The sequence below is a fragment of the Empidonax traillii genome, unplaced genomic scaffold (assembly GCF_003031625.1).
Source record: "Empidonax traillii isolate 1590-97213 ecotype Southwest subspecies unplaced genomic scaffold, ASM303162v1 scaffold856:size409766, whole genome shotgun sequence".
NCBI classification, from domain to species: domain Eukaryota; kingdom Metazoa; phylum Chordata; class Aves; order Passeriformes; family Tyrannidae; genus Empidonax; species Empidonax traillii.
The window spans coordinates 269,454-401,946 of NW_020956049.1; the positions used below are offsets into that span (position 1 = coordinate 269,454).

General features: G+C 42.7%; 9 protein-coding genes and 1 pseudogene across 15 annotated transcripts in view; 4 read left to right on the forward strand and 6 right to left on the reverse strand.

The window, feature by feature from the left end:
- Window positions 1-2,042, reverse strand: part of CDC5L (cell division cycle 5 like) — a 34,001-nt gene extending 31,959 nt beyond the window's left edge. For all 3 annotated transcript variants that reach the window (XM_027902248.1, XM_027902249.1, XM_027902247.1), the window contains exon 1: window positions 1,710-2,042. In XM_027902248.1, coding sequence (XP_027758049.1) covers window positions 1,710-1,754 — 45 coding nt within the window. In that variant the 5' untranslated portion in view covers window positions 1,755-2,042. The remainder of the gene's footprint in view (window positions 1-1,709) is intronic.
- Window positions 2,043-4,803: 2,761 nt separating this feature from the next.
- LOC114067062 (zinc finger protein 629-like) lies at window positions 4,804-10,404 on the reverse strand. Its single transcript, XM_027902243.1, has 3 exons — window positions 10,296-10,404; window positions 9,507-10,085; window positions 4,804-8,852 (listed from the first exon to the last, which is right to left on the reverse strand). Exons 1-3 carry the CDS (start codon window positions 10,327-10,329, stop codon window positions 6,217-6,219), a joined length of 3,249 nt encoding a protein of 1,082 aa, XP_027758044.1. The 5' UTR covers window positions 10,330-10,404; the 3' UTR covers window positions 4,804-6,216.
- A 14,404-nt stretch (window positions 10,405-24,808) lies between these two features.
- Window positions 24,809-27,909, forward strand: LOC114067063 (annotated as a pseudogene).
- A 13,239-nt stretch (window positions 27,910-41,148) lies between these two features.
- On the forward strand, window positions 41,149-47,386 carry LOC114067072 (opsin-5-like). Its single transcript, XM_027902256.1, has 4 exons — window positions 41,149-41,226; window positions 44,479-44,772; window positions 45,355-45,686; window positions 47,031-47,386. Exons 1-4 carry the CDS (start codon window positions 41,151-41,153, stop codon window positions 47,376-47,378), a joined length of 1,050 nt encoding a protein of 349 aa, XP_027758057.1. The 5' UTR covers window positions 41,149-41,150; the 3' UTR covers window positions 47,379-47,386.
- Window positions 47,387-50,047: 2,661 nt separating this feature from the next.
- Window positions 50,048-68,165, reverse strand: MMUT (methylmalonyl-CoA mutase). 2 transcript variants are annotated; one of them, XM_027902251.1, is made up of 13 exons: window positions 68,110-68,165; window positions 65,658-66,061; window positions 64,617-64,984; window positions 63,361-63,518; window positions 62,107-62,278; window positions 60,037-60,285; window positions 59,653-59,764; window positions 58,289-58,404; window positions 57,628-57,743; window positions 54,316-54,447; window positions 51,949-52,096; window positions 51,672-51,839; window positions 50,337-50,465 (listed from the first exon to the last, which is right to left on the reverse strand). In XM_027902251.1, exons 2-13 carry the CDS (start codon window positions 66,034-66,036, stop codon window positions 50,337-50,339), a joined length of 2,247 nt encoding a protein of 748 aa, XP_027758052.1. In that variant the 5' UTR covers window positions 66,037-66,061; window positions 68,110-68,165. The 2 variants fall into 2 exon arrangements, with proteins under 2 accessions (XP_027758051.1, XP_027758052.1); XM_027902250.1 differs by lacking the exon at window positions 68,110-68,165 and having other exon boundaries at window positions 50,048-50,465; window positions 65,658-66,096.
- On the forward strand, window positions 68,164-73,528 carry CENPQ (centromere protein Q). 3 transcript variants are annotated; one of them, XM_027902253.1, is made up of 9 exons: window positions 68,164-68,271; window positions 69,766-69,921; window positions 70,619-70,676; window positions 70,810-70,924; window positions 71,196-71,264; window positions 71,766-71,895; window positions 72,131-72,250; window positions 72,510-72,587; window positions 73,218-73,528. In XM_027902253.1, the coding sequence occupies exons 2-9, from the start codon at window positions 69,769-69,771 to the stop codon at window positions 73,344-73,346; spliced, it is 852 nt and encodes a 283-aa protein (XP_027758054.1). In that variant the 5' UTR covers window positions 68,164-68,271; window positions 69,766-69,768; the 3' UTR covers window positions 73,347-73,528. The 3 variants fall into 3 exon arrangements, with proteins under 3 accessions (XP_027758054.1, XP_027758053.1, XP_027758055.1); XM_027902252.1 differs by lacking the exon at window positions 68,164-68,271 and adding an exon at window positions 68,489-68,547 and having other exon boundaries at window positions 69,765-69,921; XM_027902254.1 differs by lacking the exon at window positions 68,164-68,271 and adding an exon at window positions 68,489-68,547 and having other exon boundaries at window positions 69,765-69,921; window positions 70,622-70,676.
- Window positions 73,529-75,050: 1,522 nt separating this feature from the next.
- Window positions 75,051-79,137, forward strand: GLYATL3 (glycine-N-acyltransferase like 3). The gene is made up of 5 exons (XM_027902246.1): window positions 75,051-75,127; window positions 75,686-75,740; window positions 77,127-77,253; window positions 77,737-77,863; window positions 78,749-79,137. Exons 1-5 carry the CDS (start codon window positions 75,051-75,053, stop codon window positions 79,008-79,010), a joined length of 648 nt encoding a protein of 215 aa, XP_027758047.1. The 3' UTR covers window positions 79,011-79,137.
- A 2,382-nt stretch (window positions 79,138-81,519) lies between these two features.
- Window positions 81,520-89,007, reverse strand: LOC114067059 (cytochrome P450 2K6-like). The gene is made up of 9 exons (XM_027902240.1): window positions 88,568-89,007; window positions 88,259-88,421; window positions 87,060-87,209; window positions 85,683-85,843; window positions 84,907-85,080; window positions 84,157-84,295; window positions 83,268-83,452; window positions 83,044-83,185; window positions 81,520-81,830 (listed from the first exon to the last, which is right to left on the reverse strand). Exons 1-9 carry the CDS (start codon window positions 88,751-88,753, stop codon window positions 81,643-81,645), a joined length of 1,488 nt encoding a protein of 495 aa, XP_027758041.1. The 5' UTR covers window positions 88,754-89,007; the 3' UTR covers window positions 81,520-81,642.
- A 2,565-nt stretch (window positions 89,008-91,572) lies between these two features.
- RHAG (Rh associated glycoprotein) lies at window positions 91,573-107,813 on the reverse strand. Of its 2 annotated transcripts, none has more exons than XM_027902242.1 (10): window positions 107,607-107,813; window positions 103,070-103,253; window positions 101,236-101,386; window positions 100,907-101,054; window positions 99,997-100,160; window positions 96,697-96,834; window positions 96,346-96,457; window positions 95,530-95,620; window positions 94,603-94,676; window positions 91,573-93,790 (listed from the first exon to the last, which is right to left on the reverse strand). In XM_027902242.1, exons 1-9 carry the CDS (start codon window positions 107,716-107,718, stop codon window positions 94,637-94,639), a joined length of 1,140 nt encoding a protein of 379 aa, XP_027758043.1. In that variant the 5' UTR covers window positions 107,719-107,813; the 3' UTR covers window positions 91,573-93,790; window positions 94,603-94,636. The 2 variants fall into 2 exon arrangements, with proteins under 2 accessions (XP_027758043.1, XP_027758042.1); XM_027902241.1 differs by having other exon boundaries at window positions 95,530-95,615; window positions 96,333-96,457.
- Window positions 107,814-120,008: 12,195 nt separating this feature from the next.
- On the reverse strand, window positions 120,009-126,662 carry LOC114067069 (cysteine-rich venom protein-like). The gene is made up of 7 exons (XM_027902255.1): window positions 126,603-126,662; window positions 124,625-124,756; window positions 123,061-123,151; window positions 122,259-122,404; window positions 121,544-121,638; window positions 120,657-120,745; window positions 120,009-120,277 (listed from the first exon to the last, which is right to left on the reverse strand). The coding sequence occupies exons 1-7, from the start codon at window positions 126,660-126,662 to the stop codon at window positions 120,150-120,152; spliced, it is 741 nt and encodes a 246-aa protein (XP_027758056.1). The 3' UTR covers window positions 120,009-120,149.
- Between the last annotated feature and the right edge of the window lie 5,831 nt (window positions 126,663-132,493).

Here is a 132,493-nt window from a genome sequence, read left to right on the forward strand (position 1 = left end):
TTTGGGTCCTTTTCGACTCAGGACATTCTATGATTCTGTTTAATGCACAGTCACCAAAATTAATGAGCTATGGAAGGTCACAGGAATGGGGTGAACACAACCTGGGTTTTCCTGTCCTCTGCTGACCCCCAGGTCAGGTGTCTCCTGGCACATCACCGACATGTCACAAGGGCTTAAAAAGCACCCACAGCACATTTTATCTCCTGTTACTTTCTCTTCACTGCTTTCTGGAACTGTGCACATGCCTGGTGTTCACAGCACACAGTGACAGAGTTCTGGGTTTTACAGTGCTGGTACATCCTTTTGCTTTTAACCGTGTCTCTAAAAAAACTCACATCCTTGATTTCTCCTGTAATGATTTTCCTTTTCATGACCACTTGTAGTTCTGAAAGTGACAGCAAAAATGGGGGGGGGGGTGGAAGGAGGGGGTTTGCTCTTTTTTGGAACAACACACAGATTACTGTGTACAGAACACTTGGGGCTGCAGAGGAAGAACCCATACCCATCGACAGGACAAGAGGAAATGGCCTGAAGTTGAACCAGTGGAGGTCTAGATTATTTATTAACACAATTCTTTTCATGCAAAGGGTTGTAAAGCATTGAAACAGGCGGCCCAGGGCAGTGGTGGAGTTACCATTCCTGAACTGTTAACAAAACAGGTGGATGTGGCACTTGAGGACACAGTTTAACAGTGACCGTGGTGGTGGTGCTGGGTTAATGGTTGGACTGGGTGATCTTAAAGGTCTTTTCTAACCCTAAAAATTCTATGACTCTGCCATTTTCACTTTTGGAAAGCTCTCCAAGTGGAAGAGATTCCTGCTGCCTCATCCCCCTAGAGCACAAAGAACCTGACTATGCAGTACAAGCCTGCGAGAGGGACATCTTGGAGCACAGCAGGGCTCACCCTTTCCCTCCAGGGCTGTGGGGATGGTTTCCCTGGAGGAAAGGACACAACACACACATGGCTGAGCTCTCAGGAGAAACACCACCAATATGACCTTTGCCCACTGAGGCAGCAGGTGAGGAGGGAGGCACAGGCTGCTGGGGAATGCAGTCCAGCACAGGATCATAGGATCAGTTAGGCTGGAAAAGCTTCTGAGATCATGGAGTCTAATTTATGGTTGGACACCACCTTGGAAACTAGACCAGGCACTAAGAGCCACATGCAATCTTTCCTTGAAGACCTCCAGGGATGGTGACTCCACCACTGTCCTGGGCAGCCCCTTCCAACGTCTAATCATGTTTTCTGTAAAGAAATTCTGTAAAGAATTCCCCCCAATGCCCAAACTAAACCTTCTCTGGTGCAGCTTAAGGCTATGTGCTCTGGTCCTACCGCTGGTTGCCTGGGAGCAGAGCGCAACTCCTACGTGGCTACAGCCTCCTTTCAGGGAGTTGTAGAGAGCAATAAGATCCCCCCTGAGCCTCCTTTTCTCCAGGCCAAGCCCCCCCGTAGCTCCTTATTGCATGTGTACTCCAGACCCTGGACTTGCTCCTGCAGCCCCCAACCCCTCCGCACGCCCGGACCCAGCGGGACTCAGCAGACCCCAAATCCCGAAGAACACCCTAAAACCTGAGCCCCCCGCGCAGGCGCAACACGACCCCACTCCCTCCTTCCCCCCCTCCTCCCCCCGCGCTTGCGCACCAGGGAGGGCTCCCTCCGGGCCCTGAAGGGGAAACGAGGCATTTAAACAACCCCCGCCGAGCCCTACCTCGGTGTTCCGCCACACGCCGCCTTTAATCATAATCCGCGGCATCCTGGCGGCGACGGGAGGGGGGGACGAGCCCCTGGAGCGAGAGAGAGCGGAGAGAGGACGGGAGCGCCGCTCGCCTCAGCGAGGCCGGCCCGGACCGTGCGCAGGCGCCCTCAGCGCCGGGGGAGGGGGGGGGGGGGTGCCGAGGGCGAGGAAAGCGGGGTCGGCTGCTCTGCCGGGAAAGCGGGGAGCGGGGTCGGCGGCTTTTCCAGGGAAGCAGAACCGACGGCTTTTCCAAGGAAGCGGGGCCGCTGCTCTTCCAGGGATGCGGGTCCGGCGGGTCCGCGCATGCGCGACGCCCTCGCGCGCCCTGCGGAGCTCTCCGCGCTGGCGCCCCCTACCGGCTGGAGGAGCGCCCGGCAGAGGGGCCCGGAGGAACAAACGAGGTTTGCTTTAGATTCCATCGCAGTTCCCCACGGGACGCAAATAAGGAAGGGAAGGGACGACGGGAAGGAAATCGGGTTTCCGCGATGTCGAGATTATAATGTGTTTTCTTAATTTGAGGAAAAAACCCGCGCGTTTATGCACTGGAGGAGTTCGTCCCTGTGAGGGTGGTGAGGCCCTGGCACAGGTTGCCCAGAGAAGCTGCGGTTGCTTCATCCCTGGAGATGTTTTAAGGACTGGTTGGAGGAGGCTTTGAGCAACCTGGGATAGTGGAAAGTGTCCCTGCTATGGGGGTTGGAACGAGATGGTCTTAAAGGTCCCTTCCAACCCAAACCACTCCATGTAGCCCAAATGGACACTGAGGCAGCAGCACATTATAATGTTCAATAAAGTAAACCCCAAATTGTCTAATTTCCTTCTGTTGCAGGTAAATCTGGCTAGTGGCTAACCATATGTCTTTTTATTGCAGTCTTTCTCAGACTTTACACCCAGCTGCTTTTAAATGTTCCTCCACACCCTTTCGATCCTGCCAGTTACCCTGAGCCCATTTGTCTGAGGGCTGAGGACTTGGACTTACTCCATGCTTTTTTAAGTAGTCAGCGATATCATTTGCCATCCTGCAAACCACACCAATTTGTCACAAATGAGTCTTTTAGGTCACTCAGATAATCACTGGCAAAGGCATCAGCAATAGCAGGTTTAACACAAAGGTAAAAGCTGGCAGTGTTCACACTACTACTTACTCTGTGGTTAAAGCACAGAGAAAAATCTGAATAATATCTAAAATCAGTCGATCGATATGAAACTAAATCAACCAAAAATCATGGATGGGGATGGTGAGGATAAAAAAGGGTAAGAGTGGGAAAGGGTAACGATAAAAAGGAGTAAAAGAGACCTTTCTGTTGAGTCACAACGTTGTTGCCAAACTTAACCCTAGGCTTGACCAGTGGTTTAGGCCTGAAGGTTTAACAGCACTTAAAAACCTAACGACACTTAATAACTTAATTTGAACAATTTAATTAAAGATGCATGTAGAATTTACTATAGGCACAACAGTAACTCATAGGACTATCTTATTTACAAGTCTAAAGTACTAAATCTAGGAGAGCAACATTCATAGCACATTTGCTGTGGCATTTTCACACACACACACAAACCTAAAGGAGTGTGTAAAAGGTATACCTGTGAAAATTTCCCCTCTAGATCAGGGACATACATCAGATGCCTCTGCACCTTCTCAGTGGGCGAAGGGTTGAGCCTTGAGGAGGGGGGGTATCAGCCCAGGGTCTGCTGTCATTGTTTGGCAGTGATCCAGCAAACCCTGAGAGTTCACTGGCTCTGAGAGGTACCCGCTCGGAGGGGGGTGCTGTGAGCCAGGAGAGCTCCAAGGGTCTCCCTTAGGAGAACTGCTTGTAGAGTCACCGGAGAGCTGGTTTTGGTCACGTGAGTTTTCTGGCCAGGCCACAATTTGGGTCAGATAACTTTGAAAGTTTAGTAACAAAAATGTACTTCCACTTGGGTTGTTATTCAAGCATGAAAAGTAAAGTTTTCAAGGCTGTTAAAAACCAGGAGCTCATTAGACAGCACCAGTCCCCAGGAGCAGACATTGTTTCTGATAAGCTAAGGAGCTGAGCCAGGTGCTGTTCAAGGCTAAGGCTTAAGGAGCATTTCTGGGATCACAGTGTGGCCTGAGAGGGAGGATGCACCACCACACCATAGAGGTCTGACCTATATTCACTGACTTCACCCCCTCTTTTATTCACTTATTTAGCAGGTGCACAGCACCTAAAATGACACCCTTCTGCTCAAGTTGTCTCTATTCAAGATACATTCAAAGACAAAATAAAACAAAGGTTTTTTTGTTGAAATAGGAAATTTCATCATATGATTAAAGAAAGGTTTTTGTTTGAAGTATAGAGGAATAAAAAGTATTACACTTTTAGCTACCAAAAAAATTACCATGAACAGCCCCTGTCTTATCTGAAAGTGAGTAGGCAGGCCTCTACCTTTAAATTTCACTGATTTGGCAGACTGAGAATACCTTTGAATCCCCAAAATGCAGTGCACTGTATAAAGAACAAAGAAATGTCAAGAGTCATAAAACTGTTTATTAAAAGCAACAACCTGGAATACTTTTACAAAATTGTCAAGTTCCATTTGAAAATATCTTGTTGTTCTTAGATCTTGAAGAAACTGATGTTTACAAACTCCTGTAAAAATTTACTGAAATTATTGTATCCCTATGAACCGGGCTCCCTTCTTCATCACTGTACACCACACTTTTAAACTCTACCAGATTTAGCTTTCCTAGTTTCATCCGATATAAAGGTTTACAATTTCTTCATTGTTTTTATTTCCTCTTTGTACCTGTTTTTTGCAATTTGTTCTTCAAATAAACCATCAGAATTGTACAGTAATTCAGGTAAAAACTCCTCCAAATTTGTGTAACTGTTAATATTTCCCAGAAGTGCTTTTCCTTCTTCATACAAGAAAACATTCTTCTCACAGCTGTATCAGGTGGTTGCCTCGATCATTCCAAGATCTGAATGATTCATTCCCAAATGGTGACTTCCCAGCTCGTACTACAAACATCTGTAAACACCACGGTTCAGGCAGTTGTCTGACTTTACCTCAACTGCAAAGAACTAGAACACTTGAGTACCTTTGCTGATCAGTCCACTCTCGAAAAATCATATTCCAAATCACAGAATGGCTGCAGGAATTCTGGAGGACATCTGTTCCAAGCCCTCGCTCAGGCAGGGCCACCCAGAGCTGGTTGCCCAGGATCATATAATGGTGGCTTTTGAATATCCAACCTCCCTCCTACTTTACCAGAAACCCTCTCAAAGACATTACCTGTATTTCTAAAGAAAAGCAGTAGAAAAGCAGCGTGAGTTCCATGTTTACATTCTCTAAATTAAGCTCCAGGTTTATTCTGCTTCTCCATGGACTGATCTGTAACATCAGGGGACGGTTCACACCAGCCCTTTGTTGTTGTCTTTCCTTGCACAAGAGGGCAAAACGCTGATATCAAAACCACTTATCACAGTCAGTGATGTCCACTCAAAAGTTTCTAGCACTCTATAACTGTAAAACAATCAAAGATTTGTCTAGATATGAACAGAAACTGGGAGCAGCACCCACCTGCCTTCACCATACGCTGAACCAACTGGTGCACGTGGCTCTTACACATCTTTAGATGAACAGTAAAGTTCTTAAAATAAATGTAAGCAGTTCAAGACATTGCTAAAGTTTTCAATGTAACTAAACAGCATTCACAATTATCAGCAGGTGCTCAAAATAACAGAAGTTATTTGAAAATTACATCATTTGTTGTAACAACACACTAACTACCAGCCTGAGAAAAAGTATTTTGTACCACAGTTATTAATATTAGACATTAACATAAAATCGAAGATTTAAGGATTCTCAGAATCATAAAATAAATGATTGAGAACATTACCCTTTCTGTCAGACTGCTCAAAAAATTATCAAAACTACAAACAAGGTAACTGCCTAATTAATCCCTTATATATATATACAGGAAACATCTTCGTATCATGGTTATGCAGTGATGACACGAATATTTTGTTTCCATAGTTTTGTGAGATACTTTTTTTTTCTCTTACAAGTATTGCAAAAGAACCTGGGAGGCAACTTTGAGCAGATGGGAGGTAGCATTAAGCCTCCAGATGCACTGATAATTTTTATATAATACATACTTCTTTCCCTCCCTTTAAGCATTATTTCAGTTAGAAGAGAGGTTTTTATTCATTTTTTACAAGAAAATAAGTGGCACAGAGTGGCTGTTTAAAGGGATGAATACTGGCCCCATCCTAACTGGCCTCGTGGTATTAAGCAGTTACTCAGGCATGAAGAAGTGTCTCCAAGATCTTTAGCACAGCCTGTGCTACAACTGAAACTCTCTGAAAAACCTGGAGCAAACCAGTCCTACAAGTTTCACTCTCTGGACCAAAATGCTGGATGCATCCCTTACCAGCCCTTGCTCTAGAATGTAAAGCCACAAATTCAGAACAGACAAACCACTCTAGAACCAAGCGCCAACTGGCAACTCCCAACCTCACATCCCAGCCTCGTGCTGCCGCTTGTGCTTTTCCAGCAGTTTTCGGGTAGGCAGCGCCACATTACACTTCCCGCAGGCGTGCTTCTTCCTGTGTGTCTTCACGTGCTTTTGGAAAGCCCGTTTATCCAGCGTGGAGTATTTGCACCTCCTGCAGCGCAGCCTCAGGTGGGTCAGCAGGTGGCGCTTGAGGTGGCTGGAGGTGCGGAAGGCCAGGCCGCACTGCCTGCACTTGAACGGCCTCTCCCCGCTGTGGATCCGCAGGTGCAGCTTCAGGTTCCCGTTGTGGGCCGTGCAATAGCCACACTCCTCACACCGGTACGTTTTCACAGGGAGCTCCTCGTGATTGCAGAGGCACCCCGGAGATGAGCTTCCCTCCCCGGAGTGCGAAGCCAGGTGACGTTTCAGGGCCGGCCACTGGTGTGTGGAGTAGTCGCAGTCCTTGCACTTGAAATGCTCCCTGTTAAGATGGGTCACTCTGTGTCTCCTCAGGTGGCTGGAAGTCCGAAACTTCATCTGGCAAACAGTGCAGCTGTAAGGTTTCTCACCCGTGTGAGTTCTTATGTGGAGTTCAAGGTTGCTTAAACTGTAAGTAGTGTACTTGCACTCTGCACACTGGTAGAATGGTGGCTGACTTTGTGCTAGCAAATAGTTTTTGCTGCCCCTCTGAACATATGGCTGTACTCCAAAGACTTTTGAACAAAGCAAGGAGCTGTTTGAACCTTCTGAGGAACCAAAATCCCTTTCTGGACATGTGCCCCCATGCATTTCACGATGCAAGTGAAGATTTTCTAAACACTTCTCTACGTAGAGGCAACTGCCCAACTCCTGTTCATTCTTTACATGAAAGAGGCTGTGTTTCTCCAAACGGTTTGATGTTTTAAATGTCTTATTGCAATCTTTACAGACAAATGGTCTTTCATCTGTATGTATCTTTAGGTGCAGCCGGAAGTTGTTCTGAACATCAGTAGCGTAACTGCAGTGCTGGCACATGTATGTTCTGAAGGTATTTAAAGTAGAAGAACATGAATCCTTGGGGTTTTCCACAAAGTTATGGAATGCATCATCATCTTGCACTTGCAAATGAGAGGCCTCTGACTTGAAGAGAGGTTCCTCTTCATAAAGGACAGTGTCCATTTGATGTGAAGTCTGAGTAACTTCTGATCTATTCCCAGTACTAGCCAGGCTGTTGCTTCCAAGACTGTTTTCAGGGAATTTCTTTCTAGGGCACTTTTTTTTATTGCCCTGCACATCACCTGCTCGCTTACAGTCTACTTCTGAAACCAGCATTGCACCACTGAGACCATAATTTTCTCTACCAAAAAGAGAAACATGGCCCTGAGAATCATCCTCAGCTTTGCATATTTTGTAGTATTTATTGCTCTGATCTGTATAACCATTAGCCTCCAATGGTTCATGAAATTTCTTGTGCAAGCTGAGATCTCCTTTAGTGTAAAACACCAGGTTACATTCATCACATGAATAATTCTTTAAAGATCTTCGAGTTCTCTTTCTTCCACTTACACAGTCAAGTTCCTGCCCTTGGCATGTTTCTGTCCCCGCATGGAGCCTCCCGTGCCTCTGTAACTCCAAGCTGCTGCTGAAAGCTGACTGGCAGAACTCCCAGGAATATGGTTTAGCCTCTGTGTGGGTGGAGCTGTGCCTCACCATGCTTGCAAAATATAATGAAAAGAAGCTGCAGAACCTGCACTGGTACAGCTTATACCCGGCATGCCAGTACATGTGAGTTAACAGGCAGGAAAAGGTACTGCAGGAGTACTCACACTGAGGGCACTGGTATGGTGGTCTCTCTTTATGGCCCTTCATGTGATGAATAAAACTCCTTGGATTTGATGAAGCAAAGAAACACGTTCTGCAGGAAAAACTAACTGGCACACCCAGAGGTGTAAGGTCCCTTTCAATTTTAATGAAAAATTTATCATATTTATGTTCTCTCTTCTTGGTCTCAGATTTTCCTTCTTCAGATCCTCTCTGCCTCCCTTTTCTTGCATTTATTCTGTTTTTTCTTGCCTTTTGCAACTTGGTAATTTTCTTATGCAATTTAAGGTGATTCTTAAGGTTGAAGGAGAAGAAAAAGGTTCTTTTACAAAAGCAGCATTTATGTATTTTCTCACCTTTGTGAGCTGAATAAATATGTTTCTTTAGATGTGCACTGCATTTATACACAGAGCTGCAAAACCTGCACTTGAAATCCAATCTTTCACGTTTATTTGTAGAATAAGATGTTTTAGAAAGGGGTGAGAGGGTCAAAGTATTACTCAGTGACACTAAACCTTGTTGCTGGCTTTGGAATTCTTTTTGGTTTGCATGAGAAGAAACAACTTTTTGTTGCTGGTATCTTTTCCTAGGAAATGGTGTTAATGTCTTATAAATATGCTCTCCAGTAGTATTTGATTCAGCAGAAGTGGAAACATTCACCTCAGGTTTCCCTACATCTTTTGGAAGTTCTTCAGAAACAGGAGAAAATCCATTAAGAAATGGATCAGAACAATTATAGATAAATTTCTGTTTTTCCTCTACGCCATGTTCCAGAAGAGAAATCAAAGTTTCATCTTCAAATTTGCTTATTTTTCTGTTAGCAGCTTCAGTATCTCCATTCTTTGAAGAATCAGGACCTACAGGGAGATATAAAAATTCTCACGTCTGACATTTCATACAATCACAAATGTTCATTATTAATTTGTAGTAATAATCTCAAATTGCCTAATGACTTGCTTGTCACTTTTCTGCTTCCTTAATATTTCCCTATATCCACATCTTTTACTAATGCCTCTCTTCATGTTTCCCTTTGCCCCCAACATTTAAATGTTGCCCCCAGTTAAAATCTTCCTTTTTTCCACTCTCTCTTTTCACTCAAAGCTCTGAATTTTGCAGGACAGTGCTGCATTCCCTACAGTTTTTTAACAAAACAGCTTTATGCCAGGATTCCTATCAAAATACTATCATCAACTTTTCTAGGGCTCCATTCTCACAAATATCATCCTCCTTCTGCTTTTTTATTTTCTGAACCTTTTCCCTGATGAAAGGCCACCCCTTTGCTCACTGCAGTAGAGTGAGACAGTACTAACTTCTTGTACTTTCACTACTTTTCACAAGTGTGTGAAAGAACTAAGCCTATTCCAGCCAATATTCTCTTTCTGCTGCACATGATATTAACCTAATTTTAAACGCTTACTCTAAAATAAATGGGTTTGATATTGTTTTGTTTCAAAAACTTGAGATTTACCAGATTTCTTAAACTCTTGCACTAATCTTAATTAACAAGTTACCTTCCATTTCAGCAACTGCCTCCATCTCTCTGTGGATTTCTGGTTGTTCCTCTGGACCACCATCACAAAGAACACCTGCAACACTGACAGGTTCTTCTTCTTTTTGGGGTACCACTGGCAACATCAATGGTCTCGTATTATCTCTGACCTCACTGCCAGCAGAGGAGAGGAGAGGAGGAATCTTCTGAAAGCCACCATCACATTCTTTTCCACCACTGGTTTTGCAAGGCGATGTAGGTAACGTGCAATTTTGGCCACATTTCTGCGGGCCTGCATCACACCCATCACTTAAAGCTGATTTTGATGTGTTGCACAAATCCTCAGCAAGCCACTTCTCTTCCGAGTATTTCATACAATTATCTTCATTTGAAATAATCTTGTTTTCATCCCAGCTGCCTACACTGCTACAGTCGTTTGAAGGTGCCACAACATCTTTTAGGCAAACGCTGTTGTTTAAGTCAAAATCCTGCTCCACCTTGAGAACGGACACGTCCTGCTCCTCAGCATCACCCTGGAGAAAATCCTCATCGCTCAGCACCAAGATAGTGACTGGCAGCACGATCTGAAACACGTCCGGCTCTGCGGGCAGAAAGACACAATCGACGCAATTTCAAAAAAAAAAAAACCCCAAGCCGCCCCCCCGCCTTCCGCGCCCAGTGCGCATGCGCACGCACCATCGGGCCCCGCGCATTTTCACTCCCCCAACCTTCCCCGCTCTCCCCGGTCACTCGGGCACCTCAACTCCCGCGGGAGCCACGCCGGGTCCCCGGCGGGGCATCGGCCACCTACCGCTGTCCCCCTCCGGCTCCGGAATTCCCGGCATCTCCCGGCCCGTCTGGATCCACCCCGCAATCCGACCTACACCCCCGCGCGCGTGCGCGGCGCGGGCTGGGCGCGGGGGCGCGCGGCCGCCGCCTCCTGATTGGACGAGGGGGGAGGCGTGGCCTGAGGGGGGCTCCGCCCACTCCGTCTAAGGGGAGTTGCTGTCCCCGCGGTGTGGTTTTTGATTGTGGCTCAAAGGTCAGTTTTAAACGTGCTTTTGTCGGTCTGAAACTGAATTTAGCTTGCCCCTTACGTTCGCCCTGGGTTGGGGGGTTTCGAAAGCTCTGCGGAACCTATTCCCATTTTAGGCAATTTTAATTGTTAGTTCTCCCGCAAAAGCAGATCTCAGCTAATAAACATTAAGAGTCTTAAGATCGGGATTGTGCTCACAATAAGGCCCTCTCCCGCTGGGGACTGACAGAATCAGAGAATAGTCGTGGGCAGAAGTCAAAAAGTTCATGGAAACACAAACAGCACCATAGACTTAGAATCACAGAATCATAGAATTAACTGGGTTGGAAGGGACCTCCAAGATCATCAAGTCCAGCCCTTGATCCAACCCCACTGTGATTACCAGATCATGGCACTCGGTGCCACATCCAGCTTCATCTTAAAAACCTCCAGGAATGGTGATCCACTGGGATCCACTCTGGGCAGGCCATTCCAATGCCTGATTACTCTCTCTGTAAAGAACTTCTTTCTAATATTCAACCTAAACCTCCCCTGGCAGAGCTTAAGCCCGTGCCCTCTTGTCCTATTGCTGATTGCCTGGGAGAAGAGACCAACCCCCCACCTGGCTACAACCTCCTTTCAGGGAGTTGGAGAGAGTGATGAGGTCACCCCTGAGCCTCCTCTTCTCCAGACTAAACAACCCCAGCTCCCTCAGCCTCTCCTCATAGGACTTGTGCTCCAGTCCCTTCACCAGCCTCGTTGCTCTTCTCTGGACCTGCTCCAGCACCTCAATATCCTTCCTGAACTGAGGGGCCCAGAACTGGACACAGCACTCAAGGTGTGGCCTCACCAGCGCTGAGTACAGGAGAAGGATCACTTCCCTGCTCCTGCTGGCCACACTGTTCTTGATGCAGGCCAGGATGCCATTGGCCTTCTTGGCCACCTGGGCACACTGCTGGCTCATGTTCAGCCTCCTGTCAATCCAAACCCCCAGATCCCTTTCCACCTGGTTGCTCTCCAGCCACTCTGTGCCCAGCCTGTAGCGCTGCAGGGAGTTGTTGTGGCCAAAGTGCAGGACCCGGCACTTGGCCTTGTTGAACTTCATCCCGTGGGGATTGGTCCATCCAGGTGCCTCTGCAGAGCCCTCCTGCCTTCCAGCAGGTCGACACTCCCTCCCAACTTGGTGTCATCTGCAAATTTGCTGATGATGGACTCAATCCCTTCATCTAAATCATCGATAAAGATGTTAAACAGGACTGGTCCCAGCACTGATCCCTGGGGAACACCACTGGTGACCGGCCACCAGCTGGATGCAGCCCCGTTCACCAGCACTCTCTGGGCCCGGCCCTCCAGCCAGTTCCTGACCCAGCACAGAGTGCCCCTGTCCAAGCCATGGGCTGCCAGCTTTTCCAGGAGTATATTATGGGAGACAGTGTCAAAGGCTTTGCTGAAGTCCAGATAGACACATCCACAGCCTTTCCCTCATCCACCAGGTGGGTCACCTGATCATAAAAGGAGATCAGGTTGGTCAGACAGGACCTGCCCCTCCTAAACTCATGCTGGCTGGGTCTGATCCCTTGTCCATCCTGTAGGTACCACGTGATTGCACTTCATATTGTTCCCCCGCTTGGCCAATCAGGCTGTAAGGGTGAGAGTGGAAAATATATAAATCTGCAGACACACACATTTACATGTGCAGATATGTAGGTATTTATATGCATATATAAATTTTATATACATGTATAGTGTCACTGCCCATGGCAGGGTGGTTGGAATGAGGTGATTTTTAAGGTTCTTTCCAACACGAACCATTCTGTGATTCTCTGATTCTCTGATTCTCTGATTCTGTGAGTTGTGGTTGGAAGGGAGCTCTGGAGATCATCCTGTCCAATCCCCTGCCAGGGCAGAGTCACCTGGAGCAGGTGACATGGAAATGCATCCAGGTGGGTTTGGAATATCTCCAGAGAGGGAAAATACACAAAATCTCTGGGCGGCCTGTGCCAGTGCTCTGTCACCCTCAAGTAAAGAAAATCTTCCTCTTGTTGAGATGGGACTTCTTGTATTTTATTTTATGGCCATTGCTCCTTGTCCTGTTGCTGAAGGGAGTCTGAAGAGAGTTTGGCATCATCCTTCTGGCATCTGTCTTGGAGATATTTTACATATAAGTGATGAGATTCCCTCTCAGTCTTCTCCAGAGTAACCAGGCCCAGCTCCTGCAGTTTTTTCTCATAGGAGAGGTGCTCCAGACCCCTCATCATTTTCGTGGTCTCCACTGGACCCTCTGCACTAGCTCCTTGTCTTCCTTCAACTGTGGAGACCAAAACTGAACACAACAGATGACAGACCCTGCCTGGCAAGGTCCTTGTCCTGTCAGCCTGGGGACCCCCTGCTCCCAGCAGCCTGGTCCTGACAGTATTTTATAACCTCCCTCAGTTGTGATCCCACATCCTGAACTGCTATAGGATTCCCAGCTCTCATTTTCCAGACTCTGTACCTGGCAGTGGTACCTCCAGAAGGGATGGTATGTTTAACCATTCCAATGAGAGGAATTTTCGCTATTCCTGTCTTCTTCCCCCAACAAAAATCTTGTAAGGAACTAATTACATGCCTTAATTTCAGACATACCTGGAGCTGAACCCATTTGTAGGCACATTTGTTCAGTGTGCGAAATTCAGATGGCATCCTTATATTTTCAAATAGAAGTGGCAAAACCTTGAGACAGAAGAATTGTCAAAACCCTCCAAGCTGAGAGTATTAAATTAGGAAATGATGAGAGAAATATTTGCTTCTGTATTTAAGCTCTTGGGGAATTTGGGAATCTCTACAGAGTTAGAAGACTTGTTGATACTCCAGGGTGGGTGAAGCAGATGCTGGGTGGGCAGGATATCTTGCCTTGACTTCTTCCTGCCAGATCAAATTGTAGCATACAAAAAAGAAATAAAAGTGTTAAAAAAGTCTCCTCCACAAGATGGCTCTGCAGCCACGGGCTCTGCAGTGGAAGAACCTGAAAATACTGGACGGATCTCAGTAATCCTGCCCCTGTTTAGACTGTTCAAGAGAATCTGCTGTGGGAAGGGAAAGTAGAGAAGATCTGAGTTTCAAGTAGAAAGAGGAGAGAAAGGATATAACCTCAGCTGTGATTATCAAAGTTAATGGGAAGATCATATTCCACACATTTGTTGTTCTCATTCCATAGGTGACTTTCAAAATGAAAAAAACCCCAAACACAACAGCTGTTGTAAAGAGACTGAATTGCAAGAAACCCATTGTGAATCTTAAAATCACAAAATCATTCAGGTTGGAAAAGACCTCTAAGGTCCCTGAGTCCAGACATTAACCTAATACTGTCAGGTCCACCACTAAACCATGTTTCTGAGCACCACATCTACATGTTTTTCAATCACTCAGGAATGGTGACTCCACCTCCTGAGCCCCCTCCAGTATAAACACCCACAGCTCATTTTAGTTGTTCAGATATTCTCACTGAAAGGAGACTAATATCTGCTTCCATTCTTTCTTTTCTTTTAAAGCATTAACTTTAAAACAGTCTTCTTTGAAAAATAGCTCCTTCACTAGAAAACCTGCAAAAGTCTGCACAGTCTTTGCAAAGTTGTAACTGCCAATTCTTTTCCCTTGGAAGTGAGTATTTTCACTCTTTTGCATAAAGGAACAAACTGTAACTCTCACCTTAGTTCTTCAAGATGCCATCATCCAGTGAATAAAGTGATCATACAAGGGCTCAGGGCTAAATGTGACCTATGAAAGGTGGGTGTGGGGAAGGTTGCAGCTGCCTTTACAAGCCCATTACACAAAACTACCTTCTGCAAATTCAACTTGCATTGGAGTGAGAAGAGTCTGTCAGCAACAGTGCTTATGCCCACATTCCAGCATGAAACAAGAGTTGTGGAAAGATTCTTGTAAGGAATAGGACAAGAGGGAATGGCTTTAAGCTGAAAGAGGGTAGATTTAGATTGGGTATTAGGAAGAAATTCTCCACTGTGAGGGTGATGAGGCCCTGGCACAGGTTGCCCAGAGAAGCTGTGGCTGCCCCATCCCTGGAAGTGTTCAAGGTCAGGTTGGACAGGGCTTGGAGCAACCTGGGATAGTGGAAGGTGTCCCTTCCTCTAGAGGGTTGGAATGAGATGGTCTTTAAGGTCCTTTCCAACCCAAACCATTCTGTGATTCTGTGAAATATTGGACCTTATGAGAAATTGAAGCAACCTTGATAAAATGTAATTATTTGAAGCGTGGATTTTGGACATCTTTGTGGCCAGAATGGCAGCACAGATTTACTTCAACTAAAATGTGTAATTTGAGAGTGCAGTCACCTTAGGCTGCTGCTAAAGCAGTGGTTTTTATCCTCATGCATCTAATGCTGTAGGTTGGAAGGGCCTGGGACAGTAATTTCATAAGATCTTGTATCAATATCCTTCAGTTTGCCAGCCAGGGCATATAACAAAAAATCAAGCTGGAAATATCTCTTACATAAACAAAAAGCCTGAAAGTCCAGGGATAAAAGATAATGTCACTTTTGGACCAGGGAAAGTCAGAGAATTATTCCTGGGAATATAATGTAAGAGCAGTTATGGTCTGGCAATAAAAGCAGGAGAGGTGATAGCTGAATACAAATCCAACTGGAAAAGCATAGACAAAAGGCTGGACAAGTTGGAAATAAAGTCATTAATCAAGCAGGTAAAGAGGGAAATATCTCCAGAAGGGTTGGTCAGCACAGTTTCAGCTGTGTTAGGACTTGTGAGGAGCTACAGCAACTGAGAGCTTTTTAAGAGCCAGGATATTGCAGGAACAAACCAAGACTTACTAACTAAATGGCTTCTTTTACTGCAAAACCTGCTGGGTTGTTGGGTTTTTTTCTCATTTTCACACAACCATTGACCTTCCCCTCCCTCCTCCCCCCTTTTTTGTTTGCAAGCAGCTCCACTAAAATCTGTTCCAGAGGGAAGAGGAGAAAACACATCAGTGAGAACAAAGAGCTGAGCACCACTTAGGGACAGAACCTTCTAACACCAAACGCCCACGGAGAAGCAGCTGGGGATTGAGAGACACACCAAGTCCCAGCACACTCTGCTTTCCAATACTTTCTGCTCCAAGCAGAACTCCTTATCACTGAGTTCACCTTGAACTTGATGAAGCTGTAAGACTAGGGAAGAAATTCAGTCTTATGGTTAGGGCACAGGAGCCAGGAAGTTTGATTTCTATTCCTGCTTTTTTTTTTTTCCTGCAGGCTTGTGAAAATCTCTCCTGTTTGCAAAGTGTTTCAAGCTCTTCACACTGCCTTAGGAGAACAGAGCAGTGCTCTTATGTGTTTTCAGCTCTCAGTATTGGAAACAGTTTGATTTGTTGACATACACAGCATTTCCCTAAATCAGGAGACAAATATTACAAGGCATAACTAAGGAAAACCTGGAAATACAGAGTCTTTTCTCTGGTAAATGGAGCATGGTCCATTCTACTGAATTTGCCCTTTTTCTCTTCGTAGACTCATGGAACAGTTTGAGATGGAAGGGACTTTTTAAAGGTCATTGATTCCAACCCCCCTGCCATGAGCAGGGACACCTTCTACTACACCAAGTTGCTCCAAGGCCTGTCCAACCTGGCCTTGAACACTTCCAGGGATGGGGCAGTTCTCTCGTGCCTTTCTGACATGAAAGACAGAGAATCTCTACCAGCAAGAACGGAGAACTTCTGACTGAGCCACACTGACCTGAACAATTAGCCCAAAGTTCTGAGTTATGGGGGTTTGTTGCAGTTTGAGAGAAAAACAAGAGATGGTACAAAACATTTCTGTCAGGTGGTCCTGGTCACAGCTGTTTTCCTAGAAAAGAGTGAGATCCTGTGTCTAAATACATGCTCAAATGCACAAACGATTCACTTCCCTTTGTCTCTGGTTCACATTCTGCAAGAAACATTGCAGAATCTGCTCTTCCCTCTGCTCTTATTTCTATTCTTTTATAGGCCTTGGTCCCTTTTTCCTACCTGCCAGGGCTTTTTTGGCATTCTCCAGATTCTCATCTGTCTCTCTGCTTTCTTTCCTTGTTCTTCCTCTTCTAAACCATTTCACTCCCAGTCTTATCCTCATTTTTCAGAAATCTTCATTTGGCTCTGTTCTCCCCTTTCTCTGCAAGTGGCTCTAGCAGTTCTTTCTGCTCTCCATATCACTGAGCAGCGCTTTGGTGACCTGCAGCTTCCTGGAGAAATCTTTCCAGGGAAAATCCTTGCTCAGCCTCAATAACCTGGGAGTGCACGTGCCTAATGATCCAAGGGATTGTGGCAAAAGGAGCTGTGCTGGGAGGACCTTAGGGCCAAACAATGGACAATACAGATGTCAAACTAAGCTCTCCTGAGCATTTATAAACTGATTTGTCCAGGGGCTCAGAGTTGTGTTGCATTTGGAAGAACTGAATGAAAGCAGCCAAAGGCACAACATTGTCCCCAGGTTACTTCTATGACTTGATTTCAGGTTGCTGCTTCAAAGGTGAGAAATGATGAAGCTTTTCAGCAATAGTGTATGTCCAACTGTTGTGGTTTTTTTATTTGACGTACCAAAATATTTCTTAACACTGGTCTTAGAAATGACTGATTTTTTTTTTTTTAATTGAACCTTTCTGAAAAAAATATCCATGTGAAACAAATGTGTCAAAAGAAATAACAGCTTGAAAGTTCTGGCGTAGCAAGACTTCATTGTGAAAAGTGTGAGGAAATCTTAATATAGGATATTTCTGCCTCCATGTTCAGTAATAATTTGAAAACTGAGCATTAAAATACTGCCAGTAACAGAGATTAATGAGCCATCACTTGTCAAAAAACTACAGATTAAGAGACCTGCAGGAGATGTCCACAGGTGCTGGGGGTATTTATGCTCCTGTTACACCCTGGGGAGTAATTCAGCTGATCAGCCACAAGAGACATGGTTCAGTTGCCTAAATATGGCTGTCCAGAACCTTCTTAGATGCCACAGGGCACATGTGACACCTGTATGGGCTGGCAGATGGGACAGAAGAACATCTGTAGACTAGGTAAGGTAAATCAGGATGTCTCACATGGTTCAACACTTTTATTTTGGCAATATAGTCTACCTGCTCTGTTTGATCAGGTAATCTCTCTCTAGACTCCGTTGATAATATTGGCTGCAAGTTCAATTCAGTTCTCTGAACATGAATTATAATAAAAAGTTCCCTTATTAGCTTTGATGGATCCCTAATGGACATAAAATAACTTAAAATAAAACATACACACCGGATAAAATAAACTAACATGATTTGTTTGTGGAAAAGCTTCTTCGTAGGCACAAGGATTGGGGACAAACCTGAAAATGCGATAAACAGGAATTTTTTTTTTCTTTCAGCTGGTTCTTTGCATGATTGTGCATGAAATTCTCCCCCGTGAGTCCCTGGCACAGGTTGCTCAGAGAAGCTGTGGCTGCCCTATCCCTGGACGTGTTCCAGTCCAGGTTGGACAGAGCTTGGAGCAAGCTGTTCTAGTGGAAGGTGTTCCTGCCCACGGTAGGGGGTTGGAATGAGATGATTTTTAAGGTCCCTTCAACCCAAACAATTCTAGGATTTTATGATTCTATGTGGCAAGGGATTTTTTGCTGGCTGGAGCCCTTTTGGTGTGGTCTGGTCATGCCCTGTTGTGAATTTCTCTCACCCTCCAAAATTGGGTGGCTAGATCCCAGTTGCCATTTGGATATTACCCATCCATCTCTCTGTCTCTACACCAGCTAATTAAACAGTGTCAGACACCTGCACAAGGCAGGAGAACTCAATCCATCTATAATCAACAAGGTACTGGCCTGGCTTATCACACAGTCATGGAATGGTTTGGGTTGGAAGGCATCTTAAAGCTCATCTCATTCCAACCTCCTTCCATGGGCAGAGAAACTTTCCACTGGACCAGGATACTCTGTCTTGAATCCAGGCAAACTAAAACTCTCCTGCACAATTTCCAGGTGAAGTTTAGGAGTTACCATGAGCCAGGGACAGTTTCCCAGGACAGAGAGCAAGAGAGAGAAACATACAGAAGGAATGATCAGAGATTTGTTTCCTTACTAAATCAGGTGACAACCTCCTCTAGAAACAGGATTGCTATAACATGCGAGTTTTATTTTTATTGTTTAAAAATATTTCTTAAAAAATCCCCTCAAAACCTGGACTATACACTGATCAGGTGTGTTCTATGGAATCTTAGTCAACTTCATTACTTGTCTGCATTTGGAAGGGTTGTTTCAATTGAAGGCAAAAGAGAGAAATGGTCTTTCAACTGTTTTTCAACTTTGTTTTGTATTCTGCAATCATAGCAAAAATCAAAGGCATTATTCATGCTGACAAGACTGAAAACGATGAAAAATTATGGAAAAGGAGTAGCCAAAGCTTTTTGTGTTTACAGTCTTTTCCCCAGTTAAACAGGTCAAGTCCCTCCTATCTTATTTTTGTGTTTTTATTCCAGCTTAGATTATTCCATCCTAAAATACTTTAGGTTATTCTTTTTAATAATGTGAAAAAGACGAGTGGCATTTTATGTGATACAAAAATTCTCTCCAGAATTGATTTTCCTCTGCATGTTGCAGAGTACCAAGTCTGGCTCCCAGTGAATTAATACAAGCACAAAATACTCTTTCTTTTCCATCATCTTTCCTGGCATAAGTGACAATTACGCAGCATATTGGAAGTGATGGAGGCATTCACCAAATGGTAGGGATTGCTCATTAGAGTAGGATGATTATCAGGGTGACGTAGCAGTCAAAAGGCTTTATATTTAGATTTTTACTGTGGGGATGGTAAGGCACTGGCACAAGTTTCCCAGAGAAGCTGTGGCTGCCCCATCCCTGGAAGTGGTTAAGGCCAGTTTGGACCAGAAACCTGGTGTAGTGGAAAGTATCTCTGCTTTCATAAATCTCTCTCCATGCTTATCTGTATTTCTTTACAGAGTTTTTGAGAACAGAAGTCCAATTCTTGCCCCAAAAGGAGCTGCATTCCCTTGTAGCTGATGTGAGTCTGTACAGTTCAGATAGATCTGTTAAGTTCACAAAGTGCTCTGAGATTTCAAAATGCAGCTATTATAGAAATAGCCATTGTTATTCTTGTTTTTAATAGCTGCTGACAGTGAGGAATATGTTGAGGGTAAGTGCCAAGTAAGAAGCTGTGTTTCTGAATAGAGCTTTTCAAATATTCAAGGCCTCTATTATGTTTGGGGTAATTTCATGAGAAGCTTTATGTTGGTTTGTCTGGACCATCATCCAGGAAACATCTGGTGGGAAGGGATCAGACTGACACAACAAAGACTGGCAGTGGTACTTACATGTAGTCTTGTGGAGCCACTTTATGAGTTTGGTTGTGCTCAAGAGGTTGTACAGTTCATCTTTGCAAAGCTTTACTAAATTTACTTGAGCTGCCTGAAACTCAGGATTGCCATTTCATGGTAAAAGTCAAAGTTTCACAGGATATTTTCATTCTCAGTATGAGCAAACCCACAAGTACAAAAACTTCTTTGCCCATTTATAGAATTGTTGCTTTAAACAAAGAATAAATATATAGAGAGAAAATCCAAAATGCAATTAATAGATCAAAGTTTATTTTGTTGTTTGTTTGTTTTTTTAATCTTAATATGAGGTGCTGGAGTATGTCCAGAGAAGGGCAACAGAGCTGGGGAATGGTCTGGGGCACAAGTCTGATGAGGAGTAGCTGAGGGAGCTGGGGGGGCTCAGCCTGGAGAAAAGGAGGATCAGGGAGGACCTTTCTCACTCTCTTCAATTCCCTGACAGGAGGTTGTAATCAGGTGGAAGTCAGTCTCTTTTCCCAAGTAATGAGTGATAGAACAAGAAGAAATGGCCTCAAGTTGCACCAGGGGAAGTTTAGTTTGGATATAAGGGGGAAATTTCTTTATTAAATAGGTTATCAATTGTTGGAACAGGCTGCCCAGGGCAGTGGTGGAGTCACCATGCCTGGAGCAACTTAAAATACATGTAGATGTGGCACTTGGGGACATGGTTTAGTGGTGAGCTTGGCAGTGCTGGGTTAATGATCTCAGAGGTCTTTTCCACCCCAAATGATTCTGTGATTCTATGATTAACTCCTGACATAACAGTTCTAGTGATCCAGGACATGGCACATCTCATCCCACTGTATCCTGTCAGGATATGGACCAGGTAAGGATGTGATTACTGGGCAACCAAGTGGGCAGTTTCCAGTGGATGAGATTCAACAGCAATTACCAGATTTTAGGTGGCTTCTTTGTGTCATGACTACGTTGGAGCTGGTGGCCAAATTCCTGATTTGGAGAGGCATTTTCTACAGCCAACAGAGCTTAGAGCACCATTCAAGCCACTATAAATTAGATACCTATGCTTAGGAAAGTGATTTCCAGTCTTTGTTGCCTGTATTGACTCCTTCTCCACTGAGCATAATGGGAGCCCAAACTCAGCTGTGGACATGTCCTTTTAGGTTTGAATTTGGTGCTGAGTTTCCCCATGTACTCTTCACCAGTGGGGTGAGAGCTTTCTGAGAACTAATCTGGGACAATAATTTGAAACCTCTTGTCCATTTATTATTATTATTATTATTATTATTATTATCTTTGGAATGTACCTGAAACTATTTTGGACCTATGATCCAGACCATGTAACAAGAACAGGGTACATGAAAGGGTATTTTGTCACTGGAATATTTTTATGTTGTTAATATAAAATCCTACTGAGACAAAGGTCTGTAGTTCATGCCAGACAAGTGAAAGCCAACTGGGTTTACCTGAGCCTGTCTCCTTTAGGATCTTGTGTTGACTTGGCTGTTTGATTTAGCAATCAGCTATAAAAGACAACATTTTTGGAGCTAGTCTAATGAAGATACTTGTGAGTGATATTCTTCCCACCACATGTTTGAATCTGAGAAAAATTACCTCAGGCTCCCTTTATTGTCAGTGGGAAGAAACAGGAAATTAGAGTGTGAGTCATCTGACCTATTTTAGATGTCCGTTTTGGAGTGATGAGTTGCAGATGAAATGTTGACTTCTCTCCACTGAGTACCAGAGGGGGTTTGATTTAGATATAGGTGTCTAATGGGATCAGGTGAACTCATCCCATCCCCACTTCAGGGTACAATGAGGGTGTTTTTGGCCTTATCAGCAACAAAAAGCTTTATCATCCACCAAACACTATGGCTGATATGGGACCTGTCCCAGGACTAACCTGCATGGAGATGAGATCAGCCACTGGAACTGGAGCTCTATTCCCACTTGAGGATGATTCACAGCCCACTGAGGTCAACGGGAGTCTTTCCACTGCCTTCAGTGGGCTTTGCAAACCCCAGGGTTTCGGCATACATTCACTTAACAGCAGGGTGCCACAACTTGAGATAACATCATACTTCTGGGTTGTAATATTAATGTTTTGTCGAAGGTCAGCACCCTCACAGCAGAGCTGGAGAGCAAAGTGAGTCACAGAGTCCTACAGGGGCTCACTGGGTCGAAAGGCTGCGCATGTGCTGTCCTGTACTAACAGCCTGTTCCTTCCCTTAGTGCCTGAGTCTCCTCTGCTTTGGTTGATCTAGTCCATAGTCTTCATTATCACAGCAATCCATACTTGATCCCTTTGTCCGTCTGCTGCCAGGCTGCCAGTGGCCTGTGGTTTACAAAGAACAGCTTCCTCATCCAACCCCCATTCCCTAACATACAGTCTTTTTCCTTTTATCCTTTGACCATCTTGAAGCCTAAATTTCAGTAGCAAGTCTAGTGTATTAAACAAAACACCTCAGGTGATGAAAGGACCAGAAGTACCTTTGATAAGACTACAGGGTAGTCAAAAAGTTTGGGATAAAACTCCATGTTCTTCCTTTCTGCCGGGCAGGCAGAGATGCTGCTTACATGAGGGAAAACTATTAAGAGGATATTCATTATTGCACTCTATAACTGAAGCTTGAAACTTCAATAATTAACAATTAAATAACTTGAAATGTCACTTAGGGAATGCCCAGGATACTGGGGAGACACCATAACCCCCTCCAGGATGTTGGACCCTCCAGTTTTTAATGCCCCACTATAGGATGCTTAGGACACCCAGACAAGTCCATCATTAATCCCCCTTTTCCTCTCCCAAATGTTGGGAACCTTCCTCAAATTTTGGGGTTCCCCCACGCATAGGGGACCCCCAGGATGTAAGACCCCCTACCAGATCTGAATGTCCCACCACGGGACTTTCATGAAACTGGGACAAACCCACCACTGATCTCCTTTTTCCTCCCCCAAATTTTGGGCCCCTCGAAACACCAGAGGGGCCCTGACCACAAAAAAAGTTGGGGGGGGGGTCCCCTTTAGAGAGGGAGAATCCTCCCTTTTTTGGGAAGCTCTGGAAGGGGCTAAGTCGGAGCAGTGTGGTTACTGGGAGCACTGGGAGGAGGTAACTGGGCTTACTGGGATCTCTTGGTGGAGGGTCCCAGGAGCAGTGAGAGCACTGGGAGAAGGGAACTGGGCAAACTGGGTGAACTGGTCGGGCTGGGAAGGGAGATGGTGCTCAGGCAGGCCTGGCTGCTGGCACGAGGTGGGGCACTGGGGGAGACTGGGGCCCTGGGAAGGATTACTGAGCCATACTGGGAGCCTGGGAGGTGTTACTGGGTTGTAATGGGAAGGGACTGGGGGGCAACTGGTCCATGCTGGAAGCACTGGGAGGGGTTACTGGGAAGAACTGAGGGGCAACAGGGACTTAGTGAGAGCCTGTTAGGATCTGATTATTAAAAGATGCCTCTGCCCAAATTAAGGTGCAAATGAGCCCCTGTGCCAAATGAGTAGTATGGATTTTATTTAACAGTAAATATTAGGGAGAGAGAGAGAAATAAAGAGAGAGAGAGGAAAGAGGGTAGGGGGAAGAAAGAGACAGAGATTAAGGAAATATATATATATATATAAAAATCACCACGAAGTGGATTCCCACCAGGTCCTTCTTCTTGTCTTCTCGATGTTGGGGGTTCCCAGGTTGTGCTTCTGGGATCCCACTTTTATACAGCCCAAACCCCAGGTATTCCCAGGGGTAGATGCCATACCCACAACTTGGGCTGGCACTGGCACACGTCAGAAGAACCTGACTGCATGAGAGGGGACTGGACTTTTCATAGTATAAAGTGATTGACTGCTAGTCACCCTTTACAGGCCAGCTATCAGCTTATATGTCAATTCAGACTTCAAAATCAGGGCATGTATTCGAAGTTTGATGAACCAGGATGGTTTTAGAATAGCTAACACCAAGACAACACCATGGCTCCAGCAGTTTATCTTGCATGATAACTTGATAATTAGCTTGATTGAATCTTGGGTCTGGCCAGGGTGGAACTATCCTGCCACATCGTGTTTGTGCTGTTCCCCGTTAAAATTCTGTAGTTGTGCAGCATATTAATTTTTATTTTCATCAGCCCTGTGTGTGCGCAGATTTAACTGTTGCTTGGACTTCTCAACATCAGCCTTAGTTGCATTAGTGCCATTGTTCAGTCCTTCACAGCTTTGCTGTGCCTTCTCTGCCTCTCTGTTTCCAGCACATGTCCGGATACTGCTGAGCCCATCACCCTTCCTGAAGATGCATTTTCCTCCCAGTTTTTAGATCCTGAGAATATCTCATAAATTCTCCATACACATTTCTTCTGCAGCTGCTTCTCGTTGTCCCGCATAGTCATTCAGCTCATTAAGGATCTTAAAAAAGGCAACACACAAAGTAAACCTGGGTTCCTCACCTCTTGGTGAACGTTTAGGACACAGCTTCTTAACCAGATTCCTCAGTTGTTTTGCATAGTATTGCTCCATTTCTATCCTCCCTCTTACAAATTTTGCATACTTCTCCAAGAAGTCAGTGAGTGTCCCGCTTTGTGGGCTTGTCCAAGTTGTCGAACTGATCCCACAAGCTCCGTGCTCGCAAGCGACAGCGCTACCGGCGGGAGCGGTGCGGTGCCTGCTGCGCCCCGGGGGCATCGCTTCAGCTACCGCGGGCGCGCTTCGCCAGCTCGCACGGGCTGTTTTGGGGCGCTTGGGCTCTCAAAGCGACGCCCCATCCCTGCTGCCGGGCGGGCGGGGCGATGCGCGGAGAGCCGCGGAAAGCCGCGGAAAGCTGCGGCCAAGCCGGCGGTGCGGGCCCATCATTGCGGGGGGCGCGGCGGGGCGGGCAGGGCCGGGCTGGGCTGGGCTGGGCTGGGCTGAGTCACCTGCGGGGCGGTGCGAGGGACGGGAGGTGCCCTCCGGGAGTCCGGGAGGGAGCCGTCGATGCTGGGGGTGCCCTCCGGGAGTCCGGGACGAAGCCGGCGGTGCTGGATGCCCGCCGAGCCATGGAGCTGCCGCTGCTGCTGCTGGGGGTGTCCTTCGTGATGCTCTGCTCCGCGGGTGGGAGGGGACGGGAGCGAAGGGAAGGGAAAGGAGGGAGAGAGGAGGGAAGGAGGGAGAGAGGAGGGAAGGAGGAAGAGAGGGAAGAAGGCAGGGAAGTGGCGGCAGCGGTTTTGTCGGGCTGGGAGAAAGCGCGGCGGGCCGGGGAGCGCCGCACCTCCACCTCCACGTGTGCATGTGTAGGTCTGAGCCGTGTGTGTGTGAGAGAAAAAAAAAGAAAAACACAAAAAAATTTAAATTCAACCCTCTTGGCCCACGTTGGTTCTGGTTTTGCTCTCTGGGTGGCTTTCAGAGAGCCCTCGGAACCCCGTTGTCCAGAGCCGATTGGCCGCGGTTGAACCCTGTGGAGGAAACGTGAGAGAATTTAAAGGGTGGGAGGAAAGGAGTTGAACTGGGTGGACCTAAGACCGTTTGGGTTTCGTGATGAAAGAAAACAAAGGAGTAGTTAGTCTCAATCAAAAAAAAAAAAAAAAAAAGAAAAAAAAAGAAAAAAAAAAAGGCAATCAAACCCCCAAAATACACAAACCAAACAAAACGTGTCTGGGCTACTAAAAAGTAGCAAATGTTTTTCATTTCAAATATTAGGTGTTACTAGGCTCCTGCAATTAAATTATCTAATAATTATAAATAACAAACCTGCTCCCGAAAATGTTTGGTTTAGGTTTGTATGGTTTGAAAGGTGAAGCTGCCTTTTGGATGTGGTTCCAAATGATCAGAACGTGACTCTGCACTGTGTTTGCAGCAGGATCTGTACAGGATCTCTCCAGGCCTGACAAGTCTGACACGATTTCTATACAGGAAAAGTATATGATGGATTTGAATACTGCATGTTGTTTTTTAAAACATAAAAATAAATTTTTATAGGTCTATCAAGAAGCCTAACTATAACTTCAGTTGACCAGTCAGTCAATGGAGTATTCATTGTAATGCTGTGTATGATGATATTCTGAAGTTTGAAATATTTGGCTATGTCATATTTCTGGGATTAAAACAATAGAATGAAACTATCAAGAATCTCAAGAGAACAAATTGTTTTAAATGTTTGCAAGCCGAGTGGATTTCTGAATCATATTTCTTTTTTTACAGATAATTATGTATGCTGTAGATAGGATTTATAGTCACTATAATCGTGCTGTGGCTTGGTGGGTGGATTTTACTAATCTTAATCCCAGATCTGGTGATGCTTTGTTGGATATTGTGAATTTAAAGGTAGCAGACACTGGCACCTACCAGTGCAAAGTAAAGAAGGCTCCTGGAGTTCAAAGCAATAAAATACAGTTGACTGTACTTGGTAAGATGATTTCTTTCCTTGAATTTTCAGTGACAGTTTGTATGTGCTTATTCCATCCTATCTTTGATGTCTAAAATGAAAACTTCTACTGGGTAAAGTCATATTGAATCTCTGATGATGCAGTCATTATTGAGGCTTTGGAAGGAGTGGACACAACCCTCTGTTCTGAGGGTGAAGGGAATGATATTCAGAATAATCAACACTTAAAAAAAATTCTGCCCCTGGTATGCTTTTCATAGAAAATCTTTTCATGCAGAGAAATGGTTTGTTGCACAAGCTTTATCTTTACCAAGATGGACTAACCTACTAGAACACAACTAGTAAGCGTTTTCATTGTGACTGCTATTAATTCAGTGATATTTTGTTTATTAGTAAAGCCAGCAGGAACTAAACGTTCCATTGAAGGATCACAGGAGATTGGAAAAGACCTTACCTTGAAATGTGCATCACAAGAATGATCCCCACTTTTGTCTTACGACCGGAGGAGAGTAACTGGCACACAGGAACTTCCTGCCACTTCCATGCTGGCTACTGTTAAACTTGATTTACTACTCTGAAATATTAAAAAAGATTGCAATAGTATTTTTGGCTTATCTTGAATTGTGAGCATCTCATGCTTAGTGTTAATATAAAGTAGTCAAGATAAATGTCATTCCTGCCCTCTCATAGGGTAACAGAACTGACACTGAAAGAACTTGAGGTTTATTTTGGTTTTTTAAGTCATACTGGGAAATGTTTCAAGCTTTGAGATTCCCATTAGGCTCCAATATCATGTTCACCTGTGCCCAAGTGTTGTGAGGATAGAGTTAGATATTTTGAATTTTGACTGATGGATTTCAAATTATTACAGTGGTGATATAGGATTTTTATCATGAGAACTTCATTGTAGAAGGTTAATTTGTGAGTTCTGGCTTTGTGAAAGCTATTTCAGAATATTTTTTTGTCAGAGCACCAGTTCTTGATCTTCTTGGTAGTTATGAAAACCTTAAACCTTGAGATGGTAGGATTTCCTTGCAGATGTGGCAGTTTAACAATCTGCTTACAAGTAGATGTATATTAACTCAGGTTGCACAGGATATACAGGACAAAGTGACATCATGTGTCTAAGAGTAGCCAAAGATGACTTCTAGATAAGAGAGAATAAGACTTCAGTCTACTGTTGTTATGCCCTTTCTTTTTCCACTTATAACTATTTCTAGTCATGTCAGATAACCTAATGCTTAAATTATTGGCTGTAGAGCATTTAGAGTAGCATCTGTTCCTATCTATTGATTAGTCAAATAAACCAAATGCTGTGGAATAAATTTCTAAGACGGTAAGAGACTTTTACAAATAATGGTATTTTACAGCCTGATAGACTTTTGGTTTTATTTGGATGCTTTTAATAAGGTATTTTTAAGTTAAGATTTCATTAGTAGTTCTGTGGTATTGAATATGGAATTAAACTTAAGGAAACGGTAAACATCTACCTTTTGTTGTTTGTGGATAAAAATACAGGGGAACTTCTGAAGAATGTCTCTCAAGAATATTCTGGTGTATACAATTGCATTGCCTCGAACAACAGTTGGCATGAAAGAATGTTCTGTTGAGCTGCATGTCAGCCCTCAAAGTGTTCGCTGGATAATGGTCATGTAGTGTTCTGTGTATGAAAACTGAATATCCTTTCTCTCTAAACTCAAATCAAAAACCTTGTAACTGGTGGGTGCCAAAACAAGTCTTATTGTTGTTTTGAATAAATGCACGTGATTGAACCTCTCTCTGATTCACTGATGTACTATTAACCTGGATCATGTGAAACACACTGGGTTTAGTGTTAAAAGAAAGTTGGTCCTGTAACTTTGACACTTAACAAACAGTATTGTTATTTATCTATTCTGGCTGTAAGTACGGCTGCTATGATTGCTGGAACTATTATAGGAACTCTGCTGTGTCTTTCTGAAAAGGGACTCTACCCCATTTGGCTAAAGAATCTTGTGGTCTTCTGAACCTTGTAAAGAGCTGTGCCCTCATCAGCTAAGGAACTTGTGCTGATTTGTGTTTTCTTGGGCTTTGTGACTTTAGCTGTTTTTACTCAAACCTGTGTTTAACTTAATGCCAGTAAAAAAAGATAAAAACCTTGATGCCTGAAGGAGATCAGGGAATAACTGAACTCTGCACCTGAAGGAAGTAAGTCAAATGACTTCTCCACCCCAGGAGAAGGCCCTGAGCCAGAGTGGACCTCTAGGTGAACCTTCCAACCTGGTGTTGTATTTAGACATGTATCTGCTTATTAGCCCAAATTCTGTATAATCCTTAGTAAAATACATAATACTACACCTGTGTCAAAATAAGTTGCTTGTTGTTAAGTGGGACGCTCATCAGACTGTAGCTGAGAAGGCTGCAGTTCAGGTGGCACTGTACAAGTACAAGAGAAGGAGGGAGAAGGTGAATCATAAGAAAGTGCATTCAGTGATTGCAGAGGCAGCTGTGCAGCGGGATCCCAGTAAGTGGGATGGATGCATTTGGGATTTTAGAGATTCTGATGAGGCTGGTTCCCCAGATGAATTCATAGATGTGAGACCGGCATGGAGATGGAAAATGGAATTAGGGGCTGATGGGCAGTTGATAAGGAGGGATGTGGTGGAGGATTATACTTAGAATGAAGTAAATGATATAACTGAACAGTTTAAACAGAGATTAGGAGAATCTCTGCTGACTTGGATGGTGTGTTTGCACGATCAGGGAGCATCAGGGGAAACCCTCGATTCAGGGGATTCCAAGAAGTTTTTAATCTTGAGTTCAGACTCCTTTGTGGAGGATGCATTTTGGAATAGTGACACTAGTCTGTGAGCTTTGGCTGCTTTGGGATGCAGTAATAAATATCTCACAGAAAATTACTGGCCTGGAGTTGAGTATATGTGGGGTACACTGTGGGATTTTGTACGGAGACGAAGGGAAGAGGGGATGGAGTTGGTGATTTTCACAGAAGATGCTGACAGTATGATGCAGCATGTCCTGTCTGTTACTGTGAGAAATAAGCTGATTTAGGCTTCTCCAGCAGCACATAAAAATGGGATCCTGACTCCTTTGATTATTAAGATGGGAAATCCCCTCTATGAAGTAACTGAAAAAATACAGCAGCTTGGTGGCCTTGGAGAGTGGGAGCTGTGAGGAAGTGCAGGGAATCGAGACAGCTCTAAAGGGAGTGAAAACACAATTTCTCATAGGGAAATGTTCCCAGCTTTACTGAAGGATGGTATATATCCTGAGAAAATTGATGGGGTTCTGACTCCTGAACTCAATGACACATTTATAAGTGGAGAGGGCTGAGTAAACCTGGTAAAAAAAGTGCAAAACTCAGAAGCAAATAATCCAGGGACAACTCAGCCTAAGGCACCCCCTCTGGAGCCTCAGTGGGATTCTGCATCTATTCATGGTGGGCCCTACACGAGTGTATCTGTTATTCTGGGGGAGAAGGAGGACTGGGAATCCTATTCTGACTTGTATCCTTGGAAAGAAAGAGAGCAGGGAAATGATTTGGTGTGGTAAATGAGTTTGAAGCGATGGCCAAACTCCAGTGCAATGGGTACGAAGGGACTGGCAGCCCTGTATGGAGCCTCAAATATTTGGTCCTTGCAAACAGTGAAAACCTTAATTGACACCGGATCAGAGGCCTATTTGGTATCTGGGAATCCCAAGAAATTTAAAGGGCAGTCTGTAACTATTGTTGGTCTGGGAAGGAAAGAAATTGATGCCGTACAAACCCAAGTAGGAATGAAAATAGGAAACATCCCGAAACGATCTTACTCAGTCATGATTGTTCCTATATCCCTGAATATAAAATAAGGATAGATATTCTAAAAGGATTAACCCTGAATCTTCCTGATGGTCAGTACCAATTTGGAATAAAGAATTATATAGGTGCCCTGTCGATCTTAGTGGGAAAAATTAAAATGGCTCCTGTGCGGATTCCTACTACAACTAAATTAGTAACAGTGAAACAATATCGGGTGCCAGGAGGGCATGAAGAAATACCCCAGGCAATTAAAGATTTGCTGGATGCTGGAGTTTTAAAATCAATTGCCACAGCTTGGAAGAATACGGTATGGCCTGTAAAAAAAAGAGTGATGTGTTGTGGAGAATGACTGTAGATTTTAGAGAGTTAAATAAGCAGATCCCGCCTCTCATGGCGGCTGTACCAGATACTGTGACTTTGACAGAAAAAATTCAGAAACATCCTTAATAGTGAAGCCAAAGTATGGATTCTAAACCCAAATAGTCCTCCTGAACTGGCTGAAGTAATAGCCACAGGGAAGGGAAATACCAATCATGAAACCTGGGCAAGAAAAATGGAATATGTTCCTGCAACCAAGTGTTATAGGTAAGAATAGCTAGATGTTATGGAATCTTGTTTTACAGATTCTGTGAGACTGAATTTATCTCCAAACATCCTTTTCAGTGTCTGGGAAAGATTATTCTTTTAGAGCCCAGAGAATGCTGCAGAGAACATGCTACTGCCTCACTAGAAGAGCCTTACTGGTTCAAAAAATTTTCTACATCAAAAAAGTGTCAAACTTATGTTCCCTGTATTGTTCAGATCAGTGACTTTCACAGTCAAACCAGGATCACTCAAATACTGATAACATCATTGTCTTCATCATGTTGTTACAGGAAGAAATTGGTAATTAAAAACCTTTGGGAAAATTAATATTAAACTTGCACAGTTGAAATATATTTTTATTTTAATTAGACAACTGTTCCAGTGCCTCACCACCCTCATTATTATTATTATTATTATTATTATTATTATTATTATTATTATTATTATTTTTAATGTCAATAGGCGCTTCCAAATAACAAGTAATCCCGTCCAGATGTGGTGCATATTTCTCCACCAAGAATGCCTTTCACTCTACTGATCCTTCACCATTGACTCCAGAAGTCTGGATGACCAGTTTCAGCTAGATCTGAAACTTTTAAATGGTTTTATTTAGCTGAAATAAATTCTGTGCTAATGTTAGCGCTATGGAATCTATTTAATACATGTGACAGATTTTAATATATTCAAGCCAATAAATAAGTTTCCTTCAAATGTTCAGGTTGTAAAAACCATTTCAGTACAGACAAATATTTTAATATATTCATTAATGGGCAAAAATAGATTGATATTACCCTGAGAAGTCCATGCATTAAAATGGTCACAAGTCAGTATCACAGAAACTATGAGTGAAAAAAGGGTCATAATTTACCTCGTTTTTTGAGCCTGCTGTGTTCGTGCTGCCAGAGTTTTTTCTAAACAACCACAATGGATAAAGATGGCCTCGAATCTTCCCTGCTGAATGAATACAGAGATTCTCTCCTGATGAGGACATGGAGTCTACAAACAAACAAACATGTTTGGAACACAGACTGAATAGAAAATGCTCCTGGGCAGGGATTCTCCAAGTGACAAGCATCTCCACTCCCAAAGTGTGCCATAAGGACCTTTGTCCCCATGCCCTGATCCGTGTTCAACAAGCCCCCAACACCAGGTCCCTTTTGCCCCAAAGCTCTGTGTTGATGTGAGCAGAACAAGCCACAACCTGTGCTCTGAACGGCAGGGCAGGTGGGGTAGCAGATCCACGTGCCTGAACCTGCTTCCCTCCCAGCACAGGAGGGAAGTTGCCCACCAGGGATGGTCCTGGAAGGAAAGGAAGGATTTACTTCCTTTGAATCGTGTGCAGCCATTACCTCAGAGGATGCTGATGTGCACAGCCAGAACTCTGACACCAGCTGTGTGGTGATGTCAACATGCTGGAGGGATGGGGATGGTCCAGGAGGGACCTGGACAGACTTGGGGGGTGGGAATGTGTGAACGTCATGAAGCTCAACAAGACCCGGTATCAGCAAGGCCCTGGTATCAACACAGGCTGAGGTGGAGAATGGATGGAGAGCAGCCCTGCTGAGAAGGACTTGGGGGTGCTGGTGAAAGAAAAACTGGACATGACTTGGCAACAACTGGTCATTTCTTACCTTTGCAGCCCAAAAAGCCAACTGTGTCCTGGGCTGCATCAAAAATAGCCTGGGTAGCAGGTCGGGGGAGGTGACTCTCACCCTCTACTTTGCTCTTGTGATATCCCACCTGGAGTGGTGCATCCAGCTCTGGACCACCCAGCACAAGTGAGATGCTGAATTGTTTGAGTCCAGAGGAGGCCACAAAAATGCTCTGAGAGCTGGAGCAGCTCTCCTATAGAGACAGGCTGGGAGAGCTGGGAGTGTTCAGCCTGGAGAAGAGAACTTAGACTCCTTCAGGGAGACCTTAGAGACCCTTCCAGTACCTAAAAGGGGCTGACAACAAAGGCAAAGAGGGATTTGGCTGCAAGGGTACATAGTGACAGGACAGGGGAAATGGTTTCAAACTGACAGAGGGTGTATTTATAGTGTATTTACGTTAGACATTAGGAAGAAATTCTTTACATTGAGGTTGGTGAGGCCCTGGCACAGTTGCCCAGAGAAGCTGTGGCTGCCCCATCCCTGGAAGTCTTTAAGGCCAGGTTGGATGTGGCTTGGAGCAACCTGATCTAGTGGAAGGTGTCCCTGCCTTTAGCAGGGGAGTTGAAACGAGATGAGCTTTAAGGTCCCTTCCAACCCAAACCATTCTATGTTTCTGGGAAGTGTGATGGTGATTTAAAGGATATAAAGCAGAATGCTTTTATTCTCATCCATAGTTTAATTCTGGGGCATTAAGGCAGAGAAAGATTTACCCACTGGCCAAAAAGCAGACAGGAAGACTGTGGGAAGGCAAGGATCTGAACCTAGCTTGCCCCAGGGCCCTCGCCACAAAACTTGGGTTTTTTTTTCTGAGGTTCATCTCTGTTTTTTCAGTGTAATTGAGTGCAGAAAGTATTCACAGTTACTGTTTTTGAGTGTGGTCTATTACAGCACAGTCTGAACCAGTGTCTTAAAAGCCAGACAATACTTTCCTGATGCACAGATTGCTTGAGCAGCAGAGGAATTGGTGTCAGACCTACCTGAGGTGAGGAGGCTGCAGTGATGCTTTTCTGAGGCTCTTTCTCACCTCACTAGTTTTTCACTGTAGAGAGGCCCCTGGAAGGTAAGCAGAGGGATAACTCAATATTAGCAAAATATAACTGATCACTGTTTAAACATGGAAGAAATAGCTGAAAGCTTCTCTGGGCAAATACAGAGAATATCCACTAAATATTTAACTTGCCCCTTGATCCCACTTTTGTCTCCTATCAAGTATTGAGAGCAATGAGCAGAAGACGTGGCTGCACTGTCAGTAACACATGTGGGATTATGGTTGGCAACTTTGATCTCTTATATCCCTGCAGAAGGCATTTCACACCACTGCAAAGGAATGAAGTGTCAGGAAATAAATCCTAAAGCACCTCCCAAGGTGTAGGAAATGCTCTCTGAAAGCAACATGTTGCTGCAGCTCAGTTAAGCTTGAAAACTCAAGCAATTAAAATGCTGGTGACTAACACAGAATAATGTTGAGAAAGTAGCTCCTCTTCTTTCCCTCACAATTCTACTCTCTGCCACACTTACAGCCATCTTGAAGTTTGGCAGTTTTGTATAGGGGGAATTAACCAGTGCTTGGCTCAAAGGGTCAAAAAGCTTCAGAAAGGAAGACAGAATAGCTGTGACTTCTCTCACTCATATAGTTATAACCTGAAGACTGAAAAAGAGATCTGAACATGATTTTACAAATTTGATAAACACCTGAAAAGCAACAGAGGGTCTTCTGGTGTTCAAGGCCAGGTTGGATGGGACTTGGAGCAACCTGGTCTAGTGGAAGGTGTCCCTTCCAGGGGAGTTGGAATAAGATGAGCTTTAAGGTCTCTTCCAACCCAAACCATTCCATGCTTCTGGTGCCCTCCCTGCTGCTAGGGCCCCTAAACTCCCAGCAGTTCTTTCACTGGAAGTTGAAATGCAAGGAAGTTGCCTTAGCAGTGTGTTGCTGTATTAGTTGCTGGGCAGGCAGCTCTGCTGAATGCTGTCCTTAACAGGGTCACCATAAAAGCGCTGTTGGTGCCACCACAGCTTATTATAGAGCAGAAGTTTTGTCTTCCCCATTCTACCTAATAAAAGATTTGTTATCATCAAGTCTCTGTTGTGCCTTTGTTTCCCAATCTTTCTGTCTTCTTTCTCCATTAAACATTATGTTCCAGGTTGAACAAGGAAAACCTGTTCAAGGTTTCCATCCAAGAGAACCATCTCCATGAATTTCCACTCTTATCTACCACTACATTTTTACAGGATTCGGTCTCTCAGCAATATTTTTTTTTTTTTCTCTAAACAATAAGTTGTAATCCTGGCATTTCTGAATTCCCAGTGTGGGCCCATTTAGAAATTAGTAAGAGTCAAATTAGCCAAACCCTAAAATGAAAGAAAATTGGCCTCTTTCTTCAAACTATTGTTGTATCACAATGGTGCTGAGAGGCACAAGCCAATAACAGCGCTCCATTGTTACCAGGCACTGGGCAGGAACAGCAGGAGGTCGGTCAGACCCTGACAAATGTACAATCCCACTGGACAAATCAGCGGCAGCAAGAGGAAGGAAGTGCCTTGGTGAGTGTGACACAGTAGGCAGCAGCAGGGCCAGAGCAGTGCTCTTGAGTTCATCTGCGGTGCCATAGGATTGCACCCCTGAACCCTGCCCTGCTGTCTGTCTGTCTGTCTGTCTGTGTGGGATACACTGCCATGCTTGCTCTGGAATCACATCCCTGGGTTGCTTTTTGGAGAAACCACAACAGGGAATAGAGGTGGGTGCACCCAAACAGAGTTCAGAGACTCCATGATGTCAGCACAACTAGGTTATACCACTTGTGTAAAGATTATCAGTATTGTATCAGCTCTGTCTCCAAAAGTAGGATAAATGCCCCTATCTCTTGCCTCCCACTCTGGTAACCTTTCCTCTGACTACCTTTCAATAGATGTGACAAGGTTCTCTCAAAATAAATCCCCCTTTCCCTCCTTCAGTGAAGTGTGCAACACCAACACCAGTGGGAATGCAATCCATGAACTCTTTTAGAGTCAGCACTGGGTGAATTTAACTGTCCTCATGCCAATGTCCAAAAAGTCCCTCCACTGTTTGCCATTCCACATGACCCTGTACATCAAAATTCCCCTTCATGGCCAACACCAGCACAGCCTGTTTTGTCCTGTCTCAATTCTGCCAGATCCTAGTCCTGCTATCAAAATTAAGGAACAAAGAGAAGGATCAATTCCACCTGTGCTGTTGGAGGGATGCTCCCTTTCAGGTGGTTCTGGATTTTCCAACAAAGGGGAGAGGACTGAGTTCTGTCATTCATCAGAGGAAGGAGTCCAAAGCAGTTCTAGGTCACAGGAAAAAGAGACGAAGGAGCAGAGCTCAGACTAGTCCTGAAGCTGAGCAGACTCCTGCAGAGCTGGCCTTCCTGCTCCCAGTGCTGCTGGAGGCAGGCGTGGTCCTAACCCTACATACTCTGATCCCTTGTCTCTGAGTGCCATTTGCTATTTCGAGACTTCCAGAACACTTCTGAGCTCAGGATCGCAGACAGTCAAGTCTTTGTTGCCACCATGATCCCATCACACAGGACCAGAGAGTCTGAAACAATTCAATCTGCTGAATCTGGCTTTTTGCAATGTAGAGTGGCTGGAATGTATTGCTTCCCTGTTCATCCTCCCCCTCAGCCACGCTCCTGCCCGCCCAGGGCTGTGCACACCCTAGAGGTGTGCTGAGGATGACGCAGAGCTACTGCACAGCAATACTCTTGTGGTGGTAGAGTCCTGGGTGATCCATTCTACAAATTTGATGAGTTTTTCCCATGCTCTGAGTGACACAGAGGAACTGTGAATAAATGGAGTGCAGGATCAAATGCAAAGGAACAGTCGGCGGAGCTTGCAACCAAAAACTGTGCGTCAATAAATGGTTGCAGAAATACTTACACTGCAAGCAAGTGTCCACATATGATTATTTGTGTAATATCCAGCATAACAGGGCATGATTTTGCCTTTGAACCCTTGAAAATGAGAGGATGAGTGCTGCTCATACAACTGTTAAACTGAGATCTGTCACCATTTTAAACCTGAGCAGGTTTGCATTGTCAAATCCCACCATGGGCACACTATGGGCAATACATTTTATTCTTCTCTTTTCCTGGTGTAATAGTAGTTTTCATTTTATGTTAGCACCTCTAGTGCCATTTCCTTTCCACTCATAGTGGATTAGTCTGTTTCTCACACCTTTGAAAGAAATAGCTGTTAAATGCTTCGTACTTGCATGTTGAATTCACCTTTTTGTATCTCATCAACATATTTCCCTTTCCACCCTATGCTATGTTTGATCTTTGCCCTGTTTTCATGTTGCTCCTCAAATCAGTGAATTTCATTGCAAATAAAATAAAAAATTTAAACGTCCCTGAGAGGGCAAACCTGTTGAAAAGATCAGCTCCATATGCGACTTCATAGAACAGTTTAGGCTGGAAAGGTCATTGAACTCATCTCATTCCCACTTCCCTGCCCTGGGCAGGGACACCTTCCACTAGGCCAGTTTGCTGACAGCTGTACACCTTGTCCTCTCCTTTTCCCCAGTGCAGAAGGAGTGTCAGTGGTTCCCAGCCACAAACAAATGATGGCCTTTTGTTTAATAAATCATAGAATCACAGAATATGCTGAATTAGAAAGGACCCACGAGGATCATGGGGTTCAACTCCTGGCCCTGCACAGAACACTCCAAGAGTCACACCACGTGCCTGAGAGTGTGGTCCAAAGGCTTCTTGAGCTCTGTCAGGCTCGGTGCTGTGACCACTGCCCTGGGGAGCCTGTTCAGAGCCCAACCACCCTCTGGGTGAAGCAGCTTTTCCTAATATCCAAACTAAACCTCCCCTGCTTCATCTCCATGCTGTTCCCTCGGTTCCTGTCACTGGTCACCAGAGAGAAGAGATCCGTGCCTGCCCCTCCACTTCCCCTTTTGAATTATCATCCAGTCCTGTGCAAGATGGTCTTGGGTTTGGAGCCCATTTTCTGCTCTGGAGTCAAATCACTGGAATAACAGCTCAGCTCAGGTTTTGCTGGTGAGTCCCTGTGTGCTGTGGTGATCTGTCCTCACTTGGACTGGGTTAACCAACAGCCAACTGTTATATGTAAAAATTTTAACAAAAGAGCAAAATCTATTGATCCAAAGTGGATTCTTTAGGGGGGCAACTACCTTCAGTTCCTGCTAAGAGAGTTTAGGGAGGTTGGTGTCCCTACACTGAATTTTAGACTTTGTAAATAAATAACCCCTCAGGCAGTAACATGCAAGGCAGTGCAGACATCCAGAAGAAAACAATTTAAAAATTACTATGCTTGAAGTTGCAAATACCAGCTTAAACAAGATTTGGTTGTTGAAAACATACAATTTCATGAGCAGACTCTGAGAATTCCACTTAAAATGCTGGCTCTGGTTTTCATAAATGGAGGTGAAAGCTGGAGGCTCAGCTAGAGGTCTCAGCTCAAAGATGAGCTTCCAAAAGTAAGAAATAGATGAACATTTAATAGATCAACATTAAAATGGAAGGAAGTTGTAGGAATTGCTGGAGAAGATGATGAAATCATCTCCTCCAAGGAGTTTGAAAAAGGTGGCATGTGTTAATGGAAAAGCCTGAGTGTGTATCATGGCAGATTTGTTTCAAAGAAAGGAGAGGAGACTGTCCCAAAAGGGATTATTCACCTGGACTGATTGCAGGACTCTGGTCAGCTTGAAAATCTCAGGGTCTTCACAAAGAGAAGATCTGGGCAGAGCAGCCAGAGATAAACAAGAATAACAAAGTCACGTCCTCCTCTAAATGATACAGGACTATTTTTGATAGACATAAATCCTGTGCAAATCCATAGCCTGCCCCAGATATCAGGAGATATTAATGATTTTGAGATATGGTACCAAACCCAACTCAATATTCTTGGTCCAAGCAACTACAAACATTAAGACATTTTATCTCTGCAAAACAAACCACTATATAGTGGCAAAGTGATAATTCAGAACAATTCCCTTGTTCCTACTGACTCAGAATATTCCTTTATTTTTTCTTGCAGAAAGGAAAAATAAAGTTGTAGGATGCTCTCACTTGGTAACATCAAGTAATTCTTCAATTCATACCCTGTTTTATGTCAACAATGGGAACTTGTTTTATATATATGTATATGTATTTTCATGGTGAGTTCATTTTTTGTTCAAAGTTTCACATAACCTTTCAGAAATTAGTAGGTAGCACCTTTATTCTTCCACCTGTCTCATTGGAAGAATACTTTCTTAAACTGAAAATGAATGTCACAAAACAGTTCTAAAATATGACACAAACACACACACACCCCCCTCCAAACCTGGGTCTGTCAAGGTGTGTAAGCTTTGACTGTACTTTGGTTGTCAACAGATCATTTGGATTGATCCGATGTGCAGGAAGATAGCGATGAGTACAACTTGCTATTGTTAAACAACACATGAATAATACCCTGGATTTGGAATCAGTCAACTCCTCTGGTTCTAATAATTTATTTTCTTGTCTTCCATTTCGTAACTGAATTGTTGATGTAATCTTACCCCATGTGAATGCTCAGTTGAGGGTTTCACAATGAACGAAATGCCATCTAAACCAGCATGAAATAGCCACAGTGTAATCTAAGGTGCCCACAAGAGCTGCCAGGGGATTGGGCTTCTGATGTAGCCAGAGCAGTCATCAGGGAGTCATGAAACTCTCAGCAAAATGTTTTAATCTTGCCTGTGGTTTCTCTTTGCTTGCCTGGAGAAATGCAGTGTCTTATTGCAGGAGTGAGAGGATGGACTGTGCAACAAGTGGGAAAGCAGGAGAAGGGAATTTTATCAGAAAGAATTTTATCAGAGTTGTAAGCTCTCTCTGAGCACTGATAATTCTTCAGAATTTCTTACCTAATGGCTGCACCTTGAGAATCTATTTCTCACCTAAATTTTTGCACTTAGGACATGAGCAAAAAACATGGGCAACACCTGTACCATGGAACTAAACAAACAGTGTCACTTTGTCTTCAAAAGCAATGACCTTCTTGCCTCCTGGGAACGGTCCTGGGCTCATTTTAGCTGACCTGTGCCTGGGAATGATTTAGGATAGTGTTAGCTGGCCCAGCCCAAAAGAGTGCCAGCGAGTGCTCTGTGAATATAACAGGTGAGCAGTCAGATTTCAGCATCTTTGAGATGACCTGGGATTGTTTAATTTACCAATACCATGGGTTTGTGTGCACTGTACTGGATTAATTGTCAGAATACAGCAAACTTTCTGTCACAGGACTGACTGTGTCTTTTGCTACTCTAGGAGACTTTTCTTTCCCAAATTGGGATTCCTTTCTTGAACAGACTACACTAAATTGATCGAGCTATTTCAAACTTTCAATACTAGGCATGTTTTTGAGACATATCTGTCCTTTTTTTAGCCTTTTCTTGAAGAAGAACTTAATTTTATAATTAATATTGTATATATCCTACATTCCTAGACTAAACTGATGCTTATTTATACATCCAGAGCTTGAGAGCATTGGAACATTCAAATCAATATCTACTGCTGAGGAACATCCAGTGAAGGACATCTGCATTGAACAACTAATGAGCAGGTGCTTGATTTCATGAGTCAGGTGGTATCTTCATTCAAAAACCTTATGAGGCTTTGAATGAGGCCACAGAGGCACTGGAACAAGTGTTGTGGAGTCTCTGTGCTTGGAGATATGCAAAACCCTCCTGAAACCCTAGACTTCTGAAGTTTCCCAAATTTTGGGTTGGAAGGGACCTTAAAGCTCATCTTGTGCCAACACCTTCCACTAGACCAGGTTGCTCCATCCAAGCTGGCCTTGAGCACTGCCAGGGATGGGGCATCCATCTGTGTCTGAGCAGAGTAAAATAGGCCAAGTAGAGAATGATGCTAATGCAGCTTAGCATATTCAGGTGCTGGAATTAAATAATTTAAAATAGATCAGCCCTTCACTGTGCTGGCTGGGTGCTGCCCTGGTTCAAAGTGAAGTTAAAGTTAATGGCATTGCAACTACAGAGCTGTAAATCTCTGGGCACCAAAATAAACACCTGTGTATGGAAACAGAGGGATGAGCCTGTGAACATATTCAGAGCCTGGAGCCAAACTTGGCATTGTTTAAACAGACAGAAAGAGCATTATCACAATCACAGAACCATAGAAAGGGTTGGAAGGGACCTTAGAGACCATCTCAATCTAACACCCCTGCCATGGGCAGGGGCACCTTCCACTAGACCAGGCTGCTCGTTATGATGATTTGATTATTTTGATCATGATGATTTTAGGCTCAGATATTATAATGTGAGGCCCTGCTGTGGCTGTTTGCCAAGTCAAACCACCGGAGTGACCTTAGAGGTTGGTTCTCTGGTGCTTTGCAGTCATTCACAGACCAAGCATCCTCTAGTTCTGCCCTGGAGCAGCTCTGACAGCCCTGCCCTCAGCAGTGTGGCTCTGATTCTGCTGAGCTCCTGCAGCAAACAGCTCTCCTCCAACACCTCAACACAGAGATCCCTCACCCCAACCTTTTGTCTCCCATATTCATCCATAAACCTGGAAAACAAAACTCCCAACCTTCCTTCCCTTGCCTAATCCCTCAGCATGCACATATTTCCCAGAGCTGCTAATCATTGAAGAACAACTGTTTTAACTCATCTGAGAGCATTTGCATTGGGAAGTTTCTTGACAAAAGAAGGAGTAGAGGGGTGGGAGAGGAGAGGGTGGGTGGAGAGATGCTCTGCCAGCCAGGCAGGCGGGATTGCTCTGGCAGTGGCTCTGCCTGGCTGTCACTGTGCCCCCCGAGGGACAGAGCCTTCCTCTCACTCCAGGCTTCTCCCCTGCCACAGCAGAGGGAGGGAGAAGGAGAGAGCAGAAGGATCCCTGCACTGACAGCACCCAACACACTTGGCTCACACCTGCAGCAGGCAAACCATGAGGACGAGCCTCTTTGCTCCTCCAGCCACTTCACCTTCGATTTGAAACCTTCACCCACCTCCAGCAGGGATGATGGAGGAGCAGTACATTTCCAAACTCCACCCAGTAGTGGATTATGGAGCTGGGGTCTTTCTTCTTGTCATAGGTGAGTTCACAGCCTTCTCATTTTTTTGGAGCCTGGGAACAGGCACGCAGGGCCTCCCTGGCTGTGCCGTGGTCAGACAGGGCAAGCTGGAGGCAAATGACAGAGGATCTATTTTCCCCCAGGTTCCTCTGCTTAGTGCCCTCCTGGACACCAGGATTAATCTCCACTCTCAAATTCACAATGTTTTGTTTTGATGCTGAAGAATTGCCAGCATGAATTTGGCTCTGTGGCATCACAAGTATTCAAAACAAGTTGTTTATCTCTTACTCTGGCATCTCAGCCATGTGAGCTGAGTCGAGGCAGCTCATATCATGGGACTGATCAGGGGAAAGCAACTGTGGTCTGACCCTTTGGGGGGGGGGTGGGGGGTGTCATTCTGCTGTGTCTTGGAAGGATGAACTGCTATAGAGCAGCAAAATGTTTCCAAATAGCAGTTCTGGGATTTCTAGCAGCCTGCTTGCCCTGCTGCAGGCAGAGTTAAAGTGAAATACCAGTGGGGATATCTACCAACCTGCTCTAGTGTGGCTTCAGTTAAGTGTTGTCTTCCTTGTCAGCTTGCTGAAGGTACACAAGGATCTGTTTCCTACTGTTGTGGATTTGGGGAGGAGAGTAATTGATTTAGGCATGCTTTCCACCTGAGTTTTGCCAAGATGAAAAATTCCTCCCTTCAGCTCACTTGAAAACCCTGGCTGAGATAGGGAAGTCAAGCCTAAGCTTTAATATCGAGGGTTTGGGCAGCAGTGCTGGGCTTCAGCACTTCACATCTCCCCCTGCTCTGCACAATTCTCCCTGCACTCAACTGTGCTGTGCTGTCCCCTCAGCTGTGCTGGCAGAATACAACTCAGGGGGAGGAAAATCCCTGCCTGCTAAACAACCAAGGGTTTTTTCTTTTAATCCAAGTCAGGATGCCAGCTCCTTTCTCTCTGAAATGTAGATATATGGATGCAGTTAAGGCAATGGGAAGGGGCAGCAACAAAGGGCTGGAGCTCCCGTTGCTGATGGGCCACTATGCTACAGTCTCACACCTCTCCTAAAGGGATTTTAGGCACTAAAACTTCAGGCACAGCTCCCAGCATTGGATCAAGAGCCCTGCGTGGCAGCCAGGCTCACTGTATCCCATAGGGGCTCTCAGAAATAAAAGATTAACTGGAAACTGTGTTGTATTTATCCATAGCTTTGCCACCTCACTGGGGCTTTCAATTTATCCCCTGGAATTATGTTTTTATTTGGAAACAAAAAGGCCAGGGCAAGGGCTGCAGCACTCACCACCAGTTATTGGATTATTAGGCACTCTTGTCCAGTTTTTTCCCATGCCAGCCAGCGTGGGACATCCCACAGAGAGTGGGATGGAGGGGAAGAGCTGCAGATGAAGCAAAAGGGAGGGTGGGTTTGGACGTCTCCCTCTGAGAGTGAGACTAAGGGCAACTTCTGACCTCATATTTAGTGGTTAGGGCTCTTTCAAAGGCAAGTAAATGGAGTTAGTTTTCTATATGAAGCCAGAGGATGCTCGGTTTTGGGCTCCTCACTACAGCAAAGACTTTGAGGTGTTGAAGCAAGCCCAGAGAAGGGCAGTGGAGCTGGGGAAGGGTCTGGAGCACAAGTTTGATGAGGAGCAGCTGAGGGAGCTGAGGGGGATCAGCCTGGAGAAAAGGAGACTCAGGGAGGACCTTATTGCTGTCTACAACTCCCTGACAGGAGAGTGTATCCAGGTGGGGGAAAGTCTCTTCTCCTAAATTAATAAGTGACAAGATGAGAAGAAACAGATTAAAGTTGTGCCAGGGGAGGTTTAGTTTGGATATTAGGAAAAATTTACTCACAGAAAGGGTTGTCAAGCATTGGAAAAGTCTGTCCAGGGAAGTGGTGGAGTCACCATCCCTGAAGAGATTTAAAAGACATGTAGATGTGGCACTTGGGGACGTGGGTCAGTGGTGGGCTTGGCGGTGCTGGGTTAATGGTTGGACTTGTTCTTGGAGGTCTTTTCCAACCCAATGTCCCTATGTCCCAACCTGTGGCTGTCATTTTTGAGGAGAGTGCTCTTCCCACCAAGCTGCAGGTTGCTCTCCGTCAGCAGGTGCTGAGTCACCGTGGGCATCCTCCTGTGTGTGCAGAAATACAGCTCCAGAGGGCTCAGGGAGCTCTTCCAGGGTATCCAGAGGTGCCAAGTGAATATGTGTTGTCAGAAAGGGAATGAACGAGGGACGTGGGGTCTCAGATTTGTGTCTCCCTTTTGTTTAAGCCTTTCTCTCGACATCTCTGCGATTTTTGTGCTAATGCCAATATATTTGTTCCATTTTGTTTCATGTGCCTCTCTTAATTCCTCGGTGGGCACTTTGTTAAGTGGTGTCTGTGAGCAAGTGCAGCCTTCCTGACTCCACGCCCACAGGGGAACATGACAGAAGCTTTTTCTGTCTCCCTCTTTCACATCTGAGTTTAGAGGACAACTCCTCAGGAAAACCTTTGAACAAAATGTCTCTCCAGCACCACGTTCACACACACAGCCAGCACACGCACAGCACCGGGGCAGCTCAGAGCCCAGGAGGTTTCAGTGGGAGACACATCACGAAGAGGAAAGGCTTTGGGAAGTGGAGGGCACATAGATGAGAACGGACAGGCAGGCAGGACAAGCAGTTCAGCTGGAGTTTTTCAGCAGGAACGATATCCTTAGTAATTGAGGATATTCTTTCCCAGTACAAGAAAGACGTGGAGCTGCTGGAGTGAGTCTAGAGGAGGCTGTGACTATGCTCTGAGAGCTGGAGCCCCTCTGCTGTGGAGACAGGCTGAGAGAGCTGGGGGTGTTCAGCCTGGAGAACAGAAGGCTCTGAGACTTCATGGCAGCCTTTCAGGATTTAAAGGGGCTTCTAAAAAGAGGGAGAGTGACTTTTTATGCAGGTAGTGATAGGACATGGGGAATGTTCCAACCCCTTGCCGTGAACAAGGACACCTTCCACTAGGTCAGGTTGCTCCAAGCCCTGACCAACCTGGCCTTGAACACTTCCAGGGATGGGGCAGCCACAACTTCTCTGGGCAACCTGTGCCAGGGCCTCACCACCCTCACAGGGAAGAATCCCTTCCTAATATCCAATCTAAACCTGCTCTCTTTCAGTTTAAAACCATTCCCCCCTGTCCTATCAATACATATCCTTGTAAAAGTCCCTCCTGCAGTCCCTTTCAGATACTTCACATCCTTTCCAGGGATTTCACAGGCGTGTTAACTCTGTGATGTTCTTGTCTGTGCTGATCCTTGTCTTCCAGCCATACTGACAGTCCTTGGGAATTCAGCTGTCCTTGCCACAGCTGTGAAACGCTCTTCCTTCCTGAAGTCACCAGAGCTGCTCACAGTGAACCTGGCAGTGGCAGACATTGGGATGGCCATCAGCATGTACCCGCTGGCCATCGCCTCCGCCTGGAACCACGCCTGGCTGGGAGGAGATGCCTCCTGCATTTACTACGCCCTTATGGGTTTCCTGTTTGGAGTCTGCAGCATGATGACCCTGTGTGCCATGGCTGTGATCCGGTTCCTCGTCACCAACTCGTCCAAATCCAACAGTGAGTCATCACCTGTCCGGTAAACTCCTCGTGGTGTGTTTGGGCAGGATTATTGTGGAACATGGTATGGAGTATCAGGGCAGTAATAGTAGAAAAAGCCTCAGCTTTTAGTCCAATATCAAATCCTGATGTTCCCAGAAGGATCTGATTAAATTCTTTACTAAACAGTGGGGTTTTTCACTTCTTAGTTTTACCAAGTGAAACTACCCGAGAGCAGAGAGCCCAAATGTTTTGCTGGACCAGACTGTCTTCTCCTTCTATTTGTATTCAAGCAGAAATATTGGATTTTGAGAAAGGAATATTCTCCTGGCATTCCTGGACTGGGACCACAGCAAATTTGTGGTCAACTTGACCAGGTAAAGTTCCCTGACTTACTAAGCTTTAGATAAGCACTGAGAGCTGTGTTCAGGTCTCACCCCATCGATCTATGGACACTTTCTCAAGAAGACCAAAGGTTTGAGAACTGGAGCAGAAGGCCAGGTGTATCCATAGCTACCATCCTTCTGTTTGAGGAGAAGTTATGTCAAAAACCATGAGACTGAAGTGAGATCCATATATACTTACTCTTCCTCTTTCTTGCAGGTAACAAAATCACCAAGAACACTGTCTTCATCTTGATTGCTTTCATCTGGCTCTACTCCTTGCTCTGGGCCATCCTGCCCTTGGTAGGCTGGGGCTACTATGGCCCTGAGCCCTTTGGCATCTCTTGTACAATAGCCTGGAGCAAGTTCCACAACTCCTCCAATGGCTTTTCGTTCATCCTGACCATGTTCCTCTTGTGCACAGTCCTGCCTGCGCTGACCATTGTTGCCTGTTACTTGGGAATTGCCTGGAAGGTTCATAAGGCCTACCAAGAAATCCAGAACATTGACAGGATCCCTCATGCAGCCAAACTGGAGAAGAAGCTGACCCTGGTGAGTTATCCCAGTGATGGGATGAGTCTGCAGTAATCAGGAGATTGCAGGGAGCTGGCTCTGCTATGCATTACTCATAGAAACATGGAATTTGGGTTGGAAAATAGTTTGGGTTGGAAAGGACCTTTAAAGGTCAGCTATTCCAACCCCCATGAGGACCTTCCCCATCACAATGACCCTTCATTGCTTTTGGAGATGTGGTTCCAGTCTCATCCATACTCAGAGGAGCACAGAGCTCCTGAAAACCTTGGCATTTCAGCAGCTTGGTGAGGATAACCTGTCACAGGTACAGAACAGCTTGTTAAATCTTTAGGCAGTTGCACCCAAGATTTTCATGGACATACAGATTTTCAGTCATGCTGGAATAGCTGTTGAATCCTTTCCTGTTGGAATGGAGGTCTTGTTCTGTCATCCCAGATATTTTTACTTGACAGAGTGGCTACGCTGAGCAAGAGCTGCACAGAAATTCTGTATGGAAACAGGATTTTTTAATATAACATTTTTTCAAATATGCACTTCAGTTGTGCATTTCTTGAGAAAAGCCGAATTGATCCAAGATTTATAGAGGCCAGTCATAGAATCCCTGAATCATTAAGGTTGGAAAAAACCTCTAAGACCAGGCCCAACCATTAACCCAGCACTGCCAAGTCCACTACTAAACCATGACCCTAAGGACCACTTCTACGTGTTTTTTGAATGCTTCCAGGGATGGTGACTCCACCGCTGCCCTGGGCAGCCTGTTCCAATGCTTCACAACCCTTTCAGTGAAGACTTCTTTCACAGTATCCAATCTAAACCTCCCCTAGCACAACTTGAGGGCGTTTCCTCTTGTCTTATCATTTCTTACCTCAGAGAGTGATGCCCACCTGTCTTTCAGGCAGTTGTAGGGAGTGACAAGGTCCTCCCTGTGCCTCCTTTTCTCCAGGCTGTGGCCCCCCAGCTGTTCCTCCTCAGACTTGTCCTCCAGACCCTTCCCCAGCTCTGTTGCCCTTCTCTGGACTCGCTCCAGCACCTCGATGTCTTTCTTGTAGTGAGGGGCCCAAAACTAACCCCAGGATTCGAGGTGAGGTTTCACCAGTGCCCAGCACAGGGGGAAAGTCTATTTGTGCAGTTGTATTTGGGCTGCATCTGCCAGGACAGGTCAGGGAAGGAGATGAAAACAAGAGCTGCCTCATAAGAAACGCACTGTGTAGATCTGCTGGGTGGGAACAGAAGCCTCCTGTGTCCAGTGTTACCTGTGCTCATGGCACAGCACAACAAGCACAGCTCCAGGCATTTCAGGTTCAGGGACTGTGAGGCCCTGTTGGTACAGGCTGTGAACTGAAGGCCTGTGTTCCCTTCCAGATGGCTGTGCTCATCTCTGTGGGGTTCCTGAGCTCCTGGACCCCATATGCAGCCGCCAGCTTCTGGTCCATCTTCAACTCCAGCGCCTCCCTGCAGCCCATCGTGACGCTGCTGCCCTGCCTGTTCGCCAAGTCCTCCACGGCCTACAACCCTTTCATTTACTACATCTTCAGCAAAACCTTCCGCTGTGAGATTAAAAAGTTGCAGTGTTGCTGTGGCTGGCGAGCCCGTTACTTCAGCTCCGACAACTCCGTGGAGAATCCCGTGTCCATGATGTGGAGTGGGAAGGACAACGTCCGCCTCTCCTCGGCGGCCAAGCTGGAGAACCCGGGAGCTGCAGCTCACTGAAAAGCAGCCACGGGGTCACACAGCACAGGTCAAACCTGGGCTCAGTCCCGGGCCTAAATAAGTGGGGTTATCACTGCACATCTTATGCCAAATACAGAGGTTTTAATTATATATTTTTAAGTAACTATCAAATATTGGCTTTAGATTGCACACACATTAAAAAAAAAAAAAAATCTATTTTTTTCCAGAACTTCCACTTTAGAGGAAATAGATTTATGTACTAAACATAAAATCATGTAAACGAAACTTATTTTCAGGGAAGCAGCTATAATTAAAAGGGAATTTATTATTTTTGTGGAGTTTTTTTTTCTTATACTTTTGATTTTTTAATGCAATTTATCCGCCAGCTCTTGGCTCCAGCAGTAAAACAGCCATCAGAGGAAACCGTAGGTTGCACACGAAGTGTTTCCAAATAAACACAGCTGAGAGTGTAACTTTCAAGCAATACAGACTGAAAACCATATGGGGAGCAAGAAATATTCCCTGCCAGGGAAAGATGATAACGTGGCTGCTCTCAACAGTGTCTTGTGGTTCCTTGCTCCCTCAGAGGTATAGTTCCAACTCCTCAAAACACAAGTTCAAGGAGTCGAGCAGCCTCAGTTGGAAGAGGTTAGGTGGGAACGTGGCAGCCAGTGAAAAATGCCTTCTGTGTGTCCCAAATGGCACAGTGGGGAGTGAAGGAAGCTCCCAGCAGAAGGAACTGTGCACTCAGGCAGTTTCTGGACGAGGCACAACAGCTCTTCTGCCATGAAAGCTGGCGGAGCATTTGTTCTAAATCATGATCTTTAGGATTGGAAAAGACCTTTAAAATCAGCAGCCCAGCACCCCCACCATTAATCCGTGTCCCCAAGTGCCATACACACGTTTGCAGAACGTTTCCAGGCATGGTGACTCCATCTCTTCCCTGGGCAGCCTGTTCCAATGCCTTACAACTCTTTTCCTGGAGGAGTGCTCTGTATAGGATGACACAAGGCATCCTCAAGATAACCTGCCCAGTAATAAGTTGTCCTGCAGTGCAGTCTTGGCTCTCATGGCTTCCATGGGAGCTCCTCAGATCCTGAATTCCCCACTGGCTGGGGCACTGATATGATTGCAGCTGAGGACAGTTTGCTGATTCAGTTTAAATGATAAGTGCAATCACATCAGGTTTAACCAAAGAGATTCTGGGGTGGAAATGATGAGCTCCAACAGCTTAAATCTTTCTCCAACGTACGGTTTGTGACTTTAAAGGACACAAACACCTACCCTCAGGGTTTGAAATCTCAGAGAAAATATTGGGTTAGTGGTTGCAGCAGCTCTTGCTTCCCATAACCACACAGAATCAGAGAATGGTTGGGGTTGGAAGGGACCTTAAGGACCATCTCATTCCAATCCCCCTGCCATGGGCAGGAACACCTTGATCTAATGGAACCTTCACCAAACCTTTGCATTTGGAACCTTCACCAAACCTCTGCATCTGGTGAAGGCAAGAAGAGTTAAGTCACAGGCAGATCTGGCCCAGATGTTAAACAACCTGAACAATAGTGAATGGACTCTGAGTTCTTGAAAACCTTTGCCACACTCAAGCCCTGATAATTAGCTCCATTTTGTAAACTAAAGGTTTAAAAGCTAAGGCCAAGTGTGGGATTACAAACAGGCTTAAAGACTTCTGTGGCTCTGAGAATTCCTGTTACATGTCTGGATTACAAAAGAACAAAGAAAATTAGGCAGGACATTCACTAAGGCACTAAGTAATTCCTAATTTAGGGGTTAGAAAACGATAAGGAAATCCCCTGACATCCTGCACTGGAAATGTGAGCTCTCATAAATATTCCACTAAAGTAGCTTTATTTGTAAGACTCTGTAAACCCCAAAGATCTGTATCCTGTTCATGTTTAAATACAACACTTTAAGAGCCAAATTTATTATTAACTGTTTATGTACTTAATTTCTAAAAATCCAATCCAGGTGTTTGTGTATCAAATATGGCTCAAATTTAGTTTTCGTTTTTCAGAGTCAGTAAGAAGCACATCCAAACTTCCCCAGCAGAAACTCTGAGTTTTAGGTGGTTTTATCTTATATATAGGACATTTAAAAGGCAGGGCTGCCCTTGACCAAAGAACCAGGAAAGCCAGTATAGCATGAGTATCAGGGGACTAGTTTTGGTGTTGGTTTTTTTTTTTTTAGTTTTGGGAAGTTAATTTATGGTCAAATTATAATTATATATATATATTCCATATATATAAAAATATAAACTAATGGTTTAGGTTGGAAGGGACTTTAAACCTCACCTCATTCCAACCCCCTGCCATGGGCAGGGACACCTTCCATTAGAACAGGTCGCTCCAAGTCCCATCCAGCCTGGCCTTGAACACTTCCAGGGATAGGGGCAGCCACAGTTTAACTCTCTTTAGAAACCTACAGGTAGATAAACCATAATTTTTGCATTTCATGGTTTAATAAGACACAATTCCTGTATGTGGCAGTAGCCCATGCAGGGGCAGCTGTGCTCCTGTGCTCTCCAGCACTGCCCTTCCCTGAGACGTCACCATTTCCCAAATCAAGGTGCTGCTGGACTCAGCCACATCTCCGCTGAACTTCAGTGATTTTGCCTGAAGAGTTCTGGGTCCACAGTGACTGCCAAAAAAAAGGCAAAACAAGTTCTCTGCATGCAAAAGAGACCAACCAAGGAGCTGCAATGATTAGTTTATTTATCAGTATATCTGGAAAAAAAGCCCCAAACACACTTACGTGAATTCCCTTCATTTCCTGAAGTCGCAGTTCTAGAGATAAAATTTTCTGGTGGGTACATATATAAATAATCCTCTAATAGAACAAAGCAGAGAGTTTACAACTTTCTTAGAAAGCACAAAACACCAGGCCAGGGGCAGTAGAAGCAGCTTGTGGCTGGTCATCCCTTGTGACGATCCCATTCCGTAGGCAATTGGTGTAAGGCTGCTGTGATGTGACATTCCAGAGTTACATGGATTGCTGCCTCTTCTCCAGGCACTTCTCAATATCATCCAACACTTGCACAGCTGCCTTCGGAATACGAGTCCCTGGACCAAACACATTGGCAACGCCCGCATCATACAGGAACTCGTAATCCTGTCCAAAAATAGATTTAAGATCTACAGTTAATGGTTCAACAGAAAATTGCTCATTAATTTAGAGCTGGTCCTGTATGCTGGGCCTGAGAAAGCAACAAATCCCAGTGAAAGCACAGTTTCAAGGACATGGGAAAAGTAGGGTAGTTAGGAGGTAAAAAAGAAATATAAAAAAAATACCCATAGGAAAGATTTTATTTCTTTAGAATCAGACTCACGTCAATCCTTGGCAAATTTTCAAAAGCCAACTCGTCATGACCCTGAATGACCTAATCTAAGTTTGATCTAACTTCTAATTTTGAAAATACTGCTGTAAACAAGGGCTTGGAACGGATGACTCCCAGTGGTCTCTTGCCATCTGAGTTAATTTAGTTTTTTGATTGTCCTGAAATAGCAAAAAGAGCTGGGAAGCAGTTCTGCATTCTCTTTTATATAAGGTATTCTGTACCTTTTTAAACCACAGGTTAGTAGCAGCCCTTTGAGAGGTACTGGACAGAACACAATTTGTCTGCCAGAAAAATAATACAAGTTTTGTTTGTTCAGTTTAAAAGTCTAATTCCTGAATGCTTTCCTAATTAGCTAACAAAGGGAGAAGTGTGGGAAAAGGGAATAACAGCAGATCTATGTGCAAAATCAATCTGGATCATTCTAGACAGAGGATAACCTTAAAGGTGATACAGCCAGGCAAACTGTGGATGAGCGAAGGAAAAATATAAGAGAAAAGCACAGATGTGACTGCAAGGGAATCCAACAAACTGTTCAACAGTTTGGGAGAAAAGAGAGGGAATGAGCCCTGATGATTGTGATGGTGAGGAGAGGTTGAACAGTGAACGAGATGTGTGATGGGACCTGCCAGGTGTCTTAGTCACCAGCTGTGGCTCCTCCCAAATTTATGGCTGGAAGCCATGAGGTCTCTCAGGACAGGAGCCAGCCTGTACCAGCGACATGCAAACTACTGGTGATGGGAAACAACAGAGCATAAAGAACATCTCCTCGAGGCTCATCTTTTCACAACACAGCTTAATATTCCATCCCACCAACATCGTAAATTAAACCAGGTGTAGAGAAAATCAGATTGGTTAGACCTGACAGTGAGTGCTCTGTGATCACTAAATCTGTAAATCCTGTAAATCCCCCTTAACATTACAAGACAGAGGAAACAGATAAAGCAGCTCTTGGCCTGGATGGGCAGAATGCTGCCCCGTACCTGAGGTGGGATGACACCTCCGCAGATGACCAGGATGTCTGGACGGTGGAGGGTGTTGAGCTCCTTGATGAGTTCAGGCACCAGGGTTTTGTGTCCTGCCGCCAGCGTGCTCACCCCCACACAGTGCACGTCGGCATCCACCGCCTGCTGCGCCACCTCCCGGGGGGTCTGTGTGGAGACAGGGAATGTGACAAGGAACAGCCCCGGCCTGGGTGCTGCACCGGCACCAGGGGGACAGTGGGTGCATTTGGAATACACTGGATTCAATCAGTCCTACCTGGAAGAGGGGCCCGATGTCCACGTCGAAGCCGATGTCTGCGAATCCCGTGGCGATGACTTTGGCCCCTCTGTCGTGGCCGTCCTGGCCCATCTTTGCCACGAGAATGCGAGGCCGGCGCCCCTCACGGTCCGTGAACTTGTTAACTCTGGTGGAAAACAGCTCTTGTATCAGTGCAAGTCACTGAGAAGCATTAGAAATATTTCCACACATGAAAAACGCACTGGCTGCAAGTGTAGCATAATTTCTGTACATCAGATAAGAAGATCTTCTAAGTCATGGCTTGGCTATATTTACTACCATATATAATTATGGTAGTAATACTATATATTACTAATATATAATTACTAACCACTATATTAATATCTATGTTATATAATCACTAACTCACTTCTTGTATTTATCAGCCTCACCAATAAAATGTTCTTTTAAAAAAAAAAAGAAACACTCCACTACTCTTCTGCTTTCTAACACACAAAATGCTGAGTTCTCTGAGGGTTTAATGAGCTGAATTACAGCAAACTAAACCACAATTTTTATATTTTGAGAATAATTATGTCTGATTACTTCACAAGAACTTGTACACAGCTTATAGAGACAGGTCCTGGATATCACACTGTGCATCCTCACCATTCCACTGGGCACAACACTGTCCAGAGAAGGATTACTGTATCCCAGATTTGGTGTACTTCTTGCCCCTCTTTTTTTGGATAGTAGCTGTTCATATTTCTCTTGTATTGAAGAGCCTCAGATATTATTCTTTCATCTAATTGCTCATTATTCGTGTACCACCAGGATCTGTCTGTGAGTGGGGCACTAAGATTACCCCTTCTTAGAAATAAAAGCTTTTGCGGTTCTGTTTGGTTTGGTGTGATTTTTTTGTGGGTTCGTTTTTTTTTTTTAAATATTCTACTGGACATCTTGAAAAGGAATTATGTCAAGACAGCCTGAGGAAGCAAACTGAACAGAGCTTCTGCTTGAGGGTGTACAGGAGTCAGGCCAGCCCAAGGACTGCTAAGAGTAACGGTGAAGAATGTACCTGAATTGATTTGTGACATCACCATTTTCTCTGTATTGTTTTCAGTTTTCACATTCTTGTTTTCTTACTTCCCCATCCACAGGCTCCTTCCTAACAAGAACACCTCCAAGCCTGCCAAGGCTAAAACTACGTGAGCCCCTGGAATTCTGGGCTTGGTTTACGTGCTGGGCAGTGTGAAATCACCCTTATGAAGGGCTGTGCCAACTGACACACAGCAAATCCAGTTTTGTCACCAGGTTTACTAAGTGGTACATATGACCTTGGACATGAAGGCAGGATGGTGGTGGAGTCACCATCCCTGGAAGTGTTCAAGAATCAACTGGATGTGGCTCTGAGTGCTCTGCTCTGGTTAACAAGGTGGTGATTGGTTGAAGGTTGGATTCTATGATCTTGGAGGTCTTTTCCAACTTAAATGATTCTGTGATTCTCTGTATAAAAGGGAGCTACACCTTGATTTTCAAGGATTTAGTTCAGTCCAGTTTCACATAAAAACCATAATTACAAATACCTAAATTTAAATATTTGAAATAAAAGAAGATATTCCCCAGCACAACCACTTTCAAGTCAATCTGAACACCGTCACTGTGAAGCCATCAAGTAATTCCCTTTCCAGACAGCCTGAACTCTTTAACATGTAAGCCCCAACACAGCAGGGACTAATGAGCATCGATTGGAATTACATCACCTCCCACTACAGCAATTCAGGCTCTTTACCCCTGAGGGTAGCAGTGAAGGCAGAAGCTGAGAAAAGGCACAAATAGGCAGCTGTTTTCACACGTACCACCATCTTCAGATGTTTTCTCCATCGGGATATGAGTAAGTGGAAGTTGTATGTGGATATCCAGACAGATTTCAGCCTGACAGTTTTAGTAAGAGTGAAATTGCAGGAACAATTATGGGTAGATCAAGATTTTGTACTATGAATTGCTGGAGATATTTCAGAGGTTACTATTACACAGCCTCCAAAAGAAGCAACCCAACGTACAGGGATTTCAGGCAAAGTTTTTCAGCTTCTCAATCCTATGGCTGCACAGGCTTTTGAACAAAATCCTCAAACCTTAACAACACCTTGGTGTTTGCAAGCAAATAAAAGTTCAAATAAGTTTTTACTATTGTCTTACTGCACTTAATTCTTGTCGTTCTCCTTCCTTGCACGAGAGTGCCTGTCATGCTTTGCAGGTGAATTGTTGCAGGTCATTGCTTTGATCTGCGGATGTCACTCAGGTTTGGGAAATGCTTTTTTTTTAGGGCACTGTGAGTGACACATTTACCTCCTGGATTAAATGTGAGGCTATTAAATGGCTGGCTACCTGGGAAGCAATTCTTACCTATTGATGGCATGCAGGATTTCATCACTCTCCCCGAATTCCTGGCGATAGGCTCCGCTCACCATCCGGTCACTGGCTTTGTGCTCCCCGAACACCTTCTTCATGGCATCTGTTATTTCTCCCACGGTGCACCTGAGGCATGGACACAAAGCAGGAATATTATCAGGAGGCTGAAAGGAAAACAGGACACAGACATCACTGACCCAGCTATTTCCCTTGCTGCAGGACAAATTCAATTACATTCCTTTCCCTTTTGGTGCAGCAACTCTGAAGATGTGACTCACCCCACTGTCACCCACTAAAGTAACATGCAAAGGCAATTTTAAGAAGTCCTGTATTGCTGATGTGAGAACTGATTTACAAGTGGTAAGGCAATGGGGATCACTGCATGGCAAAATATTTCAGAAAATTAAATCAGATTTTCTGAACAGGGATTTTTGGGAGGCTCAGACTGTAGGATCTTGCATTTGGACTCAAACTAAAACACCAAATATAAATCAAGAGGAGGCAAAACCATGAAGAACACACAGAAAAGACTGACACCTAACATTTTAACTGGAATATGCTTGCCTTTCCCTTATTATTTTATTTTAGTGTTTATTATTCTTCTCCTCTACTCCTGATACAGCTCCCTTATCCACTAAGATGCAGAAGAATCTGGGAAATTTATTTGCACACAAGTTACAAGTTTTGTTTGCTACAGGACACACTGTGCACATTTGAAATAATGACACACTTTACTGCTGCAACACAAGTGAGAGAAGCAAACCAGGCTGTGCTGTCTTCTTGTACAAACATGAGAAATAACAGCCTCTGTCCTAAAGTAATTAAGAACCTCGTGCTGAATACAACTTGCTGCAAACTTTGTCAAAGCAAAGAAATAAAAATACCGCTCTTACAAAACACATGTGCTTAGATAGAGAGACCAGACCAACCAACCAACCAACTCAGCTACTGCCTAAGCACATTTCAAACCTCTGGAATTCTCATTTTCTCCTGCATTTGTTCCCAACAACCACCTGAAAGGAGGTAGCAGCCAACTTGAAGTTGGCCCTTTCTAAAAGAGAGGTAAAACCTCTGCAACCCTTTAAATCTAAAGTGCTTAAGTAATATCAGTTTTGGTTTTCAGCTACTCACAAATGCTCTCCTACTGTTTACCAATAAACTTATAAACTTTCTTTTTAAATCTCTGTCACATATGCAACCACAATGGAATAGCTCTCTCTGCAGGCAGGAATTCTTTTCTTAACAGTGAGATTTTTTATCAGTCCATAGCCCTTAAAAATGTCTGGTGGCTGAGGCAATATATTTGTATATAAACTGTTTATGTCTTACTTACTGCTGACCAACTGTGCTGGATCAGAGCCCTCCACTGCCCAGAGATTCCCTGTGCTTCCTCAAAAGTAGGTGATTTCCCAACAAAAGGAGCTTGGCTCTTGGCTAAGCTTTGGGTCAATGTGATTAAAGACATTCACAACTGTGATCAGAAAAGATATTGTTCATTTGTGTGTCCTGCAGGGCACAGGATCTGTTTCCTTTGGCAACTTATGCTGTGATTTATCCCAGTGGTTCACAACAGGCTGTGCTGCCCAAATGCCAACTCGAAGAAGCTCAATGACCACAACGTGCCTGTCAGAACTGTCAGCTCCTGTCTGCTCAGCCTCACGCTCCTGCCTGTGCATTTCAGCAGGAATGAGAGGCAGCAGTGTGAAATCAGGGGACAGAGTACCACGAGAGAACAGGCTGGGCAGACAAAAGGGCAGCACAACATGATACAATGCACTCCTGCCTTCTTTTTCCATCACTGGGAGCTGGCACAGCCGGAACTGGAGGCTGGAGAGGGACAGAAAAACAGCAACACAGATGGAGGTGAGAAAGAACTGCTCCCATTCCCTGTCACCTCAGATCTGCCTTGTTACTTTGGCCAGAGTAACAAAATTACTTTTCTACTTGTGTTTGTCAGCGCTGAAATCTCCTTATTAGTCCATGGAGTCTCATCACTGAAAATTCTGTGCTACTTATTTTATCCCAAGTGAATTAGATGACATCATGATCAAAATCCATCGTTTTCCATTCAGCAGGAAAGAGGCACCTGTCTCTATCTTGCTGGTGACACTGGCCCATTTATCTACCGTTTGGGAAGGGTGAATGTGCTTCACTTGAGCAGCTTTTCCCACGTTGCCCCCAACAGAAAGGCTTCCCATAAGTGTTCCCAGAGCTCACAATCCCCCTTCAGACCCTCTGTACCAGATGCCAGGACAGTTTCTTTCTTGGTAACATCCCATTTATAGTTTTGGGGCAGAATTAAGTTTTGTGTTTGCATCTTGCAAAGTGGATCTACAGTCCATTAATGCCTTTATAATTAAAAAAGACACGGTCACCAAGGAGAGGAACTGTGAGTTAATTGGCCAGTTTTGGTACAGAAGATATGACTCCCTGTAAATCCAACACAACCCTCCTGTGTGACCTTCAGAGTTTCACAGACAGATACAGACATGCTGCTGGAGGTTCCTGACAAGCTCTGTGTGGTAGAAAGTGTATTCAAAATACAGCTGTTATGTGTTCAAAGAAAGAATTTGAGATATCACAGTAAAAAGAGGCCAGCACTCCAACAAAGAGTGAATTTGGTTTGCTCATTTTTGGGGCATTGAGTTAATTAAGGAACAGACAGACAGGATCTGTTCTAGAGACTGATGCTGACCTTGAAACAGGAAAGAAAACAGCCTCAAAAGCACCTTGGGTGAAAAAAGTGACTGTTCCACTGGACTCTGAGGATGCCTCACTACATCACTCAAGAGCATCTTTGACATCTTTGCCTGACTAAGCAAACTGATTTCTCCTTCAGTCAAAAATTGTTTTCACACCAATCTGTGGTGCAAGGAAAGATGAAGCAACAGAGCATGATGAGATTGTGAATATCCATTTTCACATCTCAGATTCTTCTTAAGCTCCTTGACCCATGAACCAGCAGGGTGTCAGAGAAACCCAGTTACATCCTGAAACTGGAAAGACTATGAGTTGTAAAAAGCACAGTGTGTATGAACAATCTCAGTTCATATGAGATTCTTCATATCATTCTGCATTGTTCCTTGTGAGAAATTAAAGCATGGCCTTAAGAGGCTGTAAAATGTAAAATGTAAAATGGTCTATTTGACAGCGTGAAACTGCAGCCACCCTTTACTTCCACCTCTGAAGAAAAAACTCCAAAACATCTCGAAACACCGGTCTCACTGACTCCACACCCAAAAACAGTGAAAAGGTGAAAATGAGCCACTGATTTTCAAGCAGCAGTTGCTTGTTCACCCCCAGTACCTGGCACGTGCTGCTTCCACTGCAAGACCAAGGAGGTTCCCTTCCCCAGTGGCAGCACATTTTGTCAGAGCATCCAGGCACTGCTGGGCTGCTGCACTATCTCTGGTGGCCTTCACCTACAGTGCAGAGGAAAGATGTTGGGTTAAAACAAACTGCTAAGTGAAATGGGAAGTTGAGTGTGTAAGACTGTTTGACTTCAAATATTAATTCTGGAGGCATGGAATTGTCAATACACACTATATAGGTCAATAAGATTAGAAGGAAAAAAGGCATCTCAGACCTTAAAATGTGTACAAGTCCATAACATAACTCTAAGCCAGTTTTATCTACATTTTTACTAGTTATGAAAGTGGATATTGATTTCTGGTTCCATAACCCTGTCCCTCAGTAGCTCTTGACAAGCTGCACCGAACAGTCTGAGTGACGAAGTAATGCTACCTGTTTTTAGAGCAAAACATTGCATAGCCGTTTTCTATCTTATTTTCAGGACATGTAAAGCTCCCAATTTTTAAAGGTTAGATATATTTTCACAAGACTACCTGAAATACAGTGAAGAAAATCAAATCAATGTAACAAAAACATTTTTGTCTGTATTCTAATACTTTACTCAAGTTCTATCTGCAATTACAAGAAGTTCCCTTTTTAAAAAGGTTGTTCCCACCTTGTTGATCTTCTCAATCTGCTTGGCACGGACTGCAGTGTTATCAATGGCCAGAACTTCCACTGTCTCCTCTTTCTCCAGCTGATGCTTGTTTACTCCAACAATTACTTCAGACCCTATTTCCAATGCAAACACCAGAAACTCAGAACACATTTGCAAACTACTGTGAAAGGACACAGCATCAACAGCACGAGAAGTTTTTGAGCATTACAACGCTTTATAACTATATACATTTCAAACGTGTAAAATTTTCTCTTATAGAAAGGATTTAAGTTTGTATTTTCCAGATTTTATGATGAGAGGTGATTAAATGCATGAACGTTCAAGTCAGGGAACACTGAGCCAGAAAAAAAGGTATGAAATAGAACAATATTTATCTTACAAACTGATGTAATAATGAGCCCCTAATATACACTGGCCATTTGCTATTTTTAAGCCTACAGAATTAAGCAGAAGTGCTGGTCTCCTGCACTCCTCTGCATTTACTTTTCTGACTTATCAAATGAAGTGAAGTTCCTACCTAAAACTATTCCATGTGAATAAAAATGGAGTGGAAAACTGTATTTTAGCTTTCAGCCAGTATAGACTTATCAATCATTTTTATTTGCAGTGCCTGATAACATTAATATACTCTTTGAAGCAACATCAAGTAATTCACCCTGGGAGAGAAAACACAGAACTTTACTGATTATTCTTTATTGGTCTTAATTAAGACCTGCTTCAAATTTATCCTCCATACAAAGAAGTTCATGTAACTTCTTTCATGTATGAGAGTACTGTTTTCTGTTACTGGACTGCTACTGGAATGCAGATTACAAAAAGTGGAATAGAGTTATAAAGACGTGCAAAAATATCTCTGCATATATATGCACTATATTTGTACACATTCACATACATGTCTATTTATCACAAATAAAGAGCTGTCTCATCCTCTGCACTGCATTTTTTCTGGTCTTCAGGAATAACGGGTCCTCCAATAAACCCAGGAATTTGGCCAGCTGCATTCCATACTGCCATCTGGTGGCATTCCTGCTTTTAAATTCAGGAATCACAGATAAAAGCTCCTGTCAGAAATTAATCTATTAACTACTGAAGGCTCCAAATATCCCTTTAAAATGGTCTTTCTAGTGCCTTGTCTGATCTAATCTTCAATATGTCAAGCAAGGCTTTTCACACTGGTGCTGTATTTCATAAATCTCTTTCCAGAAGCTTTCACTGGCATAAAACTATCACCATTCATTTTACCACTCACAATCTGTTACTCTTAAACTAAGATGACAAAAAAACAATCAAAACGCGTGTAAAAACGTTTATACAAAGGTTTCTAGTGGCAGTTTTCCCTACTTTCATCTCCCTGCTCCTACCAGAGTCAATCCTGGCTTGTCTCCGGGCTGCACACTCTTCAATACGAAGTTTGGGAATCCCCTCAGCAACGGCTTTGGCCATTCCACCCATTTCTTCTATCTCCTCAATAAGCTGAGAAATGAAGAGGATTGAGAAAGCGAGCAGTAAAAAGGTCTAAAAAAATGAGCTCTGTACTTGTACTGCCATCCAAATTTTTATTATGCCTACCTGTCCAGTCCCGTGCTCTAAACTGTATTTTGTAAAGTTCACAAAGGAATCACTGAAGCATAAGTGTAAAATAATTCCTCGTTTAGAAGTTACCAACTTTATCAAACGGTCCCTTAAAATATACTTCTCAAAACTCCATCCCTAAAATTTTCCCAGGAAAGGTTATGCAAACTGACCTTTAAGGCAGCTTCGTAGACGTCGTTGGTGAGGCACTCCATGAGGTAAGATCCCCCCCAGGGATCTGCCACTTTGGGAATTCCTGATTCCTCCTGGATTATGATCTGCGTGTTCCTGGCAATGCGAGCACTTTTCACTGTGGGCAAACCCAAGGCTTCATCAAAGGAGTTTGTGTGCAAGGACTGCGTTCCCCCAAACACCGCAGCCATGGCCTCGATCGTGGTGCGGATAACGTTGTTAAAGGGATCCTGGAAGGGAAAGGACAGCTCTGGAACTCAGAGGTTCTGCCTGGTTGGTCACACACACACATTACTGCAAGGAAATGGATGTAAGACTCCCCACTGAAACACTGGAATCAGAACACAAGCTGAGAAAACCCCAGTCAATAACAGGCATCAAATCCAACAGATTTATCACTTGTCAGTATCTTAACACAGAAATTAATCCAGAAAGAAAGACAACATTATCAGTGTGTGAGTAAACTGGTAGTGGTAACAAATCAAAGCCTAACTTATATTTAGTGGTGCTTAGAAGGCCTTAATGAATCCAAGTTGGAGAGGATGGAACAGGTAGGCCTGATGTCCTCCATCCTCAGAATCTAGAATTCTTGGAGCAGTGAACAGCACGTGTGTCAGACAGGTATAATTTTCATTAATGACAACATTACATAAAGGTAGAAATTACAATTGCAACCTGCTGGTGCTACAAAACTGAAAGATAGGTATAGAAATAGAGTCACTATTACAGAATATAATCTCAGTCTTTAGGTCAAAATTTTTATCTGCTCTTCTCAGACACCCGGACGCTTGAGTTGTACGTATGTGTCCTCACAGTTCAAGAGGTGGTCTCCATGTTCTGAGATGGAGTGAAGACACACACACTGCAGCTGCCTGTCCTTTTTGATGTGATTATTGAGGGAATTCATTGATAGGTCAAGACTGCACACCTAATTCTTGAAGGGTTTTGGTGAGATGAATGTATACAAAAAAATTTAGAGCCACCAATGTGGCCTTGAACCACAAGCTCCGTGAGTTACATTATTCTCCATAAAGAACTGGAATTGGTATCACTGTTTTACAGAACATGGTAATTCTGCCTATACTGGAGCATTTCTGGTTCAAGTATTCCATGTAAAGAATTACAGAAAAATGGGATTTGGATAAGCAAGAATGTAAAACCTAATTTACAAGTAGGTACATATCTAAAGGCAGGTCAAAGGAAAATATATTTGCCCCCTGAAACCTACTGGAGTAATCACTGGGCACTGAGAATTTACATTAAGACAACAGCAATGCTTAGACATCAAAAAAGGGGTTATGATCCAGGCAGAAAATTATTTACACTGGAGACTTGAAGATGGCTAAATATTAACTAATGAATATTGATATTAATATTTGTGTACCTACAGAATACTTTTAATTGGAGGACCCATAAAGGCCACTGCTCAGAAAACTCCACTGTTTTAGTTGTACTGTGTTGTTCCAATGTAAGTAAAAATTACATTTACTTTGACCAAAAACCAAGAATAAAACCAAGGCACAGAAGTCAAATAACAAGGGTTGCAATCACAACCTAAAAATAACTCCTATTGCCTGACTTTGATTGACCTCACTTGGGAAACTATATGCACTCCAATGATTTATTTTCTTTCTGTAATGCAACAGAACAGGAAGAACAGAGAGTGCACCCAGTTTCTAAAGAACAGATGAGCTGTAACCATTCCTTCCCTCTTCAACAGTTGTCATCAGGGGCACGAGTGACTTCCTTGGCTCCTCAAATGCACTCTAAAGCCAGTGATCCTGAGAAAAAAGTGCCTCTACTTCCTCACTCAGCTGCACTTTGAAAGGGTATCTTACAGGACAAATCCCAGAGGGGGCTTCGTGCTCCGAGTCCTGAATTAATATAAAAATGTATCCAATGCTTGTGTATGAATCTGTCAAACTCAGAGTGGGACAGGTGTCCTCCTTCAGGAAGCTGCACCCTAGTGAGTAACACCAGCAGCCCCCTTTTAGATCCACACCATGAGAACATATTTAAGTGAGGAAGGTGATGACAGTCACATTTCTAACCTGCTCAGTGAGTGACCAGCCCGAAGTCTGACAATGAGCTCTCAGCAAAAGAGATTTGGGATCCTTGGGCTTAAACATTTTCTCAATCAAGTGAGCCCAGAGCCGCCTCCCAGCTCTCAGCTTGGCTATTTCCATGTAGAAGTTCATCCCAATTCCCCAGAAGAAGGAGAGCCTGCAATAAGAGCACAGGAACAGGATAAAACATGAAACCATTCTAATAATTTTGTTTCAGTGAAGGATAAATCCCACGGCAAGGTCTCTGATTAATGTATTTTTGCAGATGATGGGAATGTTCCTGGACACTGATGCCAGCTGCAACATTTCTGTCAATAAAGTGACTTAACCTCCAAACAGGGTGACTGCAAGCAAACTGCCACTGCCAAAGGCCCCTGGAACTGCTATACTGTCCTCAGGAACTGTTTTTTGGGGGAGCTCTCAGTCAAGCAGTCTTCCAGCAAGGCCCTAATATAGGCAGTGACAGTGTAGTGCCATCTACCAGTGCAGTTACACTCACAAACTCTTACAATATGAAGGCATTACATATTACAAGCATGCTTTCATCCTTTACCTGATGATTTTAATCAAAATCCAAATCAGTTTCATACAGGACAGCACACTGGGGAACAGACTGATCAATGTCCTTTTGCTTATTTACAGCTTTTATGATCTATACATGTAAACATGCACAGTTCACACCCGTAAAAGTCATTATACTAAAGATGCACTTTTTTAACAGTGAATGAGCTATGGAAACAATTTGCCAGAATCCCCATCACTTGGAAGTCTGAAAATAAGGCTGTATCTTATTCTACGTGATCCACTTGGATCTTGCCACAGATGTTGGGGATGGGTTAATTAATTTGATTCCTACAGCCTGAATGTGCAACAGGCTCCATGCACCACACCTTCTCTTTTTTAAACTCCCTGTATAGTTAGGGAATCTGTAAATAAACAAGACCACTGAAACTATAATTCTTGCCTAGTTTGGCAGTAACTATACAAAAAATACAATATTCTGCTTAAAGTTAAATTAAAATTGACCTTGGCAATGCTTGTGCACGAGCTTTATTCAGTTCATCAGCATAGGTGTTGGACAAAATCTATTTTCCTATAACTGAAATCATGCAACAAAACCAAAACCAAACCTATTTGCAATGTGAGCACTGCCAATATTGCAATACAGAATTCCATATTAAACTCTCTAGCGGATTTACCAAAAAGTGAGTTTTATACTTGCAAATTTCTTGAGCTCACCTTGGTGCAAATTCATCAATGGTGAGGCCAGCTTTAAGCCCAGTTCTGCAGTACTCCAAGCCATCTGCTATGGTATAAGCTAATTCCAGAATGGTGTCAGCTCCTGCCTCTTGCATGTGGTACCCACTGATGGAAATGGAATTGAATTTTGGCATATGCTGCAAAAAAAAAAAGAGACAACAGGGTATAACAGCAAGGGTGGAGGGGATTGGATAATTGTTCTATCAACATTCACAAATAATCCATTCATAGAACCACAGAATGGTTGGGTTAGAAGGGACCTTAAAGCTCATCCAGTTCCAACCTCCCTGCCATGGGCAGGGACACCTTCCATTATCACAGGTTGCTCCAACCTGGACTTGAACACTTCCAGGGATGGGGCAGCCACAGCTTCTCTGAGCAACATGTGCCAGGGTCTCACCATCCTCACAGGGAAGAATTTCTTCCTAGTATCTAACCTGAATCTCTCATCTTTTGGTTTAAAACTGTTCCCTATCGCTACCTGCCTGTGTAAAAAGTTCGCTCAGTCTTTTTTATAAGCCCCCTTAGACACTGAAAGGCTGCAATGAGGCTTCTCCTTGGAGCTTTCTCTGCTCCAGGCTGAACAGCCTGTCTCCATGGCAGAAGTGTTCCAGCCCACTCTGTGCTCTCCCTGTTGACTGCAAATATAATCCATCCCTATGAAATGGTGTTTGCAGATCTTTCCTTCATGTGGTTTCACCTTTTTGCACTATTCGTTGTGCCTGTACCATCACTCACCATGCTAGGTACTGTTCTCCATTACAGGCTGTGTGCCACCTCTCCAATGAAAATGCAACTAAGAAAACAACGGGGAGCACTGAACTTCCAATCAGCAGTTCCAGACTTCACTCCTTTCATTACTTTCTCACGCTTAATCTTGCAGCAGAAGCGCTTCAAGATTCAAGACCTCCTTGCTCCTGCAAATAATGCTTAACTAATGTGGCTTCTTACTTCCTCTGCAAAGAACAGCCTGAATGTTCCTCATCTCCAAGCTTCTTGCATCCTTTCAGGCTTAGGCTCACCTTAATCTGACTTTGATTTGAAGTGACTTAAAAAACCTTTGAATTTACGTTGTAAGTGATTTGGGTTCTTAACTTCTCCTGCCAGCCCTTCCCACAACCACACTATTCTGCACTATGACAGGTATTCCCATCTTCTGCTTTGTTCTCCAAAGTGCCTCATAAATAGTTAACCTGACATAATAACAGAAGTAAGTACATTTAAACTAGGAATACCTTTGAGGTGTACTGGAAGATGTCAGCAATGATCCTCATCGATGGCTCTGGGGGGAATATGTACGTATTGCGGACCATGAACTCCTTCAGGATGTCATTTTGGATTGTCCCTGTCAGCTTGGCCTGGGGCACTCCCTGCTCCTCTCCAGTCACAATGAATGTTGCCAACACGGGAATCACTGCCCCGTTCATCGTCATGGAAACGGACATTTTCTCCAAAGGAATCCCATCAAAAAGGATTTTGGTGTCTTCCACTGTGTCAATGGCAACTCCAGCCATCCCAACGTCTCCTCGAACTCGCGGATTGTCTGAGTCATACCCACGGTGGGTGGCTAAATCAAAAGCAACAGACAATCCCTGCTGGCCAGCTACAGGAAAGAGAAACAAAAAAAACCATGACACCAAAAGATGTAGAAATCCCCAAACAACTCCTCAACACTCATAGAGATCTGGTTTGGGTTAGAAGGGACCTTAAAGATCATCTAGTTCCAACACCCCTGCCACTGGCAGAGACACCTGCAAAGGACAATATTCTGAAGAAATATTGGGAAAACTGTTCTCAAATAAGGAAAATCCCCATATTTTGTATTTAGTAATATGGTATGACTGATACTATTTATAGGTATTTATGATTTCATTCAGGAGATGAGATGGAAACCTAAAATGTCAGAATGCACTAACACCAGAAGTTAAGTTACATATTTCAACATTTTTTTTCTACTACAATCTTCTCTCATGGTCTCAAAACAAGTGTGAAGTGCTCCATGATCTCTGCTGGTTGGACTCTGGGATGGAGCCAAATTATGTCTATCTATGTGTTAAGGTGCAATAACTAAAAATAGAGTTTAACACATTTCTTTTCCAGAGCAAAATGAAGGCAGTTCCAATTTCCCAGTAATAAAGAAATACAGTGCCACTGGGAAGATCTCATCAGAAACCCAAACTCATAAGTCAGAACAATCACATTTGCCAAGTAACTCACCAAATTCATGTTCCCCACTGCTTCAAAGCAATGTTTTTTTCCCAAACCAGCTGCCCTACCTTTTATGTTGTCCTTGTAGAACTTGTTGCTCTCCTCCACTGTGCTGAATCCAGCATATTGTCGGATTGTCCATGGCCTGTAGGTGTACATGGTGGGATAGGGCCCCCGGGTGAAAGGTTTCATCCCCGGCAGCTCCTCAGGGAAGCCCTCGGTGTCCCTCTTGGAGTACAGCGGCTTGATGTCGATCCCCTCTGGGGTGTGCCAGATTAAATCCTTGGGGTTCTTGCCTTTCAGCTGCTTTTCAGCCAGGGCAGCCCACTCTGGGTGCAAGGGCTGCTTGTGCAGGGAACGCCACGTGCTCCGGACGGCTGGAACCTGTGCTGGGGGCGTGAGGCGGCACGGCCGCAGCCGCAGGACGGTGGCCCTGGCCCTCAGCATGGCTGAGCTGTCAGCCTGGGGCGAGCTGGACGAAATAAACACACACACACACACACACATACCTGCATTATCATTTTCCTCCAGCCAAGGAAACATTCCCAAACCCATCTAAATCCACATCGGAAATGTGTAACTTATTCAGTCCCTCAGCAGCACCATCGTTAATCAGTCACTGAAAAGCCGGTGTGAGGCGTGAAGATGCCGTGCCCAGCTACCCTCTGACCTTCCCATCTCCCTCACCTACGGATTTCTAAATGGCAAAGAGGGATGCTCTTCCAGGGATGGGGCAGCCAAGGCTTCTCTGGGAAACCCGCACCAGGGCCTCACCACCCTCACAGGGAAGGTTTTCTTCCTAAAATCCAACATCAAGGAGGCACTCTGCAGGAAGTGGACTGTCAGAAAATTGCTGATATATAACAAACTTTGGAAAAGGTGGCTTAGGCTGGATGTTAACCAGAGATACACTGAGGAAAAAAGGAGAAAAAGATGTGAGGACACAGGGGTAATGCAAGAGCTGCAGAGCTCAGCCCACCACACGTGGTATGGAAGACAACTTTAACTCTCTCTGTGAGGGTGGTGAGGCCCTGGCACAGGTTGCCCAGAGAAGCTGTGGTTGCTTTATCCCTGGAAATGTTCAAAGCTGGATGGGGCTTGGAGCAGCCTGGTGTAGTGGAAGGCATCCCAGCCCATGGTAGGGGGTTGGAATGAGATCATCTTTAACGTCCCTTCCAACCCAAACCATCCTGTGATTCTGTAAGCTCAGTAACTCCTGAAAGCTCCTTTGCTGCTGCTCTCCATACCCCATCCCTGCCTTCTTTCTGAAGCCACAGCCTTCACAGCTTGGCTCCAAGGGCCACTCACCTCCTCTCTGCCTCACTGCCTTCTCAACTCCAGGAAAATCACACTTCCCTGACAACTGTTAAGATCACTGAAGGACTTTGTCTACTATGCCAAACTGTATAAAGAAGCTACAACCACAGAAGCCCACCCTGTTCAAATATGCCTCCTGAAATTAGGAAACTGGACTGTGAGTTAAGCCACCTGAACTTGAGATAAGATAAAGGTGGTACTACTGCCCAGTTATCTCAGGTCTAAGGAGAAGTAAACAAGGCTGGGGGAGAGGAATGTATCCACAAGGAAAGTCAACTCAGCAGCTGTGCCGAAAATCAGCCCTGGCTGGGTCTGGCAGCGGGCAACCTTAGACCCCAGACTCATTTCTGAGCCCTTCCACCATATTATCCACAGTGTTGCAACAGATCCAGAGTGCTGCAAAAGACTGTAAAACTCCCCCCTGCAGGGGAAGTGCTTGGGCACCCCATGTACCTTTTGTAATTTATATTAATTTCTATTAATCCATTGATGGGACTCTGTGTTTTGTGGAACCCCCACCACTAAGAAGGCAGGGGCAAAAGGACTACAGGACACCTTCTGGATATCTGTCTACTCTTTGCCACTCTCTTTCTCTCTCTGTCCCCCTCACATTTACTGTTAAATAAAATCCGTACTACTGACTTCGTCGCGTCTGCATTTTAACTGGGGTAGAGGCATCTCTCTGACAATCGCAATAATCTGATCACAACAACCCGCTCCAGGAGCTCCACGCCTCTCCCGTCCCAAGGAGCCCAGAGCTGGGCACAGCATTCCAGATGTGCCTCCCCAGGGCTGAGCAGAGGGGCAGGATCCCCTCCCGGACCTGCTGGCAGTGCTGTCACTAACATACCCCGGGATTGTTCCTCCCCAGGCGCAGGACGCTGCAACGCCCCTCGCTGAGCTTCAGACAGTTCTCTGCCCGTCTCTCCATCGCCAGCCCCTCGCCCCGAGGGAGCCCCAAAGCCGCCCTGTCCCCAAAGCCCCTCAGCGCCCACAGCCGGGGGATGACCGGGCGGCCCCCGCCCGCCCACAAACACGCCCCCTCGGCCGCCAATGGGGACGCGGGGCCGGGACGGGGACTGGGACAGGGGATCGGGACAAGGACAGGGACCGGGACAGGGGCTCCGGGCAGGGATATGGACAGGGATAAGGTTAGGAATGGGAACAGGGACAGACACACACACAGAGCCCACTCCCCGTTACCTCTCCCGGCCCCTCCGTCAGCGGGCCGACCCCGCGCACGCGCGGCGGGCGGGAACGTCAGTGCGCGCGCGCGCGGGGAGCGCGGTTTATTTTGTAACGTCCCGGCGGGCTGAGGCGGGAGCGTTGAGGAGGAGGAAGAGGTGGCAGAGCCCGGTCGGGCCGGTGAGGCTCGGGAGGGGATGAACCGGGAGGAGGGGAAGGTTTTTGTGGAGGTGTTACCCGAGGGGTTATCCGGCAGCGGCGGGAGAGCGGGTGTTTTGGGGTATGGAGGGGTATGGGTGGGGAGGACTACAACTCCCAGCTTGCATTGCGCTCGGTGGGCGAGTAGACTGAGCGGCGTCGGGGAGCGATGCTTGCCGGGAGTTGTAGTCCCGCGTCGTCTCTCGCGCCCTGCGAAAGCTGGTAGTTCTGGAGGGGAAAGACAGCGCTTACTTACCTAATTTAGGGTTTATGTACCTTTTATAGGGCTTCCTTACCCGGTTAAGGCATTATTTACCTCTTATAGGGCTTATTAACATGGCTTGCTTACCTGGCGCGGCGCTTATTTATCTGGTGTAAGACTCGGTTACCTGGTGTCAATCGCAACACTCCCCCGGCGAGCCGTGACAAGACCTCTGAGTGAGGGGAAAATGGCCCGAGGGGATGAAAGAAAAACTGAATATATAGAGAGAAGAGAAGGGTGATGGGTTGTTTTGGCTGCTCCCTTCTGTTTCTGTAGTAAGTAAGAAAAGAAACTATAGGTTTAAATGGCAGCAAAGACTGTTGTGATTAGGGGCTAAGGTAAGCAGGTCTGGTAACTGGATGACTGCTTAGCTGCATTGGAAAGATAAAATCACAATGATTTGGGTTGGAAGAAACCTTAAGGACCATCCAGTCCCACTCCCCTGCCATGAGCAGGGGCACCTTCCACTATCCCAGATTGCTTCAAGCCCTGTCCAACCTGGCCTTGAACAATTCTAGGGATGGAGCAGCCACAGCTTCTCTGGGCAACCTGTGCCAGGGCCTCACCTCCCTTTCAGGGAAGTTTTTTCCTAATATCTCATCTAAACGTGCTCTCTGTCAGTTTAAAGCCATTCCCCCTTGTCGTGTCCCTTCAGACCCTTGTGCTAAGTCCCTCTCCAGCTCTCTTAGAGCCCCTTTAGGCACTGGAAGGGGCTCTAAGTTCTCCCCAGAGCCTTCTCCAGGTGAACACCCCCCGTTCTCCCAGCCTGTCTCCACAGCAGAGGTGCTCCAGCCCTCAGGGCATCTCCATGGCATCCCCTGGACTTGTTCCAGCAGCTCCACAGCCTTCTTATTTTGGGGGCCCCAGAGCTGGACACAGTGTTGCAGGTAGGGTCTTTTGAGAGCAGAAAATATTCTACTGATGGAAATCTTTATAAGAACAAATTAGGCTTTTCTCAGGTCAGTTCTGTTTCTTTGCCTTTGCTGCTCTTTGACATACCTGTCATGCTGCCTTTTGACTTTAGAAGCAGATGCGAAACAAGTAAAAGTTTGTTGAAAAGGCAAATGGGGCTGCTTTTTTAGGAGTGCTGTTCTTAGGTAAATATACAAGATTTAGGGTTTAAATTGACAAATATGCAAACATTTGTTCTCATTTAGGATCGCAATTGCTAGATTTTAATTTTGTCTTTTCTTCCTGTTCAGGTTGGTTTACAGATAATGAAACCCCACCACACACCTTCCACTAAAATGGGGGAGACCCCTGGTGGGAGATCAGCAAAAAACCCTTTTAAGTCTCAAAACAAACTGAGGCCTTCCAGCAAAAAAAAAGGAACAGATGGAGAAGGAAGAAAACAAGGTCAAAAAAGACAGGTATTCATTATTTTGGATCAAAGTAGAAAAGTAACCAAAGGGGCTGGGAAAAAGAGGTATTTTTGCCCATTTTTTAAACTGGAATTTATACGGAACAATTAAGTAACTAAATGTAACTTGAGGAAATGCCCAGTGTGAACAGCTCTTTTGAGCAGCCTTGACTGCTTCCTGGTTTCCAGAATTCCTAGCTGGGTGCTACTGTGCCTGTCACAAGTAGAGGGAAGCGTTGCCTGATCACGAGCAAAAAGGCAAGCTGACTGTGCAGTTGTGAAGAGCTGCTGAACAGCATCTGATTGAGCAGAGTGATTGGGTCAGGGTTCATTCAGCTCAGTTTATTCACCTTTGGAAAACATTCTCTGCTTGTCTCAGGACTCGATTCTTCAACAAGCGTTCTTGCCCAGCCACTGAACTTACAAACAGCACGACCTCGAGATGTGGCTGAACAGCCAAACATCCTGTGCACTTATTTCATGATCTCGTTCTTGGAATGGGAGGAATTGGGAAGAGTGAATTTTTGTTTCCTTAGCCTGTTTGACATGAATTACTGTTGCACAATTCAAAAGAGGTGGTTTTTTAGCGGTCAGTGTCAAAGGACACTGTCAGACAGTAACACAGTGGGTTGATAGTAGTAGATAGATGATTGCACAGCAGAGGATGTTTCAAAATTGCCACATTTGCTGTAAATTTTTCTCTTCAGCAGATCACTCAGACAGTAAAAAGGACAGTTAAGGAGCAGAGGGACTATTCTCCTGTAGGTAGGATCTTGTTCTTTCCTCTTAAATCTGAGCTGTTACACCTTTGACTCCCCTGTGACTGAAATGAGTCACAAAACTGTCTGTCCAGGTTTGACAAATCATATATTTTCCTTTTCTTCCTTTGCTTTAACAGGAGAAAACGGTTCTTCCAAAAAGCTGAAGCTTTCCAGTGCTGCAATAGAATCTTGGCAGACTCTCTCAGAGAGCAGTAGACAATTTCTGGAAACTGTAGTGGATTCAGCAGTACTGTAAGTGTCAAATATCCTGGTGGTTCTTCTTTGTTTCCACAAGGATTAATGTAAAAATTTTAGTATAGCTTGAACTGAAAATGCTTTGGAGTTTTTTTTTGGGCAATATGTCTGGCTGTCTGTATTTTTTCCAGTATAACATAACACAACACTTTCTATCTGAAATTGGAAATTTTTACCTGGAGAAGTTCTGACAGTGTGGACTTCATGTGATGTGTTCTCTGTGCTTGCAGGCTTTGTGATGGGAATTCTGCCTTTGTTTTCTTTCCAGATCTGTTTTGTGCCAACAGAGGAAAGAAAAAGATGATGTTCAGAAGCACCTCAATGTATTGAAAAAAAGGTAAGAAATTATAAATTAAAAGAAAAGAGGGAGAGATTTCTTTTACCCAGTTGTTTTGCACCATGCTTTGAGGGCAGGCTAAACTCTCCCTCTGACAATAAGCTATATATCATGCTTCATAAAAACACTTCCAGGCTTTACTAAAATGATTATTGTTTATAAGCAGTTAAAATGCTGATTTTAGAACTTAGTTTTACTTTAAAAAGCAGAAGGGTCAGGGAATGTGCAGGCCAATGGGATAGAAACCACACAAGGTCAGTGTGGTAACAAAGGTGAGAATGGTGGGATTTCTTGTTCCTGGTTCCTTCCTTAGGTTGGTATCTATTCTACATGATTTTGGAAAACAATTCAAGACAGATTTTCTTCCTATCTGGAGCCTTTTACTTCACTGGCAGCAATTGGGCTAAACTGAGTTTAGTTTTTCCCCAGAGAAGTCATTAAGCACTTCTAGTTTTGCAAAGAACTCCAAACAAGTCATACTTTCCTTTTTCTACACTTAAGGGTGCTGAGAGTTTTCAAGACTTTAAGAGTGCCTCCAGGGAAGCTGGACAGCCTGAAGAATATCCCAAGCCTTCAAATGGCAGAGAGACAAATGCTTGAGGCAAATGAAGAATCTCTGGCACAACTGCAGGTATGAAAGGCAAGGAAGGGAAGGAATTACCTTACCAAGCTCCTGCTGCTCAGTGCGTTGTAGCCCTTTAGTAGAGAGAGAGCTGACTGTGCCTGTGCTCTTGTGGAGGAGTGTCCACTGCTCATCATCACCCACCTTTGCTGCACAGCAGTGTCTCTGGATGGATGGTTCTGTACAAAAGGCTCCCCATCTTTAAAGGAAATTTTATTCTGGTTTTGTGTCTGTTTTATTTTAGGAAGAACTAACTGAAGCTCAGCGATCAGCAGAGAACATTGAGGACACTGTGCAGCAACTGCAGAGCAAAATCCAGCTGCTCAAGAACCAGTTAGAGGAAGATGAAAAAGAGGCCAGGAAGGTATTTCCACTAAGTAGTTCTGTATTCTAACCTATAGGAATGGGTTAACTTCCAGAGCTCTCCTAAACAAGCTGCTTCTCAGGGAATGTCATTTAAGGAAGGCCTTGTTTGCTTTTGGGAATGATTCTTTTCAATTTTGCCAACGTTTTTGGAAAGTTTAGTTTTCAGAAGTTGGATAATAACAGCTAGGTTATTTCACTACTTGGGAGACTGATATTTGGGGTTTTTTTGAATTATTTTTTTCCTTTTCCTTTACTAGGTATTCCAGGAAAATGGCAGTGGAGCACTCCACCTTCCAGAACTCCCCAAGCACAGTTTTCAGGCACCCACTTTGCAGGTGAGTGTGGAATATATAATATATTTATATACATATATATAACTGTTACACATATATGTTTACATATATATAGATGTATAACGCTTTGGTTATGAGAAGGAAGGCAACAGAATGTGCTTTTATCACAACTTCTGTCAGAAGAGGCAATTCTGAAAATTCAGAAAAAATGAATAGTTTTTCTTTTTCCTTTTTTTTTTTTTCTTGTTTCTTTTCATTGGGAACTATATACTTATGTTTTAAAAACAGAACAAAACCCTGGAAACTCTCTCCATCTGTGAAAGTGTTCAAGGCCAGGTTGGATGGGACCTGAGCAACCTGGTCTAGTGAAAGGTGTCCCTGTCATTGGCAGGGGGGTTAGAACTGGATAATCTTTAAGCTCTCTTCCAACCTAAATCATTCTCTGATTTAAAGGATCACTTGTCTCTTCCTAGAAAAACCTGTGGTCCTAGGGAACCTATAATCATACCTGAAATATATGTATGACTGTTGGAGGGAAGACTTAATCTTTGTTTTTTTGAATTTTTCTTCATTTTATTTTGGCTATAGCTGGGCTGCATGAAAGGGGAATTCCTGTTGCACTTGACAAAAGCTGTTTTTTAATTTGTTGTCTATCATTCTTTCCTTCTTTAGGAAGAAATTTTGAAGACAAAGAATCAGAAAGGTCTTTTAAAGGATATGAACACTATTCAGCAGTCAGCTGACTTGAAGAACTTGTTAACCCTCATTGAAAAGACCTATGAGAAGGTGGACTTGCTTTGAGAAGATGAAACGTGTGGAGTCTCCTTTGAAGGAGATAATGTCAACCAGCACTGTGTGTTCATGTAGAGATGCTGAGCATGGAAACTTCTCTTTCTAATGGCTTTGCTGTTGTGACTGCTGAATTTCTGTTAAAACATTTTCTGTGAATATTGGTGTATAAATCTGTAGATAGATTCTGGGACTCAAGCGGTTTATGTCATCTATCAAGGATTTTTTTGGGTTTTGACTTGTGACAACTTCTATTGTTGATATATCCTGTCTTAGGAGAAGGGAGGGAAATGGATCCTGGGTTATTTGGGCATTTTAATAGAATTTTTATAGAATTAAGCAACTATTCTATTTGCTCTTCTATATCTACATCTGTAGACCACTGAAGGCAGGTTAAATCCTCTTTAAACCTGAAACACCTAGTAAAAATATGATTATCTAATACTTAGTTGTAAATCCCCTCTTCAATTTTCTTTTTTTTTTTTTTTTTTTTTTTTTTTTTTTTTTTTTTTTTTTTTTTTTTTTTTTTTTTTTTTTTTTTTTTTTTTTTTTTTTTTTTTTTTTTTTTTTTTTTTTTTTTTTTTTTTTTTTTTTTTGTAAAATCCTGTCCATGGCAGAAAATTGAATAATTTTTATCAAATGTACAGGGTTTTTTTACACTTTCATGTTCACTGCTTAAAAATAACCTCATCTGATTTATCCAGGTTCTTGGGGAAACTACCTGAGGACATCATAGAGCAAAGCTCTGATCTCAGTTGTGTACTCCCCTGGTATTTTATTAACTGTCAAATACCTTTTGGCTTCAGAGGATGAAAATGAAATAAAAACAAAATCTCTTTTCCAATGCATAATTATTTAGAAATATTTCTCAAATTTTTGATCACTTGACAAGGGGAGCATTTACTGACTTTACCCAAAAGTACTTTAATCCAGACCATGGGTTAATGATTTTCCTGCATGCCAGCATCCTAATTTTTGCTTTGTTTCATTAAGGGTGTTTTACTTGTGAGCAAATCCCTCTGTGGGTTTTGAAGTGCCTGAACCACATGGGTACATTTTCCTTTTTTTTTAATACTTTCAAAAGAAAGTGTGGAAAAGGGCAGTGAGTAGGAGTCAGCTACAACTTCCACACAAGGAGAGCTGAAATAGCAGTTATTGAAGAAGGAGCTTCTGCATTACAGGGATAAATAGGTACAGGTTAATTTTTTTATTTACCTGTTTTAATTTTATCATTTTCCTGACACTGGCTGATTTGTGATAGGCTGACTGTTCTTAGGATGTTATCTTGGGGTTCTCATGCACACATAAACAGAACAACATAAACCAGGAACATAAATCCAGACATTTTGGAAGTGGTTTTAGCTCAACTTGCTTGATGTTGGATACACTTTATTCAGTGCAGAATGGTAAGATTGTGGTTTTGATGAGATTAGAAGGCCCCTCCAGGAGCAGGTTCACTGTTGGTCAGTCTGTGTGGAGCTGTGAACTTGTGTGACGTGACCTGGGAGCATCTGGAATTTCAATTTCACAAGCCTTGGCTTCAAGTAGGTAAGTTATAAGCTACAGATTTCTGAAGATATATCAGTAAGATTGATCTGTATCCCGTATCAACCCTTTCTCATGTTCAAGCAAAACATCTGCACGTCCTCTCGTGTAACACTTCGATGTTCCTTCTGTATCGACTCTTCCACCTTGTTTGTAGGTTATCCAGTCCAAATGCAAAGGACAGGAGGGGTTAATATCAAGCATTCGATTGAAAATGGTAAGAAAATGAAATATAAGCTTCAAGGAAGGTAAATACCTATGTGCAATCATAGAATCATAGGAAAGTTTGGGTTGGAAAGGACATTAAATCTCAACTGGTTCCAACCTCCTGCCATGGGCAGGGACACCTTCCATGAGATGAGGTTGCTAATCTGTGATCCTGAGGGGTGGCTGTTCATAAAATCTTCCTTAGTAGCAAGGTGGATACTTGATGGCTGCAGTAATTCTTAAGGAATGTTAATATTTATAAGAAACTGCAGCAAAGGGAAATCCTTTTAAGATTAAATGGTGCACATCTAAGAGATGAAAGAATGAAGGTTATGGTACCTCCGAGAAACCTTAGGATTTGAATTCTTCTCTTGCACATTTTAAGTGAAGTTTGTTTGTTTGTTGTTTGTTTTTTGCTTCTCAGACACTTTTTGGTTTTGGAAATTTGTTTGTTTGATTTACATAGGTACATTCTGAAGCAAGGCACTTGTGGGAGATACTGTACTTTATGAAATTAGCAATTATGCCACTCAGTTCCCTCACATTATCTCTTTTTTGAGTGAATCTTTATATTTTCTATGAGTTCCCAACTGCTCCAGGAAGCTGCAGATGCTGGAGAAAATGCTAAAGAGGAGTTTTCCCGAGTCCCTTAAGGTAACACAGCACTAACCAATCATTCTATGATTTCCTGTGGTATTTCCATAGTGATTTTGGATGATTGTCAGGATATCAAAGCTGTAGGGAAAGGGCTCTGCTTCCTCTAGAGTGACTGACAGTTGCTGTTTAGATGACTGCATCTGAGATATCATGGAATCAAGGAGTAGTTTGGCTTGAAAGGGATCTTAATGCTCATCCAGTTCCAACCCCCTACCATGGGCAGGGACACCTTCCACTATCCCAGGTTGCTCCAAGCCCCATCCAACCTGGCCTTGAACACTTCCAGGATTGGGGCAGCCACAGCTTCTCTGGGCAACCTGTGTAATGGGGAGGTGAGAACCATGAAGTGCCATAGGACATCCCAGTGGGTGCCAGCACAAAGCCCACTTTAGGAAGTGCTTCTTTTTCCTGAGACATTCTGCCTAGGAATTATAGCATAAACAAACTTATGTTATGATTGTAATTAGCCTGATTACAGATTGAAGATCAACTTGCAGAGTTCATGCAGTCACATTTTATTTTCACTCATGCCACTTGAACAAACTTCTCAAGGGTTCTTTGGTCTTTCCAGCCTTTGTACAGACAGACACACAAAAAAAGAACCTTAGTGACCTTATGGTGGGGTAGATGCAGCTACAAGGTGAAAGAAGGGTCCTTCTGCAGTCCTTTAGTCCATAACAGGCTGTGCTACAGAGGGTTTCAGAGGGGGCATTGCCCTAACTCCCTCTGTCCACTGTGATAAAGCAATCTCTGAGCTGCATGAATTTGTGGGTGCTTCCCCAATTCCAGGCTCAGATAATAATCCCTTCTTCTTGTAGGCTCATATGGGGTACAACTAAATCCTTGTCGAGGTCTCTGGGACAACCATCAATGAAGGACAATCCCAAGGTGGCAGTCTGAGTGTTTCCAGCCTGTCCTGGGGACTTAGAGGGTGTAATAGTATTGATGAGGCCAGGCTGTGCTATTTCAGCTATTTCAGGGGCAGAGAACATATTTTGTTTGCCAGAAGGGGTGTGGTCTGAAGACTTTGACCTTGGCAACCAAATAACACACCATGGTTTCTGGGACAGCAGTAGCAGAGGTGGGCTTTGAACAATGAATTAGGTAAGTGTTTCAAGAAGCTGCCACCAGATTTGGGTTATTGTGCATTGGGTACATTAGGCCTTCTACCATTGCAGCCTTCTGCTAATTTGATGCTGTGGAGAAAAATAGATATTTCTACTCTTTTGCTTGAGAGTTGCTGGTGAAAATGTCCTGAAAGAAGCCAACCTGAAGCTCAAAACATTTTTTAAGGTCTCTGGAGTTGGCTCTTAGGGAGTTTAGATTCCAACGTGTGTGGGAAGGGGCAGAATTTGTAATTCTTCCATATTTTTTTTTCCCCAGAATGAGATGGATGATCTTGATCATTACACCAATGCTTATTCAGTTTTCTACAAGGAGCTGGAAACTTACTGGGAGCTACTGGAAAACCCAAACACTATCAACTGGGGACAAATTTTTCAGATTCAAGGTACAGTCCAGTTTTACTTGGTTCAGACTAAGCAGAATAGATAGTCTTCGTTGACTGTAAACTTTGCCATTCTGCTCTGCAGAAAGGTTTTTTTTTTGTTGTTGGTTTTTTGTTTGTTTGTTTTTTGTTTTGTTGTTTTTTTTTTTTATTTAAGCAAAAATCAATATCTAGGATATGGAATTTTTTTAGCTTTTTGAATTTCCTCTGTGTCATATTCACTGCTACCATTTTAAGTTCTGCTTTCACATAGATGAAGTTATTTCCTTGTCAGGAAGGCATGTTAATTGATGTTTAATTTTGCTACTGGCTATAGGATTCTGTAAACAGCATGCAGGCTGAGCTGAGCAGTAATTAATATGTCATTAGAGGTTTAGTGTGAGCAGTGTTTGAAAGCTGAACTCAGACAAGACCTAAAAAAAAGGATTTTTAAAAACCCCACACTTTATTTGTGAAGTGCCTTAATATTTATCTTTGTATACACAGGGCTCCAGGATGGAATATGTGAAATATTCAGAACTGTGGCTTTATCCAAGCTGGTAGATGTGAAAACATCCTCTTTCCAGATAGTTATCCATCCAGACCCGGACTTGCTGCCAGATGTCAAACTTCAGTATGTCTGAGCACTCTGTGTCACTTACTGAAGTCAGTACTGTAGTGATGTATTTCCTAAAAGTACATTTACATCCAAAATACCAGGAAGACTCTTAGGCTTTCTCTGTGACTGGCTCAAAAACCTGACTGAGGAATTACTTGGTAAGGAAGGAACTATTAAATACTTAACAAGATTTTTCTTTAATTAGTCAATCACTCTTGATTTTTACATTTCAGAATATTCCCCATTCTCTCTCCCTCATGTATATATGGTATCCACAGATCTGCTCTGTGTGTCCTTTGGTTTTCATGTGTCAAAGTTTCTTAGATTTGATAGGTGGATCTGGGTTTTCTACAAAATTTATTTTTCACGGAGGGAGCTTTACACAGCTCCTTGAATCTGAGTTTTCTAAAATCCCTCTGTTGGTGAAATATTGGTCTGACATCAGAGCAGAAGAGTAGGGGAACCAGAGGCCTCACTTTTCCTATAAAAAAATTTCTCTGCAGTGTTTTTGAAATCCAGAAAGAATCTATCAGTCTTGGAGGATGAGAGACTGGAAATGAAATCCTTTCCACTCCTTTGTGCCATCTAATGTCACTCACTAAGGCTCCTTGCCTGCCTTAACATATTCTCCAGTCTTTCTGTAAGGAATAAGGCACTACTGGAGTGTGTTGAGTGGATTCAGGAGCTTACAGATCATAAATCCCAAAACTGGAGAGGTGCTGCCCTCTACAATTATTCTTAAATCTCCAGCCTAATGAACTCAGCTCATTTTGATTCCCCTTTCTGATACAGACCTGGCAATCCATTTGGCTGCAGAAGGCAGCTTTAAATGTGGTGCAGGTGCTTGGAGAATGAGGGGCACAGCTTTGTGCCTCCCACTCCTTCTGTGCTGTCCCTTAGGGTGGACCCCAAATTGACTTTGGCTCACCTGGATGTCCCCCCTGCTGGCCAGCTCAGCAAAACCGAGTCACAGGGAGGCAATCCAAGGTGCCAGAACTATCTTGCTGACCTCATTTGCTGTTTCCCCAGTGCCTGTGTCTTGGATGAACATGGGAATCCCCTCTCCTGGAGCCTGACAGACCAGTTTGCCACCGTGATTCATAATTACATCCTGCCAGAGCATCGAGGGAAGGGTCCAGCAGGCTTGTGGCTACTACTCTAGCTAAGACATTGCACAGGTGTGGCTTTCCAGCTCAGGGTAATGTGCTGGAGACAAATATCCCATCAATAGCATTGCTGAAAAGCACGAGTGCCCAGTTCCTTCCCCGCTCATTTTTCAGAGTGGTTCATACACCTTTTCAGTTTACAAATCTCACCTGTAGCCAAACCTCACAAACCTACATTCAGATCAGCTTTTTTTGCACTGCAGGAGAACCTTGGAATTTAATAACTTAGGGGAGATCAGAAAATTATAGGAGAGTTTCCTGTGTAATCCTAGAATTGAAGGTAGTAAGTGCTCATCACTTCTGTGCTCAGGGAAAACTGCTCATGGCAAATCCAAATCACTTAGCAATGGTTTTAAGTGTAAAAGTTTTGCTGTAATTCAGTTGAAATTGTGCTGCTTCTGACCGAAGAATTATTTCTTCTGTATAACCATTTTCTAGGATATCTACAGCAGAATCCTTGGACATCTCTAACCCCATTTGTCTGTCTTGGAATAAGTCCTCAAGCCTCTCCTTTTCCTAATGTGGCCTAAAGAGATTACTTTGTGAAATTAAGCAGAGAAATGTGCAAGGAGCTGTCTGAACTAAAAAAAAAAAGCTTTATAAAGAAGTCTCTTAATGTCTGATACAGCAACAAGTCTGTTTATGCTTATTTAAGTCTCCTTTATGCTCAAGACCAATCTTATAGGAAATAGGAAAACTGAATTTATCAATATCATTGTGTTTTTCAAATCCAGGTAATTGGATTTGTTAATTCCGCTATTGCCTTCAATAGGGCCAGGTGTCTACCTGTAGATTCTTATTCAGCCTAATTAGACCATTTTTACAGAAGCTGTGGAGATCCTACATTTAATGAGAAGGAGAATAATTTCCAGGTAACTAAATCCAGTGGCTGATTGGTTTAGAGACAGAAATTAACCATCTGATAAACAGAGATGCCTCAGTGAAGAGCCTGAGGTGATCATGCTACACAGGGCCCTGCCACATGAAAGGCAGCATTTCAGGCTGCCTCAGCAAATAGAGGTTCTGGAGGAAAGAGCAGGGCCAGTTCAGACAAGGCTGTCAACTTTTTGATTTTTTGGGGTCTGCTGACTCAGTACTGGAGCAGTACTCTGCTCTGGCCCCAGCAGAGACATTTTGATGTCCTTGCAGTGGATTCTGACGGAATCATCCATGATCTTGCACCTGTCCGTAACTGCTTATTTGCATGCTTTGTATGTTAATCCCCAAAAATAAGAATTATTGTCAAAAGTATTCTTTAGACAAATCAGGAGTTCTGTGGTGATATGATAAAAGGGCATCTACAATAAAGAGAATGAGTTATGTAATACTTGAAGTTTTCCTCCTTTTAGGTGGAGTTTTGTTTCATACCTATCATTCTACACCTGGGTTGAGGTTTAGACAGAGTGCCTCCAGAAATACTCATTGACTGTATGGTGGGACAGTAGGAAGGAAAACAAGGTTTACACAGTAATGTCTAGGAGGGTCACTTCTGATCTGTAATGGGCAGGTTTCCACTGATGTGTAAAGGCTTTGGTCTATCCCAGAAACTTTCCATTTTTCGCAGTCAATAGAAGAGTCAGGAAAGAGGTGACCTTGCCATGGTGGGTGAGGGAAGGATCCCCTACATACCCCATAGTGATCACTCAGTAAACATTGATGTTCATGCCCCCAGCACTTGGGCAATGAGCCCTGATGTGTCTGGGTGGCACCTGAGGATGCTGGACCTGAACCAAGAGCACCACCCGACTCCCACGCTGCCCTCAGGGGCAGAGCAGTTGCACAGGCTTGAAGCAGAATCAGCCTAAGGCTACTTTGGCTTTCAGTCAATTTTAACTTCCATTTACAGTTGCCAGGAGGTGGGAGCCCTCTGTCAGCTGGAATTTGCACACAGTGTTTATGCAATGTTTAACAGCCCCTAAGACGGCTCATTTTGAAAGCACCAGCCATTTTCCACAGGTGTGCACTTTATTTTACTGAGCTTATCCATTTACAGGAGACTCAGGAAAAATCTTCAAGACCCTCTGGACTCGGGTCAACTTGGCTTAAGGTTTTTCCTGGGAAGTGATCTGCTTTAACAAGTTCAGAACTCTGATTTATTTGCACGTGGTAGTGGAAGGAGTAGGGGGAAGAGCCAAAGGAAGAAGCTGCAAACCCATCTGACTGAACAAGCCCTTCTGTTTTAAAGACATGAAGCTCTGAACATCCCACATTTGCCACAGAGGCTCTGCAGTGCTTACCTTTAACTACAGTAGTACCAGCCAGGCACAGCTTCATGATCCATATGTCTCTTTGGAGAAACCTGCACTTGGGAGTGTTTTTTGGGATATGCTTTCAACAAACACTCATTACCAAGTGAAAACTGAAATAAGAATAAGAAAGCTGAGGGTCTGTATTAGTTAGCCCAGATTAGGTGATCTAACAGGTTAATCCATCAACCAGACATTAGTTTGTATTTCTGGTGCATTTCTGCCCTTCCCCAATAAATAAACAGTAAAAGACCACCACTTTGGTTTAGGAGTACTGAAAACCTTCACTAAGTTGTGAATTTTTTGGGGGGCAAAGGATTAAGAAGGCAGATAACACAGAAAAGTAATTTGAACATTTTGGAAACAAATGTTGCTTAGAGCTCTAGGAACGTGTCACAGCACACATTTCATAGGGTTTGGGGATGACATTAAATGAAATAGCGGGGCTGAGGTCCAGGTCTGAGGTGGAAACTCCAGGTGGAGGCTGGAAGTTGAACCTCTGCAGGAGGCTGGTGAAGAAGAGAAAGAGTTCCATTTTGGCCAGAGTCTCCCCAGCACAAATCCTCCGACCTGGAACAAAATAAGAGAGTCAGTGGGAGCTGCTTCTTCAACAGCTGGAAGAAAAAAAAAAAACCTTAAGCATCTCTTATTTGGAGAAAGGTCAGTGGGAGTCCAGAACACCTGAAGTGTGCTATCCCAGCTATAAATGAAGAGCTCAGCAGCTTTTAAAAGTCTGTTGAGCACAGAGGTCGTCAGAGAGAGAGGAACTTGGTCTTCAGAGGTATGATAACAAAGCCAACTGGTGGTGTTTTTTTTTAGTTTTCCTTTGTCTAAATACTTTCATTTTTGGGAGAAATGTATGGAAATGCAATCTGAATTCCTTAATTTTAATTTACAATAAAATCAGATTTTTTTCTTCATTTTCAGATTTTTTTTGTCTAGTTGGCTCAGTTTTTGAATCCTGGACCAACTGGTTGAGTCTAGACTTTGGCTCTATCGGTCTAGATATAGGCAACTTTTTTTATATTAAAATTTGTCAGAAAATTCCTTGGAAACTCACAAATGCTGGCCAGAGTGGGACTGAGAGGGAAGTTGGGGGACATATTCCATGGATATTCAGAAGTGCCATAAATGTAAATTTTTCTCAGTCTTATTGAACTGCAGCAGCTTTTAAACTGCTTTTTAAACTCAGGTGTACATCACGCTCCAGGGAAGCCTCAAAAACCCCTCAAAATTCAACCCCTTTCTGTTCTTTGATTTTACACAGAATTTGTGCTTTTATATGACAGTTCCTCCTTGTTGTCACAGTATATGAAATCTTGACCCAGCTGACATTATTCATGACCTTTTTAAGAGGGACATGGAAAAATGAAACAGGAAAGACACAGAAGCCACCTTTGCTGTGTGGTTTGTGTGGTCATAGACAGTGCAACTGGGTGTGGTCAGGCTCAAACCCAGGACACAGAGAAGTTTTGGGCCACAGATTATAATGCAGAAATATGTTACCTAAACCATCCTCAAATTTCCTGAAAACTTTCCTCATATTTAAAAAATCACCACAAATACTCATTTATATTTGCTCAGAATTAGCAGCCATTTGGGAGTACTTGCTCTTATCAGAGGTGCCCCCTGAGAAATCTGTGAAACATGGGGTGGGAAATGGCCCCGTTGAAAAGATAATGTGGAGACCAGGCTACAGTAGCAAAAAGTACAAGTAGCCCTTGTAAAAAGTAGTTAATAGAAAAAAAAAAAAAAAAAGTAGTAAATAGAAAAGAGAAAGCACCTGCTGAAAAAGGCATGAAAGCATCTTTCTTCACAAATTTCCCATTGGCATCGAGAAAGTGCTCAGGGTAGAACATGTCTGGTTTCTCCCACTGCGACTTGTCGTACAGGACTGAGGTCAGCAAGGGGACGATGTAGGTTCCCTGCAAAGGGGGACAGTGGAATTAATCCCTGGACAAAATCAGGAAGAAGAAATGTTAAAAAGCAACCCTGTAGGCATCTCACCTTGGGAATGAAATAGCCTTTGAGGGTGACATCTGCAGCAGTCTCATGAGGCAGATCCAGTGGCAGGATGTTGGCAAACCTCTGGATTTCATGGATGACAGCATCTGTGTATGGCATCTGAGTTCGGTGCTCGATCCGCGGGGGGTTTGACCCTATCACTTGATCTATCTCTTCTTGGACCTTTCCTGAGGAAAGAATCAAGTATGAGAAGGAAACAAGGGTCTCATTCATCCTTGAGACATCCTGTGCTTTACTGATGTAAAGTATAAAAAGAAATTAAAATCATAAATTCTCCAAAAATCTTTTTTTTTTTCCTTTTGGAAATATTGGAAGGTAAACAGAACTAGAGTATTGATTGTTTCTTTCCCAACAAGAAACCTAAAGACTTTTTTTCTGCCCTCTCTTCTGTCTAAATTTCTTACTCTGTCCAAGAGGTGTCTCAAAAACCCATTCTGACTCTGAACAGCCCTGTACCATCTACTGGGATGGAGATGTCAGACAAAAGGCAATTCCCTGCATCTTCTCAGGTATCTGATGGCTCAGTACAGTCCATTTAACATCTGCACAGGCCTTTGGTTTATCAACAACACATTTCTGAGGGAAACATGGAACAATTTCATTGCCCTACACAGGACAACTCTTTTCTTATTAATTAATGAGATTTTCCTGAGTGAAGGGCCTGGTCTGGATGAACTCTGTTTATAATCTGTGGTAGTTTGGCCTGTGTGCCCCTCACTGGGTCTGGACCACAGGGCACAGCATTACCTAGATTATAATTAACTGGAAATCTTGGCTTGTTGTAACTGTGTATTAACAGATATGTTGACCCTCCTTCACATTTGGTTCCTAATGCCCTGAGTGTAACAGTATCTGCCGTAAAACCACTTACTCTGAATTTCAGGGTACTTTAGCATCAGCAGAAAGCCCCAGTTTAGTGTGGTGGAAATTGTCTCAACACCAGCAGTAAACAAATTGCTCACCAAGGTCAGCAAGTTGCCATTATGGAAGTACCCATTGGTGGATTTCTCCTGAAAAAAGTGGTTGAGATAAAAGGATGAAAACTTTAAGCTTTCCATGTGAGAATGCAATTTATGTAGAAAACCATTTACTGAGAAGTAAATACTGTATTTTAAAATAAGTGTGAAAGGCAAAGAAGAGCTTTGGGCTTTTACCTGTAGAATAATGCTGACCTAGGTTTTAAATTCTACATGATCTCTGTATTTACTGGGGCCATCTGCAAAGTGAGCTGCTTTCTCTATGGAGAAGGTAACCCAGATATATCAGAGACCCCAAATAAGAGTCCCAGTAAAGCCCAGGTAGTGATTTTATTCTGCAATGCATTTTGTTCTTAAAAGAGCCAGAAAGCCTGGAACAACAGAGAAAGTAGATTAAAAAAAGATGCTGCCTCTGTAAACATATTGATATAGTCTGAAGAAAATAAGAATAAATATTTGCTTATGAAGAAGGGGTTGGAACTGCAACAGAGTGAAGTATCTGTTCAACTCTACCACTTCATTATATGTGTTTTGTCGTAAGACAGATTCCCTAAATAAATTTAGCTGTAATTATATGGACTGGAAGGAAGTTGTGTCATCATAGAATCATAAAAGTTGGAATGAACGAGAAGAATTTCAGTTACCTCCTGCTGTTTAACCAGGAAAGCATCGATAAGGCTTCTTTGGTCATTTTTGTCCAGGTTTTTGAGATATTCTATAAAAGTAACTCTTATATAATCATGGAATTCACGTGTGTTTTGGAGAAGAGTCTTGTTAGCCCTTAGCAGGAATCCAAGGTATGGGAAGATGTTGTACATCTACAAGAGTGGAAATTGTTAGAATTTACCAGACAGAGGTCTGAAAACACTACAGAAACAAATTAGTGATGTTGTGCCCATTTTGCAGATAGAAAGACAAAACCTTACATTAATATTTTGTTCTTTAGAATATGAAAAAATAATTCAAGTTAGAAAATCCATTAGGGACCAACGAATAGAAAGAAAATCCTCAGCCCTAAATTATTATTTTGCAGGAGTAGTGTTGATGTCAGACTCAAACAGCTGCAAGTTGCCACCATGGAGATGGAAATGTTGTCCAGCAACTTTTTAACCAGCTTTACCACTAACTCTTTTTTTCTTTCTCACAGTCTAAAGGAACAGAAATGAGTCTGGTGTGAGGCAGTATCAGAGAGTATTTATTACTCCTTAATACTCCTCAAACTATAGTTTAAGTTTGTTTTTGAGAGACTAGGAGTTTGATTGTTGGCTTCAAGATTCCCAGACTGCCTCCCAAGCTTTGTTTTGCCCAAGAAATTGCTCTGTAGACCTAGTATGTCCCAAAGTCTCAGATTTTCATGTTTAACAGAAAACACTCACTACCAGTATTGCTACTTTCCCAGCATAAATATGTTTAACTTTACCGTGACCAAAGGTTTCCCAGCAAGCCTCATGTTTTCATTGGTCAGATTTACAAGTCTCACAAATCTGGAGTCTTTGTAGTCAAATCGTTTTCCAAGCAGTATTGACACAATTATGTTGGCAACTGCTGCATTAATTATTTTACTGAAGTCGAAGGGCTTTCCTATACAATGAACAAAAGAACGTGTTACGTTGTGGCAGGAGATGTAATTTGTAAATGTAAATTTAATACTAATTCTTGCTGTTCATTTGCTATGATTGATTGCCATTATTGATCATTACTCAATATAATGAGTGCCGGGTCCTGCATTTTGGCCGCAACAACCCCCTGCTGGGGACAGAGTGGCTGGAGAGCAGCCAAGTGGAAAGGGACCTTGGAGTTTTGATTGACAGGAAGCTGAACATGAGCCAGCAGTGTGCCCAAGGGGCCAAGAAGGCCAATGGCATCCTGGCCTGGATCAGGAACAGTGTGGCAGCAGGAGCAGGGAAGTGATTTTTCCCCTGCTCTCAGCACTGGTGAGGCCACACCTTGAGTGCTGTGTCCAGTTCTGGGCCCCTCAGTTCAGGAAGGATATTGAGGTGCTGGAGCAGGTCCAGAGAAGAGCAACAAGGCTGGTGAAGGGACTGGAGCACAAGTCCTATGAGGAGATGCTGAGGGAGCTGGGGTTGTTTAGTCTGGAGAAGAGAAGGCTCAGGGGTGACCTCATCACTCTCTACAACTCCCTCACAGGAGGTTGTAGCCAGGTGGGGGTTGGTCTTACCCCAGGCAACTATCAGTAAGAGAAGAGGGCATGGTCTTAAGCTCTGCCAGGGGAGGTTCAGACTGGATATTAGGAAGAAATTCTTTACGGAGAGAGTAATCAGGCATTGGAATGGGTTGCCCAGAGAAGTGGTGAATTCTCTGTCCCTGGAGGTGTTTAAGAAGAGACTGGATGTGGCATCAGTGCCATGGTCTGGTAACCACAGTGGTAGTGGATCAAGGGTTGGACTTGATCTCAGAGGTCCTTCCCAACCTGTCTGATTCTATGATTCTATGTCAGAATACCAAGCCATGACACAAAAATGCCAGAGGAGCCAAATTCATCCAATTGATTCAGCCTGTAGTACATTTCTTAAAAAGGTCTGAACTTGAGAAGGTTCAGAAGGCCTCTGGGTGCTTGAGCAAAACCTTAGAGATGGCACTGGAAGAGATTTCCTTGAGAAGCTGTGGCTGCCCCACCCCTGGAAGTGTTCAAGGTTGGACAGGGCTTGGAGCCTCCTGGTCTAGTGGGAAGAGTTGCTGCCCATGGCAGGGAGGTAAATGAGGTGATCCTTAAGGTCCCTTTCAACCCAAACCATTCCATGATTCCATAGGTTTGAACAATGAATCACCCACACACCTTGTTGTGAGGCGATGGTGTCTCCCAGGCACCCATATTCCTCCACAATTTTATCCTCAATGAGCCTTTTCCCCATTCCAAAGTCTCGTAGGGTCGTGAGAGTAAACCGTCGCATCACCTTCCAGTTTTCACCACGAGCAAAAACAACCCCTGGCACAAAGAGAACATTTCAAGGTGGCACAAGATTAGAAAGAACTGATTTTTCTAGACACAGAATGGAGCTGTTTAGTAGCAGTCACTTTTAAAAACTAAATTAATTCTGGCTGAGTCAAAACACAACTTTGCCTTAAGCATTGTCAGTCCTCAACAATCGGTTTGTTGCACAAGAAAAAGGGTAACTAATTAAGATGTATCTAATCAAATCTTAAGAAGAGTATATATACTAAGAGACACTTGTCACTGAAAGAGAGATGGCATTGGAAATTCAAGTGCAAACCGCTGATCCTCATAGTTTGGAAGCAGAATTGGACTGAGATCTCATGTGTCTGATGATTCCTGGATAAAACTGACTAGGCACAAATGTCTTTAAAATTCAGGTAGTACCTTAAAACCTCCACAATCAGGCTTTTCTTTCCACTGAAATTTTCACACCGTATAACTAATGACTTCAGCTATATTTTTTCCCAAAGAAAAATAAAGTGAAAAGAAAGCTTACATGCATAAAATGTTCCAAAAATGCAGCTGTTGAAATGTGCACAGAATTATTGCTGACTTTGCCCAAGGGTGTAATCTTTGGAGATGTAAATATGAAACTCTCGAGCTAAATTAGAATGAAGCTTGGATATGAAATTCCCATTTTGAAACCCAGCTCAGTATACAGTATGTCCCCTTTTAAAATAGAACCCCAATTCTATTTGTGTTCCATTCTATTACTGTATTCAGAAAAACCACAAGTCCAGAGTCATGCCATGAGATCTAGAAATGCTTCCATGGCCTGGATGCCCTGATCTAGATCCTGAAAGTGTCACACTATCCATTAGCTGTTGCTGTGGTTATTTCTAGAGTTATGGCTGGTTTGTTGTCACTGTCAGTAGTTTCAGCTTTGAATAAATCCACTGAAGTCAATGAGATTGCTCCCTATTTCCAATGCCTTATGTGGTCCCTGATTCAAAGTGATATCCCAGTTCCTGCTTTGTCTGCAGGATGGAAAAAAAAATTAACAAGTCAAGCTGACAAAGAAAAAAATAAAACCAACTTACCATTTCCTTTAGTCAAATCTTCAAAGATTGGGATTTTAGGTCTCTCTGCAAATGCATCTGCCTGGTTTACAAGAGCTTCCTTCACTGTCTCATAACCAGAAATCACAACTACTTTCCTGTGCCCCATCTGAACACTGAAGACTGGGCCATATTCCTTTGACAGCTGTCAGGAGAAGAGAACAGGAATTTAGAGACTTTACAGCATGGATAGAACATGTCAGGGGCAGTAGGGGAAACTCTCTGACATCTTGGACTGTGGGGCTTGGTGATATGTGCAGTTAAGGGACCAATAGAAAAGAAAATTATTACCTCTAGATAAGTCCTGTAGGGTCTCTTCAAATCAAACAAATGAAGGTTTCCAATTATAGGTAATGGTCTTGGTCCTGGAGGAAAATTCTTTCTCTGGTTGTTGTCCCAGAAACGTGCTATTTTCAAAATGCACAGAAAAGCCAGGATAAACACTAAACCAATGGAAGTACTGCTGCTCCAATCCATCTCTGCTCAACAAAGTGTTTGCCACAGAAGAGAAGAGAGAAAATGTGGAATCTGGATCTCTGTCTTCCTGCAAAAATTTCCCTTTGGAAACTCCTATGTTAGTCCACAAACCTCTTTCCCAGATGCTCTTCTTGCAAGTTGTGACTGGTTTTGTTCTCTTCCTCTGTGTTATACCTGAGTAGGGTACAGAGGCAGGTAAATGTTTGCTAGCCAAGTGCGTGACTGGGTGAGAGTGCAGTCCAAGTATGAAAGTCCACAAACATGGAGAACTGCAGGTCATTGCCCTGGTTTTTGGCATAAAAGTCATAAACTCTGTACACTGTCTAGGTTACTGATTAATTATGTTTTTGTCATTAGTACAGGTACGGCCTAGATACCCTCAGAACTGAAATCAAAATGCCACTGCCCAAGGGAGTATTGCACAGATTTATTTTTTTAAAATACTTAGGAATTGGCATAACTTTGCTTCCATTGAATTCACTGGGAATTTCAAGTCACGGAATCACGGAATGATTGAGGTTGGAGGGGACTTTGGAATTTATCTGGTCCAAGCCCATTCCTCAAGCAGGACCATCAAGAGGCAGTTATCCTAGACTGTGTCCAGACAGGTTTTGAATATCTCCAAGGTCCTAAACAATTCTGTGATTCTAAGGAGAGAGACTCCACAACCTCCTGGGCAACCTGCAGTGCTCAGTCATTCTCACAGCAAAGAAGTATTTCCTGATGTTCAGAGGAACCTCCTGTGTTTCATTGTGTGCTCATGGCCTCTGGTCCTGTCACTGGGCGCACACTGAGAAGAGTCTGGCTCTGACTTATTTGATCCCTCTTCCAGGTGCTTATACAGATTGGTAAGATCCCCCCGAGTCTTCTCTCCTCTGGTCTAAACAGTCCCACCTCTCCCTACTTCCTCAAATAAGAGATGCTGCAGTTCCTTCAGCATCTTTGTGGCCCTTTTCTGGACTCCCTCCAGTCTGTCCATGTCTCTTTTGTACTTGACACATTGAGAAGAGATGTCCTCTGTTGGCTGAGGAAAGAGGGCTGAGGTACAGTCTGACTCATGTCTTAAACTCTGAGTGAGCAGCAGAGAAAGAGATGTTTAAAGAAGCAGCCACGGAGAAGAAACCATCCAGCTTTTCACTGTTCTGCCAAAGAAGCTGAGCCACAGCTCAGCAGGTAAAAGTGTTTGAAAGATTTTCTAGTGGAAATATAGAGCCCCAATTTGTACCTGGCCTTGAGGCAAGAAGGTGAAGGCTGTGTGAGGGGAGCAAAGCATCAGGATCTGTGCAGACATGACCAGAGGCAGGGGAGAGGAGTCAGCCCCCGGGGATGGGGGTGCAGAGACCTAGAGGAAAAGTGCCCTGGCATGTGGCTGGGAGCCTGGAAAAGGAGCTCCAGCAAGCCTGCTCTTGTACTGCCTTACCCTGGGTCTGCTGCTGTCCCAGGGTCTCTTAAGGACAGAACAGGACATTTCACCTACCTGGAAAACGTCCTGGAAAAAGTCCAAGGCCTGTGTCCAGCTGAGTGCCGGTTGGCCTGATTCCACTCCACCTTCCCAGACAGGGTAAAAAGTCACAGAGAATGTCAGTCTTTCCACATATATCTGGAATTTAATTAATAACAAGGAGTTGAGGGGTGACGGAAAGGTGAACTTCTGCAGGGAGGCTTGTGAAGAAGAGGAAGAGCTCTCTTTTGGCAGAACCCTCACCATGCATACTTTGTTAGCAGGTGGATCCCACTGAGAGAGAAAGGAGACTATATATCCCCAAGAAATGTCAAACAAATACAGTTGGCCATCCGATAATTTAATTCCTGCATTTAATCAGCAACGGATTTGAATACAAATATGAAAAAAAATTTTATAAACAAATATTCAGCCAATGGCTTTAAAATAAACTTGCCTTTTTAGTTATGACATACAAAGATAGTGCTCTGACAGAGGTAGAACTGAAGAGCTATAAACAGTCTTCAAATTGTGATCGTCCACTGATGTTTTGACAATAAGCTTGACCTTTGGTTAGTTTAAATAAGAAATAATGAAAGTTTTTATTCACTTAAAGAAAATAAATCTTATTTAAGCTTTTTTTTAATGTAAAAACTAACGTCAAGGTAAGAACAAAGGTAAGACAGAATGTTGAATGAATATTGAAAGGGATAAAAAGTTGTCAGTCTTTCAAGAGAAAGAAAAGAAACATTGATAATCATGAGCCTTGAATTTATAGTAGTTTGCTTTATTTTTCAATCTCATCCTCTAAGTCCATCCTCCACTTCATCTCGTTTCCCTCCTTACTTTCCTTTCCTGTCAGTGTAAGGCTCCCTCATGGAAGAGCAAATATTGTAAAAAAAGAGTAAAATATTTTAAGCTTCTCTCTTTGAAGTGTCCAGTAACATATTACACAGAAGTTGTAACTAATTATTAAAGAAGCTCTACTGACTCAGGGTATTTAAAGTTTTGATTAACTGGGAAATAACCAACCAAAGAAAAAACCTTTAGACAGAGAACCAAATGCCACTGGCAGCTGAAGTATGGAGGTGAGCAGTTGGAGTAATGAACCTTCAGAAGAGAAAATCATACACTTCAAGGGCACAGTGTCATGGAAAACAAAGTAACATTTGAAGCTCTGATTAAGCAAAATGATCCATCTCCCTCCTCTGTTTTTTAGAGAGAACCTGAAGGATTGATTTCTCTGGGGCAGGAATCTTCTGAGAAAAAAAGGCAGAGGACAATAATGAGTTCTTAGAGGATGAGGGTCTGGATTACTACAGAAAGATCATAAGATTATAAAAACTGGAGAACAAAACTGCATAGTTCATTTTTCCTTTTTTAAAAAAAAAACACTAAAGATAACTGTTGAGGGCATCATTCACCACAAAAGGCTCAGCTTGAATATAAGGAAAGAATTCTTCACTGAAAGAGGGGTTAAACACTGGAACAGGCTCCCCAGGGAAGTGGTAGACTCACCGTCCCTGGAAGGGTTCTAAAAACAAGTAGACACAGCACTTCACAATATGGTTTAGTGGGAAAGGTGATATTCCATTCCAGGTTGAACTCGATGAGGTCTTTTCCAACCTTAATGATTCTATAATTCTCAAAGATTTGCTGACAGTGAGTGATACTCCCTCACTCAGGCATTCCTGGGTGGTCAACACTAAGAATCAGTGAAACTACCTCATCTCTGTAAGGTGAATGAAAGACCCTCTGAATCCCCAAACAGGATTTTGAGGGGTGACATTCCTGTATTAAAGATAAGATTTTTAAAGGCTGTCCACATATGGAATATTTTTCAAGTACTTCAATACTTTGCAAATTATGCAAAACCACTTCTAAAATCTTTACCTGTGCAATATTTACATTGTTAAATACTTTCTCCATGTTTACAAAAATGACTGTGTGAAAGTTTTGAAAGGATAAAGGGTATTTTATAGCCAACAAGGTAGAACAGAGTCAGTTGCTGCACATCTGCAAAAGAGCATCTCTGAACTGAAGTGTGTTACAGCAAATGTGTTTTCATCATGGGGAAAAAAGTGGCATATACAGCAGTACATAGCTGATATAACATCAGACAGCCCTGACTAGTATCTTTCTAAAGTTTTTCAAGGAAAACCACATCAGCAGAACTGAAAATATATGTGCCTATTTTATATGAGAGGAGATTTTCTCTTAACTCTGATGAGTCAGACTTGAAATAAGATGCTAATATAAACAAAGTCTTTAAAGTTCACCCACTTTAACTTGTTCTTCTGGGACATCAGTGGTAGCTTTCCATGTCCAAATAATGCACTGAAGTGTTCCTTCGGTTAGATTTCCCATCCATTGCTTCTCCATGGATTACTCCGTGCACGTGGGCACAGATGTGTGGTGTGAGTCTGCTCCCAGCTACTCTCATCTTGTAGAGTTCCTTCAGCTGCTTCAATTTTTCTCTCTCTTAATTGAGCAGCCACTGTCATCACTTCTCAGGTGGAGTTAATTTACATTAATTTAGCTTCAGTTTTCTTCTTTTTGCTTTCTCTTGTTTTGGGGGACAGTGACTTCAAAGTCAGTGACTCACCACATGGAAGTTCTCTGCTGAGTCTTCTGTAGGCTGGACGTGGTTTCTTTCCAAACAGTTCCTAACAACTCATGCTCTTTTGGAGCTAGCATTAGTTCAGTTCATATTTATTAAATTACCAGTGCTACAATTCACTTATTACTGCTGAACGTAATAAGACATATTATGCAACTACCTGGTTTTCATAGCTCCTACTCAACTCCCTTATTGTGTCCCTCCCTGAGACAGTCTAAATAAATCTGTGACTGTAATTAAATTTTTCACAATTTCACTTTCTTCTCCCTTTCAATAAACAAATTAACAATGAATCTTGATACTGATATTGCCACTTAGAATAGCTCATCCTTCGCTGTATTGTGCTTTGCCATGAGAATGACTTCAACATTTTTTTTCCTGTCATAATCAACTTTCAAAATACAACCCAATCTCCCCTCCTAATCCAAAAAAAAACCCCAAAAAACCACATTTTCTTGAAAAGGTTATATGGAATGCTCTGCTGAAAAGCTTGTTAGAATCTGAACAAAAATTATCAGTTAATTTCTTCTTGATTACCTCTATGCAGCTGTAGATGTAGTGTGATTGTAACTCAGAAACCTTGCAGTTAAATATATTATCCTGGAGTAATCTTGAAACCCAAAATTTGTTACAATAGCTGTATTGACTAAGTGGCAACTAAAGATAAAATATAGGTAATTTTTATGATGAACAAATATATTAGAAAAACCTAATTAATTCACCTGGGCTTGGTAATGACTATGTACTCTAAAATCAAGCTTATTTTATATTACAAAAATATAACTATCTACAGCTACTTCTTAAAACCCTCTGGTGGGGAAATACTTAGATGATGTTTCTTAGCATTAGAAATGGAAAAGAGTTTCATTAACACAAATATTACAGACTAATTATTTTTCTACATTGCAGCTTCAAATCTGCTGTTCTCATCATGGTTGCTGGAGTGAATTTCATGTCCTTTCTCCTCTTCTGGAACCTGCCATGAAAAACAGAAGAGTTCAGTTAATGAGACATACACTTACTTTTGCCATGAAAGAAGACTAAAATGTGCTAAGAATGTAATTCTATTTGTCTGTGTTATGTGTCTGCTTATCAACATTGGCACAGCCTGACATGAACCACCAGTTCTGGATTCTGACGGGTAAATTTAGGGTTTTCTTCATAGGAGAATTTCCTAACACTGTTTTGGTTGGTTGTGGGTTTTTTTTGTTGTTTGTTTGGTTGGTTGGTTTTTTTGTTTGTTTGTTTGTTTTGTTTTTCTGATTGTCATTGCTGCAGCTGATCTTTTGGCTCAAAATTTTCCCTTAGATTGCAAACCTCTCACCAAAAGCCAAATTGTGTGGTTGGTCCATATTGGAATTTAATTCATTAAATAAAACTAACAAGGACTCCTGTTTGCTTCACAACGTTTTATTGACAATGAATCCATGTCATGTATTAATTCTTGCCCTGCCTTTTTGGGTTTGTCCTGGCATAAAGGATAAAATTCAGGTTGTATAAATTAGGAGTGAGAGGATAGAGGATTCAGTGAGCTTTTAAAGGAGAAATAAAGAGCTCCACTGAGATATCAATCTGTTGGTTGTATTTCTACTTTTTGTTCAAAAGGCCACGACTAGCTAAGAAGTCCAGAAAATGTCCTGAAGTTGGCCTTGATAAGTCCACAGTCTGAGGCAGAGCAACATTTTTGAAAGATGACTCAAGTGTGCAAACCACCAACCCCAGGAGAGCAGGGCTGCAGTGTGCTGTACATTTTCCAGCATCATGAAAACAAAGGAGGCTGTATCTTACCTCCCAAAAAACAGAGTCATCAAAGCAGTTCTGGTCAGAGACTTGTCCCAAGAAGGGCAGCTTGAGAATACCACCTGCAGGAAAAACAGCATCAGAGGTTCAATAAATTGAGAAAATGACCAAATAAACATCCCTCAGATGTGCCCTGGGAAGTCAGCTAAAATTTCTGACTCATTTCCTTATCTACAGAAATATTCAACCATCCTGGAACATCAGGTCATTTATTCTGAGGGATGACGCAGATTTCTTCAAACTGAAATTTTCTGGTTTTGTTTTGGTTTGGTTTTGGTTTGGTTTTTTGCTTTTGTTTGTTTGTTTGGTTAGTTTGGTTTGGTATTTTTTTGTTTGGAAGTATTCAATAACACATGGAAACATGTGACGCCTCATTGAGAATGTATTAATCTCAAACTAGTTTCTGTTCAGAATTTTAAATCTGGAGAAGAATTCCATCCAGAACAACATCTTACTATTCCTTTATATATATAACCCAGTATCTTTGAAGCATGTATTCAGTAGGATATCTAGATTCATGGAATCATAGAGATATGGAGGTTGGAAAAGATCTCCGAGATCATCAAGCCCGACCCCTGACCAAACACCACCTTGTCAATGAGACCAGAGCACTGAGTGCCACGTCCAGTCATTTCTTGAACACCTCCAGGGATGGGGAGTCCACCACCTGGGCAGCCCCTTCCAATGCCTGACAACCCTTTTGGTGGAGAAATTCTTCTTATGTCCAACCTGGACTTCATTTCAAGATAAAAATATTGGAAAAACTGCTTTTCCCTGTTTGAGCTTCTGCCAGTGTGCCATCGTGAGTTACTTCTATTTTGTATTATTCACATGAAATTATTGATACATTGACGTTCTCCATGGAAAAGTCTCTAAGTTCACACATATTTCAGTTGCTCCATGCATCATACTGACCTGTCAATGCTCCTCCCACCAGTGCAATTCCAAGTGTACTTCCCAGGGCAGCGGCCTGCTTGCCAGGAGTTAGCTGGACACCGTGCCTGAAAGGGGTAGAAAACAAACCACCGGCTGTTAAAAAGCTGGTACGCTTTGAGACTGATAGCTGGTCTTAAAACACTGTACTTGCTGCCTGCTGGACTAAGTGGCTCATAGGAAAATATCCCAGAACCGTCAAGGTTGGAAAAGATCTCCAAGAACATTAGATCCAAGAAATCCTGCCACTGTTGTGTACAAGACAGAAATCGTGACTTTAACTTGGCTTGGTTTAGACTTCAGATGAAAACAAGGTCTTTGAAAAGGTTACTAGTATCCTGTAAGCCTTTAGGGAATGCTGCCTGTTGTCAAAAAGACCAGCATTTCATCTTCTTGTTGTCTTATAAGATGGTGGAAAAGGCCCATTTTGCCAATTTGTTTTGAAATATTACAGTTACCAGCAGTACAATTGTAGAATCATAATAAATATTTGTCTGTATTTGAATGGTTCTGTGCACTGGGCTTTTTTATGACGATTTTAATTTCTTTATTTTTATTTGCACTTTTAATCTGGAACAAACCTGGTATTTAAACAGTGTGTTAAAGGCAGGAGATTAAGAAGAATCCCATTTAAACCAGAATATGATGCATGTCATTAAATCAAAGGTGTATTTCTAAAACCAAAAAATAATCACAATTAGATCCAAAGAAGGTAGAAAATTAAGATAGATGTTCAAAATTTAAAAAAAAAAAACCAAACTTACTCTCATCTCTCTCTAACTCACCCTGTATCCCCTCCTGTTATTGCAGTTACTATGATGCCAGCGATACCTCCCAGAATTCCAGGCAAACCATGCAAATTATGGACTCCACAGGTGTCTTGAATGTTCAGCTTGGATTCCAACAGAGGCTGAAATGAGGGGAAATCGGCAGTTTATAGTGAGTTTATAGAATTCCATGATCTCTAGAATGAGGTGCAAAAGGAAGTAGTGCAGAATGACAAGAATCCAATATTATTAAAAGTCATTGTTGTTTAGAGTTTGCTGCGTCAGCCAGTTTCTATCTTCCCTTTCTAGCAAGTTCACAGAGCTCCAGGAAATCCAAAGGGCAATAAGGAAGTGAGAGCAGAGGTGGGTCCCCGGTACTTACAGACAAGAAGTGGAACCCAAGGACAGAGACAACTCCAGCAAGGACCCCAATGCACATGGCACCAAAAGGGTGAATGTTCAGGTCAGCACAGGTACCCACTGCTACTCCTCCTGCCAGGGTGGCATTTTGAATGAGAACCTGCAAAGAGGACACAGAAGGGGAGGTGATAAATGAGGAACGGAGGCTCCTCTTAGGGCTGAGTGCCTCTGAAGGCTCTCTTGCACACAGAAGCTTTCCTTTTCTTCAGGTGAGATTTTTCCAATGAACAAGGAACGGGAATTTAAAGCAGGGTTCCGTGTAACGTATTCTTGTGATCGGTTCAAAAGTTGCTCTAAGCTGCTTTAATGAAGTCCAGCTTTTGCAAAGTCACCAAAACTCATCTGATCTCTTGAGAATCCAGGCTGGATGAGTGAGAGCTGCTTCCTACAACAGCGGCAAATCCTGATCCTGATCATGCTGAGCTCAGACAAAACTGCAGCTGGTGGAAAGAAGTGAGTGAAAATACATGGCTGGATTTTAAGGCAAGAAGATGAAAGGTTTTCAGCCTGGCAGCACCAAGTTAGTTTGGTTTTGCCTGTTGTGCTGTTGCACTGTGAGATTGTCAGGGAACAGGTCCTTGCCTTGGGAGACCCATTTTGGCTCTTGTAATAAGGTAACTCAAATAGGACTGTCTTTGGAATAAGACCCAGAAGTGCACCTGAACACTGGACTAATATCACTGTAGTCCAGCAGGTCCTGTGGACAAGAGAGAATCATCATGTGTTCATAGAATCATTAAGATTGGAAAAGACATTTAAGATTATCAAGCCCAACCATCAACCCAGTACCACCACCATGTTCCCTGGACAGTCTGTTCCAGTGTTTTCCAACCCTTTCTGTGAAGAAATTGTTCCTAATGTCAAATCTAAACCTCCTCTGGTACAATTTAAGGCCTTTTTCTCTCATCCTGTTGCGTTTTACTTGGGAGAAGAGGCCGACCCCTACCTGGCTACAACCTCCTGTCAGGTACTTGTAGAGAGTGACAAGGTCCCCCTCTGAGCCTCCTTTTCTCCAGGCTGAGCCCCCTCAGCTGCTCCTCATCAGATTTGTGCTCCAGACTCCCACCCCCTGCTCTGTTGTCCTTCTCTGGACTCGCTCCAGATCTTGAATCCTTCCTCGTAATGACAGACCCAAAACTGAACCTAGGATTTGAGGTGAGGCCTCACCAGTGCCCAGCACAGGGGGATGGTCACTGCCCTGGTCCTGCTGCCCCTCTATTGCTGACACAGGCCAGGTACCAGTGGCTTCCTTGGCTACCTGGGCACACGTTAGCTTGTGTTCATCAGTTGACAAGCACCCCCAAGTTCTTTTCCACTAGGAAGCTTTCCAGCCACTCTGCCCCCAGACTGTAGCTCTGCAGGGGGTTGTTGTGACCCAAGTACAGGACCTGGCACTTGGCCTTGTTGAACGTTATACAGTGGCTCTCCAGCCTGTCCAGATGCCTCTGCAGAGCCTTCCTACCCTCCAGGAGATCAACACTCCCACCCAACTTGGTGTCATCTGCAAACTTGCTGAAAGTGAACTCAATCCCCTTGGTCAGGTCATCACAGAATCAGAGAACATGCTCAGTTGGAAGGGACCCACAAGGATCATGGAGTCCAACTCAATCCTGCACAGGACCATCCCCAAGAGTCACACCATATGCCTGAGAATATCATCATAACACTCCTTGAGCTCTGTCAACCTTGGTGCTGTGACCACTGCCCTGGGGAGGTTGTTCCTGTGCCCAACCACCCTAAGGGTGAAGAACCTTTTTCTAATATTTAACCTAAACCTCCCCTGACACAACTTCAGGCCATTCCCTTGGGTTCTGTCACTGGTCACCATAGAGAAGAAATCGGTACCTGCCCCTCCTCTTCCCCTCATGAGGAAGTTGTAACTGCAGTGAGGTCTCCCCTCAGTCTCCTCCACCTGAACAGACCAAGTTCCCTCAGCTGCTCCTCACATGACTTCCCCTCAAGGCCCTTCACTATCATTGTGTCCCTCCTTTGGATGCTCTCTAATAGCTGACCCTGGGAGGAAGACCATTACCATAATGTCTGAGAGCTTTCCACTTCCCAGACACAGTGACCACACTGAGGAATCACCACATACCTAAAGCAGGGTGGGTTGCCTCAGGGCCCAAGCTTACTCTATAGCTTTTACAAGTATAAAAGCTCTAATTCTGGCCACAGTTTGAGCAAAGGCTCCAGACAGCCTGGGCTGATAGATGTACATTTTAAATCTGCCTAATTACCCTTATGTAGAATGATAGAGTTAACCTAGAGGGGATTCAGAATTTTAAGGTAAAAAGCAGCTGTAATTCCCTGGGTGGACATGCTCCCCAGTACAACAATAAACATCTTCTCAGAGGAACAGAATGGAGTGTGGAATGAAGTGGAGACTGTGTGGCCCCTTCCATTGCAATCCCAGCAGAATGGGAAAACACTGTGGTACTAAAACCATACAGTATCTGTCTGATAATGGACAATCAAATTGTTCTGCTGCTGAAGCCAAGAGCCATGTCAAACCCCCTCCTCAGGTGCCAAACCATACCCCCCCCCCCCCCCCATTAAATACACCAATCATAAATAAAAGGTGTGTATGACTAGAGTCACTCAAACTCCACCCAAACATAAAGAAAATAGTATAAAAGTAAATTGAGGATAAGAGGAAAGTGGAAGAAGACCTCCACCAAAACTGCTGGGATCAGTCCACGGGCTGAGTCCATCTTCTCCCCTTGCAGAGGGATGCCTTGGGTGAGAAATATGGTCTGTATACATTAAATGCTGCTTTTAGGACTAGAGCTTTTGCTTGTGCTTGCCCCATAGCATATTAATTAGATTGTTTCATATCAGAGCTTGTCCTTGCTTCATGTATGTATTTTGTAAATTGCTTTAAAACATTTTTGCAGTAGACACAACCACCGACAACTCTTGAAACTTATTAATCTGTCAGAATTTGTATCAATAAAAAACATTATTCCACAAACTGCTAAAGTGAGTCCTTACAGTTGCTGATGGTGGATAACACCTTGGCAGGACCCTCTGAGGGGTCCTGACTCTGTTGAATTCCTCCTAACAAGGGAGGTTGAGGTACCCTCTGATCTTGTAGATCTGTTGGTGAAGGGCCTCCTTACGAGATGCTGACAGACTGTTGGACACCAGGGTCTCAACTTTCCTGGGGAACCAATGAGCAAATATCTGAACTCTCACCTTTCACGTGACACCCTTTTTATAGAGGGTTGACTCGATTTAACAGAGGTTATGATGCAATTCTTACCATGCTGAATTTGCCTCTTTTGTCCACCAAGCTGGAGAGGGCAAATGTTATGATGGTACATGCAGCCAAGGAATAGTAAGTGTTGATGATTGCTTTTGCTATGTCTCCCTCATTTGCAATGGCAGAGTTAAAACTGGGCCAAAACAGCCAAAGGAACAGGGTACCTGGATGAAAAACAAGTCAAAACAAAGCAAAGGCTATTCAGTCACTCGGGGCATTCTAATGGGAAAGACCCAACACAACACAGGTAGCTACATGAAATACGGGAGATGATTGAGAAACATGGACTAGCCAAAATGCTGGAAGAAGTAATAGAATACACAGAAGCTTTTGACACTGGCAGCTGGGATTTTGACACATGATCTCTGTCAAATCTTGGTAACATGTTGTGACCTCTTGTCACGGGCCACTTCCCGCCAGAGCTGACCACCACTGTGAAACCCCAGCCAGAATAAGAGGCATTAGCAAGACAGTTCACATGCAAATCCTTTATCTTCTGTAGGTATAACTGATAGTTTTAGCTGGTTGATCAATCTATGAATAGATCTTGTGGACACACAGGTTTCTAACAGTCATTACTATGACAGGCATAACTCAATCCTTTTAATTATGATGAATTTCTATGGAAATCCTGCTTAAAAGCAGAAGATTGAACAAGAAGGAAGTTACCATGAATGCACAGTGAAAACACATCTTTACTTTGATCTTTCCTTTCTTTTAACCAAGGAAAAGCTGTATAAATATATGTGTATCACTGAAAACATGGTGCATGCATCGGACTATGAAGAATTTGCCTCTAGGAGTATACTTCAGAAAATGAATGTAGGGCAATAATAGGTAATCAGTTAAAAATAGAGGGGGAAGAGGGATGAACAACTAACTGATCAGCACTCACTCTTGCTTCACTTACCAATCATGGCAAACATGTCAGAGTGATAGGTGGATTCATCATTTTCATGTTTGTTTTTCAGACCAGGACGATACAGCACTAAGGCTACAGCCAAACCAAAATAAGCTCCAAAAGCATGGATAGTCATTGAAGCTCCAACATCTGTGGCCTGTAATAGGGACCCAAAATAAGACCTCAGAGTTTATACGGCATAAAGATGAAGATGTGATGAAGGAGAAGTCTGGATGACTTTACTGGTTTAATTTCTATGGTAGAAATAAGAACTGGAAGTATTGCAAAGTGAAAGCATTTATTATAAAGGGAAAACAATTGTTGCTAAATAGTTGTACCTGAAGTACTTCGGTAACTAGATGTTCATTGCATGCAAAGATGGTGATCTCCAGAATTGTCAGGATCAGCATCTGAATGGGAGATGTTTTCCCCAGGACTGCTCCAAATGAAATCAAAGCAGTTGCTGTACTGAAGTCTGCATTTATCATGCTGAAGGTAAGAATAAAGCAAAAAAACATGTAAAAGAGAAAAGCAGTTTACAGGCTGTAATATCCAACAAGACATATCATTAATAAGAGCTTTAACTCTTCAGGTATAAAATTATCAAGATCATCTTTGGGGATAAAAATCAAACTAAACCTTTCCAGATGGATTTTGTAGGGATCTTACCAGCTGCTGAGGAATAAGTGTGGGAAGGTTTCCTCCTGCTAATGCCATAAATGTGCTCAACTGGTTGAAATTATAGTGAAAAAGCAGATGAGATGTGTATTGGAGATGTGCAGGGATATCACAGAATCATTTAGGTTGGAAAAGAACCCCTAAGACCACTGAGTTCAACTGTTAACACAGCACTGCCAAGTCCACCACTAAACCATGTCCCTAAGCACCACATCTGCATGGTTTTTTAAACACTTCCAGGGGTGTGACTCAAACACTTTCCTGCACAGCTGCTTTCATTGCTTGACAACCCTTTCTCTGAAGAGATTATTCATAATATCCAATCTAAACCTCCCCTGGCACAATTTGAGGCCATTCCCCTCTCACCCTGTCATTTGTTACCTGGGAGAAGAGACTGCCCCCCACCTGGCTACATCCTCCTTTCAGGGAGTTGTAGAGAGGTGAGAAGGTCCTCCTTGAGCCTCCTTTTCTCCAGGCTGAGCTGTCCCAGCTCCCTCAGCTGCTCCTCATCAGATTTGTGCTCCACACCCTTCCCCAGCTCTGTTGCACTTCTCTGGACATGTTCTAGCACCTCAGTTTTCAGCCCTGACTGCCATTTGGATTTCAAAGATGACAGGGAGGTCTCAGCTTCAAGACTGATGGTTTATATCATTCTGAAAGTCTTGCATGACTTTCTGTCACTGTGTGTCGTGTTCGCATGAGCTGTCAGGCAGATTCAGCACTAACGTGTTTTGGGGAATGGCAAAGGTAAATAAAACCCTAAATTTGTCAAGAACTTGGAGCACAGAGAGGTAATAAATTATGGGTCCCTCTACAAATGCCTGCCTGTGAGCATTAGGGAGCTACTTGTAGTATTCCTACTTGTCCCACAGTAATGTTTGGATGGTGTTGCTTTCAAAATTGTCTACAAGTTGCCTCAGAAAATAGAACTTCAGACGTGAAAAACACTCTAAGACCTCGGTAGAAGCAGAATAGATGAATGGGAGGGGGATTAAAAGTTACTGGAGACATTGCTCACGAGGGCTCTTATTCTATGATCGGTGTTCAGACCCTGCTGCAGTGTGATGCTCAGGAAAATCACTCCTTAGGAAGTAGAAGAAAACCTTGTGAGTGGATAGAGATGCTGTTCCAGACTTTCTTCTGTGACCCTGTGTGTCATGGAAAGACAGCTCCTTCCATGCCTGCTGGATGCAGGATGTGCTGTGCTACTGCTGAAAGCTTCCAGCTTCTACAACTTCAGAGACTCAAAGCAATCTCTCTGCAGAACCCACGGCCCACACATGACGAGGCATCTCGAATTTCATTTCACCCCTTGGCTCCTTTGGCCCAGGTTGGCCCCCTTAGAGGTGAAGAGAGATGGATTTTGAGAGGTGGACAGTAAGGCTTAATGAAATGTAGGTGAAACTAAGGTCTGATACCATAGATAGTGCAGTTCATGGCTTCTCCTGATATCTTAAGGGATAGAAATATCAATTTTTGTAAATACACTTATACCTTTTGAAATCAACTTGGATTTTCCCTCCATGCATGTGCCAAAATCCTTGCATCAGGGTTCCCCACTGGAGACCGAAGGCAGCAATGAGCATGTTGATGCCAACACTGCTGAATCCATATTTCTTCAGGAAGGTCATCAGGAAACCAAATCCAACAAATATCATCACGTGGACATCCTGAAAATCTGAAGGGAAAACATGTCTTTGCAATGATGATGAAAAGTGACTGGGAATGGTAGAAAGTTAGGGATAAAAGAGGATTTAATAGAAAAGAATTTCGAAGTCCTGTCATGGATGTGATCCATTCTCCTCCACTTCATGACCAGTCTACTAGTTGAAGACTGAGTTTCTGGGAGATGCAATGCCTAATTATTGATAATATCATTACAGAAATCATTCTAATATCATTACAGAAAGAACATTATGCTTGGGATCCCTAAAAGCTGCTGTACCAGACATTGATTTATTTACATGGATAAAAGAAAAAGTCTTTTTAAGGTAAAGTTTAAATTAAAAAATTAATAACATTAGTCAGCACACATTTAGTCTTTCTTCAAATGTTTGAGGTTTTTTTTCCAAATACGAATTTTGTTAAAATTTAGCTAGTTCTTTTTCCACTTTTTAAAGTTATTATGTTTAATTTTTTTTTTTTTAGGCTTTTAATAACAGTGGAATTCATGATCACAACATGGATATTTTATATGTTAAAATATTTTCTTACTCTTAAGTTTTATGTGATTTCACTAACTCTAAACCAAACAGGTCTGAGCGCTGTAATAACAGCTTTTTCTCTGCTTTTAAATACGAACCTCTAGTATAGAGAAACCATTTCTTTTAATTTCTATTACATTGGTCTTAGATGCCAATACATACAAAAAACTTGAGACATTGAGCTGGTGAGTATAATATTTGGCACAAAGTTACAATTCCAATTACTTTAAGCATTCCTTAGTTTTGCTGTATGTGTTACCAGGTTCAGCCAAAAGAGGGCCCAGAAGTATAAGTTACTGGACATTCCTGATAAACTCTTCTATACTTTCAGTGTCATATTCCAGCCCTGATCTAGCACTGAAATACTTAAAGGTGTGTAGGAAGAGCCTTTATGTTGCATCTAAGCAATGGCATTGTTAGTTGGTTTGGAATTGGGTGATCTTCACGGTCCTTTCCAAGCCAGACCATTCTATGATTCTATAGGAATGCAGGAGGTTCACAAACATCCCCAATACTATTGCCTCCTCCTCAGGCTGGACATTTTAAAGCTGCCCGAGCTTATTTACACAAATAAGTGTAAATTAGAAGTCCTGATTAAAACTAGTTTAATTCATGGGTGTCGAGGACAAATTCCGTCTAGTCTAGCCTATACCTTGAGCTTTAAGTGCCTTAATGCTTTGTTATAGAGAAGAGTGGGTCTGGAATGATTTTAAGCGATGAAGAAAACAGCCTGATTTGAGCTGAAATGTTTCAGTAACTAGCTGTGTTTAGTAAAGCACAGTACTTCTATTTTGTGAGGCAGGAAAATAAAGATTGGGAAAAATGCTCCAGCAGATCCTGAGCAAAACCACTGCACAGGATTCTGCAAGGCTACCCAGGACCAACATAATAATTCCGCTGCAAGGTGGTTAGTCTTAACACAAAGATGCTTGTGGTATCTTATACTAAAACTGATTGCTTTGCTTAAAGTAGTAAACCACAGAACCTTGAAGAGTGTGCACTTTGTAGACAGCTAAATTTCAGAGGAAGGGGTCTTAAAAGTGAAAATAGAGGTATTATGAAGTCCTGCTTTTTATTCTCATTCATTATGGGGAATGAGCTCTGTCAGGTCAACATCACCCAGCCCAGCATGACAACCCTGGTGTTTGCTTAGTTTTATGTCTCTACCTGTAAACTGAGCAGCATGGCCAAAAGGCACATGGCACAGGTTGATTCACACCTGTGCAGCTACATGTTCTTCTCTCCCAAAACACTTTGCCCACCTGTACTACTGATTAAAAGCAGTCCCTTATTCATGCTATGCTTAAAACCATACCTAGGAGGAGGTAAAGGGGATGGTTTGTATGAGCCAAACCTGATCCAGAAGGTTGCTCACAGGTCAGCTGTGTGGGCAGATGAGGGACAGCATGCAGGAATAGCACAGTCTTACACTGCCTGTCCAGGGAGGAATGGGAGACAGCAGGAAATTCCTCCCACAACTTTTAGACACAAGTATTAGGGAAGAAAGAACTATAGGTGGTCCCTAACTGGATAGGTTACATTTAAAGAGCCATACTGTAGTGTTGGCATCCAGCATGAAGTATCCTCTTCTTTGTGATGTTGATGAGGCTTCTGCCCTCTCTCTGATGCCTTTTTAAAATGGAGATATTAAATTAAAGCAGCCTATCCCAGGAGCTGCTCAGGGAACACTGTGCCCATGGTGATGTGTGGGGCACAGGCAACTTCCACCCAGAAGAGTTTTACTCAGAAATGCGCCACAGTCCTGGGAGACTATTAAATTACTGGCACTAAGCAGAAGAATCCAATGCACCTTCCTTCATTTTCCTTTGTAAAGGGGACTCTAAGAAAATGCAGTCAGTTTAGTACCAGAGCCAGAGGTATGATACTGAGAATGGAGAAGGCATTTTCTCTGTTCTTGAGAGGTGAAAAACCAGTAAACTGAATATAAACGTCCTGTGTCCTAAACATCATCCTTCTGGCTTACCAAATTATACAAAGATACCCCAAACAGTTTTGTTCTGTGGTTGTATCTGTTGTTGTCATGTTCTTCTGGGATAGAGTCAGAGAAGAGGTAGGTGGAACGGTGTTTTAGGTAATAGTTATTAAAAAATAACAGTAAACAGTACAATTATCTGTGCTGTCAAACTATTACTGTGCTTTCTGGCATAGCTTTTGCCTAGGTGTCACCTTCTAGGTGACAGTGGACCAAGAGTCATTCCCAATATACTGTCTAGCTAAGGCCACCTAATTTAGGAGCTTGGATAGTTCAATACAACTGGAATAGTTCAATATGGTCTCAGCTAAGAGAGCTGGGGTAGTTCAGCCTGGAGTATAGAAGGCTCTGGGGAGAACTTAGAGCACTTTCCAGTACTTAAAGGGGCTATAAAAAAGAGGGAGAATAACTTTCAAACAGGCAGATAATGAAGGAAGAAATTCTTCATTGTGAGAGTGGTGAGACCCTGGCACAGGTTGCCCAGAGAAGCTGTGGCTGTCCCATCCCTGGAAGTGTTCAAGGCCAGGTTGGCCAGGGCTTGGAGCAACCTGGTCTAGTAGAAGGTGCCCTGCCCATAGAAGGGGGTTGGAATGAGATGATCTTTAAAGTCCCTTCCAACTCAAACCATTCTCTGACTCTTGATTATCATCGATGTGGCTGAGCTGTGTCACAGAAATGGAAGGGGCTCTGGCATAGCCTAAGTCCCTGTGTCTCAGGGATACTGCTGCATTTCAGTGGAGTTAACCCAAATGTGGGTGATAAGCCCCTGATGTTCATCAGATGACTTGCATCTGGAGCTGAACAATGCTGTGCATTCACTGTTCTGTCAGCCAGACAAGGCTCTCTGTGAGAATACCTGACACAAGACTAGACCCTGAGATCACATTCCCCTGTAACAGTCACTGAAAGGACAGTTAGAATGAGACAAAGCGAGGGATACATTCAAAATTACACGGGTACTACATATAGGCAAGGAGTTCTGTACTTCTGTGACCCTCATTAACAGGACTGCAATCAGGGCTACAAGTCATTGAGACATCAGAGCCAAGAAAAAGAATAAGAAACCTTCAATACTGCCAGGAGAACACAGTCTGCAGCTCTGCAAATTTTGTTTTCTATTTATTCACAACAGTCTTATCTTTGCATGAGGAGGAGGAGGGTGAGAGAAGTCAACAGCTATTTCTCAGGCCGAAAGCTTTTTCCTTGATCTTCCTCAAGCATTTGCAGAGCAACAGATCAATAGAAACATTTGAAGGCTAAGCCATCAGTGCCTAAAGGAGCCACTGCTTTGGAAGAGAGCAAGGGGTTATCCACCTTGTCACGAAAACTATGGCCCTTCATGGAGTCTGTATTCTGCAAAGATTTTGTAATGATGATGCACATGCTGCCCAATTTCCATGTTCTCATAAGACAACCTTTCAAAACCTGGATGATTAATGTTCTAATAATTTTAATTATTTAATACAGTTATCAGGATAGAAGTTCTGGCAAGAAACACTCCCATCTATCTCTGGAAAATGCTGGGACTTTTCAAAGCAATACGTAGTTCTCCAAGTTTTAACCTGCTGTGCAAATGCTAGAACTATTTTCAGGACTCTTCTCTCCCAGAACAGTGAAATTCTCAGCAGTTAGGTACTTACAGAATTTTACATGTGCTCAGCTTGAATTTGTCTTTGAAGCCTGCTGCTTTCTCACCTCAGAAAAATTTGTTTGCCCCAGAGAACGACATTGTTTTCTATCTGTATCAGCAGGTCTCATAAGCTATTCAGAAATCTTGCCTAGGATTAGCTTAAAGAAATTCTAACTTTGATAACTCTTAGACAGCAACACTTACGTGGGTATAAGGAGTCAGACTCTCTCGTGCTTTTATATTCCACAAATATCCCAAACAAAACAATGATGATGACTTCCAGAAGGAGTGCCAGGATGGAGAACTTGAACCTCATGTTGGTGTCCGAGGCTGAAGGCACTGCTGCAGAGCAGGGGGCTGGCAGAGCTTGATAATGGGCGTTTGCCTCCAGCAGAGCTGCCTAATTCAGTGGGACTGAGTGATACAGCAAAAAAAAAAAAAAAAAAAAAAAGAGATACAGAGACATGAACACACCGTCACACCCACTATGGGAGGGAAATATTATGGATCAACGTAGCGATTTCTATTTCCCAGGCTATTTCTGTGTGTGAAATCCTGCTTACATACCTTTGATTCCCCCCACTTTGTGTTCCAAACCAGCTCATTCAGCCACAGTTGTTCTTCTCACTGCCTTCCTTTAAAAAGGAAACAGCCTTCAAGAAAATCTCACAGAGCCTGGTTTGCTGCATGTAGTAAGGAACACAGCAACTCTCAGCTGTGGTCAATAATATTTTCAAGTTGTAGCCCTTCTTTGAAAAGGTAGACAATTTCTTATCTCAAATAAAACATGGAAAATCTCCTACCTCTTCACATAGGCTGTGATAAGCAAAGAGAATCTCTTTCAGCATCCTGAAGACGTACTTGGTTTTATTTCACAGTGAAGTTCTCATTCTCAGAGCACAAAGTCTCATTGTAAACTTCTACTTAAAAAGAAAATGATTGTACTTCTTTGCAAGTAAAAAGGTTATTCCTAGTTCTTAAAAAAGAAAGCTTTACATTATCAAAAAAGGAATTTGAAGAAAACAACTCATTTTTTTAATTTGAATGATTGCTCTTTTTTTCACATTTCCTTTAACTCAGATAATGAAAATAATCAACACCAAATCTTTTACATAGTTTTAAAAAGCTCGGGGTATAAGCTTTCTCAAGAAATGAAGGAGAAAATCAAATTTCACTTAGATTATTGTTGGATGATCTTTTGCTCTCAAGAGTCACATCGCTTGTCAAAATTTGTTTTGGCTCCTCAAAGTTTTGTGGATGAAAAATCATATTGACGTGAGGGCGAGTAATTTTGTCTCTGTTAATTCATTAATCAGAAGATAGGACAAAACTGTACAGTAGGAGCCTTTATTTAATAGAAAATTGTACCTTATATAGTAGACATGGGTCATGTAGCAGTAGAGCCAGGGTACAACAGTAAAACACTGTATTGGTTCTTTGGGTATAAAAATCATCTTAATATGTAGATTCTGGGAGATGATGTTCCACTGGGCTGCTGTCCTGGGGAGATGTTGTTGGAAAACTGCTCAGATGAGATTTAAAGAACTCAGTTATTTTTAAGGTAGCCCTGTGCTGGTACACAGGGGCAGTGCCATGGCGTTTTTTCTGTTCCTAAGGCCGATTCACCATTTTCTAATACAACAGTAGAATTAGGCCATAATCCAAACTAACTTTAAAACTATCTCAGCTTTTTCTCCTCACAAATGAGTCTGTGGGTTTGGAAGGGAAATCAAATTATTCAGCAAGAACACACCAGTCTATCAGAGAATCAAGCAAGTGGCAAAGCTAAAATAAGAACAGACGTGGTTTTTTTCCTTCGTAGAGGCTGTATTTCATTCAAACAGCTCAAAGAGAGGAAGCAGGGCTTTGTTAAAAGACTACTGCTCATCCTTGCTGTGCCACAGGAGAAGACAGACAGCCAGGTTTGACTGTGAGGACCTGCGAGCTCCTACATTAGCAGAGGAAGTGATTAAAAAAAGAACAAACTCATGAGCAAAGTTCATTGTTTTTTACCCACACTCTGGCCATAAATATCTTGTGTTATTCATTACATAATGTTTTCCCCTGGTGAGGATCTCACATGACATACGTGCAATCCTTATTTGAAGTCCTTTCAGGGGTAGAGAAAAGTTTCCTTGTTGAAACCTTATGGGGGAAAGTGCCTTTTAACAGTGTTTAAAATTTAAAATGGGTCGATTCCATTCAATCAGGACTTGCTCTGTAGTTGTTACTTTATATTTTAAATCTCATGCAGGTGCATAAATACACAGAGACACCACCTATACTAATAGAGTATTCATGCATGTCTTTTTTCTTTTTTCTTTTTTTTTTTTTTTTTTTTTTCCAGAAATAGTAACTAAGCTGTTTTCCTGGTGAGGTGAAATAATGTCCAACAGGCGTAGATCACTGGGTCGTAGATAGGTACAGATGATTTGCATGCAAGTAGGCACTCTGGAGAAATTATACTTCAATATTTTTATATTCTGGTATTTTTTCTTCTAAATAAATGAAAGACTTCTCTCTCACCATGAATGATGTTGAATCTGTCACTAATTAACTTCATATACTGCCAACTTTAGGCAAAAAAGGATTGGCACCATCTGCTTCTGAGGAGCAAGGAGTTGTTTTATCCAGAGGGTGGAGCTGAGCTACTTTGTTCACCGGATTTTTTGGGAAAACCCAGTTTGGCCTGACTCACTACCTCTCTTTTTGCCTGTTACAATGGGCTTTGACTTGTATCAAATTTGGGTCTGGGCACTGCTTCAGGAAATGGCAGTTCTTCTGGATATTCTCCTCAAGCCTCTCCAAGGGAAGAAGGAGACCACTCCATACCCTGAGTGGTGGCAAGGAAAACAGTCCTGGCTTTCCTCAGCTAAACCTTGGATCGTTGTTCCCTGTGACCGTGACAAGATACTGCTCTACTCCAAGCACTGAAAATGACAGTTTTAGGCTCTTTGTAGCTCCTCCCAACCTGATAAGAATTACACAGGACAGGGAAAAGGCCTGATCACAGCATGTGGACTCCCCTCTCTGCCAAGTCTGCTGAACGCTGGGAGTTATTTCTCCAAGAAAAGAGGAAAATGAAATCACGAGAAGAATTTGGCACTGACAGGAATCTGTAACCACTGTCCCCTGTGTACACAGTTCTAAACGAAAACAGCTTCATTTCTCTGGGGGAAATTCTCTGGGGGAAATTATCCAAAGGAAAGGAGATTATTCCCCCTTTTTCGTAAGGTGTTTTGTGTATGAATGAAGTTCCCTATTAAACTGATAAACTTCTACAGATGGTTGTGGGCCCTAGATCATGCCATCTGTGGAGAATATGTCATGTTTATCCTACTAAATCACGAAAACAAGGGCTGGATCCTGCAGCCCTAGAGCACAGGGAAACCTTTGTTCACAGAAGGAAATTAGTAGGTCCTGCATTTTGGTCTGATATATTTCCCAGCTGAAGCAACTTCCATGTCGATGGCTGTTGGTCATTCCTTTTTTTTTTTTTTTTTTTCCCTGATTGCCTTGTTTCTGACACAGGTTTTTCAGGTGACGGGCAACAGCCACCTGCAACATCTCATTTCAAAGTCTTTCTGTGTCCATCCAGATGCTGCATAGGGCAATCAAAATGCACCCAGCTGGACCTGCTGGTCTTCAGGAAATTCCCTTGTGTCTCCTGATTAGCTTTATCCCAATCCTGATGGCTATAAATGCAATGGGAGAAGTGAGCCTGGTTTTTTAATGAATACTGTTGCACACCTGGATCTACTAAGTAACTTTAGGTATTTGTCTTTAAATGTCTGTTGGGGCTATTATACTATTCTTCCAAATGATGAAAAAGTAGGGTGTTGGTGACATATCACAACATTTGTGTAAATAAATGCGAACAGTTATGGCAGAGTTTCGGGCTTCCAGAAGGATAAAATCCCCTTTTGGTCATGTTTGTTGGCCGACAAAGTCTCCAGTCAAGTTCAGGATGTCTCCTAGAAGAGGCTGATGTTATTTAAGACTCTGAGCTCAGTTCATTGAAGTCTGAGATGAAGTCAGTGATGTGGATTTACAGGGCATGACCTGTGTGCACACCAATCTTCAAGCTACTTCTTGCTGTGTGCTCTTGCTGTGAACACAGCTACAGAGAGCAGGGAGGTGGGATAAGGTGCAGCCCACCCCCCAACTGGAGCAAAAATATTTCTTAGATCTCCTGGCCTTTGAGCTGAGTAAGTTTTTTTGAGAACATTGACATTTGTCCCATTTCTGTGGTGTCACGGTAGAAGTGTTTCTTCATTAAACACTAACTTTAATTCTTTCAGTCCGCAGACTCCCCCCCTCTCCTCAAGTTGTAAGCTCAGCCAAGTAAATGCAGTTTGTCCTTGCAGTCCTTAAATAGCCTTCATTTTAGAGGGAACTAATAGCAAGTGGGTTTTGCAACTCCTTGGACAGCAACAGTGAGATTGTCTTGATTGTATCCATATCACCTTCACCAGCCTCTTACCTGATTTCTTACCAATGTGGGGAAAAAAGGTCACTAAATCACCACTAAAAATCTATTACGGGGAACACTAAGATGTTCATCAGAGGAGGAAAGGGCAATGGACAAATATTAGTCACAGATTATAGGTAGATGATGGTTTAAGTTAGGTGGATATTACAGTGCCTCTTGCTGAAGTAATTATGTTTTGTTTTTCCATTTGAAAGCTCACAGACTTTGTTCTCTAAGACTTTACTTGATTACTGTACAAAACTTTTAACCTTTCCAGTGCACAAAGAACTCATAGGGGTTAACACTAGAAGGAATTCCAGAGAATTGCATCCAGTTAAGCTGTGTTTGGCTAAAGTGGGACTTAAAGAGGAGCATGGTTGGCTTAAAAACTTGACTCTTTCATGTTTGGCTTTTATTGTGTGAGCCTTGCAAAGCAGGAATAAAATGCAGAATCAGAAGCTTTTGGTTGAGGTGTAACCCAAAGTTGCAGAAAAGCTGTGTGCAAGAGATAACGGGGCTCTTCTGCCTTTCACAAGGGCCAGTGAGCTGTTTGTACTGCTCTGCTGATAAAAAGGGCCTACCTCAGCTAAGATGGATGATTTGCATACACCTAAAAGCTGTACCTATTATCCTATGAGAGCAATAAGAAAGAGTAAAATAGCAACAATTAGATGTCTATTCTTAAATCTCAGATGGCACTTATAAAAGTTGCTAATGATAAGTTATGCATGTTTATTGACTTTTCTTATGTTTCTGTGTTTTTCTTACTGCCCACCAGTTCTCTGTGCTTACTCATAACAGGGCACTTGAGGTGGCTGTTCCTGCCAGCATGAAGTCCTTTACCAAATCTTGCTATAAGGGCAAGTCGGTGTTAAGCTTCTGAAAAAGGAATTCTTTGCTATGAGGGTGTTGAGGCACTGGCAAAAGTTGTAAACTTTAAAGATCATTTCATTCCAATGCCTCTTCCATGGGCAGGGACACCTTCCACTATCCCAGATCGCTCCAAGCCCTGTCCATCCCTTCCAGGGATGGGGCAGCCACAGCTTCTCTGGGCAACCTGTGCCAGTGCCTCACCACCCTCACAGCAAAGAAATTCTACATAATATCCAATCTAAACCTGTCCTCTGTCAGTTTGAAGCCCTTACCCCGTGTCCTGTCAGTACATTCCCTCAGAAATAGTGACTCTAGAGAACTATGACATTAGTTGATGTAACTGCAATGTTAAGTGTATTCATCTCTTTGCCTTGTCTGTAACAAGCTGAATTATAATCCCTGATGTGTGGCCCAGGATCTTTTTTTCCTTCGTATCAAATTCTTACCATTTTTCTGTGTTACAGAATTTTAAGGTGCCTATTCCACTATTTGTAAATGGCAATTTTGGTGTTTTCCATTTCCGCATTTTCTAAAAACTGTATAACCCCCCTTTCAGCTTTATAAATCCTCTTTATTTATTTTGCCACAGATGATCATTCACAATTATGCTCAGGAAAAGGCCGTGTTGTTCCTGCAAAAGTCCTATGCGCTCCATTTTTTTTAAGGAAAGGCCACATCACCTGAGTGATGACTCCAGAAAAACTTTGTGTTTCAACAAGAGAGCCTGTTTCTATCTCTTCCCCTTCATTGTGCCCTCCTGCTGAGAAGATTAAATACTTCTCTCTCCTCCAAATCCTGCAGGGTGCACAAACGGTACCGAAATCTGAAGTGAGATATATGATGCTAAGTTTGCCACAATAATTGCAATTCATGCATGGAGGGGCCAAGAGGGTTCAAAGGGTCAAAATCAGGGAATATTCCTCAGTGGAAAGGTCTGTTAGCTTCAATTTCCCTAGCTAAGGTAGATCCTGGGTTCCTTTGTACAAGGACACATCCACAGCAGCCAGACTGGAGGAGATGTCTGGTAGATTGAGCCACACCACAAACTAAACTCCAGCATAAACTATGTGGTTTGTACTTGTGTTAACACTGGTCCCCAGTTCTAATCATTTTGACCTTGGCACGAGCTGCAAATGTGGGTAGAACAATTAGTACATAACAAATTCCTACAAGAAACTCCCCTATTATTTGTTTTTCCTGTGTACGACTAACATCTCCTGCAGTTGCCTGAATATTGGGACAGGAGGGACTTTGGTTGCAGCTTGAGGGCTGACCAGATGAAAGCCATGATTTGTGACCTTCATAATTAATTTGCATGGTTGTTTTTTTAGCTGACAGGAAGGGGGTACTAAATCACTGAGTAACCAGAGGTAGCCCTGTGCTATTGAACTGACAAGATGAATTTATTATTTCCTCACAATGGGCCAAGAACAAATTCAATGAACAACTGCAACCCAACTTACTATCTAAAATACAACACTCCTTCCTGGACAAGCCAACACTGGAGGTACTACTGTGAATTGGGAGCAAATAGATGGGTATAGAAAGAAAAATAATTTCAGTGGAAAAATCCAGTCTCTGAAACATTCATGCTGTGAAAAACATAAGTTTTCATGCCATAGCTCATTAGATGCCACATAGTTCTTAGATACTCCCCATTTACCTCTAAAACATGCATAGCAGCATAAAATAACTCCTACAGGGATAGGTAAAAGTCTTTTGCACTGGTTTGTTCAACAGATCTGTCCAGATCTGCAATGACTCCTAGGGTGAAGCTGCTGGAATAATCTGAGCTGCAAAGGTTAAAGCTTGGTTTGTGACTTATTATGGTCAATATTATGTCAAAATCGTCTGGATTGGTTTCGTGTTCAAATGCATCCATCCTTATGTTTACTGATTACAGAAAGGATGGTCCAAGGCCAATCCAGGAGACAGGACAAAAAACAAAACCTAGAGACAGGCACGGATGAGACAGGTTGAGCCAAAACTGGGCTCCTGGGGCTGTGGCTAGGTGGTGGGAGAACCTTCAAGGGAGTTTGGTCAGGGACATTAAAATGAGTGCCCTGAGTGCTCTCAAACCTCCTCAGTGCTCATTATTAATTACTAAGTTTGATGATTGTTGATATTTCTGGTGATTTTTGCCTGTCCAGCACGCTTTCTAAATTTTTGGATGTCTTCTATACCTTATCACAAGTTTTTTCTCCCAATCTTTACCCTCTACAGCTTGCTTTCATTTCACTTTTCCCTCTTGATCCTTTACACATTTCATTTATTTCATTTCCATTGTCTCTTCTCTCCTTTCTGATGGATAAGCTGATTTCCTCAGGAACACTGATGTGCCCCAATCTGTGAAAGAAACATGATTGCTGCTTCAAACACCTTATTTATTGTGGCTGATTTTTTTTGGCCTCTTCAATCACCCAGCATTTGTCTGTTTAGGAATATGGAATTTTTAGGTCATTGAGGACTTTTCCTGCAATTGTAGGTAGGCTAGTACATACCACCTTAGAGAAATGTTTTTCCGTCTATTTGTAAAGTTTTTAAATTTGTTAACACAGTATATACATCCTTGATTTTGTGTTAAAAATTAAGAATAAAGACCAAGATGTTGAGAAACATCTCCTGCCATAAGAAATAGTGATACCTGCATGGGAACCACTCCTAAAAAAAACCCATCAACTTCAGAATCCGTTTCAAAAAAACAGGAGACCTTTTATATGTGTTTTGATACATTGTTAGGTGAGGGTGCAAAGTCTCCTCCACTGTGTGGCCAGAGTTGTACAGTCACATTTGCACAAGAGGTGAATCCATTCTTGCTTTGAATTTACAGAAATAATGTAATTTCTGTGCCTTAGAAACAATCGTTTTTAGAAACTCTCCCCTACTCCTCAGTGTTTCAGTCCTGTGCAAAAATCACAAGGGCTACATTTCAACTCTTGATGAAATAAACAAATTTTTGTCCCCTTAGGAATCACTTGCAGGAAACTTGAGTTATCATATGTGCCTGTCAAATAATGCTATATATCACTAAATAAAGATAACATGGTTTAAAATGTAATTCCTTATTATCTTCAGTATAGGTTTCTGGAATTTGATGACATCGGAAAAAAGACAATTTTCAGAAAATAAGTGAATGGTTTTACACACCCTAAAATAAAAATTGGTGTTTTAAAGTCAATTAATGACATAAAAAAATGTTGTGCTTCATGCAAAATTTGTCAACAAAATGAACAAAACCCTTGATTTGATTTTAGTGTGGCAGCTTGGGCTTTCCTCCTTTACTTCCACCACTTTATGCAGAAGTGGGAGGTAGAGAAAGAAGCAGAGGAGTGTTAAAGATGCAAAACAGAAAGCGACAAATATCGTTTGATTTGAACTGGTCATTTCCATTACTGTGGAAAAAAAAAAACAAACAACCAAGAAAGTGATGATAACCATTTTAAAGAGTCCATTTCATTTACTCATGTGCTGAGGCTCGGGTTGCTCGTCAGCAACAGAGTGAATAGTTAATATGGGCCACTTCCTAAATGTGGTGGATAGCATTTCCATGCCAATCTGCCGCCTCAACTTTTCCTAAAAACTGCCTTTCTCCAAGAGTTCCTATTGATGCTGGTGACAGAGTATCTCTGTTAGTCCTAGGGAACAGCCCAGCTATGGCACTGCACAGACCCCAGAGCAGAGGACTGAGCCCAGTGACCAGCCCATGAACCTTCAGATGTCACCAGTGAGTCGGTGTGGGAGGGAGTGGCACTTCCTTCCTTGTATCTCCTGGTGCCCCCTGTCCCCTTGACTTGTGGTCAAACTGAGATATAATTATACTGGAGGTGTGGCTATCAAATGTGATCCTATATTTTCCAGGTCTCAGTGCTTCATAGGCTCTTCCTCAGCGTTCACTAATTAATCTTCCTTGCCCTGAATGTCTTGGATTATCTCTGCGTTGCAGTGGGTGGGTCTGAAGCTCAAGGTTAAATGTCTTGCTCTCAGCCCAGAGCAGAGATAGTAGCTGTCAAGAAACTTCTTAATGAGAAAGTTCATCTCCTGTTTTTCACAGTTTAACTGTGGCCCTTACAATTAGAGGAACGCAATTTTTGGCAGCCTGGCCTAAAAAACTGTGTGCAGCCCAGGGGTGGGGAACATCCTTGCTCTGTCCTTGCTCTGATGGACCTTTGCTGTTTGGTCTTGCTCAACCATCTTGCCAGAGTTTTGCTTTTTTGAGGAATAAATTAGGCATCCTGACAACACAAATTTCTAATGGTGTGTGAAAATTTTCAATCCTTGCTTTCCATTTAGTACGAGGTCCTGAGGAAATGGCCTCAAGTTGTGCCGGGGGAGGTTTAGGTTGAGTATTAGGAAAAATTTCTTTCATGGAAAGGGTTGTCAAACATTGGGACAAGCTGCCCAGGGAAGGGTGAAGTCACCATCCCAGCAAATGTTTAAAAGGTATGTGGATGGGGACGCTTGAGGATGTGGTTTAGTGGTGAACGTGGTGGTGCTGGGTTTAGGGCTGGACTCAATGACCTTGGAGGTCCTTTCCAACCATAATGATTCTGTAAATCCCTGCTTAACCAGTTATTGTAGGTGAGATATGTTAAGGACATGATGTTTGATGGAAGATTTGTTGTAACATACCAATAGCTGGAGAAAAACAGGGAAGATACAGGTCAATGACTCTCAGCAAGACTTTGAGATACTGGAAGTGAAAGATCTTCCATTGGACTTAGCCCAGAGGCTGATTCTCAGACAGCCAAAATAGACAATAGGACTATTGCAGTTGGTGCATTTTAAATATCAAAAAATGCTCTTTCTTCAGAAGCTGTCAGACTGTTAGGTTACTTCATAACATTTGTTCAAAACTATGTTTAAAACCCTTGTCATGTAAATTGTCTGCTGAAGAGCTCTTACACCACTCCCCACAGATAAGGCTTAGACTTGTACCGTTGTAGTTGCTCTTATCATCTCTCAGCATATGTGCTTCTTGTGGGTATATCTGGAACCAGAATAGAAATTGTAAGAAATTCCTGGTGTTATTTGCTTCATGCCTGGACTAACACCTAAAAAGCAGCACAATGCAGCACATACCAAAAGCATATGCTAGTACCATAAAGAAACAACTGTCAAGACATCAGTATGAAAAATAAATGTGCAAAAATACAGTCAAAGAATGGAGAAAAATTTCATTTGACATGCTGGATCTTAGTGAATGTCATATTGCTTTTACCTCATCTGTGTGTGATAAACCCACACTCAGCAGCACCTCAGCCTTTCTAAGTGACCCAAGCACTCCTTGGTGCCTGTGCTAAGAGAAAGGAACATCCAAGGTAGCATTTCATCTCACCTGCTATTTGTTCTATTCCACATTGGTAGGGAAGCAGAATCTTTTGAAATCCCTCACAGAAGTTTAAAAGCTGTGCCTGGATACCCTGCAGTAACCGAGCTGGGTGCCTGGAGCTCCAGGGAGGCACTTCAGGTTGAAGAAGATCCCTTCGAGTTCCTGATGCTGCCATGCTCAGACATCATACCCAGATATCCAGCACACAAAAGCTGGATCTTTGGGGAGGCAACTCTCTCAGAAACCTCTAATAATAAAATAATTCCTTGTTAAATATTCATCAGCCCAGAGAAAGAAGGAGGAAAGGGGAAATGTATGCATGGAAGGAGTCTTAACACCCATCTCTTTGGTTTTAAGCAAAAAATAAGTCTTTGAAAATAACCCAGAAAACACCTGAAAGTTTCTCAGAAATTTTGTATACTCTGTAAGAGAGTTGAAGTTTCACAGACTAGTGTTTTCTGAGGAAAACGTAGTTTTCTTAGGAAATTTCAGCACAGCTTTGGTTTGAATTACACTTTCTACAAATGACAGAATCACAGAATGGTTTGAGTTGGAAAGGACCTTAAAGATCACGTCGTTCCAACCCCCCTGCCATAGGCATGGACACCTTCCACTAGATCAGGTTGCTGCAGGTTCCATCCAACCTGGCCTTGAACACTTCCACGAATGGGGCATCCACAGCTTCTCTGGGAAAACCTGTTCCAGGCCCTCACCACCCTCAGAGTTCAGAATATTTTCCTGTTATGTAATATAACCCTGCCCTCCGTCAGTGTGAAGCCATTCCCCCTTGTCCTGTCACTCCATGCCCTTGTAAAAAGTCCCTCTCCAGATTTTTTTGGAGCCCTGCATTGTGGCAAATAGTCTTGATGGTGAAACTGAGCTTCAGGCAGGTAGAAAATCAAGCCTACCAAAATTAGTCACTGATATGCTGGAAACCTTAATATGATGCTAGCAGTTGTTTTAATATGATAGTAATCTGACCAACAGAGACAGGATGAAACAATAGAGGAGAAGAAACCACTCCCAAACTGTTTCTATATATAGTGATTATTTATTCAGCCAATATTAACTAAGAAATTCTGTGCAAGCAAGTGTTAAAATCAGACCACGATAGGCCTAGAAATTTATTATCTAAAGGAAGGAGAAATCCTTTATACAGGCAGCAAAATGAAAAAGTGAAGCAGATCAATGTCTGGGCATGGCTCACCCTCCTGTGTCTTGAACCAGAATTGCAGTCCTAAGGAGAAAATGATTTTTATCTGTCTAAAATAGGAAGGGAAGGTGGCAAGCGGGATCTACCCAGCTCGGGGCTGGTATATGTGACTGGAGAGCTGTGGGAGGCCAGCAGCAATCCTGAGGAGGAGTTGCAGGGCCTGTGGGGCACCCTAGTGCATCCTGAATGGCACCAGGATGTATCACTTTGGAAAAGTGTAAGGAAGAAGATTAGTAGGGAGGAGCCATTTATGACCTGCACAAACAGATTTATCAGAAAGTTTGTGTTTAGGCCACAGAGTAAAAGTTGTCAGATTCAATGTGTGCCTCCTGTTTTGCCTGTACCAAAATTACATCCCTCTTTGCTCAAAATATCCATCAAGAATTTTCCAAATTAAAAAAAAAAACACCTTGATTTTTAAATAACTTTGATTAAAAGCTCTGTTTGTGAACCAGTGGTAAATCATGTGTTTGTTTAGCAGGAATACTTTACATTGACAATCAACAAAAAGGTAACAGAAGAAAGTGTAGTGGTATTTAACATATTATGCAAAACCCCCCTAAAGTGTTTTAAAAGTGTTTTTCCCATTAAAAAGAAATTAATCAGTGGCAGATCCACTCCAAGGAAAGCCACAAATAACACATCAGTAGCTTAAGCATAATTTTTACAAAGCCTAAAATAGTATCAGAACTTATTTTGGGGTACTAGTCTAATTTAGGATTAAATTAGGTCAGATTCCAGATAAAATTGTTACCTATAGGTTCAGTCTGAGCAGATGCACTGAGAGTGAATATGCTTTACAGTGAGTTCTATGCTTTTTTTATGAGTCTCACAGCAGCTGTAATGAAATCCACCAGGACTTTATATGATTTGAGTGGTGCATTTGCAGGTTGCAGGACACTTCTGCTTCACCAATGAGTGGCCACAGCCAAACAAAGTTTTCAGGTTCCTGCAGTTTCCAAGGAGGTCTTGATGCTTGCAAGGATTGGCTAAAATAAAAGAGAGAGAAACAAACATGTGAAATGTTAATTTAACACCACATTTTGAATTGATACTTCTGCATTTTCCATAAGATTCGAGTTTTTCTTCTCTGTACAATCTTTGCACTTTTCCTCTGCTGTTAGAATTGCTTGGATGTTATAGAAAGGGAATGCAGGTGGAAAGGTGGGGATCAACCACCTGGTTGAGATTGGAAGGGACCTCTGGAGGTCATCTGGTACAACCTCCCCCTGCTCAAGGGGCAGCTCCAGGATTTTTCATCCAGATAAGCAAGAAATAACTGTGCAAAAGTAAAATGCTACACAGGATCAACATCACTATCTGAGGTAATGCAATGCTTGTTTTCAGGAGGAGAATGGAGTCACTTACTGCAAAGCCCTTTGTCACAGTGGCCCGGACAGTCTGCACATTTTGGTCCACTTCTGTAAGGTGTAGCTATTTGCATTGCGTTATTTCCTCTGAAATTTGAAAGAAATACAAGACATGACAAGATTAACATGAAGCTCTGGGCAATTAACAGGAATTATCACAGTGAAAGGCATCCAGAAGTTTTTGGATAAAAGTATTTTTGGGGGCAGTCATGTTTTAGTTGCAGATATTCATAGAATACAATCAATTTGGTTTTAAATGAGTGGGGCAATAAGTTTTAAAGAAAAAAAATTAGCTGATTATTTGTATAACATTATCCTTTAAAAAATTATGTGCTATCTAGCTCTGTTTTTCTAACGGTTTGCAAGTGATTGGGTCTTAAAAGGCAATCACAGAGTCACAGAATCATAGAATTATTTGGGTTGGGAGAGACCTTGAAGATCACCTTGTTCCAACCCCCCGACAGGGACACCTTCCACTAGACCAGGTTGCTCAATAACCTCAGCAGATCCTTTCTGACACCAGCTGATTGAGATGGGCTATTTACCTCTGAATATTCATTTGCTGTTGGTTTTCACTTTGCATGTGATTTTCTGCTTTGTGGTCCAAATTATAGCATGGTTTATGCCTGATTCTGCCAGAGATACACCTTTGTTCATCTGCTGAAATTTCCCTGATAACTGTTTCAATGTGAAATAATATAAATATTGCTGTTCAACCTGCTCTTAAGACCACAACTCAAATTAGTATTTTTAAAATTATAAAAGGTCAAAGTAGACTGCACTTATTTTATCCTACACACGGCCAGTGGGGCACAGGGGGTTTTGGAAACATATCCATAATCCATAGTTATCCATATCCATAGTGAGTAAGCAGGCAGTACGTACGCAGGGCAGTATTGGCAAACGTAAAAGTACTTGTAGGAGTTCGTAGGGCAGTAGGAGACTGCACATCCCACCTGGTAACTGTTGTACCAGATTAGCTGTGGAATAAAAAATAAGCACATTATTTCAGTCATCTTTACTGAATTCTCAACAAAAAGCTCACGAAATAACTGAAGGTATTTTTTCTTTAATTTTTTTTTTTTCTATTCAGCTTTTAAGTTTACAGTGTAGTAGTCAGAAAGAATACATAGAAAAATGAGTTTATCATCTCCTCCAAGTGTTTTTGAACACATTTTCTGGAAGGAGACTTAACTTTATAGTCAAATACTTTCATCCTAGATATTTTGCTTTGACATTTCTTAATCGGGAATTTAATCCATATATAGAAAAATATTTATTACTAAATTAAAGCTATTAATTTAAAGGTGTTTCTAAATTAAAGATATTTCTAAATTAAAGGTATTTCTAAATTAAAGGTATTTCTACTGGATAGTGTTTCTCTTATGGACAACTCTTAAAAAATACTGGTTCCATTTCCTCATAATTAGATGGAAAAGAATTTTGATTTATCATTCATCTTTGGATCAGAATGTAAGTGATAGACAGTAGCTTGATGACACTGATAATTTTTAAAAATAATTATAAATAACTCCCAGCTGCCTTAAGTGTACTGCTATAATTTTGGTGTATCACTGCATTGTGTTTCAGTTCTCCTTACCTGAGTGTAGCTCTCGATGTTGACATTTTTGGAGGTTGGTCCGTATCCATATTTGAAATTGGAGGACTGACTGTACCATGTTTGGATTGTTTCAGGCCACGTTCTTGGGTAAGATGATAGCAGCACATTCTCACCACAGGTGACACCTGTGGTAGAAGTAATTCAGTTTTATTCCTTAGGAGACAAGCGAGCTGTGAGGTGGGAGGTGGGACAGAGGGGTTGGAGTTTTAGTGTTAAAAAGAAAAAAGTCTAGGATGCCAATCCCTTTGCCTTGTGATTTTAAGAAGAGGACCTCATCCTCTGAAAGCTGCAGGAAATGTAACTCTGATTTTGATGAACTTTCACTCACAGATAGACAACAAAACATTACACAAAAATGTCTATACTTAGTCACACCAACAGTCATCTGTGGCATTGTCTTGTTTCCAACAGGAGACAAAGTCGACACTTGAAAGGTACAAATACAGGGCAAGTACACTCTCTCTCTCTCCAGTTCCAACAAATTGTCTTTCAGGGTATTTATCTGACAAAGATGATGGTTTTGTGTTTAATAATCATAGAATCATAGAATTTTTTGAGTTGTAAGGGACCTAAAGATCATCTAGTTCCAATCTCCCTGCCATGTGTAGGGATGCCTTTTACTAGACCAGGTCCTAAAAAGGTATTCTAATAATAATAGCTATTCTAATAATCCTAAAGCTCTTCTACAACAGATTAAAAGTTATCCTTATTTCCATTTCACACTCCCAGGGGTCATCTGCAAACATTAACCCATCAGTTCAGGTTCCATCCTCGTCAATACCATTAAGGGTTCTCTGCTCCCTTGGACTGATTCTCATCTGACACTTATTTGCCCACTTCTGAGCACTTTTGGCAGCTTTATCACTCCACACCTGAAAGACACAAAGGAAGAAGTATCCAGGTCACAAATAGGTTAATGTTGTCCATGAGAAATAAAAAAAATGGGGAATGGTTTGGGTGTTGTACACTGAATGTTCAAATAGTCCTCAACAGAAAGAGAAGGAGTCATGCCAGTTTACACTCCTGGGGCACAGGAACCACATTTTTTCTACTCTACTCTTAAAGATTCCAGAGTAGGTAACTCTGCACAGTTATATCAGACAGCCCTTGATCTCCAGATGCTCCTGATTAATAGGATTTTTATAACATACTATTGCTTTCTGTCAGACTTGTGTCTGAGTGAATATTGCAGGCTTCAGTGCACTAAACAGTATTTTAGAACTGTTAGTAGAATTAGAACTGATTTTCAGTCCAGGTGCAGCTGAGATGGAGTGAGAGGCACCATCTGAGCTTTGAACCTGGGGAATGTTTGCAAGTCTCACTGTGCAGGCTTAACTACAAAGCACCAACCTGCTCATGGAATAGGGATAACAAAAAATATCAGGAGTGAAAGGGATTGGAGAAATGATGGGCAAGACAAACTCAGGTGAGGACAAATGGTTATATAGGTCTAGGTCTTTTATCTCCCCCCTGACAGTGTGTGATTCAGAAGCTGCTGCTTGGATTCCTGCTCCTCCTTTGCTTCACATGCTCTTCGCTTCATCCAGGGCTTGTGTTTTGCTTTTTAGAATTACAGAATCATAGATAGTTTGGGTTGGAATGGACCTTGAAGGTCATATAGTCCAATCCCTCTGCAATGAGCAGGGACACCTTCAACTAGACCAGGCTGATGCTCCATCCGACCTGTCCTTGAACACTTCCAGGGATGGGGCAGCCACAGCTTCCCTTGGCAATCTCTGCCAGTGTTTCACCACCCTTTTAAAAAATCTTCTTCCTATATCTAATGTAAATTAACCCTCTTTTAACTGAACACCATTACCCCTTGTGCTATTGCAAGAGGGCCTGATAAAATATTTTCCCTCATCTTTCTTACAGACACCCTTTAGGTACTGGAAGGGGCTCTAAGGTCTCCCCAGAGCATTCTCTTCTCCAGGCTGAACAGTCCCAGTTCTCTCAGTCTGTCTGCATAGCAGAGGTGCTCCAGCCCTCTGACAGATTTTTTGGTCTTCCCTGGACTCATTCTAGCAGTTCCATGTCCTTCTGATGTTGGGAACCCCAGAGCTGGAGTCAGCTCTGCAGGTGGGGTCTCATCTGTGGGGGCAGAAGGGCAGAATCCCCTCCTCTTCCCTTCTGCCCACACTGCTGGGGAGGAGCCCAGGACACAGTTTGTTTTCTGGGCTGCACGTTGGTGTTTCTGGCTCATGTTGAGTTTCTCATCCATCAACACCCCCAAGTCCTTTTCAGGGCTGCTCTCAATCCCTTCATCCCTCAGCCTGCTTTGCTACTGGGGTTTCTCTATCCTCTCTTTGAAGGGAAAAGCAGGCAAGTTGTAATGCATGGCTTACCATCTTCAACATGTTCCTGGCCGTGGGAAATACAGATCTACGTATTTCATTGTGCTGATCAAGGATCTCTTTTTGGTTTTTAGGCTTAGAATGAGGAAAGGAGAAAATTTTCGCTCCTTTATATGGAAAATTCTGGAAAACAATAACAAGGTCCCAGTTAACAGAAGCCTAATAAACAAGACAAATTATGAGCTTCTCCTCAGTACAAAGTTTCTTTGAAATTCTCAAAATTCTTTTATTTGTTCTTCTATTATTACAATATTTTTTTTCTTCCCCCCTTGATTTGAACTGCACCTTTCATTCAGAGATGTGACCTTGAATGAGATTTGTAGATAGGAATTCTGCCTTCAGATTTCTCCAAATCAAACATGGAGAAAACTCAGCTCTGGAACCAAATCTCAAGGCTGACTTAGACCTGAAAAAAGCACTGAAAAAAGCCTCTAGGTCTTGTGTGTTGTGAGCTTTGTAAGTATGTGAGCTTTGTAAGTATGTGAAGCTGCATTAGAACTCAGGGCTGTTTGCAGACCTTCTGAAGGTCAAGAGAGCAATGAATGACTCGGGTTGTCTCCTAAACAACGTTGTCAGGGCATCAATCCTTGCACAGAAAAGGTGCTGCAATCCTTCCAATGCAGTTTTCAGACTAAAACATCCCTCAGGAAAAGGTTCTTCCTGCTTAATATCTAAACCTGAGGCATCTCGGCCTAAGATAGACACCTTCACTGTCGTTATCAGTGGGCACAAGAAGCTCAGCCTATAACATATGCACTTGATTATAGAACTGGAAAAAACATTTTCTTAAGTACCTCTTTCTCCATTAGTAGTGAGACTGACAGAGATCTGAGCAACTAATACTTTGGTGCTGAAGTCAGTGAGATGGGTTCTGCCACTGGTTCTAGTTACTGGTTTGTCTTATTTAATTCTAGATATGCATAGAATATTCATAGAATAGATGTAAATATCCAAAAGTCATCTCAGTTTACATTTATGGCCAATGAGAAAAACCTAAAATGAGACTAAATTTTGAAATTGCCAAATATTATGAATGGATCCCACTGCTTTGCCTTCAGAGCTCAACTCTAGGTTTTAAAGAACGTAGTCAGTGGCTTAAAATGGCATCTAATGCCATCTGCAGGGTCCAGAGAGCCTTAGATATGCTCAGAATGCTGTTCAGGAAAGGTGTAGCTCACTGTACAGCCACCTGTGAGTGGCTCAGGGACCCTGGAGAGTCTCAAACTGCACTGAGACACATTTGGGCAACTGAACCTACCCTAAGAAGAAGTGTAGTACATCTTGTTTAATTTAAGACTTTTGCAGTGGTAGAAATAACAATTCAGCCAGTTATTTTAGACTGCTACTATATTCAGGTAAAAACTTAGGGCATATTTCCCCTGAGATTTACTGAAGAAAGGGATTATTTTGTCCCTGAAGTACTTATTTCTTTTAATTCAATAATAAGATCTTGATAAATAGCTCACATTCAAATCCCTACATAGTAGATCTCTACATTTTACAAGGTTAATTCTCTCTAAAAGGTTTAAAAATCAGATTTCTGGTTCTTAGCTACATGGTATATTTGTGGAATATGTGTTTTTAAAATTAATCTCATATAGGGAAGAGTATTTTGATAGGCAGAATCACAGAGCAGTTTGGTTTGGAAGGTGCCTTAAAGATTCAGTAGCTCCAAACCCCTTGTCATGGACAGGGACACCTTCCACTAAACCAGGTTGCTCAACCAATATAATAACAATAACAATAACAATAACAATAACAATAACAATAATAATAATAATAATAATAATAATAATAATACAAACCTACAAAAATAAGAGCTCATCTTTAATGTGTTATATTAACCTGTTAACAATAATTTCACCCCTGAACTGTAAATACCTAGAGATCACTAGACCAGACTACACCAGGTCAGATACCTACACAATGGGCTCAGATATGGCTGTTTTTCATAGATGAATATTCCTACCTGTCCATCACACTGGTGTAGCAGAGCAGCCAGGAAAATGATTGCAGTTAGTAGATCCATTTCTGTAGGGGAAAAAAAACAACCACAAACAAAACCCCCAAATCCATTAATCTCTGTTCCATATAGTTCATGGCATAATGTATTATGTGAGCAAGATGCAGAACTGTTGCAAAGTCAAGCCTGAACAAAGTAGTTTATTTTAGTGGATCCTGAGTATAAATTTGATGTGCTGAAACTGTGCAAACGAGTGTGTGGTGGTGCAAGGGCACCACTGTTTCCTATAGACAGAAGATTCCACCTTGCATTGAAGCAGGGACTGTAAGTAGCATAAAGGTGTGTGTTACTTGGATCAGCGCCCCTTTGAACTTCTTTATTCAAGATATCTTGAATTTGCAGCATTTCTTTCATCTTTGCTTCCTTGTGTTAAAAAAAAAATCCCATTAATGTGTTCAGTGCTGTCACATCAGTGTCCTGCTCAAGCATCATCCATAGTGAGAATTGTTTTTTTGGAATGGAGCACTAAACCCACCAACACTTGTCTCCATTTCTGTCCCTGCTCCCTGCTTCCTCATTAAATCAATCTCATAAGGGCTGATTTAATGGTGGTGATCACATCTGACACCAAGACATAAAGAAAACCTTCATATATGATAATATTACCAAATAATGTTGGTTATTGCCCTCTGGCTCCTAAGACATCTTATAGAAGCAAATGCCACAGATGTACACAGACAGTGTGAAACCCACTTGTGTCTGTAGGATGTTTTTTCTACATATCAGAAGAAACAAAAACTATATGTCTTTATATTGATGAGAATATATAAGAGATAATGCAAAGATTTGGCAGAATCTCGAGGAAAACTAACCCTGAACTTAAGAAGCTATCTTAAAACAGAGTGAAGCAAGAGGAAAATAGACAAAATAAAAACCATTAAACATAATAAACCTTAGATCTGACCTCTGAGAAAAATCCACAATGTGAGCAGTAGAAGTCAGTGGTAGAGGTCTAGGAAATCCTGCTTGATAGGGAAACTATCACTGTAAAATCTCGTATCTACTCTAAATTGACCCTCCTTTAGTTTAGAACCATTACCGCTTGTCCTATAATGCCATTCAGATATTCAGTCTTTAGCTTGTTTTCCCATGATTTCATAAGGAAAACACATGCATGAGGTAGAATATCAATATCTCACTGATATTGATGAATAAATTCATAAACTGAAGGGGTATATTTGGCCACTGAGTAGTTGTCTTGCCCTTACATGCAGAAACAAAGTCTCTCTGGGACTCCCCAGATAAGTTCTGCAACTGGAAAAATAAAACATTTCTTGATCCAGAGTTAAACAATTAAAATACTTCTGCACATCTTTGACTGTACCATCAAATCTGTCCCTTGGACTAAATGTGTTGGGCTTTACTTTCAAAGTCAAAGGATGGTGGTTCCCAGATACAATTAATTATCCTTCACTGCCAATAGTGTTCAATCCACTAAAATGTTTCTATGCTTCTGAAAAGACAAATGCCAGCAATGCACTTTTAGGTAGCTCTACATGAAAACCTGAGGTTTCATGCAAATTTGATTAAGTGTAAAAAAAAAACAAAAACAAAAACATAAATTGCTAACTACAAAGGTAGAAACTGTGCTCTATTTTAAAAATACAGTCATGTTTATTCTGGTGTTTCACTCCTCAGCAGAACCTTTCTCCTGCCAGCTGAAGCAGCTTGCAGGGCAAAGCAGGTTTGAAAATTTGGAAAAGGGGGAATATTTATATCTTTTCAGAAACTTTGATAATTTTTTTTCTTCTCTGACTTTACACTATTTTCATTATAAAAAAAAATTCACTCTGCATTAAGAAAAGACAATCAGCTTAGTGCATACTATAATATATATTAGGCTTTTTAGTAGCTTAATGACAGTTTGAACAGATAGTTAACATTTAGAGATGACATAATTCTGAGTTCAGCTGTGCTGGTATATCCCAATATTCAGGTCAAATAAATTCAACATAAAAATAATCCAAAAGACATTAGAAAAATATTTCCCATTGTGGGCCATGCTCTGCAAAAGGAATTTATGTTCACAGTTAAAGAATGGAGCAAGTGGGTCCAAGTGGTACATTTTGATCTAAAGAAATATGGGAATTAGACTCCACTGATGCCATTTCTCACCCTCACTGGTGGAGGGTGTGCTTTTAGAGCAGAAGATATGATTTGTTTTACATTCTTCCTCTGAGATAATATAAGCATTTTCTTTTAATTATTACATTTGACAGTGCTTGGATATTAACTCCATTAACCTCCATAGCACATTGCCCAATCAACACTGACCAAGTGACTCTTTGGATAAAACCCTAAGACTGAAGTTAAATTCTGCATACTTTACCTTCATCCAGCCAGAATCCTTCTGTGTCAGGAGGTGGGAGGCTCTCCTTATTCCAGGGCTCTCTCTCTATATATACACGTTCCCTTCTTTTTCCTTGTCAATATTTATTGCTGATAAATGACATCAGCTTTGGGGCTGCCCATTGGGGAAGAAAGGACTTTTCTTAAGAAACAGGTGCCTGAAAATTAACCAATCCAGCTCCGTGTTCTGGATTCCATTTCCTGAATAAAGTTTGTATTCCATTAGCTCGCTAAGGCTGTGGCACAAGGCATCACTTTTTACAAGTGCATGCAGTGACAGGGCAAATAGGAATGGGTTTAAACTGAAAAAAAGGGAGGTTTAAATCAGATATTAAGAAGAAATTCTTAATAGGTGTGAGGTGAGACACTGGAACTGGTTGCCCAGAGAAGCTGTGGCTGCCCTGTCCCTGGAAGTGTTCAAAGCCAGGTTGGACGGGGTTTGGAGCAACCTGGTCTAGTGGAAGGTGTCCCTGCCCATGGCAGGGTGGTTGGAACTGGATGGTGTTCAGGGTTTCTTCCAAGCCAAACCATTTTGTGATTCTATGATTCTTGTACACATAACTCACTCCATGTGTTGCTTAAGAGTAACCTACTTGTGGAATGGCTGCAAGTGTTACATCTTCCTTCTTTGGAGGGATGTGGGGCATGTGTTTTGCTCTAATGAGGCACAGAGTGATATGTGCTGGAAAGGAACCTAAAGATCTTCTAGTTCCAGCCCCCTGCCATGGGCAAGGACACCTTCCACTAGACCAGGTTGTTCAAAGCCTGGTCCAACCTGGTCCAACCCATCTCACCTTTCCTTTTCGCAGACTCTTTGCTTTCACTCGCTTAAAAGGTGATATCACAAAGGCAACTTTGACAGGTCCTCATTGCTCAAACACAACCTGTCTTGCTTCTTTTCACGGTGTCTGTTGGCCTTCAGAAGGCGTAAAGCATCAGCACGTCACCCCTGTCCTTTCTTGAGTTCTGTTCCTCGTCCTTGCCTTTGCTGTGGTGTGACCACCCTTTTCACCACACTGGGTTGAGGTTTCTGCCCACACTACGACTCGATATTGTTTCACTCTCTCCAGATTTCTGCAGAATTTCTGCAGCTATGTGCCGTTGCCAGCATTTTAATCTTGAATTGTAATCCCTGTGCTGGAAAACACAGCCGTCTTTGTTCTCTGTTTGTATAGCGGGCAGCACTGACGGGAAGTCACTTGTGATAAGGTCTCCCATATCCTTCCATGTTTTGAGATTAGGGAAAAGGTGCTTTTTTATCCAAAGTGCTTGGGACAATTTTGATGAGACCAGGGTTATCACCACCAGAAAGCCTAATAAGCCACCTACCATGGCTATTAAGATTGAATTTTTCTTGACTGTGAGGGGAGGCAGTCTAGGATCTCCAGTTTCTCAATATCCTGGGAGATACTTCCATTATTTCACCCCATCCCCTATACCCAGAAATTTTCATTAATTCTCTACAGTCACCCAAGCTTTATTTGTACAGTTCAAATGAAATTATACTACTCTAAGTATTTCTTTGAAACATGCCACACCTGTTTAAATACTCAAACCCATTTGTTCAATAAAGAATGACTGTCAGATATGCTACAATTCATGATCCATGAGTAAAATACTTGGGAAGTAAAAAAAAAGATTAACAAAACTGACATCCGGAACCGCGGTACAAAGAGCAATTTAGCGCAGCAATTTCCACTTCCTCGTGTGGATTACCTGAAGAGATGGGGCAATTTAATTAAAAAAAAAGAAATTAAGAATTAATTCCACAGATATCTGAAAATGTTTGTATATTTTTGAAGATCAATCTATGGAAAGTTCTTTAAAAAATTCTTTAAAAAACATTTGAGTCTAAGTTCTTCTTCCAACGCTTCTGTACACCCGAGCTTCAAAAATCTGATTTAATCTCAAGCAATGAAGACAAAAATCCACTTTCTTCTGTTCTTTATTTCCAATGAAGTTAATGACACCTCAAGTAGCACTTTAGATGAAAATCCGAAGGAACATTATTGATTTTTTCCATGTGACCGAACTCACCTTCCTCTCCATATTATTATTACTAAGGAGACAACCAACAGAGTAATCAATCAATCAATCAATCAATCAGTCAGTTACTATCAGAGGGGTAGATGCCTCACCAGAAGAGCTCTCCCAGGCAAAGGCAAGGCATGTAAACACCAAAAGCATCTTTGAAGGCTGTTGGACTACCAGGGCCGGGGTGTTGGGCACAGATGACCTGCAAATTGGAAACTGTGACTGCAGAGCCATTCTAATTCTGCACCATTAGTTTTGAACTGGAGGAGGTGTGTGTTCAGCCAGGATTAAAAGAAGGTAGAGAAAATCCACACTCCTCAAAGAAACACAGCATTCCATGTCTGCCTTTGGTCTTCAGAGAGCCAATCTGCTCACTGTGGCTCTTCTCTAGCACCTTTCAGTCCAAGCAGATGTTCTGATCAGCTTGGGGCCCACTCTGGCATGTCTGCAGCCTTCGGGCTTTGAAATTTGCTTTCAAAGGAGACATTTTAGGGACCATTGCCTCCAAGTGACCTCTCAGGTGTGCTGTTGGAGGAAGACCTGCAGGCTGGCAGAGTGATGAGAAGTTGTGGCTGCCCTATCCCTGGAAGTGTTCAGGGCCAGGTTGGATGGGGCTCTGAGCAACCTGTTCTGATAGAAGGTGCCCCTACCCATGGTTGGAACTGGATGATCTTTAAGGTCCTTTGCAACCCAAAACATTCTGTGGTTACAGTAGGTTCTTTTACGACACTGTGAAACTTGAAACCATTGCCTTGGTGACTATTCATCACCAAGGAAAATAAACAAATAACCTAAACGAACCAACAGTGACTGTACATAAGCACAGTATCATGGAATAATTAAAAAAAAATTGTTATCCCTCCCTTCTGCCCCCAGAAAATGATCTGTTAAAAATAGGCTGTGTCTTAGAGTTGTTTTTCTACATGGTTCTGAAAAGTTTGCAGCAAGGAGAGTTCATGGTTTCCCTGCATAATAAACTTTGTTCTTTCCTAGTCTTACTGCACTATAACTGCTTTTAAAGTCTAACATACTGAATTGCAGAAGGAATTTGTGTGCCTGTGTGTAAGTCATTTTCATGAGGTCCAAAATGAATTAGCAAATGATTCAGTCACTAAAATTATACGGTTTTCATATCAAAGCTTAATGCGTGTGCGTGTTCATGCTCTTTTCAATCTTCTCTGTTGAAATGTGGCAAGGCTGAGCAGTGTAAAAATGCATAATTGTTCTTTTTTAAGCATGTACAGGTTGGCACTTCAGCTACACTTTGGATGTAGTAACTCATTAGAAACATTTTCTAAATCTATACCATGGGACATCAAGAATCTGCCTCCAGAAAAGAAATTTGGGGTAAAACTCATTCCATCTCCTGGGACAACTTAACAGTGAAGGCCTTGTATTTGAGCTAGACTTTTTCATCTCCTTTTCAGTAAATGGATAAAGCACACTTTTAAAGT

Coding starts and splice junctions, on each gene's coding strand:
- LOC114067062 (XM_027902243.1), bottom strand. CDS start 10,329: ATGCCGGGAATTCCGGAGCCGGAGGGGGACAGCG. Junction 10,086..10,295: donor GGAGCCGGAGGGGGACAGCG/GTAGGTGGCCGA, acceptor TTCTGCCCGCAG/AGCCGGACGTGTTTCAGATC. Junction 8,853..9,506: donor GGCAGTTGCTGAAATGGAAG/GTAACTTGTTAA, acceptor ATCTCCCTGTAG/GTCCTGATTCTTCAAAGAAT.
- LOC114067072 (XM_027902256.1), top strand. CDS start 41,151: ATGATGGAGGAGCAGTACATTTCCAAACTCCACCCAGTAGTGGATTAT. Junction 41,227..44,478: donor GGTCTTTCTTCTTGTCATAG/GTGAGTTCACAG, acceptor CTTGTCTTCCAG/CCATACTGACAGTCCTTGGG. Junction 45,687..47,030: donor TGGAGAAGAAGCTGACCCTG/GTGAGTTATCCC, acceptor GTTCCCTTCCAG/ATGGCTGTGCTCATCTCTGT.
- MMUT (XM_027902250.1), bottom strand. CDS start 66,096: ATGTGTGTGTGTGTGTGTGTGTTTATTTCGTCCAGCTCGCCCCAGGCT. Junction 54,448..57,627: donor GTGGAAGCAGCACGTGCCAG/GTACTGGGGGTG, acceptor TCCATGCCTCAG/GTGCACCGTGGGAGAAATAA. Junction 50,466..51,671: donor GAGGTGTCATCCCACCTCAG/GTACGGGGCAGC, acceptor ATTTTTGGACAG/GATTACGAGTTCCTGTATGA.
- CENPQ (XM_027902253.1), top strand. CDS start 69,769: ATGAAACCCCACCACACACCTTCCACTAAAATGGGGGAGACCCCTGGT. Junction 70,925..71,195: donor GTAGTGGATTCAGCAGTACT/GTAAGTGTCAAA, acceptor TTTTCTTTCCAG/ATCTGTTTTGTGCCAACAGA. Junction 71,265..71,765: donor CTCAATGTATTGAAAAAAAG/GTAAGAAATTAT, acceptor TCTACACTTAAG/GGTGCTGAGAGTTTTCAAGA.
- GLYATL3 (XM_027902246.1), top strand. CDS start 75,051: ATGCAAAGGACAGGAGGGGTTAATATCAAGCATTCGATTGAAAATGGT. Junction 77,254..77,736: donor ACAAATTTTTCAGATTCAAG/GTACAGTCCAGT, acceptor TTGTATACACAG/GGCTCCAGGATGGAATATGT. Junction 77,864..78,748: donor CTGCCAGATGTCAAACTTCA/GTATGTCTGAGC, acceptor GCTGTCCCTTAG/GGTGGACCCCAAATTGACTT.
- LOC114067059 (XM_027902240.1), bottom strand. CDS start 88,753: ATGGATTGGAGCAGCAGTACTTCCATTGGTTTAGTGTTTATCCTGGCT. Junction 87,210..88,258: donor AGATTTGACTAAAGGAAATG/GTAAGTTGGTTT, acceptor TCTTTGTGCCAG/GGGTTGTTTTTGCTCGTGGT. Junction 83,453..84,156: donor AAAGTACCCTGAAATTCAGA/GTAAGTGGTTTT, acceptor TTCTTTCCTCAG/GAAAGGTCCAAGAAGAGATA.
- RHAG (XM_027902241.1), bottom strand. CDS start 107,718: ATGAGGTTCAAGTTCTCCATCCTGGCACTCCTTCTGGAAGTCATCATC. Junction 103,254..107,606: donor GTCTGACTCCTTATACCCAC/GTAAGTGTTGCT, acceptor TTTTCCCTTCAG/ATTTTCAGGATGTCCACGTG. Junction 93,791..94,602: donor ATGACTCTGTTTTTTGGGAG/GTAAGATACAGC, acceptor TTTTCATGGCAG/GTTCCAGAAGAGGAGAAAGG.
- LOC114067069 (XM_027902255.1), bottom strand. CDS start 126,662: ATGGATCTACTAACTGCAATCATTTTCCTGGCTGCTCTGCTACACCAG. Junction 124,757..126,602: donor TACACCAGTGTGATGGACAG/GTAGGAATATTC, acceptor ATTGTTTTCCAG/AATTTTCCATATAAAGGAGC. Junction 122,405..123,060: donor GGAGCAGAGAACCCTTAATG/GTATTGACGAGG, acceptor CTTCTACCACAG/GTGTCACCTGTGGTGAGAAT.